This window comes from Styela clava, chromosome 8, assembly GCF_964204865.1.
Source record: "Styela clava chromosome 8, kaStyClav1.hap1.2, whole genome shotgun sequence".
In the NCBI taxonomy this organism is placed as follows: Eukaryota; Metazoa; Chordata; class Ascidiacea; order Stolidobranchia; family Styelidae; genus Styela; species Styela clava.
The window spans coordinates 6908414-7052592 of record NC_135257.1 but is presented as its reverse complement, the minus strand read 5'-3'; the positions used below and the strand labels follow the sequence as shown (position 1 = coordinate 7052592).

Sequence of the window (144179 nt, the reverse complement as noted above, 5' to 3'; positions counted from 1 at the left end):
AAGTCAGAAGTTATAACGGTATTCGACAATCTCCGATTGATGAGTCGTTGAATGGATGGTCCGAACGTTTCGATGTGTTACCACCAAATTAGTTTTTTGACCGCGATTTCTGCCATAACTTACCTATTGGTTATTTGGTTACAATCTACTGTATAAATTCTTATCAGAATAAGAGAGTTTTTGAAGTATTCTCGCGCTACTAATCCTAAAAGTCGGGTTACTTTATGAAATAAACAAGATATCTAGTGTTTTTGTGAAACAAGAGCGGAAACAGGAGTACTTCTTTTCAAATAACTTCACAATAATGTAGACGCCATATAATATCATTTTCAAAATAACTGGTTGAGATTTTTGTTGTTAGGGCTCATTGCCATATTCAGATTCCGTGGTGGAAGCAATTATACCGCACTGTTACTTCGTTATTGCAAACGACATATTTATTGCAATATGCTAAAACTATATCTTGAATTATTCGTTAGAGTAACATCTGAAAATATAAATGTGTCATTGCACGTCGGCGTGGTATGATAATTCAAGTTGCCAATTTGCGTACGTTAATTATGTTATATTCAAATCGTCATATGCTTAAACGTGCATTTAGTTACTCTCCGGCTGTTCATACAATTATGTCCTTGTTTGTGAAATCAAGAAATATGTTTGTATCAGAAAACAGGTGTTAAGACCTAGATTATGAAGGATTGGTTCAGATTTTCATAAAGTGATAATTTAAAATGATTAATATGACGTTTTCATTGAACGTCACGAAACTTAGCTTTTTGGATATGCTTACTTTACATTACTATAACTCATCACAAATATATTGCGTCAGCTCACGATAAAACTTCAACATATGCGGAATATTTTTAATTTATTCAAGTTCGTTTCGGCTTATGAAGGGACTTAATCTACATATAAGGTAAAGAATATACCCATGTTAAAATTATCACATATAACAGAACCCGATTCTTTCTGAGTGGAAGTGCTGAAGTGGGATATAGTTATATTTTCATTGTCATTGTCAAATCATGGATGGACTTTGAAATATTTTATTGCGTGAGACGAAAGTGATTATTCAATTATTGAAAACTATTTTTGGCACAATATTCCACATCCGTGGGCCATAAGAAAATATGTTTATTCAGCTAGTTCCGTGGGATTCCTGAGGACGGCCAGTATCATGGAAACACTTGAAATCACGCTATGATTAAAATGCATTTTTTTGAAAGTATTAGTTCAACATTGGGATTACCTATGTTGGTATTGCAGGTAATAATATCGGTTTCAAATCTCATCTAAAACCCCTCACCTATGGGGTGTAATAAATTGGGTATGCTGTACAGCGTCGGAAATATTGCGTCTTCCCCAAAATATAGTAATTCATTTCTAATCGGTGAATGGCATATATAAAAGGCAAATGGAAACGTTAGCGTGTTTTTCAAATAGCAAAATGGTCTGCTGAACGTTATCAAAAACTAAAAATAAAAAATTTGATTCAATTTTGAAATCAGATATGCATCCGATTTCAGTCGATATCAGCAGATATGACAGCTCATTATATTTTTTTTTACAAAGTTGGTGAATATAGTAGCAAGATAGGCATAATTGCCTGTACTGTATTTGAATGCGAATTATTGTATAATATCTCAAACGACTATTGAAAACTTTAATTTTCCGGTCAATTATCCCCGGGTGTTACGTAATAAGTAGAAGTACAATGCGTCATCTCTAATTTAAAAGGGTTTATAATTCAATGCATGGTTCTACTAGTTCTGTGACTTTTTAAAATTTGCTAAAATTGCTTGCATTTTTGGGGTGAAGTAGTATTTCTTTAATTGTGTCAGATTCATTATCAGTGCAGTAAATTACAGTTCTTACTAAGCCAAAGATTGGATCATAACATATCCCATCAAATCCTAAACTTTGCCTTGAAATCCGTAAAATGTTTGCAGGTGATGAGGATTAAGGCCTTTATTGGTGGGTAATATAGTCAAGCAATATATGCTAGAAAAACCACTTCTACTATAACGAGAAATTTAATAAGCTTGGCATTTCAATTATTATACTTCGAAGAATACTGCAACGTGATGCAGTATAGTCAAATTGTAATATTGTTATATTCTCTGACGTAGGATTAGTAAAATTGTTTGTTTGTGAACAGTAATTGAATTTGTAATTTAAAGGTCATGTTTAGATATGAATTGAATGTTTGCTAAACAATAATCTTAATCATTGCTCGCGCAATGATAATTTTTGAACAATATCAAAGATTTGGAGTATGTTTGCTACTGGACTTCTTTACATATAGTAAACAAGAGAGCAATGCTCAAATATATGGACACCAAGATCAAAACAAAGTGCATCAAATCATTTACAGTACCGGTATTCTGACCACGGAATCGCTGAAATACGATCACGGAACTACACGGTACGGTGCGAATTTTGATGAAGTCATCACACAAAAATGTGAAGTGAAACACGAATTCCATAGAGCCCACAGGAATTAAATAAAAGTAATAAACTTCTATAGCAACAATCTTTAAACACTAAACACTGAAAAGCAATTCAAAGCAATAGGTTCCGTAGTTATTGAGAAAAACTATTTTTTTACGACAACAAGAAGACAAATGACAAATCGACCCATAGGTCCATTTCGTGTCCAATAATAAATAACTGGTAATACGCAAACGATTTAAGTTCTGCTGGAATCTCAAACGATTACAAAGTGATTTTTTCTCAATGGAGCGAACAGAAGCAACGATAATATTAATAATGATACTAAATGTATAATAAATAATGCCATATTCATTGTGAGCTTCCACCCCTTTTCATTGTCACGATGAAGCATGCCTGTATAAGGTAAACACTCAAAATTTTGACAAATCTTATCGTTTGCTTACTCTTGTCGAAAATAATTTGCATTGCGTTTTTTTTTTAGTCGTCGATGATATATTAGAGCTTTTGATTGTGTCCTATAGGACAAGCCTGCTAGTAACCTCGAGTTTGTGGACTCCGGAGATGATTATAAGAAATTTCCATCAACATGAAGGATTTCTTATAATGGATCTTTATATTTGCATATAGTAAACATTTTGCACAAACGAGGTCATCAAAGAATGAAGAGGTCTCAATCGCAAACGGAGCGGAAATTTCAGGAAAAGACTTCTTATGTTCAGCTTACCCTATTATGCGCTCTATTTATTTGTTAATCGCTATTTATGAGGAATTGAATAATAGTACAGTTGAGAAGAAAACTAAAATTACACCATTTCATAGTAGTTGTGTAAATCTTTTCTCAATGTTGAGCAAATTTCATTTTGAATTCATTTAAGAACTAAATCCGCTCGTGGTGGAAACTCATCTTCGTCCATCGTTTACAGATTTATGAGAAAAATCAAATGATATAGGCAGTATTTGTAAGAGCACAGGCGCCATTATGCCACACAGCAAAGCTAAGTGTCACGCAATACAGGGCAACAATATAAAGAAACGATTAAGCTCAATCGCGATCTCGCAAAATAGCGCGAAAATCAACGGGGTGTCCTATTTCAAAGCTCTGAAATTGTATTCATTATATAGGCTTTAATCACCTCTAAGTAATAGATTGGCCACATGAATCACGGGAGTGCAAAACAATACGCCGTAACAATTCTTTTCCGCGAAACATTTGAGGCCGGAGGGGTAAGACGATAGCAAAAATTCAAAACCTGGCAATAATGGTGTTTCCGCTCATTTTTGAGCGAGCCGATATTTCATGAAATCTGATGTCGGCCATATGTTGTTTATTCACTAAATAACCCATGGACGAGCATGAACAATTAGCAGTTTTATTTGTGAATGTCACTTGGTCGTGAATAAATTTAAAAAACGGAAACCCTTTGTACAAAGGCTTGAAATTTGATCTGTAATCCATGCGGCCTTGACCTAGACCGGTGATCAGAAGGAAAAGCCGGAGACGTCGTGGCGAATAGAACAATCATTTCTATGGCACCACAAAAATTGTGGCGGCGTTGTCACAAACCAAAACTCTTGACCTTATTGTAATTAGAAGTGTGATATTTTCCGATACTTTTGGACACAATTACTCCTGTTAATGATGGCGTTTAACAGATATAACGTGAAAGGATGCCATTACAGTAAATTCAAAGCAACAAATCAAGCGAAAAAATAAATATAAACCGTAAAATAAAAATAACACTGCCTCGTAATTCATATTTTTCAATATACAAAAATTAGCAATTGTACAAAGGTATAGTTCATAACAAAAACTACAATCAAAAAATGTATTCTCTTATATCAAAAATTCTAAATAAAAAAGATTTCGATGATTTATACCCTTATTTAATAGTGAACCTCCTCAAGCTTTAACGATAAGTCTATTTTTTGTAATTCCGATTTCGCAATTCACGAAATCGTCAATATTTCAAATTGGAATCCAATTCAACCGCTTTGTTTTCTGTAATCAAATTTGGGACAGGTGCTGATAACCCTCCAACACATAACCTTTGACCGCAAATCCAAATTCGTTTCACACAATCGTATTACAAATATAAGTTATAGTTGGACAAGTGTATTTCTCTATTTTACGGGATATCATAGATTTGGCACTAACTTATCCGCCTGAAAGTTTTGCACAGCAACAAAATCAAAAGGCATAAATTGCTTCTTATCACGCACGAATCAAAAGTATTGTCCAATGGTTCATGCCCAACCTGATATTATTTCTTACTGTGGTTTTAAATTTTGATAAACGAAAACCAAAACCGTAACAAAAGAGAAGACATGCTTGAATCAGGTCACTTGCACCTGGATAATAATACACGAACAAGTGAGACGTACCCATCGTCATGGTAATTGGCCGTGACACCCATCTCTCAACATTGTGGTCAAGTTTAAGATATGAATCCATAGTGTTTATTTCAGCTTTCAAGCTTTGCAGCAACATAGGTTTGTATAAACTTTGTGGAAAACATGTATGGAACTAATGGCTTTATAAAAATATTAATTTTCTCACACCAAAGTGTTGGTGATGTATATTTTCTGGTAATTGAATTGCATAATGATTTAGCAATCAGGTGATCCTAAGAAATCAACAATAATCTTTAAGAAATAAATGTAATCAGCTACTTGACTGCCTGACACGCTTCAGTTAGGTATTCAAAGGAATAAACACGAAGCCAGAGGAAACACAATTGAGAACATGTGTTTTATTATCCATAATTATACCCTCACGTTTTGCTATTTTGTAGGGGGCTAAGTTCATACCTATTTTCACAAAGTACAATTTCAACGTCAAGGTTAAATGTATTGTGGTTTGTGGATCACGTTACTTGCTAATGGCAAAACATACTATTTTAATTTCTACATTTAGAAGCAAATTTTGTATAGAGGATTGAACATATTGTAAAAAAAATTCAAGTTAGATTAACCAATGTACAACAAATGTGGATGGTAAGTTCAGGTTTTCACCATCAACTCAACAATATTGTTATCACGTATTTGCAGCATTTGTTGTTGGTTCTTTTTGACAATGGAATGACGGACCTGTCCAAAAATACATTCATTGACCTTTGATCTTTTTTAGAGGTCCCAACCGTACATCCGATTTATATTTGTTAAGTATATACGTAAAACTCATGTCCGGTCTGCGTAATGTTGGAAATCTATTCACGAATGCGGGTTCACCCCCAGTGCACCAGTTTGCTGTGTGACGTCATAGGAAATGAGACGCTTTTTCCTGAAGTTGTCAGCTTGAAATATATACGCGAGAAGTCTAGCAAACTAGATCATGTCACGCGTAATGGATTTCGACAAAATTGGTCATCGAATGTTCGACTTTGACCGTGTATGTTATTAGTGATAGGGGAACAGAACTACTGTAACGACAATCAACTCCGTTTCGTCAGGATACATCATGTAACTTGTAATAGGACAGTCAGAAACATTACAACTGCGCCATTGGATATCCAGTAGCACAAATATCTATGACTAATGTCCGGTCAAAATGAATGGATGCCAGAACTAAATCGGGCAACATTATATGAAAGCATATCCAATAATAAAGCTCATAATTTTTTAAACGTCAGCCGTTTTTAAAAGTAGGCTATGTTGTTTGTTGATTTTACAGGATGATGTTCAGAATTCCTTAGAAGTCAATTGTATTCTTGCGATGTTTCGTCAAACCGTAAATATCAAACCAACTAAAAATGTATACAGAAAAGCATGATCATCAGTTTTGGATGGTGCTTCACATACATTTTGAAATATATTTAGTCCTCCGTATCTGATATTCAATGACCACCACGTCACGGGTGTTAACGAGATGTGCAGTAAAGTAAATGAACAGATTCAAATCGATTTGCATTACATCGTTGGTGGCAATATCGAACTGGGTTCCGGATAGTGTTCAAAGATGGACTCCAGTCAAGCTTGCAAACGCCGTGGTATTCATTTTGTCTAATCGTATTCTCTAATGTATCTTTTATGATTAATTAAAAGAGCTGTTTGTAATTTGTAGGCCAAATGAACAGTCATGGATTTAATAGGCGTAATTGACTACAGTATAGTTTGGCTATGCGTCTGTTTGGGGCCCAACGACGTGATAACTCTTATGCACCTGGCTATAGGGCTGCAATGGTCATTTTTTTGTAAAAAATGATCAAATTGTTGAACGATTTCTACCCTACTCTCATCAAGATATCTTGCTCACCTTCATTTATTGACAATATTATTAATATTTTTATCGTGCGTTATTTTGAAAAATTTCATTTCTTTTATTTTTTTAGCTTAGTTGAAAATAATTTCAATTGATTTCTTTATTGTAATGTGATATGAAAAAAATTACTCGTTTTACTTTTTTTTAAATCATGTAAAATAGGACGAAAAAGAGAGAGTAATCCAATAACAAGAATATATGATCAGTTTGTATTGAATGGGTAATTTTTTCCTATTTTCTTTTTTCCTGTGAGTATGATTTTATTACTTAAATCTCCATACGAAAAAGTCAGTGAATGTCAAATAAAATTTAACACGACCCTTGTACGTACGATCGCTCCACATCAATGGCTACCGACCAAACCTTAATTTAATAGCATGACATATTTTTCCCACAAGTAAACCAGTGTTTGGTTGAATGAATAATCCATGTAGCATGTCCCGTGGGATAAGTACTAGGAGCATTCTCATTATGTACGCCACTGAGATATTTCCGACGATGTTCGACACCACTTAATAGGAGAAAATATTGGTGATTGAAATGGTCAAGCGGGCAATTCCCCGACCAGTGATACTAAATAATTGTGGTCCATAGAAAATTGTCCGTGCTTTCCTGTATTCTTAGCTTAACATCAGTAATGTGAATCCTTTCATTTTATTGCTATCATATTCATTATAAAGATAATATCTGTTCTTTTGTTCGCCGCAATACTTACGAAGCGAGTCGTAAACAAACCCAAATGACCACCACCCGCGCGGACGCGTCCAAATATTTTAACGATGACCACACTTTACATGATAGCCATTTTCATTTTGTTACTACTTTAATATAAGCGAAATCGGCACGTAGCTTTATAAAGTTATAACAAATGAAACAGACTTAAAAAGAAATAGGAAGAGGAACGAATTATGCTAAACGGCCATTAAGTGAGACCCGGATACCATATTCTGAATACATTTGAAATCCGACATGCAAAAACTCGCTGAACCGATTGTCAGACAGACAAAACATAAGCTTAAATGGAATGGATGAGCAAGTGCAAATCTGTTTGGCGTTTGTTATTGGGTTCCCGCAATTATCCATCCAACCATATGCGATGTCGTGGGTGGTACCAGCAACTGACGTCTAGCAAATTTGCTTACAAAATGTTATGCCATTAACATAATACAAACCAAAATTTGCCTAAAATTATTCTAAAATATCTTTTCGAGATAATAATCGATTATACATAAACATGTTTATATTTTACTGAATTTATCTTAGGCATAAGCGAACTTTTTATAGCCTTTATATCTTTAGTCAATACAACCAGATATGACCTTTTGACTCGAGAGAAAAGGAAAGATAGTTTTACTTAAATGCCGTGTGATAAATTACTCCAGTTAAGATTATTATAACAGAATTTAGAAAATATTTAAAAGCACTCCGTACATCCATGGGCTCATATTCTCAGGTCCTTAATATCAATACCGGACGAATGTTCCGGCACAAAGTGCTTTGTAACATTGTCGAAATGAGATGTGAGAGCAATTTAAATCGTTTGTGATTCCACCGTACGCGACATCTTGAAAGATGACAAACACTACTGACCCACTTGTGAGCGGTAAAACAAAACTCGTTCTGTTCTGTGCGATGTCATTATTCTATTTTGTTTTGTTTTGCTATGTATCGCACGGATGCTTAACGAAAATGATTGATTACATCAAGAAGCCGTAATAAGCTTTCGAAATAAATATACAGCAAGGAAAATATAATTATTAATAGTAGTTATATAACACTCGACAGGAAATAAAAATGTATATTATCTTCAAGCTTTTCGTGAAACTCGTTTTAGTGTATGCACTGTTTTTTTTGTACACTGTACACAATATATATACCTCTATAACGAATGGTTTCTATTCAAATGGTATAAATGGTCGACGAGTTACCCTTATTACAAGACACATTTAGCAACATAATTCCGTTTTATGCTTTATAGATAAGTTGAAATATCAAAATAGAATTTTAGCCTCGCTTAACTTTTACTGACGTAAAGTAAAATGTGAGAGAAATCTTTGTGGGTGGCGTGTCCAACGCCAACGAATGCCAGATGCCATCCTTTCCGGCACAGGCGTCTTGTGCTTCACGGCATAATGTTGCGGTTTAGGACTCAAAATGGAATTAATTGACCATGGAGACTCCAGGATTAAAATTACTTAATTTGAAAACGCTATAGAAATTTCACCCGAGCATTTATTTTGATGTATTCAGACCTCGACGCAATAAATATTCAATTTAGAGTCTCGTTACCCATCTGCTTGTAGATCGTAATCTATGGGAAGTCTACAAACATTACGCGTGTATCAACTATCAATACTGGAACTATGAACGTGGACTTGATTCAGCTGTAAACATATTTTGAGAGCCAATCAGCTCGCGGCACCAAAGTCGTCGAAAATGTGAAGCCTTGTTGTATCATAGAAGAGTGTGAAGCAATTAAATACACGACTCCTAGCTTATCTGTTTGCTCACGCCGCAACAAAAGTTATTCCCGCCTTGTCTCATTTTTGGCGGGAACGCAGTCGAAGTCTACGTGACCACGAGTTGTCCCAGATACGAACTTGGTGCGATACGACTAAGGTACTCAATACATCTCGAGTGCGTTTTCGACTCTTTGTTCTTCCGGGATTTAATTAATTTTACTTGGTAACCAGATAGGATTTTTCATTGTGTGTTTATTTGATGACCTCTTGATTTTATTTTTATTAATCTTTCTTGCTCTCTTTAACATTACTATAAGAAGTTGAGTGTTTGATGAGTGCTTTACATGGCAATAGGGAAATTAAAAGAAATATACGATTCCGCCCGCCAAATAAGCTTTCATCCCATTGGAGTATTTTGTTGGTTACTAAACAGCTTTCACAGTCAGCCCCAGCATGCATCCAGAAATACAACGAGAGGATGGGTGGCTCGTGAATCTCGTAAGTACTACAGATATGAGCCTCGGAAACGTAAGCTTGGTGCACCATAAACATATCTACGGAAATATATATAATTTGAGGAGTGCATTGAGGAATGACTGATAGACCAATGCTAAGGTATATGCACATAAATGTCGCGCATCGACAATGTCATTAAAGTCTGAGCTGAGAATCAAGTTTGCAATCAAAATATAAGTGATTGTATTACCGACTCCTTCAATTATTAAGTACTGGAAATTACAAACGTATTGGTACATTAGTCGCGGAGAAAGGTATTTTATTTCCTCAACAACGAGATCAACAATTTATGTGTACAGCGAATATAAATAGGAAAACATATATATATAGCCTATATATACGTAAGAAACGGGTGAAAAACATTGACATTGAATGATAAGTTATCCGTCTTTGTTTGAACATAGAATCGATCACGCGCACGAGAAAGTGTTTTAATTTACATTCCTACTTAGTTGAAGGACTAACATGTGTTTAGATGCCAATATATAAGTAGACTGAAGTGAAGGTTAGTTAAAGTGAGCAAACTAGCGAGAATTAAACAAACAACTCTCTCTATTGCGTGTTACATTTTGAACCTGGCAAGTGCAACCTTTGTTCCAACGAAAAAAACGTGCAATGCATATTTCTCGATGAATATCATACACGGGAATTTTTGAGTATTATGCATTGGAAAACATTTTGCAAATCTATTGTCACAGCCAGCGCGACTGCATTTTTGGAAAAACGACTTCGGCTAATACCTTTTATGCACACAAAAGAAAATTTTTGCAAAGTGATTTACTCGGGTTTAATCTGTCTCCCGCTGAGATGAATGGTTTATGAGTAATCAACCACGTGAAAAACTTTGTTGTTATTTACAGTTTTACTCATTCTAAAAAAGACAAAGGTTCGAATCCGGAAATGGGCTATGAAAAGATGATTCAACTATAACCCAAGCAGAACTTAATCAGACATGAGGAAAATTATATATTGAATGAGCGCCATCCATGAACCACTCCCTCGTTCAGAGTTCTCCCGTGCTTGATATAGGAACAATATTGAAATTGGAATGCGCGTGTGTTAAACGGTTTCGTGAGCTTGTTCGTGATGCGTCATATGCAGATGAGAGCAAACTCTAGGTTAATTGATCTTCCGGTTTATCTTCAGTTGTTTTCATGACGCGAAAACGTAAATGGCAAGTGCAAGCAATGGAAGCGCGTGCAATGTGCAATTTCATTACTAATTTTAGACCCAATGCTCATAATAAATATCCACACATAGATTCCGTTAAAACGATTGGCTTCACTATTGTAATGATGGCCATTTCAGCACTTTTTGTCGATTTTTAGTTTGTATAATAACCATTTTAGGCCCGTTAACAAATTTAGATTGCAGTTCCAGTTCAACAACCTATACCGAAAATATTTGGCAAGGTCTGACTTTACCCGTAGATTCTCCTATAGAAACATAACCCATTACGTTATGTGCTACGCTTAAAACACATATAAAACTCGACAAAGAATCGAAGGTTGCCCGCTGCGGCGCACCACAAAGCTCGTCGGCCAGCAAACAGAGAAGAAAGTTATTCACTGAGCGGCAGATGGCTGGCGAGAATGATGCGTAATTTAATCTTCACTCCGCGATGCACATTTTCTTTTAAGAAATAGAAAAGTCTAAGCACAGAAATCGTTACTTTTTTCTCGTTGCGATATCCCACTGAGCCATTGTATTTCGGTATGGTTGGGTTTGAAAACGAGAGCCCGGGATATCTACACTTCATTTTTAAACTAAAATGGGTTGAATTCTATATCTAAGTTTCAATTTCGTGCTACATATATGTCTCTTTTCACATATTATCTTAAAGGCAATATTGCTGTATTGCCTGTTAACTACTCTCGTATTGGTTTCCTGGCAATTTCCGAAACGACGATAATTATACGGGAAAATATATTAGTCAATTTAATTATACAAGATGAAATTAGCAAATATTACTCAAGCAGAGCCAAACTTAATTACTTTAATATCGTAAAGCATTAGTCACCATTATAAAGCAAGAATGCGGGAATGAATACGCGCGTTTAAACTACTGATTCGGTTCGATTGAAAAAGTCACGAAGCATTACAAATATTATTTTCTGTAAACACTGACAAGCGTCTGTATCCTAGTCTAACATGAGATTTTTCACCAAAACTAGACATAATCTATCTCTCCTTCCGTAAACATCAAAATAAAGATTACGATCAAACTATTCATCATCAATCGTGATAAAAGCATTGAAGAGTTAGTGATTCAAACATGACAAGTTTGGACACTTAGCAAATGTAGCAATGGCGACAAATGAACTGAAACAAGTGGGAAAACAACGAAGGAGAACAACTTTTCTATTGTAAAGTCGCTGCCCTCATATGCGTTTCGACCGGGGTGTGAATTTTTCTACGTTTGCTCTTAAATAAATCGGGAATCTTTCGGGCCTCATTGAACCAAACTTTATTCTCGACATCTATGGCAAGAGTTCCATTATTTGTCAAGATATAGAAGCTTAACGAGAAAATGTCCTACAATGAAATGTTGTGAATAATATACTGCAATAAACTAGAGGATTTTCTCCTTGCCTCTAAATAGGCAAATAGCACTCGTCTATTGAAAACCATTTATTCCGTTCACGGATGGCTGCGATTGTGTATATAATAAATCAATGAAACTGGGACTTTCCGCGTTGTGTCGGAAGGACGACGACCGTAATTCTGAAAAAATAAAAAATGGTCAAAAACAAAAAAGTGTCTTCTTACACACCAATGTTGACTAAAGAGTTGGCCAGATCCACTGTTTAAACACACATTCACGGTACGCAGTTTCTATTCTGTTCTATCAGCGACTATCAGGCTATCATTTTGGCGCCAGTGTTCAGTGTCAACAACGGGTACTGGTTGGATCTATGTATTTGTCCCTTTGTAGGTGTTTGAAGTGTGGTTAGACTGCAGACGACGCCATTATCTCGTTAATTTGGGAATTTGAAGCGACATTTCAGAAGTATACTATCCTGTGTTGCAATATTTAACTTCATGTTACACCCTAGCTGCATCTATTGTTGTTAAACTCCATTTTTATGAATAGTCAAAATTTAATAATAGTAAAATATAACCAGTTTTACCAATGGACAACATGGGTATTTTAATAGTAGAGTTACACAAACCTTCATGAAATATTGAAGTCGATGAATATGATTTATAACTATGTTTAAATAATACTGCCGTTTACTTATTGCAATAAATCGCAAATACGATCTATGAATAATAATTAACACATCCTATCCATCAGTCTTACAGTTCCCATCAAACAATGACAGTATATTAATTGAGCATTGTTTGCGTAATACGTGATTTGATGGATACATAGAATGAAAATAATGCTATTGATGGAGTTAATATTTTCTGGATTTCATGACCGATATGGACCTGATCGAAGGGCATTTTCTATCTACTAGCTGGATGGATTATAAAGAATTTGTTATCAAAGGTTATTATTTTATCCAATAGGTAAGAATGGTAAAGGAGAATGTGACACTTCATTTTGATAGCAGAAATGTCCGAATGATAGATATTTGGAAAATAAAACAAAATTATACAAAACCATGATGAATGTTGCTCATTGTGTACTTTACTATTGTGTTCAGCATTCAGTGCAATTTATCTACTGACCACGCATTTACCGCTAGAATCTCGTTCGCAAATCGAGAGTTTTGTGCCGGTTTCACATGACCGATAATGAAAACAAGGCGATTCAGCGATATACCGCAAAGTGGAAGCAGTTTGATAAGGCAGCCGTGCAAACAACATTCTCCGAGATGAATAATAACAGTGAGAGACCAAATTTGTAGACGTCGTGTTGACAGAAAGACATTTCCTGATACGGCAAAGTGCTTCTAATGAAACAAGTTACGGATAAGAGGAGTCATAAAATAGCACAGGCTCGTTATTGAGACGCGTATAAAGTTGATTTACCAATCTCCTTTGAACCCTTTTTCGCGGACGATTTGAGTTTTTTGTAACGCGCTTTTTTGTATCTCAATAAATACTTATCTCGCCTGGCAGATGGCTCCGATCCTACACCACTAGATTGTATTGAAATATCGAGAAGCACTGTAAGTTTGAAATTATTAACTCTTGACATGTCAACGTAGTTTACATGGCGGCAGGTGGTGGATAGCGGACCTATCGTACCAACACTACCACAGCGAAGCAGCAGGTGCTAAGCGCAAAGAGAGAATAGTATGGCAAAAACTTGCTATGTTTTGAGGGAAATATTTTGACGATTTTATCAGTGGCTGCTAGAATAATTTTACAGCTGTTCATTCTTTGTTTGCTGGGCTGTTAGATATTACTTATTTCCAGAGATGTATAGTAATAGCTGATGAAATTTTTAAATTCATCACCACTACTACGAAAACATAACGCCAAATTTCCACGTTTGCCTTCTTTCGCAATTAAGAAGATTCCCATCCATTCACACACTATATATTGTGACATACAGGGCAAAGGCTGAACTTTCCGGATGGAGAGGGTTAAACGGGGTATACAACCAGGGAAATTGCGACATAAACAGAAGATAAAGGCAAGCATTTCGACAATACTTGTTCAAGTGATTCCCGCCACTCTCTTAATATATTTTACGTTTGTTTGTATTCCTATCTCGCCGTTCTTTGTTTGCTAAGCACGAGGTTCCTCGTTGTATACACGTGTGAATAATGTTTTACACGAGGAGGGCAAAAATTTCGACTCTTTAGCACCACCCGTGTTAAAAAAGGTAGAACAAAGAGGTGCAACTGGTGTGTCGCAGTTTCTCCTTCATTTGAGTTCAGTAGAACTTAAATGAAAAAACGAATTTATTAACTTGGGTTTCAGATCACCCTGACGCATTATTATTTCGAAACTGGTTTACTAGGCTCGGCGTCGAATGAAGGTGCGGACATTTGAACGTGTAATTTTTCGGTGAATATGCTTTAAAATTGAAAACTATTTCCGAGGATTGTGTGCGTACGTCTATTCAATCAAGTATAATGGGTAGGGCACATTAATAAAGTATAAATAGTCACGATATTATATAAACATTTATGCCAGCTTACAAAATTCCCCCGTTTGTCTAGGCCAGGAAATTCTATCAAAGGGAAGAAAAATGGATGCCGATGTTTTGTATCAAATTTCATAGGATCTGAATCACTATCTGTATCCTATAACCAACAATGGGTGATATTTAAATTCAATTCATGATCAATACGAACTTTTTTCAGTGACGTTAATGTTGCACTCCATTCCCTTCGTTTAACCAGTCTCTCGAGAATATAAATATGCTCAACTGTCGTATTAACTACGATTTGATTTTCATTTAGTCATCATAGATAGCTTTTGATATTCTTTATATTTTTACCATCTTACCATTTTAAATAAGGGTATAAAGATCCCAGTAGAATTTGCGATAGTCAAGCCAACTTGATAAAGTATAATCCAATTATATTACCTCGACTGCATTCTCATATGTAGATAGCGAAACCCCATTCTCTTTATTTACGTTCGTTTCATTATGCGGACAATTCCCTTCGGGCCAAACAAGTGCCTTAAATTTGATCGGAAAACGAAAACAAAGAAAAACAGCCCGATAGAACATTTGATGATAAGCCACGATTAGATATAATGTAAATCGCACATCCACATTTTCTTTGTTGTAGAGAAATCAAAGCCATCACAAAAATTAACACATCTTAGAAAATTAATTTGTATATAAGCGGCTACTACTTACATAAAATGAATTTGATGATCTATTCTTATAAATAAAACTCAATGTATGGTACTTTATTCTTTAAATTTTCTACAAATAAAATTACTTTATGCTGTAATGACCGCTGATTAGAACAAAAACCATAATGTCTTCGGAGACGTACAATGCCAGCCCCGTTTTCAAAATAAAAATATTATTGGAAAAGTGCCCAGAAAAATAAATATATTTAATACTCTCATCTTACTTTCAAATCACACTTGGTTACATGAAAGTAATTCGCGTGCGTACTGGGAGCGCCTTACCAACGGTGGACTGTTGGCGGTCATGCACAATTCTAAAGAAAGGCCTTTTCTGAGGGTAAACGGTCGCCGTGTCAACGGCGCGGTGCTTCACATAGCCCTAACAATACGTTAAGTATTGGCAACTAGGAAAATAGTTCTTTGCTTCGTTAGAAAACAATGGGTTGTTAAATTTATCCAAATTTCCGTTACTTTGGGTTTTTCAGTATAAAAAATACAACAATATTTTGGACGTGAGGCCATACCTTATTTATTGACTTTTCAGTTTTGGGGTTGGTATTTTCTTTGGTTTAGTTTATTGTTAATCATTACTGATATCGAGTCACGTTCGAGTGGTTTCTAGAAATATAGCAACTCAGCGATAGACTAGTATATTTAGTTAGAGGCACGCGGTTTAGATACACATCAATGTAAGTATTAGTCATTGTGACAAGTCGATAGGCAATTCTGCGACGTTATTTGCCACAATTAGCGCCAAAATTTGATTGAAGTGACTGAACAACACCTTGGAAAGCTTGGTGCTAACCTGAGATAATTAATATGCAATATGCTAAACAAGGAAATATCCGTGTTGCGCTTTTTTGAGTGTTAGGTAATTCTTGAATCAATACACAACGCGTGTGGTTATAATTGATTTACAACTGGTCTAATTTATGCCATCTAGACGGAAAAAGCATTAAAGAATAATCAGGAATACTCACACCGGAAATTCGGCATTTACCACAAGGGACTTGGTTTATATATTATACAGGTGTGCAAGACCTTCGTCAGGATCTCTTACATGTTTCAGGAGCGGCGATCCGATTTGATACAAAGCCAATTATTTGCTTTCTACGAAAATAAAACACCCTTCCATTGACCGCTTCCTGGAAACGCATCTCAGCAACGGCTTCCAAATTAGCCATCTGATGTTTTCGGCTTGCCACTTATTACTATTTACAGCAATTCATGGGCCGAAAGGGATCTCAATCTTGCCCACGCCACACAATTATATGTTGGCTTTGTTAGCAAAGCATTCTGCATTATCAAGTTTTGAACACCGTAATAGTGAATGGTTGAGAATGAAAATTTGAGATTTTATTTCGTAGGACAGGTTTCAAAATATTCAAGTATAACCCTCGAAATATAAGGAACTAGTAATTTTACAGAATCTATTTTAGGCCAAATCTACTTTACAACAAAAATGTAAAGTAAAAGTGAACTCTTTTTATCCTGAATTGCGATTGAATTGAAACTCCACCATTGTGAGATTTGTTGCTTCCACGGACATTGATTATAAATATAACTAGCCTACTTATAAACCGAAGGATGATAGAATTAGTTTTATATTAACATCAAGGATAATTTTTTAAATACGCATGCTATTATTTATCTGCGAATGACAAAAATATCCATAACAACTCAAGCGCTGTCGTGATATTATGTCAGACTGTGAAAATACAAATATGTGAATCGAATAGTAAATGATATAAATAGACAAAGTTTATTTGCCTATTTTAAATACGGGGCAGTGCCAAAGATCAAATTGAAAACTCCAGAAACACCATTTTCAGCTGCTCTTCTCCACGAGCCATTATAGTAGTCTACAAATTGTCTGCAATGCATACTTGTGGCCACTCGTGTTATTTATTCCGTTTTTGAAGTGTATACTCGACCGACTTCGAAGAGATCGAGGTGTGACGTAACGATTGCGGACCTTCGAGTGGGCGCGATAAGCACCTATGACAATTTATACGGGTCATATAGTGTGTAGTTAAATGTTAAATCAAGCGAACTGTGTACATGATGCTATACGATACGCTATGCGTACAAGAGTACAGCTGAAAATTTACATTATATTATCCTTGGATTTCTGAACAAAATAAATCACAATGATAATTCTAGCGTTTGAAGTAAATCTTCAACTGAACAGTAGTCACGTCGAATAGTTGAATATATTATTTTGGAATTATATTTTTATATATCTCGTGCATCATCTAGCGGAGAGTGTGGAAAGCCTGTACATGTCAATTCTCCTTAGAATCTAATCAGGGTTATTGCCATCGGCAAATTACGTTATGCTGTTCAGGTTACGTTATTTCAGATATTAATATCATTAACACCTTGAGGCTAGTAATTGAGTGCGTCATAAAATTTACGTGTGACGTTCAATTACATTAATTTGAAACTTTGTTTTGGTCTAAAAATAAAATCCTATTTTTAAAATATTGTATAAATTTAGAATATATCAAATAATTAAAATCTCAACGTCAGAATGATATTCGCATAATGGACGCCATTTGATGAGTTCACGTCCCACGTTCCGAAAATATCCAATTTTAACTTTTCGTGCTACAATATTGCTTTCGGTAAACCGGACGTGTCTTCTTGTAACTTACCGATGTGGCCAATATTATTTGGAATTTCCCGTAATTTGTGCAAATACGGCATTGTTTATAATATAGTGAATGGTAAGATAGCGAATGTTTGATTTCCTGCGTTATTATAGTGAGAGAATTTTGGCTACATTTCTCCATATTTTCTCTGCGTTATACGAAATTCTAATGCTTCAGTCTATACTCAAAGTTTCGTTCATGTTCTGTTAAGAGCCTTTAAAATGTAATACAAAGTGTCATCACAGATATAAAATAAAGTAGTTTATTATTTGTTACCAGTCATTATTACATGTAATAAAATCTTCTATTCAATAGTACGATGTTACATATGAACCAACAAATCCTTTTGGAGAACGATTAAAATTTTTGACAGGAGGTTTGGGAGGTAATGGGTCGGTCTTCAACTTCCATGGTTGGGGACTGACCAAAAGAGCATCGTTACTTGGGTGAATATTCAAAAATGAAACATGGTCCGGTAAGGGGGGATGTAATGGGAGAACACCGTCGGCAACATCATCAGAGACATTTTCAACAGATTCCTCCTTAGTTTTTGTACTTTTTTCTTTTTCCACTTCTTCTGCTGATTCGTGTTCATGTGTTACATTTAAAGTTGTCATATCTTCTTCAGCAAATGCTTTCGTCTCAATAAGAAAAGGAAGATTCGGTCTTTTGTCACCAGGTTCGCTAACCAAAGCAAATTTTTCTGATCTCTCGAAGCGTTGCTAAAGTAAAAGCGAGATTAAATTATTGATTCGGACTTTTTCAAGCTGCATATAGTCTGATGATGTGTAGGTGAGTGAGTACAGGACAACCCCTGTTTTTTAATTATCTAAACTATGTTTAGTTAAAGCTTTTAAGAGTCAGAATATATTTAAGCTTACACATTAAAACATTCTGCGTGTTTCAAATTGCAATTATATATCTATTTTCCACTATGGTAAATGATTTATGTAAAACTATGTATTGAAAAGTTCATTTGATATTTTCTTTTCTTTTTCTTTGCTTGTTCAACTAAATTACAAATAATTATAGACCAGATAAAAATAACAATTGCTATAATGGAGTAAAAGCCCCTCACCTGGAACATTTTTGCCGTTTTGGCCTGTTTTGAGCTTACTATAGCATTTGCTAGATCATTGGCTCGCTGTCTTTGAACTTCTCTTGCTTGTTGGACGTGAGTATTCCAAGCGACATCTTGACTTTTAGGTAAAACTTGGGGCACAACTGAACATTTTTCTTCCTCATTTTTTTCCTTCAAATAATCTTTCATCCAATCCTTCCATTCACCTATTCAGAGCAAATCAAGATTTCAATAACATTTTGGGAATAGCTATGTAGATCTGAGTCACAGTGGGCTGAAGCACCAAATAACGGTAGAAAAAATTAGTAGTAAGTATTGGATGATTAGCATTTAGTTGAAGTAGAACATCTCTCAATTAAACGAAACTGGAATTCTAAAGCTTTGTTGTCGCCAAAGCATAGTTTACATCCTATTCCTCATATATATTAGAATACAATTTAACACTTGCTTCCTACAAGATTCCTAATAAGTGGAAATAACTTCTGAATTACGTTGCTTTACTCACACCCACAAATTGGCTCAACTTACTGAATTCGTCTTTTCCTTCTGGCGGGGATGGAATATGATGTTTAGGACCTTGGGGCTTTCCTGACCACCCATGGAAACAATATCCTCCACCTATCGAGTGAGAAATCAAAATACGTTAATTTTTATTTGAAATGGTGATCGTGAGTCATATTAATCTAAGATTTCAACGGAATTAAGACTAACATAAAAATAAACATCTGAAACTCAAATTGCCCCGCAATGAAAGTGTATCAATGAGAAGGATTTCTTTGGCGATTTTGAATAAACAACAAAGAAATCAAAACGATACGAACGCCGTAATCGAATATTTTTTATTAAATCTTATATTGTGAATAAAGTAAGAGAATAAGATGAAATACTGTCACAGTCGTCACGAACACAGATATTTGAATCAACATAATAAGAGTGAATATATATATGAAGAAACTCCAATCGCAACATTGGCGAAAATTTGTCCGGTAACAGACAATAGTAAAAGTATTGCACTAGTAAGATCTATCTATGGAGTCTCCATACGGTTGCAAATTTATTTGTTTAACAAAGATTAATGGCGTCATGTCAACGGGCTGAATTATCCAAAATGTTTTGATACGTTTTAATCACACTTCACACAATCTGTTTCTATGCATAACATAACGTGTGATACTTAACTTTGTAGCAATTCAAGTTCGTCGAAATTTGATTTTTAGTATTGATTGAAGTATAAATCATTGCTTACCGGGTTGAAGACGATAATCAGAATCTTGAGCTTTGGTACCTGATTTACAGTTCATCTCAATACCGTTCAATTCAGAACCCCTTGCAGAACAATTTCTGATTTATAAAACCTTGTATGCGTTCTCTCTGTTACAGCTTTAATGCGAATGAAAGCACTCACCGCATGTGCGTCACGGCAGGTACTGACTATTGCACTTTCATAACATGAAAAACTCTTATTATCGCATTTTGATCGCATGTCTTGACAGTTCTGAGGAATAAAAGCAGCTGTAATAAATATAGATTACATCGACACAAGGTCATTTACACCAGGAACGTTACCGAGGCGACAATGTGTTGATTTGGGAATGGTGACGTGATTGTGATTTCGTAGTTTGTAACTAACACAAAATAGCCAATGTCTGGACTGATACCAAAATTGCAATTTTCGTCCTACGTAGTGTAAACATCGAAGAATATGAGTCATTCAAACAAACATTTTGGCTGTGAATGTATATGCATATCAGTAATTCGGTCAGCGACGGTCATCTTACTTTTTTCTTTTTTCCGTTCAGTATCTGGACAGTTGAAATGGCGTTGCGACTTTGAATTTTTTTTAAAATCACATTCAATGAAAACTTTATGCAGTTATCCATATATCATCTACATGTACCAACTATACAAATATCATCTTTATCTACATTTGTTTTTCAAGCATTTTGATTTTGTTTGTATGTGGTTTGATATCTAGGTTTTAGTAACTTATTTGATTTCACAGTGACGCCACAATAATATTTCAGCCAATCGCAAAGACGATCTTTTTACGCCGATGTATTTTCAAGCAGAGTTGTAAACATTTACTCCTTTTTGTCTTCATTTGTGCCATTTCAGTTAGTTTTATAAATGTTATGATTATTTGAAAATCCATCTGAAAGTTTATTTGCAGTATTAGTGTTATATATTAGATCAGGGGTGACGAACCCATTTGCTTTCGCGGACCATTTTATCAGTCACCGCTGAGTAAGCGGGTCGCACAACTTTTTAGTCATAAATAGACTATTGATCAACATAAAAAAAAACGAACAACTGCATCAATACAGCTGCAGTTATTTGATAATATATCGCAGTATAAAATAGAATAAATATAGAACATTCAATTCATGTTTTGCATAGTGAGATTTTTTGGCACTAAACGGCCGATATATATATCGGCTATATATAACAGTTAAAAAACCTAAAAATGTTCGTAAAAGTTGTTTTATTTATTGTTGGTCGTGATTATTTTTAATGGATAATACACTTATGTGGTTTATTGTTTTTATAATTAAATTACACATGAGGGGGCACCAAAGTCTTCAGTGCTTAGGGCAGGGATGACGGACCTTTTTCAATGAATGGGTCAAAAATCATATTTTTATCGCGCAACAGAAGAAAGTGGGTCACAGATATTTAATCAATGTTTGTATCTATAAGAAACTTCTGAAACAAATCATAATACAACGGTTCTGTTAATGTTGGTGTAGTTTAGTGCAGTGATTCCCAAAGTGGGCGATATCGCCCCCCAGTGGGCGAAAACGATACAGAGGTGGGCGAAAAATTCGAAGGGGGCGATAGGGGGGCGATTTCGCGAAACCTGTTTTACGTTCGGCGCACTTAATTCTGTACTCTGTGTGCATTCGCAGGCTTGAATCATGTGGGCGATTATCACACGCCAAAGGATTTCTGAACTCGTCTTCGCAGTACGGTACGGTAGTTTGCGTAACCCAGTGGTCAGCAAAATACGGCCGGAGGAAAATAATCTGGCCCGGGACGATTCACTGAATGGACCTTTCCCCGATCTTTGACCGCGGAAAATTCTTCCCATACTTTATCATTTTAAAATTGTCGGTGCTTATTTTAAAAGAGTGGTTTCACGAGTTGTTGCCTGTAAAATGGGGTATTTGTTTCAAACTATCTTTCTAATACACACCATTCAACAATCTGTTTTTTAAAAGTACCGATAAAGAATTTTAGCCTAGTCTATCACAGCTATTTCTACACTAATTTTTGATTGCTGTATTTAAACTGAAATTCATAGAGAAACAAAGTAATCATTGACTTATTTGATCTATATTTAAATTTCCGAATAACAACTAAAAATTAACGAATATAATTCAAAAACGCGAAAATGAGGTAATGTTCACGACCACGCCTGAAAATCTGTCTGAGTGAGCGTGTCTGAGCGCCTGCGAAAGGGGGCATTGTTACGTTTTTTGCATCTTGCTGATTGGCCAATGTCACGAAGTAAACAAGGAAGTCTATGCCCGGGAAAACATCCAAACGGCGGTTTTGACGATAATTTTTTTTTATTTATAATCTACGCTCGAGGAGTAAATAACATTTTTTTACGTAACAGAATTTATCGTGAGAAACGTTTGGACTAAATTTTATTATATCCTAAAAATTCTATTGAACAGCTACTCGTTTAACGAGCCTACAATTTAATTATGATTAGACAAATGGAAACACTAAGAAAAGTTGATGCTGAGGGCAGGGGTTCAATAGCGCAGTCAATATTCGAATATATTGCAAAGCAATAAAGAAATAAAATTCATATTCTATGCGAGAGATTCATCACTGCTTAATTTTTGTAAGAATGTATCTTCTTAAAGAAAATCTTTATCAAAATTTCACAAATCATGCGAAAATATTCACTTCGATGTTTGGAAGTACATATTTGTGCGAACAGTTATTTTCAAAAATGAACATTACAAAGAACAAGCAAAGAACTGGGATTAGTGATGCCCATTTAGAAAATGTTTCAATCTTGGCGTCGTAAAGCTATCCAGCGTGATGCAGCAAAAAGACAGTGTCACAATAAATGTCACTGTAATATTTTTTTAATAAGACGACTGAGTTGAGTTCACGAATTGTCGCAGTTTTCGCGCGCTGTTCCGGTTTTAACTTTCAAAAAATATATGCGACCCGCAAAAGCCTAGCAACCCTGAATTTTGTCCTGCGAGCGACATAAAATTTGCCGACAACCTGGGCCGTAGCCGATAGTCGGTCACGGCTTCCTCCACATCCGAGTCCATGAATCCAAAAACAAATGGCTGGTTAATTATGGAATGGTGATCGGACTGGAGGCCGTGGTAGGATGAGGAATCGGGGATGAATTTCACCGAAGTACATTGGTGCAGGTCATCAGGCTGTACGAATGAATGAGATGTACGAAAATCAATATTATAAGTTTGGGAAAATCAACTTTGTTTTCATTATTTTAATGTGAAATGAGGTGAATTTAGGAAGTGAAATGCTATAAGGCAAGAGTACACGGCGGTTTTTGAGGAGGTGGAACTCTGGATCGAAACAACGAAATCGACTTTCCACCAGTAAACGGGGTAATTTTAGATATATATAATAAAAAAAAAACTCGCTGAAGAACACCAAGCCCATCTATCCTCATTAAAAAACACTATAAACTATTATTTGTCTTCTTATTTGGTCTGCAATATGTTTCTGACTTTACATGTTTTTGTATTGCCGGGGGGCGATGATGTTGTATAAACTACTTTAGGGGGGCGATGGCCAAAAAAGTTTGGGAACCACTGGTTTAGTGCTTTACTTTACAGCACTTTATCAGGAACTTTTTATGGCACTCGATTAAGAGTACGAAAACACACATATGAATTACGTTTAGGATGATGCGGCAAATTATTTTACGGTTCGAAAGAGTTTGAAGGGAATTAATTCCACTCTGATATTGCTATATTTTTATATCAGCTTTAACCATATAAAAACACTTTTACACTGCCCCATTGTTATTCCAGATTTCTAGGTTTTTATTTCAAGTCTGAAAGATTTTGTATTCTCAACGGCATTGTAGGCGAGAAACTAATAAAGTGCAAAGTGGCATCTAGTTTTCGTACAACCCCTAAAACAGTCTGCAGATGCACTTCTGAAGAGACAAGACGTTGCGAGAAATGAACATCAATTGGATTGTTATGTCATAAACTATGTCAGAGCCAATAGCTGAATAACAATGATGCAGACATTCGTCCAAGATTAGGGGTTTTGAATATTATCATACCGGAAATTAACAGTTTGAATATGAGCGATCGCAGCCCTGACTGTACCCTGACTGGTACATTATAATAGTTTAGGTATTGTTAGATTAATTTAAGGCCGATTTTTAATATTTTTTATCACTGATATGTTAGATTTTTTTCTTATTTTATTCGTGCCTTGGCGGGTCACGAATAAAACGCGGTGGGTCACTTTGTGACCCGCGGGTCAGTGGTTCGCCATCCCTGGCTTAGGGCACCAAAGGGGCCTAATCCACCCCTCATATGAAGAATGTAAATGGTACCAGGGCACGTGTTTTCAAAACTGATAAACATATGGATTATTCTCTTCCACCCAACAATGATTCACCGAAGAAGCATTTTCTGAGGGCAAGTTACCAGACAGGAATTCATCACTGTTGCTTAGAACCAAAGCAATTATTCCCGACCCTCCTGTTGACCAAGGGTGGGTTCTTGATGGTGGTGTTTTGCGGGTTAAATTAATGAATCTACTTCCAGCTCCCAAATCGGTTCTTGAGTTAGCAAACTGCTGGTGTAAGAAAAATAGGTGTCAAAATAATTTATGCACGTGTGCCAAAAACAACCTAAATTGCACAGAATTTTGTTTTTGTATCGACTGCAAAAACCACAGTATACTTATAGAGGAAAAGTCGATTTTCGAGAATGAGGATTTTGAAAGCAATTCAGAGGAAAGTGAATTAGATATTGAAGTTGGTTTAATAAATATTATTTATTAGTTTTTTCTCAGACATCTGTTAGTGTTGAAAGTCCTGTTTCTATAAATAATATTGCATTTGTTTCGAATACACAACCACATAAACTGAAAAAAGACTGATTGTAATATTTCTGTTCACTATGTTATGTATATAGCCTACTGTATATTCACTTAATTTTTTTGACTTTTTCGTGTATATTTCTCAGTGAGAAATAATCGATGTTAATCTGTGACATCATTGCTTAAAAATGAATGCGTTTGCTAGCTTTTATATAATAAATGCAACTTTTTATGCTGTTCTTTGTTGTAAACTGCTTGTCTGAGAAAGTCTGATTTTGGTCAGACGAAACGTTACAGAAACACTTTTGTGTTAGTGTGCAGCATGACTCTTGATCTGCATAGTTTATGCTGTGTTGTTGTAAACCAGGGGTCGGCAAACTGCGGTCCGCGAACTATTTTTTTGCGGCTCTCGAACGATCCGACTTTTGATGCCTAAAACAAAGTTGATGTTAAATTATTATTATTGCCCCAAGTGCTGTTGTACGGTACTTGGTTTGTAGTACGTAACGTCAGTTCTATGTCATTTTCTAGCCGAACGTCCCATTGTGAGTATAAGTTAAGTTTATGATGAGTTGTAAAATGTCTGGAAAACGGAGGGGAGTTTGCGATAAAGATTGAACATTCCGAAGTGCTTGTACGGAAAAATATTTTTCAATCTTACGCTTTTCACTCTTTTCAATGCCTGTTTGCTTGATACGCCAAGTCAGATTTAATTGTAAATGTCATTACGAAACGTGTCATCACAAATACGAAATTCGTCCCCGAGACCCCGGCTGCGCCACAGGCCACAGGTCATCTGTGCGCCAATGCAAAACGTGTAATAGGCACGTTCGGAAGCACATATTGCTGTAAGTAGCTTTATATAAATATAGTCCGGCAGATAAAGGGACCTTTTTGGCCCAAGTTTGATTTCAGACATAGCCTAAAGTTTTTTTTATTTGTGATTATTCATCTTGGGATCATTGCCAATCATTTCTACATGGGTGTGGAGTTTGCAGCCTTGAGCAATTTTCTTTACGGCTCGATATTTGTATTAGTGTTTTTCGTCAAACCTGTGCATCATAATGACGCACAACCTGAACCATAACCTGTTACAATACTACGTTCAGGTTGTGCGCAATCTTGGTGCACAAACTACGCAAGCACCAAATTTACTAGGAAAAAAAAATCTATAACTTTTAGGTATTTGTTGAGATATTTGTATTAGTGTTTTTCGTCAAACCTGTGCATCATAATGACGCACAACCTGAACCATAACCTACGACAAACTCCGTAAGCACCAAACAGAAATACTGTTGAAACGTACGCGTAAAATAAAGAGTACTATTTCAAAATACCCTCTATTGTTGCAATTAACGATACAAGCCTGCTAATGCCGTCGCCAGTGGTTCAAGTGGATATACACCCGGTGGAGAACAGTCAATTATTTGTTAGCGAGAATTGTTATGCAGCGGGATGATCACGACGGGCAGTGAAAGATAATGATATCACGAGAACAAGAAAAACAAGAAACATGAGAAAATTGCTACATTTTATAGTATTTCCCTGGGAAAGAATGTAGTTCATTCTTATGTTCCATGCCAATGCTTTTCAAACTACCAAAGACTCTCAACACTTTTGCTTCTTCTCTTCTATAAAAATACATTGTTATTATATATTCGCATTTCCATCTGTTTGTTCTTGCTCCCAGATAACCGATCAGCGGCCTCCAAAGAGGACGGGGCCCCCTTTTAAGAAACCCTGTCATAAACTAAAAGAGGCGACCGTGCTTCTCTTGCCTGTTGTCATGCTGTCCCTGGAATTCAGCTACAACAAAAAATTCACGAAAACGGATTTTTAAATTTTATGATTTTATTAATATTCTCAACAATGAATGATATACGGGTGGTAAAATGCCAAGTAATTCCAACAACATGATCATGTTTTGCAATTTACAGCCAATATTATGTGTATATGTAACTTTGTTTGACAGAGCCCCAAGAGCTCTAACTACAAATATCAAAAATGTGAGGCCAAAAGAGTCACACTACAACATTGTCAAATGTGCTGTATTTACGATAGATAACAGGTTTACCAAAAAGAATTACATGAAAAATGGTAAAATAAAGATCAATTCAGCAATATCTACTTAGTGATATGCATCTGTTGATGATTTTATGTGTTTGTTTTGGAAGTTTAATAACAGAATTAATTGTGGTTGTTGGGGATGTTTAAAAATAGGTTGCATGAAAAAAAAGTTTTCACAAAATGTCAAGGTTTGATAGTAGTAGAGAAGTAGAAAAAATACTTCCATGTTTTTTTTTTTCATTTGATAACCACGTCACAGAACTTCTCCGATAAGTATACGCAGCAATTGCGAGAGGCAGAAATGGCAAGATGGGATTTCATCGCATTGCAAACCAATATTAGCAATTCTTATATATATTCGCGCATCCCCATATGAACAGCGTGGAAAAGATTATACCTATCTACACACTTTAAGAACTATGTCAGATGAGCGTCATATTATCGAATATCAGTAAAGGAATAGTGCAATGGGAAAAGACATATAAGGCGGAACTTTCAGTAGTATGCAATTAAATAATCTTATTGTAGAAGATATATTTAAAAACATTTCGTCACGCCAACTGCAGTCCGAAACTTTTTGTCTATGGCTGAGCTTAGATGCCAATTGGCACTCATGTAAACTGGACTGTAAGAGGCACGCGATGGAGCAGATACTAGGAGTATCCATCCCCCAGCTGTCATTTGAGTGGGCACTGCTGTTTTTATTGCAGATGTTACTGATCTTTTTGTATTAAAGATTAACTGGCATCACCGATTTAGGGATGTTGAAAACCAACACGCAATATTCCAAAACTTGCTTTCAACACGCGGTTTGAATGAATGAAAAAGCTGAAACTAGTATTCTTTAGAACAGCATGCAATTCTATAGAATGAAATCATACACAAAAGCTCGTCAGAAACCTATAGCTCAATAATCAAGTGGAATTTGATGCATGTGCGCAAAAATGTGCGCGTTACTACGTACAACCGAAGCACGCAGGAAAATGTGTGTGATGTACTAGCATTCAAAATGTTTGACTAAACTATGTTGGCATAACAGGTGCACATCTCGGTTTCGCATACGCATACCTTCTATCTCCACAAGGATATATTAATTTTGCCAAAGTCAATGCAGCACTGAAAGGTTCCGGTTCTTCCAAAAGAAAACACGTTACACATCGTTAGATACCAGAGGATGGTTGGCCTTGTTCGGAGTGAAAGACGAGGTCAAATATTCCAATCCAATTCAACTAATAAAATATTTCCAAGTTCCTAAGCTTAAACTAGGAAAACGAAATGCGCGCGGCAACGCAAATGCAGTTTGAAGAGCGCAATAGAAAGTGGCTAGTTGTTGTCGATGGATCTTGGCTTGTATTAGTGAAATAAACTACCATTTATTTTACTAAAATTGAATTTCTGACATTGTAAGGAGATTCAATGTTACTATGTATGCAAAACTAAACCATGTAGTTATGAAATAATTGTTTTTAACAAAGAGGCGCTCCTGAAGTATTCGTACCAAGATGACGCACAACCTAAACATTGTATGTTTACCATGTTAGGGTTCAGGATGTGCGTCATCTTGGTACGAATACTTTAAATCCAATTAAATCCATTAAAAATTGCTCAACATTATATACTCCACACCCACCTGGGTATCATTATATATGTCATCTACATAATATCTAAACAATAAAATAAACTTTATGTCCCAAAAGAATGTTAAGGCCAGACTCTGCCGGACTAATAGCACTGCGCGAGCCACGAAGAATAAATTTCGTACTCGCTTGCCGACGTACTGCGGGGCAACAAAGTTGGCATTTGATTTTGACGGCTTGGCCATAACACAGAAGTAACATCGTCATTCACATTGATCGCATTGCTTGATAGTATATTAAAAAATGCCACATGCACGTCCAATTTAACACAGTAACAGAAGGTGCAAGTGCCCCATGATTAGGCTTACCATACGTCCCGCTTTAGGCGGGACAGTCCCGCTTTTTTAGCGACTTGTCCCGCCGTCCCGACAAGTCAGACAAAAGTCCCGCTTTTGCGTTCAGCCATCTAGCGCAATACACGAACATATTGTTGCTGGTGTGGCGCAACGCTAGCGTACTCACTGTGGGTGCATGCGTTATTTTGTTTGTTTCGTTGTTTCCCGCTAACATTTTTAGCGAACGTATCACATGTAAAATCAATTCTAATTGGTCCTGTTCGGATGTTCACGCGAATGTAACATTGAACAACGTTTTTTTTTAAGATGTTATCTACAGAGAAGCATGCTTGGGCGAATAAGTTAATTCTCAATGCTTGAAAACGACAGACTATTTCATTATTCTTTATTCCTTTTGCTGTACATAAGAAAATCTAAATTCGGATCATTTGTATCGCTAGCGTCTATTCTTTTCTATTTTTCGAACTAAACCCGATATTTAGACAGATAATATGCGCATGAACTCTCGATGACAATATATATGGTCAATGGAGACAGCCGGGATGGCTTAAATGTAGGCCTATGTAGTAAAATCGGAAACTGTAACAGGAGGCGTCCCGCTTTGAAGTCAAAAAAATATGGTAACCCTACCCATGATCCAACTTTTAATATGGCGATTGTTTGCAAGCGGAAAATAATGCGGCCCGCGCGCTACCGGAGATGCTTATACTTGGCTCGCGAGTAGGCCTACATGAAGTTTGCCGACCCCTGTTGTAAATTATTGTTACTGATTTTCCGGGGAATAATGTCTCATAAAAATTAATGAATTCTATGTAGTAGTATATATTTACGATTCTAGTCGTGTCTTTGTAAACCTATGGGCATTAATTTTCGGTGAATCCCCCTATAACCATTTTTACATCAGGATTTTTTAAGCATGTCTTATAGAAAATGTGCAACTTTTGTTAGTGGGAATAAGCTGTAATGCGTTCGCAGTTCAGCATGTTGATTTTCATACAAAACTAAAGAATGGTTCCCAGATGTGCGCTACGAAACTCATTTTCGAGGCGTTCACCAGGGCCTCACGGCCTAAATAGTACTAAAAATGATCCATATATTCATTTCGTGTCCAAAACGATCTGTTACGGTAATTCCACTCTTGGGAAATGGTTGACCTTTGACCGTACTGAATGGTAATTTTCAAGAGTTTAGAAGTTTTCATGTTCACGTTCAGATATTAAAACAAAGCGGGAGCATCAAAATTTTTGTAATTCGCGAGGTAAAAGTAAGGAAAGGGGTTGACGGTTCTGTTATTTTATTATTAATATTTCATTCAAATATTTCCGTCCTATAATTGATAAAAGTACGGGCGAACCTAAAAGTTCCAACGCAATCACTTTTATTGAAGATAATTTAGTCTACAATACAATTTTATTTCGATCTTTCGTCTACAACACAAATAAAAAGAACACACATAGATCATATAATTTGGAATTATTTACATACAATATTATAGTCAATCTACTCCTACTGCAATAGGGGTAGCCTAATAGGCCTACTGCAACAATGGCTGGCAGTCATAAATGAAGACATTCACTAATTTCATCTTGATATTGTAATTTTCAGAATTTTACCAAATGCAATACATTACGATATTATGTCTGCAAATGGTTCTAATGATGTTTTGAATTTTGAAGCTTATTTGTGTGAAAATTCACAATCTGATGATAAGGAGACAAAGAGAAATTTAAAAGATGAATTTATGGAAGTAGAAGCCACTTGGAAAAAAGAAAAAATGAATTGGTTGGGACTTAATGTTTTATATACCGCACTTCACAATGCACTCGAGAATGTACAATTGCAAGAATCTGGTAGTAACAAATTTGATGAAATTGTCGAGAAAGTAACTCAGGCAGAAGTCAATTATTGTAGCCAAAAATGTTCCACATCTCAAGAGAAACCATTAAATCCGGATCTAAAAAAGGAATTGATTTCTCTAGTAGAGACAGATGTCAAATCAACATGTGAAAGACTGCTAGGTTACCATGATTCTATAAATTCAATTGAAAATTCATCATCTAAAATACAAAATGCCAGAACAATTAAACTTGGGGAAATAATTCGTCAAGACAAGAAAAAATTACAAATGCGTAGGCAAGAGATTGCAGATTCCCAACGAACTGAAAAGCAACTATATAACTCATGTGCTAAAGAAATATTGGAATCTGCGGAATATCTTATGAAAGTTATTGAAAAATATAGATTAATATTACAACCTAAAAGAGATGATGAACACTTTTCTAATTTACTTTCACGCTGTGAAGCTCTGTCTTTAAAAATTTCTTCAATGACTGTAAAATTACAAAAATCTGTTTATACTCGAGATAGCATTATTGCATTGCAATCAGTTAGGTCAGAATTATTGAAACGTAAAAGAAATAATCATCAAGAGATTGTTGCCATTGAGCAGCAACTCACTGAGTTTAGAAACCTTGGGGACTCATTTAATGTTATTGTGAATGAATACAATCAATTACAAGAAGATATTGAACGACGTACATGGGCCTTGAATAAATTACATTAGATTAATTGGTTTTGGTTTTATAACAAATGAAAGTTTCATATTTTTGATTTTTTAATTGATAAGCAACAAATTAAATGGTAAATCGTTTTTTTTTTTTGGTGCATAATTTGATGGAAAAGTTTTTTTAATTTTTTTCTGTTTTTAGATTTATGGTAATTTGATCCTAAGTACTTTCAGGTGGCAACTATGGATACTGATGAAAAAAGTCCAGGATTCACGATTTCATGCGAAAATCCTGTTTTTGCATCCAAAATGCATGAAATTTTTTCTGGAATTGATTCTTCAGCCTCTAACATGATATCTTCAGATAGTGCGATTGAATCTGATGATAGTGAACAAGATGACAATGATTGCAGGATTAAAAAAGTCAGCAACAATAAATCTAAAGCTCTGATAAAGCCTCCCAAGCCTGACTTCTTAGTCAATCCATCTCGTTATACAAAATACAGCTTGAGGGATACAGAGCTGAGTGACAATAAAAGCAATACACAAATTGCTTTCCAATTTTTACGTGAACTAAGTAATAAAGAAGATTCTACATCACTGGAAAATGAATGCTCTGTTACATCGAAACAGCACGTTTTTAAAATGCCAGAGCATGCAGCTGGTGTGCCGAATGAAAATAAGAGGAAAACAGACTCGAAACCGAATATAAATAGTGATGAAATTCTGTGCGATAAAGTTGAACTTGATCATTTAGAAGAAAATATCTCAGCTGCCGAATTTGCTAGTGAAATAGCAGCAAAATTAGATGATTCAATTTCAAGACTCAACCCTGTTGACAATGATGATGCCTCTTCATCTTCAAGTGGAAAACATCAATTTAAATCTATTAATAAAAAAAACAGAAGACATTTGCGTAATAAGAGTCATGATGACAGTTGAATTCTATTTATATTCAAAATTATCATAAATAACAACACTGAGAGTCTGAAAGGTTGAATTGGTATTTTGTAATGTATGGTTCTTATTCCATATCTATAACATGGAATTTGTTCCTTTGATAAATTTAGATAGCAAATATTTCAAAATGTAAGATTTGAATTAATGTTCAAAATAATGAATTATTTCTTGCTTTATTATATGAATTATCTCTTACATTTATGTTCTGATGTTCGAAGTACATCGTGTAGGCTATCTCTGATAAATTAATATCTGATTATTCAATTCGTGAGAAATAATTAGTAACAACAAAGCGTAAAAATTATCAAATCTGGTATAAATAATTTTTTTTTGTTAACATTTTTTTTCTTGCAAATCACTGTTTTTCAGCACCAAAATACCTAAAAATTGGTAAGTATGCTAACAATATGACAGACAAAACCCTTAGATATGAGAAAGTGGAATTTCTTGGAGAAGGTCAATTTGCAACAGTATACAAGGCTAAAGATACTGAAAATGACAATAGAATTGTTGCTGTGAAGAAAATCAAGCTGGGAAATAGAATTGAAGCAAAAGATGGGATTAATAGAACTGCCCTGAGAGAGATAAAGTTATTGCAAGAACTACATCATGAAAATATCATTGGGGTAAATTATTTGTATTACTATGATAATGTATACATTTTAATGCAAAAATTTTACATGTCTTTGTGATAATTTCACAGTGAGCAGTGACCGCATATGTCTTACTTCAAGAAAATACCAGTATCTGTATGTGATACTACGTGGTATTTTTTTATTGTGATTTGCCTATCAAAATATTGAGGATATGTTTTTATAAGTTCTTACTGCATAATTTTTGCATCCAATATATACCAAAATATCTTGGAGTGTATGACTTATTTACCAATGGTTCCCAACCTTTTCCGACAAATTCCTCCCTCACTATGTATAAAAACTGTTGTTTCCGTTATTTGTTCAATCATTAATGAATCCTTAGTTAATACTATTCACAACTTTCACTCTGACTTTGCACAATATGAATAGTTTATAATATATCCATAAATACAAATTGAAATAATTACTTATTTGTGAATCCACTTCAAATGCAAAGTGATATTCCCCATCCCCAACCCATAAGAACATAAGAAAATTACTACCGGTTGGGGACTTACATCATATATGTATAAGTATTTACAACCTTTATTCATATTTGCCTATTTTTCTGAGTGTTTTATTTGTGTAATATTGATTTCTAGCTTTTGGATGTATTTGGACAAAAGTCGAACATCAGTCTAGTGTTCGATTTCATGGAGACTGATTTGGAAGTAATAATTAAGGACACAAGTATTGTACTGACCCAGAGTCACATTAAAGCTTACACAATAATGACATTAAAAGGCCTGGAATATCTGCATTCACAATGGATTTTGCACAGGGTAGGTGTGTTTACTGTTGTATCTTGATTTGCATTATTCAAGAATCTATTCATTATCCCATTCTCTTCACACCTCAATAGGATTTGAAGCCCAACAATTTATTGATTGATGCAGAAGGAATTTTGAAAATTGGTGATTTTGGTTTGGCTAAATCATTTGGAAGTCCAAGCAGAGAATATACACATCAAGTTGTTACGAGGTAGGAATTAAAACCGCCTTAATTCTAGTGTTATACATCATGTTAATGCTCTGTCATTGTTGAGAAAAAGGGATGGATTGTAGTATGAATTTGAGCATCTATGAGATTTAAATATGACTCTTCAGTAAGCAACATGGTAATCAGTCCCTGTGCACAACTTGATGTAAAGTAGGCGAACATTAGTTCGTTAGTTACGTCCATATTGGACGTAAAATTAGGTACACATACTCCTGGAGCACCGGTTAACTGGATGCACTTTTTAATATTATTTTGTGGGAGTTTTCATTTTAAATTAAATTTGTATATTACAAAAAATTTTAGCACAAGAATTCCATTTGTTTACGAAAATTAACTTGTCAAGCTTCAAGTCATTTATCTTGACTGAATTCAGAGATCAGTCTTGACAAAAATGATTGTTGACCTACATTATTGCAAGTTAAATGCGTTTCTGTGAACTGAATACAGATTCATTTGGCAGTGAGGAGTGAAACTTCAATGGACACTTCCATTTTATTTAAAACCCACAAAAACTTTATAGACCAGCGTTTCCCAAACTATGGGTCGCGACCCACTGGTGGGTCGCAAAAGAAATCTCAGTGGGCCGTGAAAAGATGTAGAAAGCTTTGGTTAATTTTACTGGGTATTAGGATCGGTGGCGACTCGAATACATAAATCTTCAAAAAAACAAAAGAAATTGAATTGAATTTAAATTCTAATCTGTGAAAGTTTCCTTTTTACGATCTTCTCAAAGGAACAAAAATTTGCTACACAAAGAATGATCATGTGGCTTTTTACGCATAGCAGTTTTGTACACTGTACAGCACTTCTTACCGTGTTTCCACAAAATTTAGACAGGATTTAGATTTATTTCTTTTGAAGAATAACACTATGGTCTTTTGTGTTCATTTATCAAAAATAAAACTATAGATTTTTTACTAAACATTATATAAAAACCGACATCCATTGTTTTTATTTGGATTTTCTTTACAAATATCAAGTTACAAATATCATAATTGTGATATCACACAATCTTGAATAGTGGTGCGATCTTCACCTTACCTCAGGTCAATGAACCTTTCCTCTCCCACACATTTTAAATTTATTTTAAGAGTAGGGTTTAATTAAAATCATTTTGAAAATTCAAATTATTATCTTATTTTCAGGCCTGGTCTTCATTTCGAGGAAACACGGTAGTTTTGCGATGATTAGCCATTGCTGTGTTCTGTGTTATGTCATAAAAAAACAAAAGAAAATTAAAATAAAGTTAAGTGGGTCGCCATAAGCTTTGGTAATAAATAGTGGGTCCCAACTCTAAAAAGTTTGGGAACCACTGTTATAGACTATTATAAACAAATACTTGAAAAGTGTATGTATACCAATTATTAATAAACCATTTTTTTGCTACCTGAAGATGGTACAGATGTCCAGAGCTACTTTTTGGGGCTCGTTTGTATGGTGTTGGTGTTGATATGTGGGCTGTTGGATGCATCCTAGCAGAACTTTTACTTAGAGTTCCGTTTCTACCTGGAGATTCTGATCTAGACCAACTAAGTAAAATATTTGAGACACTTGGAACACCAAAAGAAGTTGAGTGGCCAGTGAGTTTGGCTTTAACATTTCGAATTATTTTGTATTTCTGCTACTGGAATGTACAGCTATTTTGCTCAATAAAAAACCACAAGGTTGCAGAATGTAGAGGGTCACTCATAAACAAATAATTACCAGTCAATATGGTTAAGAATGGGTAATGGGCACTTCTGAAGTATGTGTATCAATATGGAGGTAACTAATTTTGTTCGGCTACTTTACATCAAGTTATGTAAGAGGACTGAAACCTATGAGCAGGGGGTATATTCACTTGGTTATCACAGACAGTCCCCGAACTCGTAATAGAACTAAAATAAGGGAAATCGGAATAAAATTATGCCCAAACCCTAACTTGGTACACACACTACAGGAGTACTGGGAAATGCGGTTGGAAATTTGTCTACACTATGAGGGTATCACAGGTTATAATTTTGAAGCATATGGTATTACATTGTTTACATTGTTTTTGGGCAATAAATCTTATAAAAATTGTGATCAAAAAGATATTAATGTTGGAAGTTTAGTCACTTTATTTTTCCTTTTCTTTAAAACTTCACTATAATATGTTCAGGGAATGACAGCATTGCCAGACTATGTCAGTTTCAAAGAGTTTCCTGGTTTTCCATTGAAAGAATGTTTCACTGCGGCTTCTGATGAATTACTTCAAGTAATATCTGGTTTGCTGAGATATAATCCTGGAACAAGATCAACTGCTAAACAGGTACGGTACATTTACTCTTGAACATTTTTTTGCACCTGCTTAACTCTGAGACTTTATAGTTACAGGCCTTGGGGTAGAATAGGATAGAATTTACATAGTTATCCAATGGGAGAGGAAAGTTGATAAAATAACTATTGCTTCATTATAAGTTATAACTCTGTGGGTACCTCAGCTAAGAGATCTCTGGTCATAGGCCATGTAAGCTAAGGTCACCTACAGCATGTGCTCTTAACTGATTAGCCTATTCAGACCTAATATAATTTCAGTCATTCCAATTAGTAATCTTAGTAAATAACTGTCACTGAATATATGCTTGTTCAGAGCCTCTTCATGGTAACATATACAAAAATTAAAATATCCATCTTGTTTATTTTTAGACATTGCAGATGTCATACTTTAGTTCTCCACCACATCCCACTCCTGGTCATAGACTTCCATTACCATCCTCTTGTCAAGTTCAAGCACAGTTGAATAGTAAGGCTGGAACAAAGCGGAAAAGAGATGAGAAAATGGATGCTGGCATTGGTACGAATAAATTACATTTTGATCTTCAGTATAAACTATTGGAATCATTTTTCTTCATTGCTTGGATTTTTCGTAAGGCATATTATAGAGTATTGCTGCCTATTGTTTGGTGTTTAAGTTAATGAATTGCACCATAGTGAAATTCATATCTAAGCAGTTTAAAGGTAATAAATACTTGAGTGTTTTTGAAGATTCGGATATTATATGTACATTTTAATGTACACTACATATACTAGTTTAATACCACAGAGTCACAGACAATTGAAATTTTTTGTAAGAAGCCTTGCGGCAGTTAGCACTTAATTGACCGTATGGTGGTCCTATGAATTACAATCAATTTTAGCCATTTAACATGTTGCAGTAATAGATATAGAAAAACATTTTGAGCAATCCTTGGTAGGTAGATGACATATTTCTTTCCTAGTTAAATTTATCATTTTTAGACATTTATAAAGTACAATCTAATAAATTGGAGGAAACAAAGAGGGTTAAAGCAGGTGAGCATTAGTATTTGTCAGGAGATGTTTATAGTCAGCATTGTAGCAGTGAGTTTGCCTAAGATGGGATTTCTCTATTTGTGAAAGCAAATGTATCAGTTGCTCATGTAACACTTGTCAGTGAAGACTGTATATATACTGTATAGCAAGGTTTCCCAAAGTGGGGTCTGTGATGACTGCACAGGGGGTAGGCATTCGGTAATGATATGAAAAGAGTCTTACCGGTCTTCAATGAATGACTTTAATCAAAATCCATTGCGTCCTTCGGTTGAGCGTTTGGACGAATATCTATTTTTGTCAGAAAAGGTAATTAAAATTTATTGCCTTTTGCAATGACCTGCATGTGTGAGGCAGCATTTTCAGCTCTTACCAATATGATGACAAAATACAAGTCCACCCTTGGTTTTGCACGGAAATTTATACGAAGTAGAATGGGGGGCTGGAAACTAAGATTCACAAATAGGAGTCAGCGACCCAAAAAGTTTGGGAAACTCTGCAGTATAGTATATCCCTTTTTGTTACCTATCTGTTCAACTTGGTACAAGTGCTAAAACATTTTACTTTTCAAAATAAAAGACATTTCTGATTTTGAACTTTATTTTTTTCTACAGGTGTACTAGCAAAAAGATTGGTTTTTTGAATCTTCAATTTAACATCAGCATTGTGGCTGATATGATATGATGTTTGAAGACCAACAAAAATGTTTCTAAATCGAGGAGTCTTGAGAGAGCAATAGATTGCATTAAAAGTGTTTTAATATATCACTGTGGATAAGCTACTTCAAAATGGAAGCAGAAAAGTTCATGATCTATTTTTTTCTGTTGCTACTGCTGATGAGTGAAATTTGCATTTTGAAAGAATACACATCTAGGCCTGATATATTGTTGATCAACTATTTTCTGTCTTATTATTTTATATGCGTCTCATTTGTGATTTTGAATTCATTTCTGTGACGTTTTGACTCGACCGTTCTAAGATCTCTATATAATATCGTTTATATGCAAATCAAGAGTCCTGCTGCACACTAACACAAATATATTTCTGTAACGTTTCGTCTGACCAAAATCAGACTTCCTCAGACAAGCAGTTTACAACAGTTGAGCAGTTTTGATTGTTGTAAACTGCTTGTCTGAGGAAGTCTGATTTTGGTCAGACGAAACGTTACAGAAATATATTTGTGTTAGTGTGCAGCAGGACTCTTGGATTGCATATTATTTTTTTTTTATTCCTGCTACAGCATCCTTGCATTACATGCATACGGATCCACTAGCGCAAAGGCATAGAGAAAGGATTGGGAGTTAGTCTCGCGCAACCTCTACTGATCGTTATAATATCGTTTAGATGCTTTTTTTTCCAGTATTGGAATAATAATACAAGGTATACAATTTTTCTGGAAGCAAGGCCTAGCAGATGAACGTCGCCCGCCTGATTCTATTCATTGATATAGTTTCATAAGGTTATGTGCTTTCCTCTGTTTCTTTTGACTTGAATGGTGACATTTGACCTTAGGATGGGATTTACATATTTATCCGGGGGCTGAGTTGGAAGAGCTAAGACAACCGCCCAATCGTTGGCGAACCACGGCTTCTCGTTTGATTACCAGTGCTTGTCTGCATTAGTTCGCCAGTTTGATCCAGATGCATGAACTTGATGGTGGTGAAAGTCGAACCGACCAGTGGTGACGTGAACCTCTCACCTATTTATACCTCGGGAAGTTCGAACCCACGCAGGGTAATTAGAAGTACGAATTCAGTGCTCGGCACATTTCCAAGGGTTAGATATTGGACTTTCGTGTCCGCATAGTATTTGAACATTGCCCTCGTTTTCATCTGTATTCGCGCGTAAGCACAGTGCTCCCAAGCGTAACGATTTGAGGATATCTCCTCTTTCCCGTGTAGTACCATTTGGAGTACAAATGTCCATAGGTGAAATATCCGCGAAGGCTAAAGTCTGTGAGTACCAATGTGTTTTCTTTCAGTAATATGACCGAAGCTGTTTCGATCTTTTTTCTTAGATTTAGATCTAGTTTGGAGTTCTTGCTTTATGGAAGCTTGTTTAGGCGAAGAATAACGTCTGAGGCGGGCTGAATGTTGGTTGTGAATTGCTTCAAGTGACATCGTTCGCGCACGGTGGGCTCCAGTTTTCTCTCTAGGACACAAAATGGTACTATGGATAGGCTTACCATATGTCCCGCTTTAGGCGGGACAGTCCCGCTTTTCAGCGTTTTGTCCCGCCGTCCCGATAAGTCAGCCGAAAGTCTCGCTTTTCCAACATGATACACAAACATGTTCTCGTTACTGTTGTTTCTGTTTAGCGCAGCGCTAGCCTACATACTGAAGGTGAATGCGTTCGTTTCCCGCTGATTCCCATTGATGGATGACGTATCGCATGTAAAATCAATACTAATTAGTCTAAATTCGAATTATTTATACCGGTATCGTTAACGTCAATTCCTTTCTATTTTTCGAACGGAACCCGATATTTGGACGGAGAATATGCGCATGAAATTTCGATAACAATATGGTCAATAAAGACAGCCGAGACAGCTTTAAATGTAGGCTTATGTAGTAAAATCGGAAAATGTGAAGTGATAAAATCACGGCTAAGGGGTCGTTGTCTTTCTAGGCGTCCCGATTTGAAGTCACAAAAATATGGTAACCCTAACTATGGATTGTGTTATTTTGCTCATGGTTGTTGATCATCATGTTAGTATTTCGTTTCCTCCTTTTTGTGGAAAATCACTTTTCTTATAAACTACTTGATTAAAGATTGTATTTTTCTCTAGTATGTTTGCTTATTTATTTCAAAAATTTATGTGGCCTTTCACAGTGGCGGCGCGTCAATAGGGCCAACCGGGGCAATGCCCCGGTTGTTTTTTCGGTATAATAAAAAATATTCGAAAAATACCTCAATATCGGTTGCACAGACTGTCTACGCTAGCCATATTCTCCCGACATGGTTCATTTTTCGCTCGCAAAGCCTTCGCCGAACGTCGACGGGGCGACGCCGATTTTGCCCCGGTTGCTCATTGTATATCGTATTCTCTCTTTTATCTTCCACTCGCCGCGTTTGTCTCGTTTGTTTTCTGTTTCTTTTACTAAATCATCGGGGCTAGCCCCGAAATTATGACGACACAATGCCGACGTTTCTTACAACAACGTGTTGACATATTCACGCATTCCTTCTCGTTCGTTGGTTGCTCGAAGAGTTGATAGTTTCCTCGCCTTCGTTTTTGTCGCTTGTTTCGCTATTTGAATCAGTTAGAGACCTTTAGTCCATTTGCTTTCGATTTTCCACATTCCTTTTGAGCTCCTCACTTCTTTCCGGCTTCGCATTTCTTAGCCTTAGACCTCATAATGAATAAGGTTGATGCACTACTTCGCACTCCGTTTTCGCAGCTGCCGCTGGAACAAAAATTAGAGGTACAACGTCTTAGGCCTTATCAACCAAAAAATTGTTCACTGGAACAATCCCATGACGGAGGAAAGCGTCGGCGTACATTCTGCGCAGAAACTTGGTATAAAAAACACGAATGGTTGTGTTACAGCGAGGACAAAAATGCACTTTTTTGCATTTATTGCCTATTTTTGCTAGCGCCCGTGACTCACGTTGGTGTAAATTTGGTTTTAGAGATCTTAAACATCTTTCCGAGCGTGCCAGGGATCATCAATCTTCTATGGAGCATCTGGACAATGCAGTAAAATACCGAACATTCGGAAATGTTAATATTGCAGCACAGTTGGATGAAGGACGCGCGGTTTCTATTCGTCGGCACAACCAAAACGTCGAGAAAAACCGCCATGTTCTCGGTCGATTGATAAATGTTTTGAAGTTCATTGGTTGTCACGAGCTGTCCCTCCGTGGGCACGATGAACGGGCTGGCTCTTCTAATAGAGGGGTATTTTTGGATATGGTGGAATACACCTCATCCCTAGATACAGTATTGAGAGATCATCTTGATGCCGCAACTGTTTCGAAAGGGACATCTAAGGATATCCAAAATGATTTGCTAGACTCAATGTATAAAATTTATTTACAACATTTGGCTCTGGAAATTGAGAATTGCCAGTTCCTTTCGATTCAGTCTGACGAGACAACTGACATCACGTGCGTTTCCCAACTGGCTGTGATTTTTCGGTTTGTGAAAGATGGTAAACCTACCGAGAGATTTCACAGCTTTGTACCAATCGTTGATCGCACGGCTTGCGGGATATCGGCTGTACTGAAAGAAGTGTTACAGCCTTACAACGCGAAGTCAAAATTGATAGCTCAAACTTATGACGGCGCGGCAGTCATGAGTGGGTCGAAACATGATGTTCAAGTTTATATAAAAGAAGATTTTCCTCATGCGCATTTTTTACATTGTTATGCACACCAATTTAACCTCGTTGTTAAAAATATGTGTCTTGATACCCCTCTCGCCCGTATATTTTTTGCAAATGTTTCGGGGTTTTCTTCATTTTTTTCCGTTTCGCCGAAGCGCTCTGACCTCCTTCGCCAGATATGTAGCCGCCGTCTCCCAGCTTGTGCACCAACACGTTGGAACTTCCAATCACGCGTGGTGCAGGGCGTGTCCGAAATTAGGTCTGAGCTCATTGAGTGTTTCAATGGCATTCAGAGCTCTCCGGTTTGGGACGAACGCTCTGTGAGGGAGGCGGCAGGTCTAAAGCGTCTGCTAGAAGATGGTGAGTTTTCATTTTTTCTCGCTTTTTTCTCCACAATATTCTATCACGTGGATGTATTATACGGCGCATTGCAGTCAAGGCTAATGGATGGAGCGTCTGTGCAGTCGTGTATTTCAGACTTCTGCGATGCTGTATCTCGTATCCGGAAAACAATAAAATACGACGACACATGGAGTGCTTCTTTACGCCGCGGGCAAACAACGCAGCGTTTGATTTTGTCTGCAAAGGAATGCTGTGACACTCTGGTGAATCAAATAGGCGATCGTCTGCGCACTGAACACCTTGCCGCGTTCTCTTTGATGAACCCCAAAAATTTTTCAAAATTTGCACGTCAATTTCCCATCCATTTGTTGGCTACTGTCTCCAAATTTTACCCCATGATAAACGTGGGTAAATTGGAAAATGAATTGCGATGTATATACACCAATCAAACTTTTTTGAACATCACATCAACTTGCGCGCTCTATGGGTTCCTCATAGATAACACTCTAGTAACTACCTTTGCGGCGTCTGCAAAATTTCTGGACATCATTTTGACGACGCCTATTTCTTCCGCCGACGCAGGGCGAACATTCAGCACGCTGAAGCGTATTAAAACGTATCTCAGAAACACAATGAAGCAAGATAGATTAAATTCCTTGGCTGTTTTATCCATTCACAGAGACGTTATTTCTGGGATGCATGACTTTAATCAGCGCGTTATTGAGCATTTTGCTTCCAAGAAACCGCGGCGTGTTGCATATATGTTCAAGCAGTAGAAGTCTAGCAGCATATATATCTATGAGTGAGCGCCGCATGTCCTTATCTTTGCATTAGCTTTCCTTTCTTCATAGTAACGTTTTAAACCTTATTTTAGGTTTTGTCTGCTTTCCCGAAGTTTCTTTTAATATGTCATTGTATTTATCTGGGTTAATATTGCCTTTCCTTTTGAAAGAGGTTTCAAAATAAACTATGTCTATATTTATTAATCCCCTGACTTGGACCGGTTTTGAAGACACTTTCTTATCGTTAAAAATTGTCGCTTTTGCCGATTGGTTGTTACCGATGGAATGGTTTTTATACTCATAAAATGATGGGAGAACTTACAGCGCTCATCCTGTCCCCGTAGATGGGGGTGACTTGGTCCCGCAGTAGCTTGCCCCGGTTGTCAAAATGACCACGCGCCGCCACTGGGCCTTTATATTTTTTGTGTGCGACGACGTCATCAAAATATAAACACACAAATTTGATCTGCATGGTGCGCAAATAAAATGATTGTGTTATTACCTATCGATCTTGATCGGTAAGTATGTTGATAGATATCTGTTTGTCTGTCTGTTTGTTTGTTCGTCAGTCTGTTAGGCACTTTCGTATCTTACGCGATATCTCATGAAAGCGAGGTTGAATCTGCTCCAAATTTTGCATGTGCATTCATCATATCTCGGACCAGAAGCCTATTAATTTGATTGGATGAATTATGTCGTATAATTAGCGAGTTATCAATTAATTAGTGATGGGACACGCGGTGTCACTATAGAGCCAGAGTGAATGAATCGAAACCGCAGTTTCTGTTTTGGGGGATTCCCTAACTTTCGATCGATAAGTCTTCGGTCTCCGACCGATATAATAGTTACTTATCGATCTTGATCGGTAAGTATGTTGATGGGTTTTTGTCTGTCTATCTGTTAGACACTTTCGTATGTTAAGCGTTATCTCTCGAAAGCGAGGTTGAATCTGCTTCAAATTTTGCATGTGCATTCACCATATTTCGGACCAGAAGCCTATGGATGGATAGATTTTGGATGAATCATGTCGTATAATTAACTAGTTATTAATTAAATTTTTTTGCGGAAGATCGATGAGTCGGCGATTTCCGATCGCTGTCTCGGTCGTGTATTTGGTAATTAATCTCATATGAACTGTAACATTATCCCTACCTGCTTGAAGTAGCGCACCACGCTTATGTCAAGTTTGATCTCGACTATCTAAAGATGTCAAATCAGGAAAAATGTTTCATCTGACACATCATTATAAAGTATCCTACCCCATTACGAATTCTGCGCTAGCCACTTCGATGTGTAGATTTAGAAGAAAATACTGGCATAATGAAATATCTGATAGGTGCCGCCGATAGTGAGGGTATCAGAAGACCGCGTGGTATTGAGTTTCTTATCCTTCGGTTCGATATTTTACGTCGGATTCGACCAAAGATGAATCGTACTACAACATTTTCCAACTGTTTTTTCGCAATATTTAACACACATTCCTAGACTCTTTAGAGTCTAAAACAAATTACAGATACAGAAAAGCGTACATAATATTGAGTAATAATTTATTATCATATTTGGTAATCGACAATAGAAACAAGCAAGCGCAAATATAAAAGTATGGCACAATGAAATATAATTGAAAGTTGGCACAAAAATAACGAGTTAATCAAATTCAGATGATGGACGCCCAGCGTCTTCATCAATAGGTCATTTGTGTTATATTTTCAGTTTAAATAGCTGCTGAATACAACTATAGCCGTCACAATTTTAGTTTGAGCTAGAAAATAAAAAGTAACAACTGTTTTTGTCAATCGTCAGTTTGGTCAAAAAGCAAGCATGCATATGCCAAGATTGTGGAGCAAATGCCGCAACGTAAGTACAGTATATAGTCAATTTACTGAAATTTCCTATGTGTATATAATATATATTTGTATATGACAGTATGGCATTAAGATAATGTCTCGAGGGGCTTTTCCATGTTCTTGCGGTGATTTCCAAGTGTTTTTACACGGTCAGACTCGTTGAGTCTCATTTTGTTTTATTCATTTCTATGATTTATCAATTCTAGTATTTGGATGTGTAAAGTGAGTTTATTCTCTACATCCGCTACCCTAGGATCCTTGAAACATGTTGTAACGCGTATAATTTCAGCCCACAGGTGTCGCTGACTCGATGACTGTCACAGTCTTTCGCGACTCCTTATCTATTGCTATGAATCTCTCACTTGTATGAATTCTGATGTGTATATTTAATTTTTTACGATTGTCATTATACACGTTTGTCAATTTTTCGTGCTTTAAATTTTGTGTTAATTCTTGCATGATAGAAATAAATTATCTGAATCTTTATTCACAAAAGAGTTAGCAGATTCGTTTTTGCATAGCACCAAGTCCACGGTCTTTCTTATCTCCATCCTAATTCAGCAGCCATTTCAGAATGTTCTTTATATTCATACCAGACACTTCGGAACCCAGCATAAGAATTTCCCTTCTTGGGCTTTCTGTAAATAGTACGAAAACAAGTTGAATAGCTGGAATTGGGAGGGAGCTTTCATTGAATAAATGGATACACCTTTGTTTGACTTGAATAAAATTCACAAAAACTCAGTCAATGGGAATGAAGATAAATAGGGATTGGAGCTTAAAAGGTTGGAATAGCCAATGAAAAAGATTTGCTGAATATAGTAATTTCGATTTTTCACTGTATGAAATAAATATTAACGTTATATTGACACTTGATAATAAAAAACAAGAGAGCTACGCTCAAATATATGGACATGTAGCGCTATCTAGTGGTGAATTCGATTGACGTCATAGCACAGTCAAAAAACGAATCTCATGCAGCTCACCGGAATATTTGAAATAAATGAAAATAATAGCCTTCTAGCGAAAAATTTAATCTTCAAGCACTGAAAAATTTTGGTTGGTCCAGTAATCAAAGAGAAAAGCGACTTTTTAGAAACGTGTCGAAGGACAAGAAGAAGAAGAGTGCCAGCATAAAATGCAAAACGATCGTTATGTCCACTGACGTGTCCAATATAATGTATACACAGTTCTCGTTACTCTGCATGTTACCAATTTACACCCTTTGGTACTCCCGTAGTATATATATGTAGCCTACCGGGGATTAGGGTTAGACCATAATTTTATTCCGATTTTTCGTTAAGCTTTCCGGTTGAACTAAGAATATTTCATTTCTATTACGAGTTCGGGCCTGTCTGTGTTAGCCAAGTGAATATCTCAATGTCCATAGGTTTCAGACCCGTTACAAAACTTGATGTAAAGTAGGCGAACAAATTAGTTACCGCCATATTGGTACATACACTTCTGGAGCGCCAAACCTTTCGGTAGGCGTACTTCTATCATTATTTATTAGTTGAAAAATGCTCGTTGAATCACAACATATCACTTTGTGCGCTGAAACTTGGCAAACTCAAAGAACTTAATGTTATGATTATGTCATGTGTTAGACTTTGATGAGGTTATTACAATGATCATATTACAAATAATACAAAGTTCAGAAACGATCAAGTTTATGTTTTGCCCGTGCTGGTGCGTCTAGAACTCCCCGGAGAATAATAATAACACGCGGTACTTGAGGAATGGGTCTGTCCGGGTGACTGATCCTCAAACACCTGTGGTTCAACCTTGATGACTTGTTTTCGTAAATGCGAAAGTCTCAGCTAACATTTTTGACGATTATCCAACCGCGGGTTTTAAAAAGTTAAGTATTGGTAATTAATAACCCATGAAAAGTCAATCTTTTTAAGGAAGTTGCCAGTTACTGTATGTGATCAATCAAACATACTAATTAAAAATCAATATCAGATGAATTTTTTTACCTTTTGTTTTTTGCACGGAAATTTATTTCTTTTACAGGTTGTTTTTTTCTTTGTACACTTGGCAAATTTTTTTATACACGAAAAGTCATTTGTTCCACACTTTGGGCAAGGTGGTTCTTCTTGAAAAAAGCATGCACTGCAGGCTGTGTGTTGACAATCTCCTTGACAATCCTGACTTTCAATCAGGGCGTTCCTGTGAGAAAACAGGGAAGCAGGTTTAGAGTTTGTTCGTCGTTCACGCCATTTTGTTTAAGATGGTTTGAACAAAGATAAAAACCAAACATCAAGAGTGCATTGAACCCGAGGGTGGGGATTGAACGGCAGTAGCATTACATAACTAACCGTCCCAAAGTTACTCTGTAGTTGATAGGAGTTGTCACATTACGACTGACTGAGATTTATTTTACGACAACCGTAAATGACAGCATTATCATGCTGAATACACTCGTCAACATAATTGTCCACATCGGCATCTTTGGTAAAAAGGTGCGAGCTGTGTATTATTTCCGGTGAATTATCATTGTTGGCAAACAATTCTCATTTGTCTACTCATAAATTATATGCCGGGAATATTCCTGACAAGATTACACGTTGAAATAGAGATTGGGGTTTGTTTTCCAATTAAAGTAAGGTTGGTCACAAATATAATTTTCCTATCTCAGTTGAATTGTTTCTAAAGAGTTGTTGATTGGAATGCCTTGTTCCATTTATTTTCCAGAAAATGACCGAGTCACCTCTATAATAATAATATATATAACAAAGATGTTACATTATAAAAAATCGAGCGCCAAAAATTTCTTTGTATGGGAATCCTTGATAGTTTGATTTATCATCCAAAATTTTTTTTCTTTCGAGAAACAGGTTATGAATACTAATGCTGACAAGGAGAATAATACTTTTGCTTTGGAGTTTTCGCACCTATTTAAAATTCGGCTTGTTCTAGCAAATATACGTCATTAACAATGGCCCTCTTTGACAAATTTGACACTGCCAGAATTGCAAACATATTGTTTAATCGGTATCGTTTGTTTAAAAGTTTAGTCTTTTGAAATTGAGGAATGTTACATAGCATGGAGAAAATGAGACATTTAAAATGAAAATATCGCAATGTTCTGATGCCTAGAACCAATTCATAAGTGTATATTAGTCTTCTACTTCTACAAATCTAAATTAACTTGTTATCCCCATTCGTTTGTCACCAGATTTGATTGTTTCCGTTTTCACGGGCTATAGATCAAAACCTCCAGACACTTTATATTAAAACATCTAGATGGGACAAAAGCTTCATAAGCACGCGATTGTCAGATTGATAAGTGTTTTAAGGACATTACTTCAGATGGATTCCCATATTGACGCAGTCACGGATTTTTTTATTCTACGATTGTTTCCAAGTACTCCGGTATAAAGAGGGTTAACAAACAATCTAAAAAATCGCAATATTATTGGAATTTATGGTAATTAACAACATGCCGAATCAGAATATATATCCAATGCGCCAATGATTACTCAGTACAACGAAACTATAAAGTTACTTTTCCATACTTACTGTAAAATAAGAGTCAAATTTCTGGTTGTGTGACAGTGTATTTAGTGGTGTGGGAATGGCTTGGATTTGCTTTAGAGGACCAACGCGTGTTTACTCGTCCTTTGAATCATTCGCGAGTGACAACTGCTTTGATGGCAATTGCGGAAGCGATAAAAGGCTTACACTCAACACTCTACGCCTCCGGTATACCAGGCATGAATACATGTACGCGTAGAACTATCCCGAACGAGCATCAATATTAAACGATCGAGATTAATTTGACTTTGATTTCACAAGACGTCAAACGCTGAGTACACTTTGGATGAAAAACACACCTGGCACGGATCAATCTGTTTAGCGATGGCGACACGCGATGGTCAAATCAGTCAATTTTTCAAATATAATATAGTTCGCCGCATAATAAATAACCTAGTTTGTTTTTATATAATTATGCAACAAGAGTAGCGTAGCACAGGAAAATGAAAAGCAAAAAAGTGTTCGAAGTACGATTTCACGCTGCTGTTCCACGGCGCACGTAATGTTACTCACCGTGGGCCAAATGCAGCAACGACAAAACAATTTTGAACCAATGACCTTCCAATAAGTTATTGCAAGTTATCAGTGTTTGCTTATGGACATGGTGCCTAACATAAATTACTCATTGCTCTGAGCATATAAGAGGTCACTTGTGACTCTATTTAGAAGGTAATATCTTCAATTCTGAATTCGGCGCAAATTCTCACAAAAATAACTAGGCGATATTACAACGTATCAACTGCAAAAAAGAAATCACTTCATTTACCTGGCAGAACAGATTGCCTTTGGATTCTCCAAACAAAAATCTGCCGAGCATTCCGGTTGACACGATTCTGATTTTGGTAACCCTTCTCTTGGATCAGTGTCTACCGTTACTTTATCCACTGAAATAATAATAGGAAGAAACTTAATTTAAACTACAGTAATTTGATTTAACTCGTAACCACTAACGGCAACGATTTCAAAACTTATTCAGATATGGGCACAAATTTTGGAAATTATTCAGGCAAAATTAGAGGAACATTGATTTTTTAATAAGTAAAATATTTTGATATTCAATTTAATGTTATTTGTGGGTACGCCCGAGAATTAGCCATTTGGTGAATCTATCAGTTTTGTCTGCGTCCGTTGTCGTAATCTTATCAATGGCCGATGAATGCAATGTGCTTTTTCGGAATTTACTTCCTCGTTATGATTGATGAGTGTACTAAATACTTTTCTTTTCTCTACTGTTATGAGTTACGAGATCCGTATAAAATAGTGACGTTATTGGTGAATGGATGATGCAACAGTTTCAAAATTCTGGCATCACACTTTCAAAAGTTCGATGTTTTCGGTGATTTTTTAACAGTGTTTATGTAATGCAAGACCAAAAATGTCTTTTGTGCGCTTACTGCAAAATTTTGATGAAGCTAAACAGTTTTTATCATTATATAAATTATTTTACAACCTCCCAGGAAGCCAAATCATTTGAATTGAGTGTTAAGTAAACGTAAGGTTCCAATTTGCGTTTGATGGAGAGAGAAAAGTAACATTAATCATGACGATTATCTTACGTCCCCTCTTATGTTGTTGACCATTTCAAGATTCATACATTCATGCCATGAAATTTGGCGTATTTTTTTCTTTTTATCCAAATGAAGGAAGTTAAACGACATACAATTTGAATTAATCCGATAGATTTGACCCGCCCACCAATCCAAGGTAAATAACCTACCGGTCGCCACAAGAGTCGTGTGAAGCATTGATCGTAAAAGTAAGCATACTATATTTCGGAATATAATGTATGGGTAATTCTGGCTTGAGTTTTCGTTTGTTTATCTCTCGGGGTCTATATGGGGTCAGTTATTATAACCGCTCCCATATTGAAAACCAGAACCAAAATTAAAATCTCGCCTATCTTGCTTTGAAGTTAAATGAACCCTCCCGTCTTCCAGTAAAAATATACACAACAAATGCGCGATAATCATGCACGAACATTTTTGATACTTGTAAAAGTGTAGCATAAAAAGGGTTAACACCATGCGGGCCGATACTGATACAGAATTCTTTTATAAATTTCCGAATGCAGCCAACTAGCGGGTATTTTTCTTAACTTGATCTTGCACACGCCCAAACTGTTTACTGTAAACATGATTTTGTGTTTGTGTAAACGAGGATAATTAGACCAAGTCCATACCACTTCATACGCGGTTTTTGGAAATCCGAGTGTACATTACACATCAGGTTTATTTCAAATTGCTAAAATATTGAACTTGATGAAATATTTGAATGTTTTTATTCCGAAAATCCATATTTTGATCTTAGTGATTATATAAAAAAGCGTTTATGATTTTATAAAAATGTTATAAATTTGTTGTGGTCAATTTTGAGTGAAGGATCGAAATGCAGATGGAAAGCAGTTTGAAATTTTTAATAACCTTTCAAGCGAAAGTCCGTTTATACAACAGTTTTATGTGCAATCGGGTGCTGGCTTGAGTGTTTCGACATGATCAGACGAAAAATTAGTTCGGAACCATAATCTAAGTCTAAGTCATCAAGTTTTGTAGAACAGATTAGGCACACTAGCAAATGTGCCAAACGTACCATTGATCTATTTCGGATCGGGTCTAATTTGGCATCAGAGTAACTAACTTTTCGCGTCCGAAGCGGAGTCTGTATCTAAAAACAAACTACCTTGGGGTAATTTAAAATGGTATTACTGTACTGTCGGGTTACACGCTCAATTTTAAATAATGCACGAATTCCTCTCCTTACACCCAGATGGCGTGCTGCGTAAAGTTTCGTGTGGTTAGTTTTATCCTTGATCTGGTGATGAATTACTTATTTATCTAACAAATTGATCGTTGTTGTTTTGGGTTAGACACTTGATGCACCCCTCATAATCCGCTTGCATACTGATGCATGGACGCCACACCCTCCATAAACGGTAACCATCGGGCGGTAATTTGAGGTAAATCAGATTTTAATCGGATATTGGATAAACTGCAAGTTAGAGTCAGATATTTGTTTGTTGCGTACACGGAGTTTCGAATTTTATTACAATTTCGGTCATTTATAAAAATGTATGAAATATAACAGTAAATACTTTCCCTAAATTATTTTTCTTAAACATATTAAAATGTCGAATATACTGAATTAAAGGGTAGCAGTTTTTTGCGTTTTTATGGGCGCATACCAAATATTTAGGTCGAAAATAACAACTTCAAAATTAATTAATTAACGAGGGGAAATTAACTTCTTGCGTGCCAGTATCTCCCACCCACTTTGCTTATTATTTTTCCACCGCCTTGTGAATTTCTTTCAACTCTGCCCCATTCGTGATTTATCAAGATATTATCATACGTGTATTTGAGGTAGGCGGCTGTTTATACATATACTTTAAAATGCCATATAACTTGACAATTTTTAATCTGCCAGGGTATGTGATTTTTGTGGGGTAATCTATCAAATTTAGGGTGTGGATAGTGTCGGGAAACCGTACTTGAATTATGGCAGGTAGATTAGCTGTTTTTAGTGTTCGTTTTAGAATATTGTTGGCCCATCAACCGATTCGGCTTCATACCTAAATTTGGACAAGATTTTGTGTAAAACAACTAATCGGGTCAAAGTTAAATATAAAAGGGTAATCCAACACACGTAGCACCCCAATGGGTACCTGTGCTAAATCTGGTTATGTCGTTAATATATATTGCCTAAACATCGATAAAATTTGTACAAACACAAATTCCGGACGCGTTTTGGGACCATTTTTGTCGAGCGAGTCATTAAAATTGCCTTCATGTAGGTAGGGCAGAAACGCACTCAATTTACAGTGTAAACTAATAGTGGTTGAACTTTTTCCACGCAAGATATTTTGTGGTCATTTACTTGTGGTCTATTTGCCAGGTGCTACTGGATTCTCTGAAGCCAAATGTCAACAAAATTCTCTCAAAACAACATGTGATCTTTCGCGAAAATAACACAGACGACTAAAATTGTCTTCAATATAATTGATTTATCTTTGAGCATTTTCTTTTACAAACGGTATAGTCTGTCTCCCGTATTCATTATTTTGTAATGCGTAGCAATATTTTAACAAACATGGTCGTGGATCTAGTTTGGGACATAAATCAAGCCACATGCTTCCCGTGAAACTAATAAAATAAGTGGCAAAATAAAGTGGTTCAAAATCACGAAATTACGTAAAATATCGTTTTTAGACGAGAGCTACAAACTAAAAAAAATATTCGAAACGCGAAAAAATTAACGCGGGTTAAAAATTAAAATGAGCCGAACAAATAATAACTAAAATTTAACTTTACGCTGTGATATCTCGGATATATTTTAAAATCAATTTTTTTGTTTAATTTAATATACAGCCATAAATGAATAATTATTAAATTAATGAATATTATTAATATTTACTTGCTCTGCATCTTCCTTTCCATCCATCTTTCATTGTAGTTGTTGTTGATGACATTTCTATACTCGGCGCAGACGTCCTCATAGTAATATGTGGGGTGAGGGGTTCGGGTTCACAAAGCAAACCGCGGTCACATTTTCCAAGATATTCGTGTTGTCCCCCACATGATTCTCCATCTAGTTTTGCGCAACGTGGGCAACATCCACATACGTCTGTTGTAATTCCGCCTTTGCAGTTAAGTTTTTTGGGATTTCGTTTGGGGCAATGAAGTTTTTCACACGACGGACAACGAAGCGTGTTTTCATTCATTACGGGCTCAACAAGCACTTGTCGACCTTTCCTGCCTCCCTTCCCATCTCCTCTTTTTCCTCGCTTGGATTCTACTAATTCTTTAAAATTGGTGGAAAGCATAATAAAAATCATGAATAATGCTCGAAAATTCATCCTTTTTCTTGTTTTTGTTAAATATAAATCTGAAAGCAAAAAAGCATTCGTTATTACTGGCATCAAATAATTATGCATCTCAGTCTAATAACACGTCTGCCAATATTTCCCTTTTCTTAAAAAATATCAAAATTCTCGCTTTTTTAATTTCTACTAAACTTGATCTGTCTCGTGTTCACTGAATAGCACCAGCATTGCGTGAAACAGTAAAAAATGAATCTAAAATATTTAACGCACAGGCCAACCTACTTGATTTGTGTACTTTTTACAGATAATGATAATTTATTATCACCGGAACCGAGTCAACAACAAATGTTGTACTTTTATCGGGCGAGCACTTTGAAATTTAGTGTTTTTTCTATGGTGTGGTGACGAACGTGAGAGTTCGAGCGTTTGACTACAACTCGTCCCATTCAGGATCGAATTATTTGTTATGTCGGTATACACATTTTTACACTCCACTTTACATCAGAGTGATGAAAACTAAGCAGTTGTGGTAATTGCACTAAGCATCTCTGACTCTGTATTAGATCACTTTAAACGTGGTTTGTATAAAGCAAATTTGTCACTAGTTCATTAGTAAATACTGGATACAATAAATTTTGAAAAGGCTTGTTTTAGTCTGATTGTCGAATAATTTTCTCTAGCAAAAGTACTCAAGGACATGCGTTGATGGGTATTGGTTCCATCTTTCATGTCATCCAAAGACTCACAATATGTGCAAGTGATTTTTGCCTGACATCAATGGCTCTTTTAAACCCATCGCCTTGTTTGACGTCATTATTATTTTTTTTGAGAAATATTTGAGATTTTTTTCCGTCGTGGATAATATTTTTACAGAAAAAATGGCTGATTTACGTGTATTTTTTTTAGCTCGGCGATAAGAATAATGTCAGCCGTATTTCGACCGCTATTAGACGATGAAATTGTACTCGTTGCATCGACGTCCGTGACTCACGATTTTTCATTAAACCCTCGAATGACATAGTTTCACGGCTCGTGGATTGATTAATCCAAATAACGGGGTGGATGAATGAAACAAATCTACTTTTTGACATTCTTTTGTTAAGGGTGACGTGGGTCAAAGGATTTTTTGCTAAATTGGGAACATGTGGCGTTCAACATTAATTCGGAAATAGGCTATTTTTATAGCTCACAACCGTGAGAGAAAACCCTATTTTGAGCAATATTATGGACAACAGAATGGATTTAATTCGTCGAACCACTAATCCGAGTCTGAAATGGCTAACCTGACGCAAATATGACGGATGTTGACGACCTTTTATATTCCTAATTAGGTGTAAATCGAATGTAGGATGGTCTAATACAAAACATTTTCTGGGATAATATACCTTATCACAAACATATTTATAAGTGTGTTAAGACCACCTGCATGACATATATATGAGTTGGAGGTATTTTTATCAGCGATTTGCGTAAACTTACATAATATTTTCGTGGTATTGTCAGTTCGAAAATATGTCAAAACGACAGCGCAATTTCCGACATGTTTTAAATTTGTCGAAAATCCGTGTCGCTGATTTTCACAAAGGCGATATTATTTTAACCCCTGCTTTCCGCCGCATTGATTTTCAAATGAAAATAATGAAAATATTTAGTTTCAAACAAAAAAGTTTTGAAATAAACCATGAACCTTGACCGTTCGTACTTGTTCGGCTATTGATATTTTGATCTTCGGCCCTCATGAATAAAAATTAGCTTGAGGAATGTTAGGGTATTTTCAATGAGTTGTAACTTAGAACTAATCCCAATTTGTTGGACTGTCTCTGACAATCAGACTGTAAATTACTTTCATATTGTTAGGACTAAGGTTTTACAACAAAGCACGCCAGCTGTTATGTCTAAAATGAATTGAGATACACTCACGTACGCCCTCGTTTTTGTAAAGCATTTTGAATCGCTTCACTTCCAAACATCCGAGGTCGTACTTCGTCCATCAGTAATGATTCAATGTTTATGTTTATGCGAGTGTACGTGTGGCCGCCAAGTGGAATTGAAAACAAAATTCTTTTTCGTCATTATGTAAAGCCTTTGACTGTTTTATTTTTCTATTTTATTCTAAACAAATGGTTATTTGATACCAAAATGCATAACTTGTTCTAAGGTGAACATTGTATGATAGCAAATGCGTATATACTTCATAAAATTCAAGGTCAAGTGCCACTTCCTGATAGTTTAATTTAGTTTCAAAAATATTATAAATTCACTTAATAGGTTTCTTGAAAATTGTTAAGAAACAAGTTTGTAATACTTTAAATTCATCGAAGATGATCTTAAAAACACATAAAGAATTCAAGCAGTGAATTATTTAAATCTTTTCCGTATTAAATTCTATTCAATATATTGGACGTATCATAAAAAATCCATAAGTGTTATCATTCCCATAGAAAACAAGATACTGTGTTTGGAAATCGCGACTGTTCACATCAGTTTCCGCGATCATTTACAGGGTGGGTCAAAAAATGTTACCATTTTTCACATTCATGAATTAAAAAAAATATGGTAACATTTTTTTGGTCCACCCTGTATATGCATCCACTCTAAGAATACTCATATGTTTATAGTTTTACCGATGGAATACCTGTATAAGTTAAAATGTTAATAATAGCAAAGATTCATAAAAATTTCAATTCCGTTCTGAATTTTGATGTCAAGGATATTAAATTTGGACCAGTTATTATTACTGGTCCAGATGAGACTATACGCGAACCGCAGACCGGTTTGTCTTCTGTAAGTATTTTTTCCAAGATTTTCTTAGTCCCTAATAAATGATTGAATTGCTTAGTTAATAGTGACAAATGATAACAAATAATAACACTTGTTATAGGACGGACAGTCAAGTGCCCATAATTGCATAATAAGATTTTTTTTTGTATTCGAATATGATGGGAATTGTTCAGCTGTTTCCATAGGGCGGCATATTTCTTTTTTCTTTCTCCAAACTATACTAAACGGGATCAGTCCAGAGATCTCTAGTTCAAGCTATGGTCATTCCGCTGATCAACCTAATCGTACACCGAACTGCTGTGCGTATTCTTTTTCGAGGCGACTTTCAAACACCATACAGATTATAAACAGATGTTTTACGAATTTCTCTTGTCTTATGTAAGAATATATAGAAATAGTATCCATAATTGAAAATCGTTATCTATTATACCATGATAAACACGAGATATTGTTCAATTTGTCACACAACAAATTATATTTGCCTAGGAAACGTTATCGTGATTTATTTGAATTAATGTAAACAGTTGGTAATTTGTATTTGTTACGAAGACGACAATAGGCGATATGTTCCTCTAATACACAATTACACCTGCTATATGTTGTTTATAAGTTCGAAATGCATTTTCGCGTAACTAAACAAATTACATGTTGTGTGGAGTATGACATTTTTATGTGTTACACATTTGCTCAAAAGCTTTAGGCGCAAACCAAGTATACGTACTTAGCTATTTGGGATTCGTAGATCCGAAAACTGGCCGATTTGGTATTGTCTACCAAATGGGTATATTACTCTTGGAGAAGGGGTGTATACTGGAGATATTAATAACTCAAAATTACAAGGCATGAAGCTGATGTCTCTAAACGTGACGCCGATATAGTTAATCAGTGCGTTATTTATTGCAAATCGTAACACATGCTAATTGTTTTTTAAACAAAAAATAGGTATTACATACATGTTACAAGAATTAAACGAATGATTAGGAGGCATAATATTCACGCCTAATTATATGTGATTAATAGCGTTAGTAATGCCATCCTTCATTTGGTAACTGACCCCTTGATATTACAAATAAAAAATTACGGAATGTGTGATTTATCTACGGGGTGATATATGAATAAATGTGGTATGCTTAGTTGACCGACACGAAATTGCCGACAATTCCTCCAGTTACACTTGGCCCAGGCATGGGTGAACATGCGATGTCGGATTTTTGTGTTCCCCTCGACCTATGACTATCAGATTAAAGGCAATTGTGATTATAATTTAGATGTGAATGACTGATACTATTACATTTTGGTTATGGTGGCATATTGTAGAAAATACCATATTTAATTTTGAGAGTATGACGTAATGATTACGTCAAAATTATACCATTGGGGAGCACTTTGTGATTATCTTGAAAAACGCACAGCTGAGTGTAGTTTACTTCGTGTTGTGCAATGTTGAAGAAATATGTTTACGACGTGTTGTGCAATGCGGTAGATAAACGCTGCTCTCTCTGTGATAATAAAGAAATAGAACACTTTTTGATTATCTTGAAAAACGCACAGCTGGGTGTAGTTCACTTCGTGTTGTGCAATGTTGAAGAAATACGCTTACGACGTGTTGTGCAATGCGGTAAATAAACGCTGCTCTCTTTGTGATAATAAAGAAATAGAAAAAAAATCAGGAAAGAAAGAAGAACGTAGAATCGGCTTATAAAAACTAGTGTTCCCATTGTTATCACAAAAATTGAAATAACGCATATCTCGAGGACAAAATAATTTTATAATCTTCAATTTTGGTCAATATAATATAATTAACGATTGGTGTATCTGATTCACGCAAGTTCGATTCATTTATTTTGCGAATTCTTTAGACAGGGTTTTATTGGGAACACTGCGGGCATCAAGCGCTTTACGACCTGCTGATGAGGGCATTTTCTCTAATCAATACTTTGTTACTTCTTTCTGCTTTGAGCAAGGTTAGTCGCATAAAAATATATCTGTTGTACCAAATCTGTTGTATTAAAATGGAGGAAGAGTTTCAGAAATATGAAGCAGAAATTAACAGTGGGAGTGAGGGCGTGGAAGATACTTCAAGTGAAGACGAGGAATCTCATTATATTTATGATGACCTTCTGGGTGAGTGAAAACATAATACTTCTTTTATCAATCAATTCCAACCTAAAATTTGTACCCTGACCCAACACAGCCGGATGGCATATATATAGTAATTTTATCTATTTTTCAAAATTGAGACTATAATAAGAGTTAGAACTTGATGTTTAAACCAGACACGGGCAAAGTACGGCCCGCGGGCCAAATTCGGCCCGTTGGGTAATTCAATCTTGCCGCCTAATGCTGCTGCCACAACCAATCTGAAATCAAATTTTGATGTTTTAGCTAATATAACTCAAGGAATTTGCTGACGATTGCCCCTAATTCGAGTTTGGCCAGAACTTATTGCTTTCCTCCTTTGCTTTGTAATACTATAAATATCGTTAATAAAATGTAACTTTTTACGTCACATTTTTATGGCCCTAAGTCAGAGGTTCTCAACCCATTTTTCTGTTAAGTACCCCCTGAGTCACAAAACATTCAATGCGAACCCCCAAAATCACAAAACAATCAAAGCGAACCCCTTATCCTCCACCCAACTAATCAATTCTAATAAAGCCGCGCATTTCACATTGTCGCGTCACAATCACAACAACGCTACATCAAGGAAAAAATACGCTGAGTTTCAATTGGCATGCATTTTCATCTTGTGGTTACCTAGTTTTCCTTTGTTAGTTAAAAGAAAAAAAAACACGCAAAAACTCGACTGCCATCCAAGTACCCCTGGAAATCGTCTCGTGAACCCCAGGTTGAGAACCCCTGCCCTAAGTAGACGAAATTTTTGGCTCTTTGTTTAAAAACCGTGCCCACCTCTGCTTTAAACCTTACTTGAGGTTTTGCTCGCTTTCTCAATTCTATAATAAGTTTTATTTATTTTGTTTTTATCAATCATTTCATCATCTATTGCTGATTACGTAGTTGAAATAAACTTATACTTATATTCTAGGGCCAAGAGGTTCACCTTCAGTTCAGCCGTCTTTTTCATCTGTATACACCACCCCAATCTCGATGGGACCAGCAATAAATTTGGGATTGGATTTATTTGCTCAGCCATTTTCATCGGACTCAGATGAAGAGTTGAGTCAGTTTACAACACTCCAACCCATTCGGCCCGCATCCTATGCATATGTGGAACAGCAACAGAGCCCACAGCTGCAATCCAATTATCCCACAATCCAGACTTCTTCAGACATTCCTTCAACATCCACGACTACACCACGTGTAGGAAGGCCCCCTTCGAGAAGATGGCGCCGTGGTCGTCCTAGGATGTCTAGAAGTCCTCAATATCAACAAACCTCACCGATCCAAATATGCCGTGGTCGTCCTAGGATGTCTAGAAGTCCTCAATATCAACAAACCTCACCGATCCAAATATGCCGTGGTCGTCCTAGGATGTCTAGAAGTCCTCAATATCAACAAACCTCACCGATCCAAATATCACCAGCCACAACGCCAACCCATCCAGTTTCAAGTCCATTGCCATCTACCCCAAGATCTTCAGTTTGGGATGAAAATGAATCCGAACATCCTCCACAACCTATTCCATTCACAGGTCAGTCTCGGCATCACCTGGAAGGACCAATCTCTCCATTATCGGTTCTATTTCAATTTTTGGATAATGATTTTTGGGATAACATCACATCCCAAACCAACTTGTATGCGGAACAAGAGAAGCAAAGAATTGGAGATAGTGCGACCCCACGAAGTTATGTCAGTGAATGGAAACCAGTAACAGTGGCTGAAATAAAAGTCTTCCTTGGCATCATATTGGTCATGGGACTTGTGAAAAAACCACTGCTGAGGACCTACTGGTCAAAAAAGCCAATGTATGCCTCCAGTTTTTGTTCAAGTCTGATGCCAAGAGATAGATTTCTGTCCATATTGACATTTCTCCACCTCAATGACAACACACAATGGGTGTACCATACAACCAAAATGGTTATAATCCACTCCATAAAATTCTTCCGTTTCTAATCTTTAGAAGAAAAATTTAAAAGTTTATACAGTCCTGGAAAAGCCCTAAGTTTGGACGAAGGAACATGTCCTTTCAAAGGAAGAGTAAGATTCCGATCTTACATGCAGAAGAAGCCAAAAAAATGGGGAATAAAAATTTATGAACTATGTGAATCTGAATCGGGATATTGTTTGGGGTTCAAGATCGCAACAGGAAAAGTTAGTGAGGAGTCCAACACCACATATGCGGTTGTGATGCATCTCATGAGGAATTATCTAGGTGTCGGACATGAAGTGTATACTGATAGATACTATACATCACCCCAACTGTTTGCTGAGTTGTACAGGCAAAAAACTGTCGCGGTCGGTACATGCCGAATTGATAGGCGTGGCCTACCAAGAAGTACGATTCAAAAAAAACTCGAAAAAGGGGGGATAGTTTCTTCCAGAAAAGGCTCACTGCTTGTTTTGAAGTGGAAAGACAAGCGTGATGTACTTATGCTTTCCACAAAACATATAAGCGACACCAAAACAGTTCAAGTTCGTGGGCCTGGGGGATACAAAGATAAAGTGAAGCCTGTCGTTGTTCAGGATTATAATGACAACATGGCTGGTGTTGATAAGTCTGACCAGATGTTGTCTTACTACAGTTTTGAGAGAAAAACCAAAAAATGGTGGAAGAAACTTTTTTTCCATCTTTTTAATCTCACTGTTGTGAACTCTCACAAACTTTATACTATGGCGGCTCAAACAAACGACGATTTGAAGAGACTGAATCTTCTAGAATATGTTGAGGAAATAGTCAATAAGCTCACTTGTGAAGCTCATTCTGTAACAACAAGCCAAAGCCATCAAGTTGCGTCACACATCAGGCTATCCGGGCGCCACTTTCCAAAATTGAATGCTGCTAGTGCTGGAAGACATCATGTTCAAAGAAGTTGCCATGTTTGTAGTAAGAAAGATAGATCGAAGAGAAAAGAAGAGGGAGCTGGTCCCAGCACTAAAAACAGGAATTGGACTCAATATCATTGCCCCATCTGCATCGTGTTCTTACATGTCGATCCGTGCTTCGAATTGTACCACACAATGGTGGAATACGACAAATAGGAAAGCGTTTGCATATAGATTTCTTCATTTTACGTTTTTTCATATGTTATCTGTTTGTATATATTGGATTTCTCATATTTTAGCAGTGTTGTTTTTTGTATGCCCCCTTTTTTTAATTCCGCTTATTCAAAACACTGTTCAATACATCATTTACACTGCTCATATTTGAAAGCTGTTAGTTTATTTCCGGTGTACGTTTTCTGCATTATGTTTTTGTTTCATACAAGTGTATATAATTTTTCATTCTATGTTTTTCATATTCAAAAAATTTTTCATTCCATGTTTCTTCATATTCAAAACATCCACTACACTGTTAGTATTCCAAAGCTGTGTCACTTTATATGTTCATATTAAAAAATTTGCTTGAAACACAATTGTCTTTGATAATTCAGAAGGGGGGAGGGGATAATTCTGAGCTGGGTTCGTCGAAGAAATCTTGAATTTTTTTTCAAACCTGGAGTAGGCAGCACAACACGATTGGTTCTTAGGCTCTACATCTGGGTAGACTAAATTATCTTATAATCTAACAAGCATAAAATTAATGGGCCTATAATTTAATTATAATTAGAAAAATGGCAACAAAACGCAGAAAAGTTGATGATAAGGGTTCAATGGCACCGAAAATACTCTAATGGAACTTTTTGAGATGCAATGTAATGAGGAAATAAATCTATATTTATTTGAGAGCTGTATCACTGCTTGGTTTTTATTATAAAAAGTAACATCCATCCGTTCAGTTTTCAACTTTGTACTAAAAATATATGCGGCCCGCCAATGACTTGCAACCCTTAATTTTGGCCCGCGACCGACAAAAGTTTGCCGACCCCTACTCTACATCTTCAGGGGTCAACATTGTTGTTTATTACATCTTCAGGGGTCAACATTGTTGTTTATCGGCCGCAACAGTATCATAAATACTGAAATACCATAGCCTCTCACTGGCGGCAAAAAGCATCGACACCCCCATGTTGAACAATCAATATCTCATGAATGGTCGAAACTAGAATTTTTATGAAACTTTCTATGAAAAGTATTAGTTTATATCTTCAATTGGACGAATTTTCACAGCTGTAAGTTGAATATTGGCGTCTTGAGAATTTCAGATAAATACTGCGGTTTTTGCTTCTCAAAGCCAAAAAATCGTTTTCTGCCCCTGTTCAAGCAGTAATTTCTCCAATACGGTTCAAAATAATTTGTTTCTGCGAGTTTGCCTCTGCAGAATCAATCATGAACTACAAACTAACCAAATATTAACCGTATGCGCCCATCCAATATTGCACAAGTAATTTTGTAAGAGCGACACTTTTTGAAGCCGCGAAAACGTAACTTTTTATTTTACAAAATCACGTTGAGTTTGGGCTCTACCCAAAGACGTCTCACGCGCTCGGTCGCCATCTCGAGGGTGGATTATTGTAGATAATGATTTTCTGCGCTCAGGGATATTTTCACTAAGTTTATGGGGTAGATGTTACGGATTTTGTGGGTGTTTAAATATTTTGAAATTTTGGAATTTATCCGGCAGCTTGCAGCTATTTAGGCTCATTATCTCCGGTCTGAAAGAGTTAAGGACCCATCCTTTAATCTGTTTGACCCCTGATCGGCCTAATGTACAACATACACATTTCTCGTTAATTGCTTTTGTAGCGGGTTTGAAAACTTAAGCTAAAAAGCCGAACAATTGGACAAGTTAGTGCCCACAAAATTACCATATATACTCTATATAAACTTATCCTTGGCAAAATATTGTATCAATTTTTACTTGGGAATGCTAATGAGAAAACTTCTTGAAAACAAGGAGTAAAATAATCTCAGATGCATCATGGGATTTATTATATCAACAACGAAATGATATAAGTGAGTGAATCATTCCTCTTGTTGTATTTGTGAGTTGATTATTTTGGAGTAATCGAATATTGTAATGACTGGATCGTCAAGTTTTGATTTACGCCAAATTATGTCATTTCCGTTCCGTCAGCTATACGTTATTTCCATATATGATATTTTCTTCTCTCGCTACATTGCCTGGGTCCTGTGGATGCGAGCGTGTATAAGTGTTTATCACGAGTAGGCCTATCACGTTGTGAAATAATTGCATTAGGCTACTTACGCGATATTTTATTTTTATTACAGACAAATTGCACGGATTTGTACAGTTGTCCCGTTATCGTCGATGGTTTTTAATTTTAGCCATGACTCTTATTTCTATTGTTATTTTTACTCTTAGCTCTCGGGTCGAATAAAGAGAATATTGCGGCACAGGAAATGGATACAACAAGATTCAGAACTAATATCAAATTTATAAAATGTTTTTGAACACACAAAACTTTTTGACAAATAAATTAACTTTTGTAGCAATCATAATTAAAAGGTTTTTAGTTATTTTAGTACTGCTTCTAGCAGAATTGAAATTCAAGAGAAGTACAGCACAATGAAACTAAAGCAATCTTCATGGAAGCGTTCAGATTAAAGAGCAATGATCTTGATATAAATGTGTGTCCTTCTGTCTTCATTGTCCGATCTTTCGCGGAAGTCTAGCATGTAAATGTACCTGCTTGATTTACTTATTTTGTATACATCCGTTATGACAATTATCGTTGTCACTGTATCCAATTTCATATCATGTTTATTGGATGTGTTCATCTCAAATTGAAAATAAATAGAGTCTTTGTTTTGTGGGTAGCAAAACAAACAGTTTATTTGGTGCCATCAGAACCTCAACTCTTGATGTGAATTGCTCGAGTTATGTGTTGTGTATTTGTGTGTATATTTACCGGAAGTTGTTTGTACGGTTCACTATCTTTGAAGATAAACACCACAATCACTGTTTTAATCAAGAATAAAATGTAAATAAAAATTTAATACGTTACTCAGATGTAGATTGAGGTTTACAAGCAACAATCCATTCCACAGAAATTAATCAAGTATCGTCGACATAATTTCTTATCTCATTGAAAGTTATCATATTTTTAAATTGCCATTCGCCTATGACGCATCCATCAAATGGTGAGTCGTGATTGGCGATTCTAAGCGCTTCTGGAGAATGGACGAGCTTTCGCTCTTTAATAGAATGACATGGGTTACACGGAAAGAATTTTCGCAATGAACAGAATCGATTTGTTTCACTAAGAATTAAAAAATATATACGGGTTTGAGGGAATGAGAGAAGGCAGCGTAGGACACCTGAGAAAAAGTCATCACGGCGTTATTTTAAATACTATAAAATATTTCAAAGAAAAATTCGTAATTTGAATTTGATTAAATGTGTTCAATGTAAGTTTCTAGGTGTTTTTATATTGGTTATTGTGCCCTTCAGTTCTTTGTGCGTTATTCCTCTTTCCGGTCCAAATACTTGATATCTGAAATAAAAATTTATAATAAATATATTGTGAATTCAAACAGTATTATAAAACTTTCAATAAAATTGTGAGCCAAGAGAAAAGAGGATTGAGCAAACTCATCCTATGCCGTATAAGGCGTATATCATTTATAATCTCTCTTATCAAAATACTGTTAACTCGCATTAAACCTAGTTACAATCGGTCATATTCAGTAAAGAACAGTAGTCACTTTATACTTTACTCATTGTGAGAACAGTATGATCATTGTATGATGCCACTCAATTTGTTTGCCAACCTATCATAAATGCTTCCGCTGCATCGTCCATGCGTTTGATCTCTGATAAGAAAACGTACCATCGTAATTCGAACCACTCCAAACAGTGCTTCGTTAAATTACGTATTTGAATCGTATTTGTTCTTAATTGCTTTTGTTTGAATTTCGATAACCAATTTCAGAATTAGAAATTCACGTTTGTCGTAGTAACAAAATAAAGACATCCGAGGACGTCACAATTTTGCAAATGGTACGTTTGCAACGATGATTGCAAAATACGATGCCCCCGAGTCTATACACACTATACTAGCGATTCCCAGAGGGTGCGCGGCGTCTAGTTGCTAAGCAGCCGCGAAAATTAATAGATTGTGTTAAACATAAATAAAATATAATTGGAAATTTTGCATATTGTATCTACTATAAATGTTTTATTGTTTCTTATTTTAAATGTTGTGTATATGAATACATACTGCAATTTCGTGAACTTCAGTTTATTTTATCTGCTGAACCGAGTTTAGGCGAATATATATGTGTGATTTTTTTCATCATTTCAAATGAAAAGCAGGCACAGATGAGAAAAACAGTTGACATTTTGCCTTTATTCTTTACGCCTACATGTTTACAAACCTTAAAAGGCATAAAGTACACAATAACGATCACAAAATTGATTTTTTCTAAAGCAGCATTTTGTTTTCGTGTTGGTGCACCGTGAGTTTTTTCCTGTTAATTTTGGCGCCATATTAACAAAAAGTTTGGGGACCGCTGCACTTCACAGTTCTGGTTTGAATTCTTTCCATCATGGTTAAATAATTTTTGTTAATATTTCCAACATTTTAGGTATCTTATTCCTCAAATTTACTTTCTGTGAAAGTTCAGACTGCTGTAAAGGATTGGTAATTAAAATGTTACGGCTACACAGTCATCTCAAAAAAGAAAAGCTGATGGGATGGTTGTTTCATATGATAAATTATATAATATCATTGGCTTTCTGGTCTAGATCAAATATCGTCACGCTAATAACCGAATTACGTAGGTCATTTTTGGCAGTTTTGAATTTTTCATAAAATATGTTTTCATGTAATGCTGCGCACCTGTCTGTTAACTCAGATTTTAATTTAAGAATTCCGAAACCCATAAAAATAGAGATTTTGTATGATATGCAAATTTGTTTGCAATTGTTTCGTCATAATGAATTATCAAGATTACCGCAGGACTATTGTGACGTCACAAGAGCACTATAACCTCGGCGAAGGATTTTCGAGTTTTGGCATCTCAGATTCTAGCTTAGCGCTTATAAATTTCAATTTATTCTACAGTATAGGAAGGCGTGCACTTGTGATATTCACTGTCTGAGTCCAATTCACTATGGTTGGCTTTTATATAAGGGTACATTGCTGTTTTATTCTTTATATTTAACTTTAGTCTTATTTCGGTGGATGTGCAGAGCTTGTTGTATTGATGAAATATATATTTTTAAACATAAAAAAATGTAATTAAAACAGATTAGCTATTTTGGGAATTAGACTTCGTATATACTAAGAATAACATTCGCTTTTGAATTGTTTGGTTTTCAGGACTGGTACATATAGTCAAGTTGCAAAATTGCGTATGTCCCCTAGTCATAGACACATTTCTGCCAAGTCACAGTGCGCCATATTTTTGCCAAAAATAACAAGATAAACCCCCAAAACAACAAGAATTTAGCAAAACGATCCATTTGTACAAGTCGAGTCCAATAAAAACAAGACAGCAATGCTTAAATATAAGTATAGTAGTATACTATATATATATGGACATGAAGGCCGAATACCTCAAGTAGCCTTAACTAGAATAAAATAGCCTAGCTCCATTCAACATCGCCCTCGCAGACAGCTTCGTTTCACTCACAAATATTGTTTGTCTGATTTATATGCCTGAATATCGGTAAAATTTTGGGATTGGAGAAGTGACTTGCCTTGTGCCCATCGGCACCTAGCAACGAGTCTGCCAATCTGTACGACGTATGAAGTGTTCCTGTGAATTAAAGTAAAGCAGCAAAAGGGATTTTTTGCACTAAAATTTTAACTTTGATGACGTCATAGCATATAAAACAAATCCCATAGTGCCCACAGAAGTTTTCGAAATAAATAAAAGCGTAGTTAATGGAAAAAGCGATTTTTTTTTCATAACAAGAAAAATATTAACAAGAAAAAAACATGAACACGAACAACAACAATAGAATAGCAATACGATCGATATGGAGATTTTGTGTACAAAAAGTCGAAATACCACCTGCTGATAATGATATTCATATTTTGTGTTAGAACAATCACATGTTTCATGCCCATGTCATTGGTCAAAGTATCGATTCAGGTATTAAAATATATCTGTATATATATACCACTTTTCCATACATTTTCTGATTTAATTGAATTAAAAATTTCTCACTTTGTATAGAGGACTTGCACGGGTCACGTGACTTTGTTCACTGGACGGCAAAAAAACGTCCAGCTGGCTTTTGTCAGTTGCAAGTCGGATTATACGTTTCCGTTTTGTTCGGCTGTTGAAAATGGTTATTTCGTATTGTTCCGTTGGTATGTTAGTCGTTGACCGTGACAGATTAAATACCCGGACTGCTCTTTTGGCTTTCGTGTCCATATATTTGAGCATAGCTCTCTTGTTGCTGTTAGACTTCTTGGTGCGGAAAAATCGCTTTTTGCTGGTTTAATCGTAATAGTATATATTTACGGTTTAATCGATGGTCAGAGTTTGGTTGCGAATATTCTCTAGTCCATGTGCGACACTTAGTGTTGATCCCACAACAGATGGGTTGAACCTTGAACGGGTAAATCGTCATCACTCTGAAAATTCCTTTCTCACTCTCAGCTGTAGCGCGATTCATTCGCAGAAATAGACAATGCTCGCAGACCAGCAGAATGGATGAAAGATCTAGATCAGGTCCTTCAACATTCCTTTGCATAGTTGCCTTGTCGTCTTCACTTCTTTAATCTGTTAATAGCACTAATTGAGAATTTTCATAAATGATTGTGTGCGGTGCAGCGGTCTGGCTTAGTTTTCTAATTTGAAGAAATGATGAATGCTTGGCACACCACACAATACAGCAATATGTTTAGAATTCTATTCATGCGGATAAAGACCTGTATTATGTCAGTGCTCGTTGCTCACCATCTCAATGCTTAATTAGGCAATTATATTGCACACAGTTCAGTAGTTCCCTATTACCTGTATTACATGATGAGATTTCCAATCTAGTACTTTTATGTCATTGCATGCTGAAACAATATCATTTGCCATCGTCCTAAATTTTTGTAATGTGTTGCCATACCATACAGTCTGAAATGAATTAGTTAATCAATCAATCAATTATGTACTGATATGACTGTATGATTAGAATATATCTGTATATACTGATATAGGCTATACCACTTTTCCATACATTTTCTAATTTAATTGAAATTTGCTATCTTTATAGTTATATTTGATACTTGGGGATTTATAAGTCTAAACAAATTCCCATATATTTTGCATTTTACTGAATTAGCCTAACTGTTAGTTAATATAATTCTTATTAAGCGATTAAAGGAATATCATGTCATCATCCAGCCATGTTTATTGAAATGTCAGACTTCAAAAGTCCATAACATATTGTTTTATTTGTAGTACAGTAGTCTAAGATTGCTGTCAACCTAATATTTTTTGTTTCGCTTGATTGGAAATCACAATCGAAGAAAAAGTACAGACCATTTTTTAGTTATTCAATAATCTTTGCTGGGAACCATGGCTGAGAATAGTGGAGGTGGAGAGACTCAAGAGATTGCTGAATCTTCAGCTTTAATCGACTATATTTGCAAGTATGTAGATTACTTAGCTCAGTAGTTGAAAATTATGTTCAATAATGACTATGTTATAGAAGTCTATCTGAAATTTATTTATTTTCATTTATTTAGCTATTTTTATTTATTGTTCAGGTTGGTTCCTTTGCTGCTGGAAGATGGAAGCACGGTGCCATCTACATTGAAGGCAGTTCTTGAGGATCGCATCATTTTAGAGTCGATCAGAAAATTTCTATCGGACCCTCAAGTTCGCTCACTTATGGTGGAACGAATATCTCATAAAGGTGTTCAATTGAACATTATGCATTTACTTTCATATGTAGCTTTTGTGATTTTTGTGAAAAAATTTCAATATTGATAAACATTGAATTGTTCCTAATGTCTAAATTTTAAATGTGTGAATGAGGTCACTGCCATTTGCTTTGTATACCTCGACTCTTTTCGTTTTGGCCTCTCTCGACGCCGATGCCGGCGACGCAGCACTCTCTCGCCCGCCCGCCACCGTATGTGGATATAAACGATCATGAAAATAGTTCCATAATATTATGTTTAGCAAGAATGCTGAAGAGGATTAAGTCCGCAAAACCCAGAGCCAGGTCAAGTCGTTGAAAGTCTCGAGTCGAGTAAGAAGTCGAGACAAGTTTAAGCATGACTAATTTCTGAACTCTAGTTTTTGATAAATGGTGCCTCAACTCTCCCTTATACTAATCATTATGAATACAACTATGGTAATTTGCATTGGCTAATTGGTCATTTTCATTTTATTCTTCATTTTGTTATCAGATGAAAGTGAAGAAGCAGAAGAACAAGAACCAAGCTATAATATATCTGTTGATGTTCATTACAGCAATGGGAAGGCTTCTGGGTATTAATTTTTTGCACAATTTTATACAGCATGATGCAGGGATGTCCAAAACGAATCGAATATAGATTCTTGAATTTAGTGATAGTAATATTCAAGGTGTAGTTATTTGTAAATTTTTCATTTTGGGTATTGCCATCCGATTGTCATAACAAATAATGACTTGGTATTCCCATAGTATGTGTACCAGGTTAGGGTTAGGCCATAATTTTATTCCGATTTTCCCTATTTTAGTTCTATTACAAGTTTGGGGACTGTCTGTGTTAGCCAAGCGAATATCCCCTTGCCCATAGGTTTCAGTCCCTTCACACAACTTGATGTAAAATAGGCAAACAAAATTAGTTATCTCCATATTGGTACACATACTTCTGGAGCGCCATAGACTTTGTTCAACTTCTGATTAAAGCACTATTTATCCAACTAGTTTGCATTTACCAAATTCATTTCTACGAGTTCCCATTAGTTTCCCCGTTAAGTACAACCCAATTTAGAAGATAGCTATACTATTTTCGGAAATATTATTTTCGAAAAGTATTCAGAATAGTGAATAAGTTGCGTTAGACCATTTCTGGCATGATACTATGTCTATGTGGTAACCAACACTTTTTTGAGATCAGAATATTATAGCAGTTGTTGTTCAATAGTTTTTTTTAAATCTAGAACTTCCACTTTAAAATACTTTTTGTTTCAATTAGTTTGGCACTTATCAAGAGAGGTGTGGTTGTTGAAGCTGATAAACCAATATCGCAACAGATTCGTGCTATCACTCTGACTGAGGATTCTCCATATGAAACATTACACTCTCTTGTCAGTTGTGCTGTTGCTCCATTCTTCAAGTCATACATTCGTGAAAGTGGAAAAATTGACAGGTTGGTTGGTGCATTTTGGCTCTGGGTTCTCAACTTTTATTTTCTGGTTTGCCATTTCGCAATATTGGAAATTGGAATATAAAATTTTGTTTTGTGGTTGTAGATACATTGAGGGCAATAAATTAAGCATTATAGCACACAACAATGTTAATTGTTTCATTTATAACTAATTAACAGACAACCTCTTTGTAGTGAGCATAATAATATCTATTACGCAACATAGGATGATGTAATCCCAATAATGTCACAATCTGCGATGTGGTCAACTGGTCTTATACTGAAATGGACCTGTACGCTATTCTTGAAGTAGGGAAAATGTTAATATCTTGCTTGCGAAATTTACCCCCAAGGTTATTTGAATATACCCTGATTGAGAACCCTTGATTCAGACAATACAATCAAAATCATTCTTTGTAGTTTAATTTTTATTCATATCAAGGGCTATTATGTATAGGACCATTCAATATCCTTTTTATTGTATTTTTTTTGTGTGCTTCTGATAAACTGTTGTATATCTGTATTGTCATTTTTTACTAATCGAATTAAAATCAAATAATCACAGGGAGGGTGACAAAATGGCTCCATCTGTTGAGAAAAAGATCGCAGAGCTCGAAATGGGATTGTTGCATCTTCAACAAAATATTGATATACCTGAAATATCACTTCCAATTCATCCAACTGTAACTGGGGTAATACGAAAATGTCAGGCTGAAAGCAGACGAGCAAGAGTACAAGATTTTGGTGACAAAGTAGAAGATTCAACATATCTGAATGCACTACAAAATGGTGTAAACCGCTGGATTAGAGAAATTCAAAAAGTTGGCAACTTTTTATTGTAATAAAATTGAATTTTTATTTACTTGTTGAAATTTGACAGTTTTTGACCTGGAATATGGACTCACGCCATGAATGCGCGTAGCAATCAATGAGGTTCTAATATCATTTCTAGCAAATCCATCATTCGAATTGACCAATCTAAGTGCTTTGTATCAGAACCTCTACATCTAAAATGGAACAAAAATAAGGACAGATCTTAGAAATAAGAACGTAATGGCAGCCCTGTATACAAAACATAGTTACCGTATTTATTCGATTATAACGCGCAAAATTTTGAACTGAATTTTAGGCAAAAATCAATGCTGCGCGTTATACACAAGGTCTGAGAAATGCGGTATTGAAAATGTGGTTTTAAACATCTGAAACGTGCGTGCGCTCGCGCATGCACATTCCAACGCAGGACGATTTCGTGCAAGCACACGCACATGCGACAGCTCAGCGTGCGTTTTACATTCGTGCAAGCGTTCGATTTCATGCAAGCACACGCACATGCGACAGCTCAGCATGCGTTTGACATTCCCGCTGCGTTGAGAATATTTATTTGCCATTATCGTACTGTACTGTAGATACCCATTATATATTACCCATTATCTATTATGGCAAGACATCCCATCCCATCATGGGAGGACATCCCAAAAGAAATGGTCATCAAAAGTTTTTTAAAGACGGGCATTAGCAATAGTATGGATGGTACAGAAGACGACTTGTTGTGGGATTCAAAATCAGGGTCAGAAGAAGAGGTTGAAAGTGATGTTCCCGCCGATTGGGACACTGATTTAAACATAACCCAAACAGAAATCGAACAGTTGTTTGGTGAATCAGAGACTGAATCCGATTTTGAAGAGTTTTGAATTACTGTGTGCTTTTAATAAATTTTTGTTCATGCTGTGAGTTGTTACCTTACGTGCTTACCAGTAGTTAGTAGAGAAAAAATAAAAAAAAAGAATTTTATACCAATTTTCATTCAAAATTTAAAGGTGCGCGTTATACACGAGTGCGCGTTATAATTGAATAAATACGGTACATACTTTGTGATGTGGTGCGTGATGTGGTGCCCTAGTCGGTTTGCATTCACGCCTTGACTGAAACACCAATGATTCAGGATGGCCAAAGCTGAATAACCTGCTCATTCCAATAAGATTTAAGTAATGAAATTAAGATTGAATATTATAAACTGGATGCTGGAACATGTTCTTTTGAAACAATACACAAATTTTTTGCATGTTCATTGAGTTTGTCTTTCGAAATACAGAAAAGACTAACCATGATTTAAGTGGTTTCCAAATCTTCATTTTACAATAACAATTGTGAGACAGTGTGCTAAATATAAAGTATTTTTGAATTCAATTTTGAATGAAGCAGGTTAAAATATTCCAAAAATGGAAAATTTGAGATATCTAGTTTAACTATTTCTAATTTGATTGGTGTTGGATTTCCCAGTCAGTGATACTATACCAGTGTATGAAAGCGGATAATAAGCCTCGCTTCATATATAATAAACCTAATTCAGTATAAAAGAAATTTTTGTGATATAATTTACTTTTGATCTGATGGTCTGTGTTTTTTTTTCCTGATCAATATTGGTCTGGATTCAGCTCAGTAATGTGTGATGTAAGATGGCTCTATCAATTATTTATTAATCTGACTCAGTTTTTGGGCCTTCTTGGATGGATTCACATATATTATATCGTGTAAAAATATGTTATTACAGTATTCTGCTTTTGGGTACTTTTAACTTTTATTGATTAATCTTCAGTTTATATTATTTGTACACTTTATATTGAAAATTTGTTAGGGTAATGCGGTCACTGTATTTCCACGAATCTTCTGTTTCAAATTGTTTGAAGTGCACTTCAATATTGAATATTTCAATTATTTTTAAAGTCAGAATATGAATGTTGTGTATTATGCTATTGAATTTCAAGACTTCTATTTATGATTACAAATAGCTGTAGCAACAAAAACCTATGTAATATCTCATAACATAGTTTATTAAACATCTATCCAGATCATTTAGTTTCTTCTCTTTATTCATTACAGGTGACCAAACTTGATCGAGATCCATCATCTGGAACTGCAATGCAAGAAATCAACTTTTGGTTGAATCTTGATCGTGCCTTGATGAGAATTCAAGATATGAGAGAATCACCTGAAATTACTCTCACTTTGGATATTTTAAAACATGGCAAACGTTTTCACGCTACTGTCAGTTTTGACACTGACACAGGTTGGTTGGTTTTTGTATTTGCAAGCAGTAATGGGCAGAGGTCACTGATTCCCAAGTAGGCATCAATTCAAGTCACGAGTCATGCAAGTTCGAAGTTGAGTCGATTACCGAGTCAAGTACGAGTCAATAATCTTTTTATTGACTTAAGTCACTTAAGAGTCTTTGATGAATGGCGACTCGATTCCAAGTCTTTTTCTTTCTGTTAAACCATAATTTAATAAATTCAGGTCTAAAACAAGCGCTTGCAAAGGTTGCCGATTATAATCCGTTGATGAAAGATTTTCCACTCAATGATTTATTGTCAGCAACTGAGTTGGAGAGAATTCGTAGCGTAAGTCAATCTTCAGTTTTATTCGCCTTGATTTCCTTAAGTTATCCACACAACGTATTCATATTTGGACAAGAATCTGACCTATAGATTGATTTAATACATTGATGTTGTTCTTGTTATGGTTGTTGTTGTAACTTTAGAGACCATTAGATTAAAAATTTTCAGAATTGAAGATGAAAAAAGAAGTTGCTTGAAAGCTATTACTTTAAATATTTTATCAAATTTTTTTCTATGGGGCCTGATATTTCATGAAAATGTTGGTATTTTATATAATACTCGGTTACACCATCATGCATTTCATACAATTCTTCATACATCTGCTGGTATTACTTTGGCCATATAAGTCATTTAACCTTTGTATTCATGTATTTGAGCATCGCTTTCTTGTTTGTATCTAGGCTCTTACTGCGATATTTTCTCACATGAGAAAGATCAGGACATGTCAACAATATCCTATCCAACGTGCTCTGAGATTGATCGAGGCTATTTCAAGGGATCTTATGGCACAAATGCTCAAGGTGGGACATTCATTTTATTTCTATTTTAAGTCGAGAGCTTCCCAAACTCTTAAGCTCGCGCCCTTCCAATATATAACAATTTTCCGCGATCCCTGTTAAGTCAGCATTGTTATGCAAGCGTGCATCTTCTCGAGTCTTATAATCAAAGTCGGCATTGTTATACGGGCGCGCTCTCGCGTATTCTCTCGAAATTGTGAGATTTATGTTTAGCATTGGTTTTAATAATTGTGTTTTGAATCAAAAGTCTAAAAAGTACACTAGTTACAATAGATAGTACTTTGTGTGAAATTGGTGTACTCCTTCCGATCCCTAAAATTCGTTGCGCGGCTCTCTTCGGGTTCACGAACCCCAGTATGGGAAGCCCTGTTTTAAGTGATATTTGTTGTTTTTTAGGTTCTTGGAACAAGACGTTTGATGCATATTTCATACGAAGAATTTGAGAAAGTCATGATTTCTGCATTTGAAGTTTTTGGTGCGTGGGATGATGAGTACGAAAAACTTCAGGTATAATTTGTTATATTGTTGCCAGGACATTTGCACCCATGTTAGCAACATTTGCCCATTTGCACCCACTGCAAATCTATCGGTACAATTGTCTGTGGGCGCAAGAGTATACAGGTGTAAATAGGCGTGGGTGCAAAGATAATGGAAAGACCCTCCACTCTTTTTATGTTCGCTGAATTCCTAAAGTTACATAACGATTTCTGCATGGGGATGAGTCTGTGCTTGATATTTTATGTATTCAATATTTATGACATGCCGTTTTGATTTTGTATCTATTAGTAACTAATAAATGTGAGCTTTATAATAATAAGTTCATTTCTTTTGGGGTGTTCTCAGTTTTAAACTTATTAATAATATACTTCGGTCAAAGCCATTCTGCTGCTGGACTGTAATACCACAGCTGAGGGATACTGCTATAATCCCAATTTTGCATTAAAATATATCAATCACACAATACATTTTCTCAAAATATATATATAAACAGGGTCTGATGAGAGATATTGTGAAAAAAAAAAGAGATGAAAATTTGAAGATGGTTTGGAGAATTACTCCTGCTCATAAAAAATTGCAAACCAGGTAAGTAATCTGAGCACGGTTTGTTGTGGGAAAAACTATAGTCAAGTAATTAAATTTCCTTTTTCAATATAAATGAATAGCATTGCAGTGATATCGAATAAATTTGCTTCATAATCACAAGATGAAATACAGAAATAATTTCATAATACTACATATTTCAGTAACTATTAAAACAGAATCATGGCAGTACAATATGTTGTATTTCACTCTAAAACACAAGCATGTTACCTCCTATATAACATAGCATAATCGTCCATGACTCCACATTCTCTATTAGATATCAATTGTCATGAAGATACACTTTTTCATTCCTCAATTATTTGAGGCCTACGCTTACTAATGCTTCCACTCCCTAGTCCCTACGCTACATTAGCTTTCTTTATCATTTCTTCATTTTTGAAAAACATTGAAATGGTAGACTTCGGTAGATTTTTGACAAGAATTTTCTATTCACAAAAGATATCTTATCACCGTGTTCGCGATATATTGGAAGTAATTATTTTAGAATATATTATAATCACACATTTTATAACTAATATACCACCTACAAAAATAAAAAATCGGGCGGATCTCATTTCTTTCAATAACATATTTCAGGTTGGATGGAATGAGAAAGTTTAGACGACAACATGAACAATTGCGCAATGTTATATTGAGAGTATTAAGACCTCAAGTTCAGCAACAACAAGTTGCAACTCCTGATGAAGAAGACAACAGAGATAATAAGGGAGTAAGTAATCAAGATCCTAGAAATTAATCTGAAAGGAAAATCACCTGAATCTTGTTTTGTATCAGAGCTGTAGAGTCCAATTGTCCATGTTTTTATCGACATTGGAGTCAAAGCCGGACTTGTATTGTTCAACTCCTTGGAAAAGAAATATTGAATTTGATTGGAGTCTGAACTTCAAGATTTTTATTCGGACCAATTGAAGTCTAAAGAATTTTTTGGCCGAAACACTCAATAAGCTTTAAGTTTGCTAAGGCATTCTAAATAACTAAAGAAAAAATATATCACCCAAAGTTTTCGTTTTCCGAATGTATTTCTTCATAGTTAAAGAAGGGGGAAAATTTCCTGGCCTCGAGTTAGAGTTTTTTGTCAAACTAAATTCACTACCAGACCGTTATTGTAAATTTTTCAAGAGTTCGAAATGGGTGTATCTGACTAAATAGCCCCGTTTTGTGCATTGCTTTTTCAAGATGAAGTCTTCAATAAATCTCTCATTACTGTATCAACACTGATATGGTTATATTTAAAATATAATTTTTACATACTGCAGGTCAATGCTGTTATTCTTGAGACCGCTGATGCAAACGCAATTGAAGAAGTGAATCTTGCTTACGAAAATGTTAAAGAAGTTGATGGACTGGATGTAGGAAAAGAAGGTATTGTAAATTAAAAATCCACGAATTAACCCTATATTCCCTAGCTTATTGAAATTTAATAGAATGTTGAGTCCTCATACTGGTATAATCATGCACAATAGGTACCGATGCATGGGAAGCTGCTTTGAAGAGATACGATGAAAGAATTGATCGTGTTGAAACTCGGATAACTGCTAGATTGAGAGATCAACTTGGAACAGCAAAGAATGCAAATGAGATGTTCAGAATCTTTTCGAGGTGTGCCGCTTATTCTATTCATTCCAATACTGTATAGTGCTAAACATCCATGACTCATGCTTCTGATGAATGTTTTAAGATAGGAAACAACATGACTGTATCTTCAATTTTTTTCTCTCATTACAGATTCAATGCATTGTTTGTTCGTCCCCATATTCGTGGTGCTATTCGAGAATATCAGACTCAACTTATTCAAAGAGTGAGTACATATTCTAATGTATGGAAAAAAAGGGTTTGTGTTCGATTTTCATAATCTGGTACAATCATTAATAGCAGACTAGACCACAAACCATGTTATATTACAATATTATTTGGCTGTTGGACAAAAAGTTATCCTATGGATAGTTTTTCAAAATCATTGTTCCTGTTGGCGGTGTGTAAAAATACTCTATTCTTCACAAATAGCAGTCCATTATATTTCATATTTACAGTACCTTAATGATAGAAGAAGTCACTAGGAATCTATTAAATATATTTTTCTTCATGATTACTTCTATGGGACCCGGTATTTGACCCAAAACGTGGCTGATTTTTATAATGGTCATAATGATACAGTCCTCTAACTTTTGGCTGCTTTCTGGTCATATTAGTCAATTGACCCTAATGTCTGTATATTTAATTATGGCTCCCTTGTGTTCTTAAGTTATTGTTGATACTCTCACCACAGGTAAAAGATGACATTGAGTCCTTGCATGAAAAGTTTAAGATTCAATACGTTGCAAGTAAATCTGCTAGAATGTCTCGTGGCTTGGATTTACCACCTGTGTCAGGTTCTATCATATGGGCTCGACAAATTGAACGTCAATTGTCTGCATACATGAGAAGAGTTGAAGATGTCTTAGGGAAAGGTCAGTAGCAATTTAGGAGGATGAAATAAATTCACTATTCTGTATATATTCTGATTTACAAATGCGAAAATATGAAAATACATTTTAAATTGGTCATGTTCAATGGAGAAATTTACATAATTCATTGTAAATTTATAGAGATTCAAATCGATTATGCAGAAAAAATTAAGTTGGAACATTTTATCATTCGATTTACTCTTCCTTACAGTTGACGAATAGAAATTATTTTTGTCTGACTGTGAGATTTACAACGCCCAAAATGACAATTTTTCTAATAAATATATATTTTGAATTATTCTTAGTATCGAAAATTTTCTAGATGGAATATTTTGAATCAAGTCAATATCTGAACTGGTCCTCAGGCTATGGCTGCTAGTAACAAATTTATGTCTATATTTTTCTCTTATGATATTTCTTTTCAAGGATGGGAAAATCATATGGAAGGCCAGAAATTGAAAGCTGATGGAGATAGTTTTCGTAGTAAACTTGATACAAAAGCATTGTTTGAAGATTGGTCACGAAAGGTTGGTGTGTTTTTTTTATGTTTGTTTGTTAAATCGAAGCTTCGTAAGGTTTTAAATTTTCATGATATGATTCATTGTGACTTGTAAGCTTCAAGCTGCCATTTTTTTTTGAAACCACAAATAGTTAATGAGATTATATGCAGTGCTGCATTCCTGTATATTTTATTGGTGTTGGGTTTAAAGCAGGGGTGTGCAACATTGTTATTCGGGGGGCCATATAAGCAACTTCAGGCACCCAGCTTGGCCACACAAAACAATTAGTTTTCCCATTTACACAACGAATTACAATAATAAAGGCAGCAGGCAAAACAGAAAAAGATTTAACGCTACGACAAGAGAAAAAAACATGTATTTTTACCCAAGCGAGCGCCTTTTCAAACATGAATTGTTGGATTATGAATGTATGCTTCAAAAGGAAAATTCTGATTGTTGACTTAATGGCTCGGCACTAAATGGTTTGGCGGGCCAGGTCGTGGCCCATTCCAGCATTTACAAACTGAATAAAATGGATTTTGGCTAGCCTAATCGCTGTGGTATACGTAGAAAATGCTAAAAATAGTAGGATAATATTTTGCATATAAAATTCCACAACAAAAATTTCACCCATGAAACAGGTGTAAAAAGTATAACATTATTCAAAAAAATCAATTGAAAAAACCTATTTTATAGGTGGAATGTCAGATCGAGGATTTATCGAGTAGGAATTTCCCAGTACTGATCATGCTTATTTTACTACTTTTTTACTATAAGGTCACCCAAAGGAATCTGGGTGTCACAGGACACATCTTTGCTATTGATCAAACTCGAGCTCTGCGTCGTGTTCCCGGAGGAGATCCACTCAAACTTTTAAGATTGAAAGTCAATTTCCAGGTGAGATCGAAATATTATGCACTATATATTATCAAAATTCTTGAATGGAGATGTTAAATCATAATTATGTTGTTTTTTGTTACAGAAAGAAATCATTATGCTTGCTAAAGAAGTCAGGAATTTGAAATGGCTTGGATTTAGAGTACCGTTGGCTATTGTCAACAAAGCACATCAGGTTGGTGCATTTTACTATATGATCTTATGATATGTTGATTAACCATAATAGTATACTACGTAAATAAATAATGTCGTGAACGATGGACACCAAGTCTCAGATGGTTTTTATTTTGCGTAGTGATGCAAAGTGGGAACAATACAGAAAGTTCTATATGTCGACTATTTATAACAACCACCATCACATTACTTGGTACTCCCGTAGTGTGTGTACCAGGTCCATGTTAGGTCAGGATTTTATTCCGATTTTCATTATGTTAGTTCTATTACGAGTTCGGTGACTGTCTGTGTTAGCCAAGAGAATATACCCCCTGCCCATAGGCTTCAGTCCCTTTACACAACTTGATGTAAAGTAGGCGAACAAAATCAGTTAGCTCCATATTGGTACACACTCTTCTGGGGCGCCCATCATTTTATATCACCCTGTGTAATCTACCTATGTTGATTATTAAAATAAAAAACTTATCTGAACTGTGGTTCAATGTGTTTTTCACTCGTTTCTTTTGAATTCCTGCCTCGTTCATTTTGTAAAGCTATCGATCCTTAATCTCATTGAACTGGGTCTTAAAAATCAAGCGACATTGTTAGGACTAGGACCAAGCACTTTAATTCGATTTTAATTACATGTATTGTCCTATTCATTTGCTTCCTATTTAATATACTCTCATCGTTCATGCCCCAGTCCCTGTAAGATAGTCTATAAGCTTACTTATATTCTGTATTTTACCAACAGGCTAACCAACTCTACCCATTCGCTATTTCTCTCATGGAATCAGTTCGAACCTATGAAGGTGTTTTGCAAAAGATAGAAGAACGTCCGAACATCATTACTCTGGTTGCAATGCTTCGACGGGATCTACATAATACTATCATTGAAGGTATGGTAAATTCCCAATTCACACTCAAGGGTCTTCATGTTGTATTATTCAAAATAGTATCATCAAAATACTTCATGGTTTTATTCCTATTGTGAATTGTGAATTGAAACAGCAAAATTATCATATGCTTAATTTACAGGATAATTATACACATACAGAATTTTGACAAAATAACACTTTTTTGGCTAAAGTATATTAGCCAACTTGAAACATTGACAAATGATCTGACTATAAAATAACTCCTATAATGATTTTTTAAACAACATGTATTAACGCTTTTTGCTCCAAGAAGGCCTTGCACATACATCCACTGATATCTAAGAATATAATATATCATATTATGATGGGCTACTATTATATGTAAGTATAATACCGCCATAAATGAAAACCAAACCGACACAAGTGCATTTAAATTTTGGGAATATTGACGTATTGTTCGGAGAATTGCCAGCTGTATAATTCCCAATATGCAGATTTTGAACAAAATTTCATGCTTTAAATTCTATGTCATTTTTCAGTGCCTCCAGTTCGAATTCACTTGAAACTGTTTTTGTAATTACTCCCAGATACGACTTGAAAAGCAATAATCTTAGATAAACAGTATACAACTCTGGATATCAAACTATTTATGATTTCTATTCAGGTGTTCAATTGGTCTGGGAATCATATAAGCTTGATCCATATGTGCAAAAGTTTGCCGAACAAGTTTTTGGTTTTCAAGAAAAGATTGACGATCTTATTTCAATTGATGATAGGGTTGCTAACGAAGTACGAAGCTTGGAAACTTGCTCGTATAACCACCAAGTGTTTTCAGAAATTATCGGTGAGTTTCTAAAGATGTCTGGATAAATAAAAATAAAATTATAGGATGGTGTTTTTTTATTTTGTTGTTAGGAGAATAAATTCGGGTGTAATATTTATTGTCATATGGTGAAGTCGAAATATACAATATCTGGTTTACTCACTACATATATCAATGTGTAGCATATACACAAAAACACCTTTAGATTTTGAAAAATTTGTTTGTTACAAGTTTGCAGTTTGGTTTTAACTGCCTAACCTAAATACGAACATAAGGTACTACCCTAAAAGAAATGAGGTATTTATTTGAAAACCCAGACCAAAAAACAGTTACAGGTCCATAATAAAAAAAAAATAAAAATAGTCAATTTCTGAAAAAATTGACATAAGCTACGTTGGTCTTCTGGGGGTGGTACTTTGTATAAAATTAGTTAGCAAGCAGATAAGGATTATATATTACATCGCTTTGTTTCAGGCCGTATCCAAAAGTCTGTGGATGATCTCAATCTTCACTCATACTCAAATCTACCATTTTGGGTGAGAAGACTGGATGAGAAAGTCGAGGAGAAATTGGCTGCCAGATTGGAAGCTGGTCTGCAAGCTTGGTGCCAGGTAGCTTCCCTTCCTGATAACATGAAGTATAACTAAGTTTTGTAATTCCTAAAAAGAACGAGCAAGGCATCAATAGAAATACATTTCAATAAGAAAAGGTTGCTGCATCTCTGAAAGAGGGTACTTTCTCAGTTAGTCTCACTCACAGCCCTATCTAACTATTATTAGCCATATCCTGAAAAAAGAGTCAAATGCCTACAGTATAGTTAGACTTGATTTTGGTTTGAATTCCAGTGCTCAGGATTAGAAACATATTAAACTAGGTACTTGAAGATATCTTCTTCTTGCTATCTGAAGCTAAATAAGACTTCAAGTGTTTTCTTGTAAATTTGTTTTTGGTATAATTTCCAATTTAAAGATTGATTTATAAAAATATACTGCTATGTTATTGTACAATTAGCAATACTTTTTCTTCTGAAATTTCAGGTATTGCTCGGTAAGAAAGACAGCAGGAAAGAAGATTTTGATGAAGCAAAAAATGCGGATGGATCAGGAGACGCAACTGCAAAAACTCAACAGAAACTTGGTGGTGATCCTAAGATTGCTAAACTTGTTTATGAAATGAGAGTCATGAATCAAGTCATCTACATGCATCCTGAACTTAACAGCATGAGAAGGGTAATTTCAACTAAGTGAATTCTAATCAAATAATCAATATTCCTATTTTATGCAGACCAGTGGTTTCCAACCTTTTATGGCTTGTGGCATCCTTCTTTTAGCACTCATGGCTCCCAGTACGTCATTACAGTAGTATTTATACTGTTATTTTTATTGGTATATTTCGAATTCCATTATGTTCAAACAATTCATACTCAACAAAGTGAAAACACCCTGTCAACTAGGGAGAACGAATTTTTTTTGTGAATGAAAGTAAAATCAGTTTTGCGCATAGCATTGGACCCTCCTCTAACTGCTTGGTGGGCCATGGGCCTCCGGTTGGAAACTGCTGATATAGACATTGTTTGCTCTGTCTTATTTGTATACCTTGTTTGTAGCGAAATATGCGAATGAGAGTTGTATAAAAATATATATACATAAATTGTACTGTAATAATGCAATGATCATACCTTTTATAAACTGTTGTCTCCTTTGGAATGAGTGGTGGTTACTTATAGGTAAAATTATAGTGAAAGAAACCAATTTTTGCTCTTGGCTTTCAGGAACTGATCAATGAACTGCAACAATGGCAAGATATCATTCAGCGATTACCAAGGATTCTTAGCAGTCGTTATCAGGTATTTTCAATCTTATGCTTAACAATAATAGAAAATTGTAGTAGTGGGAAAGGATATGCTACAGCATTTTGTAATACTCTGGGTGGGAGGTATATCTTTTATTCACCTTTATTTAAACAGTCTACCTCAAGCATCCCTTTTTGGCTGTTGGCAATACTGAAAAGAGTATAGACTGATAAGAAAGGTGTAGTGGAAAATCAGTATTGGACTACCTGGGCTGGACAGACCGTTTCTTACACCAAACACAAATAAGCCGTAACACTACTTTTTTTTCCACATTACTAAAGAATATTTACAGTATGTACCGGTATATGGTAAAAATCTGTTCTATTTCAAGGCATGTAGTCTAAGCACCCTGTTGCTCAGCTCTTAGGTATTAATAGCATCTTCATTTAATAATAGGTTGGATTGGATATTGGTTTGACTGATGTGGATTTATATTACCGAAAATGCTTGACAAGAATACCAACTGGATCGCTCACTTTACAGAGATGTTATGAAGCCATCGAGAGTCTTTTCACTGATGTAAGTTGAATTATGAACATTTGCGCTAAAGCTCTTCAGGAACCCACCTGCGAACCCATCCTTGATTACATTGCACAGGTTCGAGTCCCATGGGGGACAATTGTGTGCGTGATGATTGCTGGACTCCTTGCCATTTGGGTTAAGCAAAATACCCCCAAAATGACAAAATTCTCCACGGTTAGGAACGCTGACCCCGGTTAAATATGCAATCATGAATCCTTTTCTTTCCATCCTTCTATCATATCCTAAATATCTTTTTAAAAGTTGGTTTAAGAGCTGTTTTTGTTGTACTTTAGGTGACTTCATATGTAAAAGAATGGCTCCAATATCAGAGCCTATGGGATATGCAAGCTGAGTTAATGTACAATAAACTTGGAAATGATATTCAATTATGGCAGGTTGGTGTTACAGTAAATAGATGGTAGAGCAAAATAGGTATTCTCAAATTTTGAGTATATTCTGAAATGCTGCCGGCATAAAATTTTAGCACATATTCTTGTTATGTATGTGACTCTGTTGGTTCTATTTGGTTTGCCTGAGGCTGACCACTGATCAGTAACAGCTATCTTCACCATAAAATGTATGTATCTCTAATATTGATATGATTTTCAAATGACCAACTTTACCAATTTAGTATTCTAGTGATGAGAGGATACATTTCTTCATATCATTAAACTATGATTAAACTGCTGTTCTCTATCCGATATAGATATCGAATGTGTAAATTGTAATTTCATAATATATGTATAAGTGACACGCATTTGGAATCTAACTGCATTGTATTATTTTTAAGAGGCTTTACAATATCTCCATAAACCATATAGATTTATTTTGAAAATTTCAGTATTCATAAGCTTTTCAATAATCATTGCTATTTACCCAGGCTGTAGCTTTCAATGTAAAACACTGATTTCACTTCAAATTTACAATTTGATCAACCGGTCTATAACAGACGTTTTATCGCCATGTACTCAAATTTATAGGCACTTCTGGTTGAAATACGTCGTCGACGTGCTACTTTCGATACTTCGGAGACCAAACGTACATTTGGTCCGATTGTTATTGAGTACGCTAAGGTCCAGTCAAAGGTCAACTTGAAATATGACACATGGCACAAAGAAGTTTTGACTAAGTTTGGACAATTGATTGGACAGGTAACATGTTTTCATTCACAACTCTACCTTCAGAATAGCCAAAAAAATTCAGATAGGCTTATTTTTGAAAGCAAGCATCTCGTTTGTATAATTTGTGTTAAAGTGTTGTTTAATATGTATACGAGGTGACATGTCAAATTCATAATTTAATTTAATTATGAATATACCTAGCAAATAAAATTATTATTCATTCATACTTTGCAGTTTGTTAGTCATTATCTTAAATTAACGGTGGATCTTGGTAAAGTCAAAATCCAAATATATCCCTAAGTGACTCAAGCTAATCAATACCGTAAAATGTTTTGGTCCTATCCGATTTTTGCAATGCACAATATAAAAGAGACATGCATATAAGAATTACTTCAAAGCTAAGTGTGTTCTGCATACAAGCGTAAAAGACAAATTCAATTTGAGATCAAATTGTTGAAATCATTATGTAGAAAATAAAAACGTTAGCAAGAGGATTGCGCAAAATATTTGAATAACAAATAGCAAATAGAATATTGAAATATGGTATTTAACTATTCGAGTATCTGGTAAAATGTGACAGGGAACTTGCACATATCTGAATCAAATGCTGCAAAATTTGTCCACAATTCTTGGCCTTCTCGCTAACAGACAAAAATTTCAAAATTGATTTCTCCCGCCCTTATTAGCAAGTGTTGACACTTTCGTTCTATTTCTTGTTTTAACCTTCTGGAAGTTCTGGCAATACCTACACCAGTAATGGTGTAATAGTATGTTGTACATCTAAAGAAGTCAAGTTGTAATTCCATTATATAAAGAAACCTGCTAATTCAGTGTTATGGTATGATCTGACGATAAAATTGATGGAATGTTATCTTCAGAGCTATAAATAAAAAATATTCATGTTGGTCCTCTTTCCACACTACTTTGAAATCGTATGACATTTGGTAATTGTTGATTTGTCTTGGTCAAATACTCAAATTCTGTATAGAATATGTTATTGTTTACATAGTCATTGTGGTTTGTGGCTTTATATTGTAACATGTGGTATAATCTTATTTTGATTTTCTATTGTTCTTTTGTTGTTTAGGAAATGGGTAAATTCCATGGTCAAATAACTCGATCTCGTACGGAATTGGAACAATCTTCTGTAGATACTTCTAACACATCGGATGCTGTTGCTGTTATCACTAATGTGCAAGCGCTGAAGAGGAATGTGAAAGGCTGGGAAAAACAGGTAGGAAATAGGAATGTGGAAAATGTAATTTTGTACTGATAGATTGAAATTTGGAAATCTATCGATTTTATAGATTCTATGAATTCAATTTTTAGGGAAATTTGCTTAAAACAGAATTGGGCTCACCTGTTTAAAAATAAAGGATGTGCAGAAATAAAGTTACTAGCGACAACTAAACTAAGACTATAACGAATATATATAATAGTTTGAATTAATATATGTAGCATGTGCATGACAGTAATACGTAACAGTAATATCAGTTAGCTTTGGAAAATTTCAATATGCAAATTGTTTTCAATGTTATGCTGAATTTTGTGCGCAAATTTGAACATGGACAAGGTATGCATCTTTGACAATTTGTATTTGTTTGTTTATTGTAGTATCATTCCACTTTTATAACAACCCACCAATCATTTTTGATATTTTATATTCCAAATTTATTTTTGAGGTTTCAATTGTTAATCTTGAAATTTGAAGAGCCCGCTTTAGAGAGGAAAAGTAACCTACATGTTATTCAACTATCTTTTGTATTTCAATGCCATATTCATTGCTCACCAAATTGCCTTCCCAACTTCTGTTGTCATTTATTGACAAATTAACTTGTCGTTGTCACAGGTTGAAATGTATCGTGAAGGTCAACGTCTGCTCGAGAAACATAGATTCCAATTTCCTTCATCCTGGCTTTACATTGATAACATAGAAGGTGAATGGATGGCGTTTACAGATATCATGAAACGCAAGGAAGGAGCTATCCAGACACAAGTAGCAAGCTTGCAAATGAAGATTGTTACTGAAGATAGAGCTGTGGAACAAAGGTAACAAATCTAATTTGTTTTACTCTGTAGTTCAGTACCAAACCTCCCTTTGATCCAACTTTATTGATATACAATTTGATTGCTTCAACAACAGGGTAACCTGGTTGAAAGTTGTTATCATGGTATAGCATCTTCAGCTTGAACCCAGATTAGTCAGATTTTCATGTTTCTCTTGAGGGAACCATTGCGGTTAATCTGTCACAGTTTAACTGTGTAACACTCTGTAATATTATTTGCCACCATGCATCTCTGCCTAGGAAATCCCTCACCTAATTTAATGTTTTTTTCTAAACAGGACCAGTGACCTACTTTCTGACTGGGAACGTGGTAAGCCAGTTGCAGGACATTTACGTCCAGAAGAAGCACTGCGCTCAATCACTATTTTCGAAGGGAAATTCCAACGTCTGCAAGATGACAGAACTAACTTAGTGAAAGCAAAAGAAGCTTTAGAATTGTCTGATGCTGGAATGGTCAGTCCATCTGAAGAAAGAGTACAGGTGAATAATTAAGATTATACTTCTAATCCTTCATGAATTTTTGAAGAACTTGGAAATTTTTTTTTTTAGTTTTTTCAAAGTATTGATGTTGTTGTATACAAATGATTACTTGATCAAAAGCTATTCAAATATCCAAATTTCTTCTGTTTTTTTTTCAGATTGTTGTTTATAGATTATATATTACACCTTGATAGTTCTCTATACTAGTGTCTTTATCATATCATACCCTGAGATTTTTCTGTAGAAATTTGAAACGTCTGCAAATTACATAGTTTTGCTAACACCAGTTGTGCTCCATATATCAACATGAATATACTTGATAGCAATCATGCAGTAATGGAGTCATTCAAATTATTTGTTGGTATCTCACTCAAATTTGATGGCTAAGTTGTATACTTTAAAAACTTTTTAAAACAATTGATAACTGGCCTTGGAGTTATGTTTTGAATGAGGCATGAGCCACCATTTTGTTTCTTTTCTACAATATTTATTATTTGTTTCCCAGGTGGCTGTTGAAGAGATGAAAGATCTTAAAGAAGTTTGGTCTGAATTATCTAAAGTTTGGGATCAAGTCGAACAAATGAAAGATCAACAATGGTTATCAGTTCAACCAAGAAAACTAAGACAAGGATTGGAAGTTTTTGCCGAACAGTTGAAGAAATTTCCTGCTCGTTTGAGACAATATTCTGCATATGAACACATCAGTAACTCCGTAAAAGCCTTCATCAAGGTATATTGCTATTGACCAATTAACTGATCTTTTGCAAATATAATTAATATGAATGACACTGGGAGAAATTTATGAGTACCGGTATATATCGGTATTTCATGTCTAATGCGGGATTCTAAAAATATCCTTATCACCTATCATTCTATAACTAACAGAAAATATGTCAGTTTCCAAGTTATCAACTTTTAAAAAAACTTCAAATACGGTAGTTTCAGACTTTCTACAGTCTGGAAACAGGAACAAAATTAATTTACCAGGTGTTAATAAAATTTAAAATTGTTTGCTTGGAAAAATAGAACTATTCAAAGGTTGTTGCCAGTGCTTGGATTCGAGCCACAGTACATTGTTCTATCTTCTTGTGGGAAAAACATTTCAAAACTAAGCTACGCTAAAATAATGATTTCCTAAATTCTTTCTCTTCTTAGGTTAACTGGATGGTTGTTGAACTGAAAGGATCTGCTGTTAAAGAACGTCATTGGAAACAACTGATGAGACAGTTAAGGGTATCATGGGTTCTCAGTGATTTAACATTGGGCCAAGTCTGGGATGTTGATCTACTGAGAAATGAGAACATCATACGTGACATACTTTCTGTTGCCCAAGGTGAAATGGCTTTGGAACAATACCTAACACAGGTAAGTGTATTTATGACTCCGGTCAGTAAAAAAGGGGGAAAATTTTAGATGACTTCACTAAAGGTTGTTGACAAAAGCATGTGTTAACCCCTATTCTCTATGTAATTTTCTTTTCTTTTCAAGCTTTGTAAAGAGTTAATATTTATCATAATTTTACTAAATTGCTGATATCTGAAGTTTTTTTTTTTCAAAACATTATACAATTTTCAGGTCCGTGAAGAATGGCAAGCTTATGAGCTGGATTTAATCAACTATCAGAATAAATGCAGAATTATTCGAGGATGGGATGATTTATTCAACAAAGTCAAAGATCATATCAATTCCGTATCCGCTATGAAACTCAGTCCTTACTACAAGGTAAACAGATCATTTAGTTACAGTTTAGTTAAGTTATTCTGTAATCGACAGCCGTTTGAAGGGTTCTAACAGGGTGAGGTTGTTTTTCCGACCAGGATAAAAATGCATGTAATCATCAAAGAGTCAGCTTCCGCTAAATTCGCACTTATACGTATAATGTTTACAGTTTTAAAAATACTATATTTTCAATATTCACAATTTAAATATTTCTAATATATCTAGTTTTGAAAATATTTTCATGGCGGAGTTTGAAACTGCCACCACACCTTTGATTATTCTGTGCACGTTAGCATGTTCAATTTCTGTGGGCGATAATTATGTGCGACTGCTGTGTAACCAATGGTCCGTTACAGTTTCAAGTCCATGCATCTGAAACAAATATCTCAAATATCCTATACCCAACACGAACTGGTATCTGGTTGAGAGACTGTGGCTTGCCATTTGATTCGGCACTTTTGTCATCTTTTCTCCCCCATTGGATAAATATAAAGTTCCTTTTCTATTTTTTTTGTAGTCAATTATTTTAATGCAAAAATGTTTATGTGTTTTCCTTACCAGGTTTTTGAAGAAGAAGCCACTTCATGGGAAGAAAAACTTAATCGAATTTCTGCGTTGTTTGATGTTTGGATTGACGTACAGAGGAGATGGGTTTATTTAGAAGGTATATTTACTGGAAGTGCTGACATTCCTCATCTTCTGCCTGTCGAATCACAAAGATTTGCATCAATATCATCTGAGTTTTTACAACTCATGAAAAAGGTATTAGTATATTTGTAACATTAAATGGTGTAATTATGAAACCTCATCGGATTGGGTGTGTTACAGATAATGTTTTTCGCAGATTTAATACCTATTTAATGCCACTAAACTAAAAACATCATGATAGATGATGATGAATCTGAAGTAGTTTGTAATACTATCGATGGTTGTTTTATATCTTTCGTTATTGGCAGGTTGCTCGATCTCCTCTCGTACTGGATGTAATGAACATACCTGGTGTTCAAAGATCATTAGAACGTCTGGCTGATCTTCTTGGGAAAATACAGAAAGCACTTGGTGAATATTTGGAAAGAGAAAGAGCATCGTTTCCAAGGTCTATACAATATTAATATTCTAGACATAGGTTTGCAAAATTTCGTACATATCAAAACTCATTGCAATCCTCCTGATCGAATCAGTCGTTTTATTCTTTACAATATTTTTTATTCTTAATCAAATATTTTTTATAAGAGCAAGATAGGTAATATTTTTCATAATTATTCTTGGGGATAGGAAAGTCTACAAGACGACTTACTGATATGTGGAACCATGGCCTCTTGTCTGGTTATCGATCCTTATCGGTTTAAAAATTTCTAACCAGTTATTAGTCTCAGATGCAATACATGGGCTTCATGGGGGAGGAAGCTAATCGGTGGTTACATGAACCATCCTACGATAAAGAGTTCGGCAATGCTCTTGCATTTTTTATTATATTAATATATAGTTATCCCCCACCGGATTTGAACCCATGCAGGGTAGCCAGAGTTGTTTTAGAAAACGTGACTTTGAACATTCAAATTAAGCCATTAATTCACCAAAAAATTGAAGGTCAAGGTTGAGGTTGTGAGACTAACTAATCTAGTAATTTGTAATGATGGTCATTATTGGTCAATGAGCTTAACCTTTTCTTGCGAAATTATTCATGTCAGATTCTACTTTGTTGGTGATGAAGATCTTCTTGAAATCATTGGAAATTCTAAAAGTATTCCCAAACTACAAAAACACTTCAAGAAAATGTTTGCTGGTATTGCATCTCTTGCATTGACTGATGAGAACATGATTATCACTGGAATTCTATCAAAAGAAGCAGAACAGGTAGGCTTGGTTCGGAGGTAATTTCTCTCATTAAAATTCGTTTATTCAGTCATTTCTAAGACTATTATGGAATCTTATTAGATTTTTCTTATAGGAAACGTATTTGTTGTTGGAAGTTGGAAGTTTTTGCCGAACCATTCATTCTTCTTCTTTTTTATACATTCGTCACTTTCACACTAGTCTACATTTAGCGGTTTGATTTACTTGCGTGATGTAACAAATTTCACTAAATCTAAGAATCTTTTTTCGCTGTTTATAATAATTTAACAAACCTTTTTACTAAACCAGAGTAAGAAATGAATTTTGATAAGGTGTTGCTCAATGAATTAGCATTGTAAAGAAAAATTGTGTTTCATTCGCCTTAATTTTACATCTTATTGTTTTATTGATCTTCCCATTTTTAAGCATCCATCTTTTTCTAGGTTGAATATAAATCACCTGTGTCTCTTGCAAAACATCCCAAGATCAATGAATGGTTAACAAGATTAGAACAAGAAATGAAACAAACACTTGCTAAGTTACTTGCTCAATCTGTTACTGATGTTGCTTCATTCAAGTAAGTTCCTATAAAGAATCGATAAAAACCTAGAACAATCATTGTTTTAGGCATTGCTCCATCTATTATTTCTTTCCTGATTAGATAGCCGATGGTTTATTTAGCCATTGTATATTTTCATCAGCTTTTTCTATTTTTATATCATATGTGGAAATTTGCTATTGGAATAAACTAATATTGATATTTGTATGTCCGAAATGATCATGAAGTTTTTATATGTTGTATTATGATAGAAAAGGATAAACTGAAAATTGCTTTCCATTTACTGGGTAATAGTTTGAATTGCGTAATTGAAGTTTTTGGATTCCTGGTATTTATTATAAACATCCTGAGTTGGAATCTAAAGGTTTAAAATCGCTTATAGGCAAGAACGGGAGTCATAAGTTTTATATTCAAAAATGGAATTTGCTTACTGAGTTTTCAATCTGTTTGTTATCACAGGAATTTGTCAAAATTTTGCCATTCTCAATCTCGCGCCCTGGGATTAAAGCAATTTTTCATTAACTTGAAATTGCATTTTTAAATAACTTCTAGTTGCATGACATTTTTCTCTGGCTTCATAACCTTTGCAATATAATTTATTTATTTACTCAGGGACAAAGAAGTTGATCGTCAACAATATATGGAATGGATGGATAAATATCAGGCACAACTTGTTATCTTATCTGCTCAAATATCATGGTCTGAAAATGTTGAACGTGCATTACAAACTACTGCTGATATGAAAAAACCAGACAACAGTGCTTTGCAAGGTATGTAGGGTAATGAATAGGCCTGTTAACCGGAATATATACAGAGTTAAATATACCCAATTAAACCAGATTTATATTGAAAACTATACTCAAGACAGCAGGGTAATTATGGTCATTGTCATCATTTGCTAGACGATTTTGATAAAGAATGCAATATTAACCTGATTCACTGAATTTTGGTGCAAAGTCATGCAATTAAAGTGATGGTTTTTACCACTCAAAATGCAAATTTCTTTGAATAGCACCTAAATTGTATTTATTTTGTAAAACTCCAAAAAATACTTCTTACCGTATTTTATGGACTTTACGGTGCACTCCGAATCCCTATAAGCCGGCGTGCCAAATGTATGGATCAGGTAGTGCTTAATGCCTACTCTCAAAATCATTACCGGTATTGTTTTTAAAATCGTCACATCTTATAGCTTGATGTGCCTTATGCATGAATAAAAATCCAATCTACACAATTTATTTCCAGTTTGCCTTATAATATGGTGTGGTTGCCTTATGGTCCGCAAAGTACAGTAATCAAAAAATGTATGATCCTGTCAAGATATGTGGAAAAACTATGCTTAATAAGGAAGATTCTAGTTATTTCAAATTCAATAGTTTCCTATTGTCTATTTTTAATATCAGAAATGGTGACAAATTGCATTAAAAAATTTTGACTGAAATTTTGTGAAATATATTCAGAATAATGTACCAAATATAGGCAAAATATAATGGATAGCGTGATACTATCACCCGTTCAACAAAGCAATGTTTTGAATTCTAGGTGTTTTAGTACAAGTTGAGCAAACATTGAATGTACTTGCGGATTCTGTACTTCACGAACAACCTGCTGTTCGACGTCGGAAACTTGAACATTTGATCACTGAACTTGTTCATCAGAGAGATACCACAAGACTTTTAATCAAGGTTGGTAGTGTTTGCTTCCTGTGAGTGTAAGACTTGCAGTTTTTAAATATTGTAGAGTCTAGAATGATCTAGAGCTGACATAGGCAAACTACCGTCCGTGGGCCACATCCGGCCCGTTGGTTAATTCAATCTGGCTCGCCGGTTAATTCAATCTGGCTCGCCGGGTGCTGCCACAACCAAACTAAAACCAAAGTTCGATGTTTTAGCTAAAAATAGCTTTAGGGGTTTGTTGAGATTGTGATTGAATTTAGTTTTGATAAGAGTCACCTTGTTTTCTACTTTTGCTCTTGTAACAATGTAAATATTGTTCATAAAATGTTACTTTAACTTTGTAAGTCACACTTACATGACTTGCCAGTCCGTGCCCGCCTCTGTTCTAGAGTTTTTGTATTGTATTACCGACTTCCGAACTGTGTTTCTTGCATTCAAGTCACTGTCATGGGATTCAATTTTAAAGTCATGTGGAGTTGATCTTTCTAGCAATTTTTAAATCTTTTCTATATAGTGTACAGTATATGATATATTGGCTTTGTATATAATATGATTGGCTTCATTAAATGTGGCTTTTTTGGAGTAACTGGTTTATGCATTCTGGCATTTAATCTGATGTGCGGCATAGCCATAATTCATCGCATTTTCGTGTCAGTATTACACCTGGCTGACAGTATCAATCTTCAAGCAATGGCGATGGATTTTTCAGTGGTTTGGTAGCTGATATGGTGACCAAAGTTTTTAATAAATTTTATTAAATAGAAATAAAATAAAGAAAAGTTTGGATTTCTATACACCTCTTTGACTTGTTTAAAAATTTCATGTACTGTATTTTACTGATCATAATACGCACTTTAAATTTTTTTTCTTAAATCGACCATGCGTCTAATATTTTGATCAGGCAGTGCTTTGTGCTTTATTCTCTACACTCAAAACCAGTACCAGTAGTATTGCTTTATGAACAAACCACCTTTTTATTATCTTCTTGAAAAAATAAATAACCATAAAAAATATCGAGTTTTTTGTTTAATGAGCTTTGTATTGTAATCCGATACTCCTTAAAAACCGTTGCATCTCATAGCCTGCTGCACCTTATGTATGGACAAACCCCCAATCTAAGAAATTTATTAATGGTGCGCCTTATAACCCAGTCTTATGGAGAGTAAAATACGGTATTTATGAGCAACAAATTATAAATTCTTATTAAAGTATCAAATTTAAATATCTTTTTTGATTACAATTTCACAGGAATGCGCAAAAAGTCCTCAAGATTTCTCATGGCTGATGCAGATGAGATTTTACTATGACCCAAAACAATCTGACGTCCTGCAACAACTATCCATACATATGGCAAATGCGAGATTCCAATATGGTTTCGAATATCTCGGAGTCCAAGATAAACTTGTACAAACTCCACTTACTGACAGGTAATTGTAGAATCTCAAGTAGTTTAAAGGAGAGGTGTGCAACCTGCGACCCGTGGGCCAAATGCGGCCTACAAGAAAAAACGTCCGGCCCGCAGAGAAGTGTGCTAATTTTAAATGGTGTGCCAACTAAATGAGTTTTAAATTAGTTTAATCTAATACGTGCGAATAATTCTAATCTCTTTGCGCTGCAAGTGGCTGTGCAAAGTGAACAACGCATGCCATAAGATTTTTGTGACTACAACTACTAGAAAGCTTATGTTAAATAGAGATGCGGCCCGTGGTTTCAACCAGTTATTTGTATTTGGCCGTCCTATATTAAAGGTTGCACACCCCTCAAGTAGAAAATAGAATTATGTTTTGCTTAATTCAAATTTTAAATACTTCGTGAAATGTTGTGTTGAAATTAAAACTAAATTTTGGAAAAAATGGATTTTTGAGTTAATAATTTTTAAAAGGTTTTAGATAAGCAAAAATGTTATTGCTTCATCAATGGTTCTCAAATAATTGTTGTGTTCGATAGGTGTGATTTAGATCTGGGGTGTGCGATCTGTGGCCTAAGGGCCAAATGTAGCCCACAAGGAAAAACCATGGGACCTGCGGAGAAGTGTCAATTTTGAATGGTGTGCGGCCCGATTTCAATTTATTATGCCCTTGTTGTTACAATGCCTAAACAGCTAGATTGTGCGCATGTCATAAGATCAATAACCAAAATTTTTGTGCCTGAAACTACTAGAAAGCCTATGTTAAACAAAGGTGCGGCCCACGGTTTCACCCAGTTATTTCTATCTGGCCCTCCTGTATAAAAGGTTGCACACTCCTGATTTTGATAGATGATATGCTTGAAATGAATTCAAGTATTCATCTTGTTTGTTGTTAGATGCTATTTGACTATGACCCAGGCTCTTGAAGCAAGATTGGGTGGATCTCCCTTCGGACCAGCTGGTACTGGTAAAACAGAAACAGTGAAAGCACTTGGTCATCAAATGGGACGATTTGTGCTGGTATTCAACTGCGATGAAACATTCGATTTCCAAGTACGGTATTCCTTGCCTTGTTTTATCTATGATTTTTGTGGCATGTAAAAATTGGTTTATTTTGTTATTCATTAGAAAAGTGCTAATCATTGCAGTAATGCCCATGAATATTTTCAAGTATGGTAAATCGAATAGAATGTTCAATGTCATAATGTTTAGTAGAGAAATCCACAAATTGTAAATTTATAGAAATTTTTAAATGAAAGTGTTGAACATTGTTCCAAAATCTAGAATTTACTACATTGAATATGCATGGGTTCAATGTCAGGTGGTTATATGAAAGAGAATTTACAGGTTCGTCGAAGTGACTTCACAACCCCCCAGCTGGTTTCATTTTCTCCCAACCACTTCATGCATGTGGAACTTTTGTAAACTGTTAACTCTATGCTCGGCCATAACCAGACAAGAAGATATGATTTTCCATTCTATCAGGTTTCCTTACCCTCACGCAAATAAGAAAATCCTAAGTCCGGTTATATTTTCTATTCAGGCCATGGGAAGAATCTTTGTTGGTTTATGTCAAGTAGGAGCTTGGGGATGTTTCGATGAATTCAATAGATTGGAAGAGAGAATGTTGTCTGCTGTGTCTCAGCAAATTCAACAAATTCAAGAAGCTTTGAAACTTCATTCTGATCCTGCTCGTGATACATCAAAGAGTGTTTGTGTTGAACTGCTTGGAAAACAGGTTAGTTCTGCATTATAGTTTGTCTTCAAAGGCTTATTTTATCATATTATCATATTTATTGATTACCCACATTCGAGCTTTTGCATAGCTCTATTGGATATCCAACATTCTTGACAGTAGTAAAATACATGATGGTATTACTAAGATTTTAGTACAGACTATTATCTGCATATGAGTATCTGGGATTCCGTTTTTGCTAATATAGAATTAAACCCTTAAAATTTATTTGAATTCGGAATAATTGGAGTATTTTCACCAAAATAACAATATATTTTACCTCTGACGAGCTAACACTTTTTTGCTGCTATTCTAATATAAGCGTACATGTATAGTTATTCATTTTTATTTCTTATAATTCTTACCACTTTTTTTCGTAGGTAAAAGTGAGTCCTGAGATGGCAATTTTCATCACAATGAATCCTGGATATGCTGGACGTTCTAACCTACCTGATAACTTGAAGAAATTATTCAGAAGCTTGGCCATGACTAAACCAGACAGACAATTGATTGCCCAAGTTCTATTGTACTCACAGGTAATTTCATGTTAGTAGCTGTCAACTATTAACTTATTACTGAAAGTCTTGATCCTTGATAAACAATTACAGTAGTTCGAAAATGTTTGTAGATTCCCCATCAATGCGAGGAAGTATGAAATTAGCAATATATTGAATAAAAAAAATTTATAAATCACTTGCTAACTTTTTGCTCCCAATTATCGTTCGTGAAAATAATACAAGTTTTCTTATGCGATTTTAATAATATTGATTATTATATTGACATAGTGAGGAAATCAATCCTGGTGTCGCCGCTTTCTTCATTTATTTGTATTGATTTTTATTTAATTTCTGAAACTCTTTGAACTCGCTACACACTCGCTTTTTATCATACAAATCCTGACTGACTTCTTGAAAAAAAAATTTTGCCTCATTGACACTACAAAATCTTTTATGCATGCCTTGTCTTAGTCCTTATAAACAACAGTGACATGAGATATGTCAGACATATTCAACCATACTTCTCTCTCAACATTAATTTTAACATATTTGATCATTATATATCAATTTGATGGCCAGATGAGAAGTAATTTTTGAGAAAATGAACTGATACTTTGCGACACATCCGAAATTATCAGTCTGAGCTAACCCATATATATATTGAGTTTGTTTTAAAATTTGTTACAAACTCATTTTTTTTGTACTATTATATTTAGTTATTTCAATAATACTACTTGCTAAACTACACTGTTTCATATTTTTTACCTTTTATCCGGCAGGGATTCCGTACAGCTGAAAAACTTGCAAGCAAAGTCGTTCCATTCTTCAAACTTTGCGACGAACAACTCAGCAGACAATCTCATTATGATTTTGGACTTCGTGCTCTCAAATATGTCCTGGTTTCTGCTGGTAATGTCAAAAGAGTTCGTATTCAGACGATCAAACAAGAAAAACAAGACAGAGGGGAAACGGTAGATGAAGCTCAAATTGCTGAAAACCTTCCTGAACAAGAAATTTTGATTCAGGTAAAGATGACATTTGACATTTAGTATTGACAGTGTGGCGCATCTTGCTATGATTACAGTCACCTGGCTATTGACGTCATGACCTGTGCTATTGCCAAACTTGTCTTCTAACACAAGCATTACCATGGTTTGCAGGTTTGAATCCTGTGGAGATAAATATGTGCATGAGGATTGTTGGACTCCTCAACGCCATATGCCCTAGGGTGGTTCACATAACCACTTGTCAGTTATGACTTCCTTCACCATTAAGTCTATGCAACTGAAAACAAAAATACCTGGCTAACTAATCCCATACCCGACATGGACTGGTAACCTAACAAGAGGCTGTGATTCGCCATATGATTAAGCCGTCTTAACGGCTTTCCTCTCCCCCGGTATAAATATAAGAAAAATATATGCAAATAATTTTCTCTATGTGCACTGCTGACACTACTTCAAATTTTCCTAAAAGTATTTGACGTTAATTCTAATTTTTTTCAAATTTATTTTGAATATTGTTGCCCATAATTTGATATATGAACACTCTGTATTTATGCCTTTTCTTGCTTGCCTTTACATATATGTCATCTCAATCTATACCAAATCTATGCTATAATACTTATAGGTGATTATAAATGTCCACATCCAAGTCTTATTCTGCCCGTCAATGCTTTGTTTTCAGTTTCACTGGTCTGTTACAAGTGCTGATTGTTTTAGTTCAGTTCATGCTTTGAAAATAATAAAAAACAATTGAAATTTTTCACAGAGTATCATGGAGACTATGCTTCCAAAACTTGTAGCAGAAGATATACCTTTGCTCAACAGTCTGTTGCAAGACGTTTTCCCCAACATTGTGTATAGACATGACAAAATGCAGGCATTGAGAGAGGAAATTAAAAAAGTTTGTGAAGAAGATTATCTTGTCTATGGAGAGAATGAGGAAACAGGTATATAAGTAGTGAGAGGCTGAGAGAGTTTCTTCCGAACAAATTACTGATTCATGTTACAAAAAATATGTTTTGTATACTCTCAAGTTACTGAATTACTATGTTATTTGTCTATTCTACTTCTCTAGAAAAAAAAAAGTAACAATTAAAATTTATGAAATAATATCATATATTGTTATTCTGTGACACTCACTTTTCTAGGCAATTTTTTTGAATGCAGGATCACAGCAGTCAAAAACTCATTTACAGCCATAGCTTTTCAGACCACTCAAATATCTATAACAAAATAGTCTGTGAGAATGGCACTTTGTAGACATTAGTATATTTGAAATCCTTGTGAATGCAAGACCATTGAGATATGAACATTATACTAAAGTCTCTTATCTGTTTTATTGCTATATGGATGACTGGACCTTTCAAGGAGATCGAATTTTACCATTTTATTCCAGGAACTGCCTGGGTCGAAAAAGTCATTCAACTTTATCAAGTATCTCAAATTAATCATGGATTAATGATGGTCGGGCCAAGTGGTTCTGGTAAATCATCTGCATGGCGTGTATTGCTCAAAGCTTTACAGAGATTGGAAGGAACAGAAGGCATCAGTTATGTCATCGATCCAAAAGCCATTAGCAAGGTACATGGTTTCAGAAAACAAAACAAATACTCAAACATTTTGCGCGATTGATGTTCATTAGTATGACAGAATGCTTTCTTTGATTTAGAATCTTTAAAAAATAGAAAAGTTCCAATTTTTTTGTTATATTGAACATAACACATTTATAACGTCATGCAATATTCCGTATTCGAAAATGGAGCTAAGCATTGGTATATGTTTGGCCATTACACCTCTGATTACCCGGTACGAGTTCGGATTTTCGAATTCTGTGGCAAAGAATTGCTTGACTCTTCGCTGGTGATTCATGTAGTACTGGTCTGTTACGGCTTCCTCTACTATCAAATGAGTTTCTGTGCCCAACATGTACTGGTGTCTGGACTAGAGGTCGTTGTTCGCCATAGGATTAAGCTGTCTTATCTGCTTCCTTCTCCCCTACTATAAATGAGGGGATCCTATTCCATCCTGAAAATATATATTTTATTCAACTTTTATTCTCAGGAACAACTGTATGGAAATCTAGATCCCAACACTAGAGAATGGACAGATGGTTTGTTCACTTCCATCCTACGACGTGTCATTGACAATGTTCGTGGAGAACTCGGCAAACGACACTGGGTCATTTTCGATGGTGACGTCGATCCTGAATGGGTTGAAAATCTTAACTCTGTTCTTGATGACAATAAATTACTAACCCTGCCTAATGGTGAAAGATTGGCTTTGCCTACATGCTTCAGAGTCATGTTTGAAGTGCAGGTATGTAGCCTATTATTGATGTGGCTACCCATCATAGAGCCTAACTCTTACCTTCAAGGCACACTATTTTAAGAAGGTCTTTGGGGCAATTAGTTTTGCATATGAATACTTAGTGTGTTCTATTTTTCACATTAATTAAATATGAATACCTCCAATTTTTCTCCCATCTTTAGAAAAAAGATCATCTACTGTGCTTCAACTTCATTTTGTTTAAAATCAATTTTCAAATGCCTTTTTTTTACTATATTTACTTTCTCATTGTTTCAGAATCTCAAATATGCTACCATGGCAACTGTCTCTCGATGTGGTATGATTTGGTTTAGTGAAGATGTTTTGTCAACCGATATGATCTTCAATAATTTCTTACAAAGACTCCGACATATTCCACTTGAAGAAGGAGAAGAAGAATTTGTTGTTGGTGGAAAAGGAAAAACGTCTTCTGCAGGTTGAAAGCCTTTTAATGCCATTTATTTACCCAGAGAGTTTGCCCATTATAAACATCAGGGACACACTTTCCTTAGCCTCACTGATTTCCTTCTCTTGGTCTGCTTAAATCAGGGTCGTCCAACCCGTGGTCAACGGGCCACATGTGGCCCGCGCTGTATTTTCGAAAATAAATTAAAAAAAATTGCGTAAAACTTTTATATTTCAAGTGATGTAGTTAATATAAAGATTTGATACAAAAAATTTGTTCATTTTCCTAAAATGCGCTCTGCTAGCCCTTTCAAACGAGCGATGAGTGCCATTTTGAATCGAAACCAACTGGAAGATATCGATACTTAAATAGTCGCTTACACACTTGGGTCTTCTACTACTCTCTTTAACGTTATCTCATCTGTGAGACAATCTTCTTTTATTTTATCACGTGGTCTCCCGTTCAAATGTAGCACCAACCAAATATTACTTGGTCAAATCTGCTGGGGGCATAAATGATGATTGCCAATGCTGTGTGTTTAGGCGTGGTATGTACATGCATAAAATCCTTGATGTTTTGGCAATGAAGCAAAATACTGATGAGTTGACAACTTTGGATTGCTTTGGTGCTTTGAATCCCCTGTGAGATCACTAACTTCTGACAGTCATATGAAAAATTGGCTTCGCATTGCTACATCGTCCATTTCAGCAAATGTTGAAATTTTGTCAAACTTCACACCAAAATATCTACGCGTAGAAATACCTTTGTTGACTCTACAGTATCTTCATTTTTTTATTGTTCTTATTATTGAGAAAGTTTGATGCGAGGGTTTTGTTTGTTTTTTCATTAACTTTTAGTCAGTGTAGCAAAACTAGAAAATAATTACCATGTTAAGTGGCTCGCGCAATTATTAGTAAACTAAATGTGGCCCGTCGGCCAAAAAGGTTGGCCGACCCTGGCTTAAATCCTATGTAAAACGAATGTGCGAGAGAATTGCTTCCGAGTCATTACGGAGGTGTTTGATCAATAAATCAAGAGATCTGTAGTTAGGAAAGGGTATTTTGAAGGAAATAATAAAAAAAAAATTTTCCCTGTTAATAAAGTAACCTGATTTGTTGAAGTTAGTTACCTGAAGTTAGGAAATTTGTTTTCTCTATCGCAATAATTTTCATCGAATCTACAGAGGAGAAGACATTATCACCATCAATGCGAGTACAGAATGATGCAGCTTCAATTTTACAATCCTTCTTCTCATCTGATGGTTTGATAGTGAGAGTACTGGAATATGCTGAGAAACAGGTAATCCGTTTGTTGTTATTCTGCTGGGAAAAATTTACGATTGCAAACAGCATTCACACCAGTATAAACTTAATATAAAAAAGCACAAAAGTGAGCAGTTAATTGTAGGGAGAGACTCGAGTAGTTATGGTTTTATTATAACTTCTATGCTATATGTGTGGCTAAAGTGGTCGGCTTGATTACGATCTGCAACTGTACCAGGACTCAATCCTGAGTTATAAGTACAAGTCAAGTATAAGTACTCCATAATCAGCATAATAAACGATGAAATAATTTATGAAAAAAACAAATAAAACTGATTATAGAATCAGGAGGGCAAAAAATACTTGAATAAGGTTCAAAGTGCACAGATTTTAGCTCGAAAGGTGTTGTTAAAAGAAGTAGTACGTGTTCGCTCACCCATGTTAGGAGAAATGCACAAACCTCTGGGTTACTACCATCTATCAAAGATTTCTTTTATTTGCATTCTTTCCTCTAATCTGATATTAACGGTGTCATTTAATAGTGTGTGACAGGGAATATTCTGTTATATATACAATCTGAGGTTAAGGGTTTATGATAATTCCTTCTTTCAAATTAATAGATTCAGGTAACTTTATTTTTTATTTTCACTCAGGATCATGTGATGGATTTCACTCGACTACGTGCTCTCAACTCTCTATTTTCCATGGTTGATCAGGGTGTCAGAAATATTCAACAATACAATCAAACTCATTACGATTTCCCAATGGAAGTAAGTCATGTATAGCTTTCACCAATTTTATAACCTTATGTGATAAGGTTTCTTCTTGTTGCATTGTATTTTTAAATTTAACATGCTTAATGAGATTTTTTTAAATTTTATAACAGTATTTTAAATGCTCTGGTGCAACTAGTTGAAGTAGACTGATGAATTCATTATGGATTCATAACACATTTTCATATATACATCGTAGCTGGAATTAGCAAATTTCAATTTTCTCAATTTTATTACATATGAAGTGCAATATGAAAATTTAAAAAGTCCTCTGAAAGATTTGGTCATCTGGTCAAATTTTCTCGCAAGTTTTGGATTAACCCTTTAAAGCGTGTAGGAGAGATTTCTTGCTATCAGCTAGGTCAAAAATATTTCACGCTGTCGACTAGGTCTTATTTTGAGGGGAGGGGTTATATTAAAATTATTATTAAAATTTAGTCTTGGTCTTATTTTCAGGCTAGGTCTTATTTTCATGGAATCATGGTATCTGTATTAGCTCTTTTACAAGGATCTGAACTCTGAATTATTACAGGGGTTTTTAAAATTCTCCACAATTTCCAATTAACTTCAAATTTTATTTTTAGTTTACAGTAATGGAGCAATATCTGCAAAAGTATCTTCTGTATTGCATCCTGTGGTCTTTATCTGGTGATGGAAAGTTAAAACTTCGTGAAGAAATGGGTCAATTTATCAGAAGATCAACCAGTGTTACCCTACCCGCTCAACAGAATATGGGAATCATTGATTTCGAGGTAAACTATCTGAAAACCATTTTTTGTGTATTTGTGTGAAGACGAATAGGTTCTAGTCTCAATACCACCTAGTTTGTGGGTTGTGCGAGACATTGCTTTGACCAAAGTCTTATTAAAATGCACACAATATCAGCTAAAGTCTAGCCAAATGCTGCAAGAATTGAAGGTGATATGTATGAAGGGTGTGCTTGTGAATTTAAAAAAGCAAAATTTTTGGTGAAGTGTTGTCTTTTAGCATTTCTTGTTACATCTTTGAGTACTGAATATTGGACATTGATTGGTCTCTTACAGGGTGACCCTGAAAAAACGGAATCCATACAATATGTTCCAAATGGCCTGCGTTCTGTTTTTTTGGGTCACCCCGCACCCCCATTCACAGGTTCATTCCATATCCAAAAACATCTGTAATCTAGAATGACTTTTAATTCCACTTTTGATAAAGGTTACAATGCAAGGACAATGGGTACCATGGGTAAACAAAGTCCCACAAATTGAAGTTGAAACTCATAAAGTTGCTGCTCCAGATGTTGTCGTACCAACGCTTGATACAGTACGACACGAGGCATTGCTTTACACTTGGCTTGCTGAACATAAACCTATTGTGCTCTGTGGCCCTCCAGGTAAGACGTTAAAGAAAGCGGAAGAGTTAAATTAGAACTTCTATACATTAGAAAACATTAAGGAAATACATACCGTGTTTCCCTGAAAATAAGACAAGGTCTTAATTCAATATTCTTTCGAAAAATAACAGTAGAGCATTTTTTGGGGGATGTCTTATTTTCATTTATAAAAAACAAAATTACAAACCAGAGAATTATGAGATAGGGGAGACTTCTTGCTATCGACTAGGTCAAAAAAACTATCACGCTATCACTTAGGTCTTATTTTAAGGGGAGGGCTTATATTAAAATCATTTTTAAAATTCAGGCTAGGTCTTATTTTCGGGGAAACACGGTACATGCTGTAATTTGGGGTATGTATTGCTTTTTTAACCTGTTCCCTCCAGTCATGCTTATTAGTAATAATAGAATTGCAGTAAATTTGGTTAATTTATGATGTTGCGAATAGTTTAAATAAAGTCGGATTGAAGTCAGTCATACTATTTTTAAAATGAATTGAGCATATGCGTATTCTATTCTAGGATCTGGCAAAACCATGACATTATTCTCTGCTTTACGTGCATTACCTGACATGGAAGTCGTTGGTTTGAATTTCTCAAGTGCGACAACTCCTGAACTTTTGCTGAAAACTTTTGATCATTATTGCGAGTACAGGTAGGAATATATATATATATATATCTTTCTTTTTCTATAGACGAAGTTGAAATTACAACAAAACTTTCTATTCATTTGTTGTTGTTGCTATATAATGTTTAGCAACAAGTGGGGAAAAAATGCTACACTCGGGTGTGATGATAGAACAGCGAAGTTTTATTTCCATTTTGTAAATAATACAATATCATTTTCTCGGTGAAAAATCAAATTTTTTTTCAGTTCATTTAGTTTTAAACAATGCTTACAATCGAACAGAATTTGATGTTTTAAAAGAGTCGAATATCCATTTTGATTGCTTTGCCGATTAATCATGTAAAATTCCCCATATTCCTCCATTCATGTGAAATTCCCCATATTCCATTATATTCTTATTCAAAATGTATTTGTCTAATAAAACAATATTTTTGGGGGGTATTTTTTACATCTACCCTTTTCATTTTCATATTCTGTCTACCTTGTAAACAGGGCATTATCAGGGTTTTTTGTTTAATATCTTTTTAAAAATTTCATCAAACATATTTTATCATTAGGCGAACACCCCATGGTGTTGTATTGGCTCCTGCCCAGTTGAACAAATGGCTTGTCTTATTTTGTGATGAAATCAATTTACCTGACATGGATCGATACGGCACACAACGTGTCATCTCATTCTTAAGACAAATGGTCGAACACGGCGGATTCTATCGTTCTTCGGATCAGGCTTGGGTCAAACTAGAACGAGTGCAATTTGTTGGAGCTTGTAACCCACCTACTGATCCTGGAAGAAAACCAATGTCACACAGGTAATTTTAGCAATGTAGAAGATCACAAGTAAAATTCCTACCATAATTATCTGTTTATCCCAATGTAGCCTGGGGTTATTGGTCTAATTTGTATTACTGGAATAGGCTGCCAATTTGATGTTTCATTGCTTCAAATGGTAGAAAATTTCTCCACGTTGAAATCTTCATTTTTAGAAGCATATTACTGATTGCACATGTATAAAGTGATTTTGTTCAGTTGAACAGCAAGAAATACCTTCAAGCCAAGCCCTACTCTATCACCTATTACTTTTCAACGAAAATATAGGCAATGTTCAAAGTATTCAACAGCTGGCTACTTTGTCAAATGATGGGCATTAATCAATGAGTATAATCCAGTGCTTGAACATTATTTCAGCTATGGCATTTGAAGATGGTTGTTATTTTTATTTCACATATAGCAGGTCATATAAATATTTTTTCAGGCAGGCATCATTTATGATTATTAGTTAGATTTCAGTTCTTTTAGGTTAATCCTCATTACTTTGAATCCTAAATTATTATCATAGATTTCTGCGACACGTACCTGTCATCTACGTTGACCACCCTGGTGCTGCATCACTGGGTCAAATCTATGGTACATTCAACCGTGCTATGCTGAGACTCATTCCATCACTTCGAGCTTACGCTGACCCACTGACCAATGCAATGGTGGATTTCTATACTATGTCACAGGAACGATTCACCCAGGTATTTAGCCTGTTTTCATTATGGCAATTATCGAAAAATAGATTATTAAAGATCAAACATACCAGTATTAGATAAATAAGTAGGAGTAAGTAGAATTGAAGGCTGTTATTCATTTGTTTTTCAACTTTCTTCTAGACTCCCCATGGCTCTTCGTTTAACCCAAAATTTTGCTGGTTTTCAAAATAAATACTTCAATTTAGCTTTGTACTTCATTAACCTGTATTTGTTTTATCTAATATTCACGATTTTGAATTTTGTTTATTTTAGGACATGCAACCCCACTACATTTATTCACCTCGTGAAATGTCTCGTTGGGTCAGAGGTATTTGTGAAGCATTGAGACCTCTTGAAAGTCTGGCTGTGGAAGGTCTTGTCAGAATATGGGCTCATGAAGCTCTCAGATTATTCCAGGTAAAATGAAAAAAAAATAGTGTACTTTACATTTTAAAGTAATTGCTTCCAATTGACTTGAGATTTGCAATTTGCCGTGATATTATTATTCAAATCAAAATTTGTCTATGGCTAGAGCATTGAAATTATCTCAACCGGGAAGATTCCCTACCAAGCTTCTCACTCGTCAATGAAAGCTGGTATGGAGCACTGTTAGTAGTGAATGTGTGAATTGGCTCGGCATTGTGGCACATTGTGCTGAGCGTTAGGAATATGCTCCTGTGATTACCCTGCAAGTGTTCGCAGGTTTGAATATGGTGGGAGATAATTATGTGAGGAAGGGTTGCTGGACTCGTCACTGCCTTAGGGTGGTTCACGTAACTGCTGTTCGGGTATGGCCTCCTCCTCCATCAAGTTCATGCATCTGAAACAATTGGCAAACTAATCTCATCCATCCCGACATGGACTGGTAACCGGACGAGTGGTCGTGTTACCTCATATGATTAGGCCGTTTTATGGTCTTTTCTCTCTTCCGGGATAAATATGTAAATTCTATCTCTATCCAATGTGTGAAATGTATGCACGATTTTCAGTCATTCAGAATAGATTGACTCGGTGTTATTCGATAATGGAGATGTGGGCCTTGCTCTTAACGCTCGTGTATAGTTGTCATCTTGTCATAACTACCGTTATCAGTGATACCTTTGTAAATATATCGCACAAAATTGCTTGAAACTGTAATACACTTTTGAATAATTTCATCGACTTTCTTCCTTGCAGGATCGTCTTGTTCATGATGAAGAAAGACACTGGACTGAGACAAATATTGATATGGTTGCCGTGAAACATTTCCCTAATATTAACAGAGTAGCAGCTTTGAAGCGGTAACTAGATTCTAGAGAATTAGATTTTAGTAATATGAATTATGTTCCTGGACAAATCTTATAATTTCTCACTTTTCATTTATCAGACCCATCTTATACAGCAACTGGTTAAGCAAAGACTATGTACCTGTAGATCAGGAGAAATTGAGAGAATACACTAAAGCAAGATTGAAGGTAAAATACTATCATAGGAATACTGTAATAGACTATTTATGTGACTCGTTTTGTTGTGGATACACATTGTCGATATACTGTGGCTAATGATAAACCTTTCCATCACGTTATATGTGATTCTGCATTTATTACTTTAGTGAAGTTATGATGACTGTTTGATGTGGAAATTTTTCATTTTATCATATTTGTGAACATAGGATTTCAATAACGATAGGTCTGTTTAAATAGAGAATGAGAATTAGATTTACTAGTATATTCATCCAATATACTGCATTTCATCCTTGGCAATAAGGGATCTGATTTGTCAGCTGTTTACAGCACGTTTCAACCCACTTTGTCTCTCTGTCATTCAAAATACATACAAATCTCATCTAGGTTTTTTATGAAGAGGAATTGGACGTTCCTCTTGTGCTTTTCAACGAAGTTCTTGACAATGTATTGAGAATTGATAGAATATTCAGACAACCACAAGGTCATCTATTGTTAATTGGAGTGTCAGGATCTGGAAAAACAACTTTATCCAGATTTGTTGCTTGGATGAATGGATTGAGTGTATTTCAAGTCAAGGTAGGTTCTCTTATAACAATTAAGTTTTGCCAGACTCAACAAGGTACAGAAGAATCCTTCACACATATTAACCTATGATTTATATTAATTACATCTCTTGCGCAATAGCATTGGTGGTGTGGCGCATCATGCTAAGCATTAGGAATATGCCACCTCACCTTTGATTACCCTGCGTGGCTTTGCAGGTTCCAATCCAGTGGGGGATAATTATGTGTTAGAGGATTGCTGGACTCATTGCTGCAGTGGGGTGGTTCACATAACCGCTGGTCTGCTATGGCTTCCCCCACCATCAAGTCCATGCATCTCAAACAAAATAACTGGCTAAGTAATTCATACCCAACATGGACTGGTAACCGGATGAGAGGCCATAGAACATCACATGATTGAGTCATCTTATCGGCTTTCCTTTCCCCAAGATGAATATTTAAACTCCTAATTATTTTTTTTCATTCCAAGGTTCATCGTAAATACACTGGCGCTGATTTTGATGAAGATTTGCGAAATGTTTTACGTCGTTCTGGTTGTAAAGGAGAACGCATTGCTTTCATCATGGACGAATCAAATGTGCTTGATTCATCTTTCTTGGAACGAATGAATACTTTACTTGCTAACGGGGAAGTGCCTGGTCTATTTGAAGGTGACGAGTTCACTACATTGATGACACAATGCAAGGAAGGGGCTCAAAGGTAATAGTAAATGTTTTGGATGGTTGTTAGTAGTGTGTATTGTGAGGGGATGTACAAAACAATTGTTTATTTGTATCAATTCAGGAATTTTAGAATAGTTTTATATGAATAGTACACACACTACAGGAGTACCATAACTTGTATAATATGTATATAATCATTCTTTCTAAATATCTGAATTATTTTTCATTGTTTTGTGAAGCAAATGTCTTTTATTTTCTGTATACATTCATAGAAAAATATATCATTTATTTGAAACATATTATTAAAACTGTTTTTAGAGAGGGATTGATGTTGGACAGTCAAGAAGAATTATACAGATGGTTTACTGCTGAAGTCATGCAGAATTTACATGTTGTTTTCACAATGAATCCTTCTGAAGAAGGTTTGAAAGACAGAGCTGCAACATCACCTGCTCTTTTCAACAGGTAAGTTCATATTTTTAATATTAATAACTTTATATGCATTTTGTTCATATTTGTTTACTTAAAACACATTTTATAGACATATGGACCCCAAACTTTAGGTTACCTTTGTCGGCCCTTTTCCCCGTAAAACCTATGCTTACTGCCTATATAAATTATGAATACGCTGTTTTTGATGCTTTCTCACCCCAGAAGAGTTCCTGTATATGATAACATTAATGTAAGAGGCTACTATTTATGGAAGGACCGAGTTTTTTCCCATTTGTTTTGTAACCTTTGATTCCACCATGTTTAAGCATGGTATCGTCCAATCCTAATATAAAACGAACGGATCCTGTTTATGATAACGTAATTTACCTCCTATATATTGACAGTTTCACAGTTTTTAATTTTGACCATTCTATTTCAGATGTGTCTTGAATTGGTTTGGTGATTGGTCAATCGAAGCACTTTACCAAGTTGGTAAGGAATTTACTTCTAAACTTGACTTGGAAGATCCACATTATACCGTACCAGATTATATTCCTGCTGTTTATGAAGAATTGCCAAAGAATCCATTGCATAGGTAAGTGCTGGATTTCATGATTGTATATTTAGGGATAGACTGTAGTATGCAAAATAATATTTTGCTAGACTTGTTAGTGACTTATTTTGCTAGATTTGAATTGCTAGACTCCTCTCCAAGAGACATGGACTTAGCTTTCCTCTTCCCGGGATAAATATGACAAAAATTTGTTCTTCACAGGGACATGATTGTCAATGCCTGTGTATTCGTTCATCAAACATTGCATCAAGCTAACAGACGACTCGCTAAACGTGGAGATCGTGTTGTGACCATCTCGCCAAGAGCTTTCCTTGATTTTATAAACCATTATGCAAAGCTCATGCATGAAAAGAGAGAAGATTTGGAAGAACAACAGGTATTGTTTTAATTTTATGTTTTAGAAATTTGTCACCTGCAAAAACTGTATTGTCCCCACCCATGTAAGAACATCAACAGTATGTGATCAATCTTACCATTGCAGGAACCTCGACACTGTAAATAAATAAAAATGGTACATAGAATGTGCATGATGTACCAGGAAAATAACAGACATTCCAATTCATATATAGTACTTTAATTAGCCATGCTAGTATAAGTACTCAATGAAAAATTCAATAACAAAATAATCTTGAATTAATAAAAAAAACATAATTTGCTTCCTTTGGGGCCTCATTTTTTGGCTCGATGTATGTTTACCCTGACAGCAACCTATACCTTTGTGCACTATATATAAAATACCTCAAATTCATTTATTTTATTTTCTAATTTGCTTTCGAAACCTGAGATTCAGCATTTAGCAGTTGTCAGCTAGCAAGCATATGCATTTTTCATTGTTATAGTAACCAGCCTATCTAGAAAAAGACTGGGTTTCAACTGACATTCTTATTTATCAACTTAATCATGAATTGGTTTCTAGGTATGAGTTCTAACACTCTCCCAATTCCAGGTTCACTTGAATGTTGGTTTGAGAAAAATCAAGGAAACCGTGGAACAAGTTGAAGAACTTCGTCGTGATTTGTCTCGGAAGAATTCTGAACTTCAACAAAAGAATAATCTTGCAAATGAAAAACTAAAGAAAATGGTGAAAGAACAACAGGAAGCTGAAAACAAGAAGAAAACATCTCAACAAATCAGGTAATGGAAATTTTATTGGTTTTAAACGATATTTGAATGTTCATTCCCAAGTAGTGTTGTATTCCAAAGACTTGTTTTTAACAGTTTTTATCGTTTTTAATTGCCAATTTTGCTGAAAACCGTGACACTTCAAATCGTCATTATATATATTTCATTCTTCTACCATTTAGGAAATTTAGTTATTAAAAAGTCCTATTTTAAACTGCATTCTGATTCTAGAAAACAACTGGAAGAATTGAATCAACACATTCAAGAAGAAACTGAGAAAGTACGAGAAGAATTATCTGGAGTCGAACCCGCAGTTCAAGACGCAAAACAAGCGGTTAGATCTATCAAAAAACAACATCTTGTTGAGATCCGATCTATGGGAAATCCACCTGCTGGTAGGTTGCGACGTTTACAAACGATAGTATTAGAACCATTTCTACTAGTTTTTGTCGAACATGAACCATTGATGGACCATGCCTCATCGGCATGATCCATCAATGCTTCATGTTCGATTGAGTAATATGCGTTCAAAGCTGAAGCATATATGGTTAGGTTGTTTCAGATTTAGATACTAGAACATTTCAACGAATCTTAAAAAATTATATTTTGACTTCGTTTTATATTTGAATTGCGGCAAATCTAAAAAAGAAGCTTGACTGTACAGTACAGTTGTTATTTAAATAGTAGAACCAAAATATACAGGAAGACCTCTAAAAACAGAACCCATAAATTTCTCCCCACTATTTCTATAAAAATCGAGATAATTTATACAACAATTGAACTTCTATTTGTGTATGAGTGTACCCAGAATTCCAGTATCTTGGACGCTTTGCACAAAGGTTTTGTTCTTTCTAGTATGTGTTCTAAATGCCCTATAAATTAGATACAGTTCTAGTACTATTATGTAGAGCTGACATGAGTTAAATGAATTTGGATTGCTAGTATAAAAATTTATGATCATTCCCAGCCTGAAACCTATCTAATGCAAATTGCAACTCTGCCAAGTTTTCCTTTTGTTGAGCCTTAGAAAATAAGTTACTTTGCAATGACATTTATTCGTTAAATTTTTCCAGGTGTGAAACTCTGTCTTGAATCTATTTGTCTTTTACTTGGCGAACAAACAACCGATTGGAAATCAATTCGACAATCTATCATCAAGGATAATTTCATTCCTACTATCATCAACTTCTCCACCGACGATATATCAGATACTACGAGAAAACATATGAGAGAAAAGTAAGATTTATTTAAGGAGTACTGTATACTTAGAAATCCATTCCCGTATTTAAAATCGGGACTGATCGATTCCCATTATGCATGATTTATAATCACAAATGCGAGTTACATTACATTTTTCTAACCATTTCTATTGCAATATTCATATGGTACTTGATATTATGATAGTAACCAGCTTTTTTGTCATTTTCATACATAAGTTCTTTATGTCTATTTTATTAAGTATTTGAATTTACCCTAAATGATTGAAAGATAGGCATTGCTTAGCTAAACATGATAATAACCTGTGAATGTGTCAGAAGATACAGCAGGTTAAGTCTAGTACTGACCAATTCACCATAAGTAATATTATATTGAATCGATCGTTTTCTGAATCACCAAATTTCATTTGAGCAGTTTACCATTATCAGGATGGGTTAGTTAATTTGGGATGCGGCTGCTAGCTGGTTGGTTACCCCAATTTTGGGGATCATGAATTATTGGTATATCACCACAGTAAACCCAAAGTTGATTATTTAACATTTTCAAAAATGGATTTTTTATCTCTTTTTTTATTTCAATGCATGTGATTATGAAATTCATCATCAATTATGATTTACACATATATCTCCGCCCAACTTAATCTATCATTGATTGTTATTACAATTGTTTCAGATATCTGAACAACCCAGCATACAAGTATGAAACAATAAATCGTGCTAGTTTGGCTTGTGGACCTCTTGTTAAATGGGCGATTGCGCAATTAAGTTATGCTGACATGTTGAAGAAAGTTGATCCACTACGCTCTGAATTAAAAACTTTGGAAAGTCGAGCTGATAGAAATCAGAGAGAAGCTGAAGAAGTTGAACAACTTATTGCTCATTTGGAGAAATCTATTGCTAAGTATGTTGTTGTTACATATGTTGAAATTGTTTTCTGGTTGCAAGACATGTTTTAACCTTTGTTTTCTGTCACAATTTTGACTAATGGTTTACTGTAGGACTCATTTTGGAGATATCATTCGATGGGTCCTTCCGAAACAAATTGGGAAAATTTTTCTTATTAATGCTTATTTCATAAACTACCTGAAGTTCACATTGCTAAAAATGCATCACAATTCAATTTTGGTGAAAAAAATTAGGTCAAAAATGAATAAGTTTTCTGATTTTTTTTTGCGCTATAGCTACTTAAATTATTTTAATTAAGGAAAACGGAAAGTTTCATAGCAAACATCCCATATATATTTTTCTTTTTCAGTTCCCAATACCCGCTTGACCAGTACCAGAAAATCTGAGATATTTCAATTACATATACTATGATTGTTTGCATGGAATATTGTACATGTTTTGCCATTTCTGATTAACAATTGTCAACACTGGGCCAACCTCCATGCCAACCATCCGAATATCATCACTATATTACCAGGATCGAAGCGATCTGTTTAGTATGCCCTATTGAATTGACTTTGATCATCATACCATATTTTAGATACAAGGAAGAATATGCTCTATTGATCAGTGAAGCACAGGCAATCAAACAAGAAATGACAACTGTTGAGGCTAAAGTAACTCGCAGTACAAGTCTTCTTCATTCATTGAGTTTTGAAAGGGAACGATGGGAACAGTCTAGTGATTCCTTCAAAAGCCAGGTATGTATTTGTAGCCAGGTATTGCAGGCTCCACTGTGTTGTCATGACAGTTTTGAAATCTTGATTTTAAATCAAATGCCTCCAACCTTGACCCAGGGGGTAATAAATTGGGTTAACAATGATGAACTTGAAAGATGATTTCGAAATCGAACTCAAAATGATGATCCTGCCAAAAATTGTAGCTTCCATGGTATTCGCTGTTTCTTCAGAGTGAAAGTCTTTCAAATCATATAAAGAAAATTCCTGCATTTCGTTTTTATAATTTTTTTTTGTTCTGTTGTTTATCACTGACTGAGATTATGGAATTTAATACACTGCATTAGCAATGAAAAAAATGGCTATTTAGCCCTTTTCGTCATAAAAAAAGAAAACAATTAGCCTATTATTAAATAATTTTGGTTTTGTTCACATTCCACTATACTTGGTTTAGTGTTCACAAGTTTTATGAATATTACTGTTCAAAAAAATAATAAAACTCACAGGAATTCAACAATTTGTATATTTTAAATTCCAGATGTCCACCATGCCAGGGGATTCATTGATATCAGCAGCCTTCGTCTCCTATGCTGGATACTTTGATCAGAGTATGCGTGAACAGCTCTTCCATGCATGGACCACTCATCTACAGCAAGCTAACATTAGATACAGACCAGATCTTGCTAGAGTTGAATATTTATCGACAGTCGATGAAAGAATGCAGTGGCAAGCTAATTCACTTCCAGTTGATGACTTGTGCACTGAGAATGCAATTATGCTGAAGGTGATTTTTTATTTTGGGGGAGATTTGCTTAGAGTACCTTTCTCACTCAAACATAGGAGACTGATCTCTGAACGAAGCTTCAGGAAACCACTAACATGCCAAGAGCTACTGACAATATAAAGAATCATAGTGTAGCAAGTCATGTCAATAATATTAACCAAACAGCTATAAATAGTAAAGTCTTGTTTTAATTGTCTCTCCTATGAGCTTTCGTTTTATTTACACAAAGCAATTAGCATTATCTCCATGAAAAAAGTTTTTTTTTTAATTTATCTTCATCCTTGGCAATGCTGTCTTAAACTTCTTGAAATCTTGTATCAATGGTTGCCTGGTGACCGCCTTTTCTGTTTACTCCTCTCCTTTGTTTTTAGCTGTATTATCTTGAACTGCTTTGGGTATTTATCATTCATTATATGATAATGATTCGTTCAAACTGTTAATGTGTTATCACTTATAAATAACTTTCCAGGGCCATACTTAATTGCACATCACTTTGCAAGTCCAAGCTTGCTTATAACATGTTAAAGAAATAAGTTCTCTCCTATTTAGTAAAAGGAGAGACACTAAGAAAAAGGTTGGCGCCTTGCCAATGATGATGCAATACCAGTCTTGCTCAATTTCTTTGTTTCTTTTATTCTCTTGAGTTAAAACGTTCTTCTTGCAATGTAGCACTGTATGTGAAAAGGTGTTTTTGGCGAGAAGGGGAAGAATAGAATTTTCTTGTTGCAACTCGAGGTTGTCAATTATTTGTGTGCCTTAGTTTGGGGCTATTTACACAAACTCCCGATCCTTTAGCCACTTTTGAATAACGTAACAAACTTGCAAAAAAATATTGCAACAAAGCTAAGGATTGAAGTAAACAAAAAAATATTGAGATTTTGTTCATACTATGCATTTCTACTCAAAGATTGAATACACTAGTAATCTAGTATATATTTAAGACATTGCATTTTTTGTATCAGACGATAAGTTTCTGTTGTTGCGTTTTCAGCGTTTCAACCGATATCCTCTTATCATTGATCCTTCTGGACAAGCAACAGAATATATTCTTAAACAATATGCTGATAAGAAGATCTCTCAGACGTCATTCCTAGACGACGCATTCAGGAAAAATCTAGAAAGTTCTCTCAGATTTGGGAATCCTCTACTTGTACAAGACGTGGAAAGCTACGATCCTATACTCAACCCTGTACTGAATAGGTAAGGTTAGAAATAGAAGTTATTAATAAGTGAAGCTGTAGATATCAGGTATGTGGAGACAACTCAAAACTCAACCATTAAAAAAATCTAAGATGATAAGAATGATAATCTGACAATAAATCTTCTCTTCTTTCAATTTCGATTTTTATTTTCCACTGCAGAACCATTATGCAGGAATGTTTCTTGCATTCAGGATAGAATTTTCAAACAATTATGTCATCTGAAAATTTTGAAAATATTCATTGTGTGGTTTAGCACAGAATATGCAAAATTAAAATAAAGAACAGCGTGACATAGGTCTTTCTTAATTCAGAGAACTTCGTCGCACTGGAGGTCGGGTACTCATCACCATTGGTGACCAAGACATTGATTTGTCTCCTGCTTTCACTATATTCCTGACAACTCGAGATCCGACTGCAGAGTTCAGTCCAGATCTTTGTTCTCGAGTTACTTTTATCAACTTCACAGTAACTCGTGGATCTCTGCAATCACAATGTCTGAATGAAGTGTTGAGATCAGAAAGACCAGACGTCGATGCAAAACGATCAGACTTGCTCAAACTTCAGGTATATATTGTATATATCAGGTTTTCCAATTCGGAAGTTGGGACATTTATGTTGCAAAAATGTTGAAGCTACTAGTTAAATTGATTTGAGAATCAACGGCTGTATTTATAGGCTGCTAAAATCTATTTTTTTTGTATAATTTATTAACTATTAACATAGGGAGAGTATCAACTACGATTACGTCAACTAGAAAAGTCACTTCTACAAACATTGAACGATGTCAAAGGTAGAATATTGGATGATGACAGGATTATTACTGCTCTGGAAACATTGAAGAAAGAGGCAGCTGAGGTAGATTGTTTTACTTTTTATTTAATAATATTTTTATGTTTACAGCGATTGAGTAGGTAGTATCAAGAATGTCATGTAATGGACACTAGGAATTTCCATATCTTACAGTTTGATGTTTTATGTTTTTGAACACATAGTGTGCTTTTTGTTTGATTTTCTAAGTTGTTAGGGTTATTGTTGTTGTTGGGTTGTTGTTGTTGGGAATAAATCGCTTTTCATAACAAATAGACGAATTGATTTAAAATTTTACTGCTCCAAGATACTAGAAGCCTGTTACTTTAATTTTCCACTAAACTCCTGTTGGGACCCAATATTGTATCCAAATTCTTGAATATTTTATTTTGTGTTTATGGGAACACTTTTATATGACGAATGGGAACATTTTTTGACATTTGGATCTAGTGTCATATATTTGAGCATTGCTCTCTACTTTTTTAACAATATATTTGGATTTGAATTTATAGGCTTAATAAATGTGCGGTATAGTTGTGATCTTGTTGTGAGAAGTCGAGGTTTTCAGTGAAAAATGTTTAATTTCCTGCTTGTTGAGTCCTATTTATTTCCATATTACAGTATTTAATGTACCAAGCTCTTATTACTAAATGTCTGCTGTCATGAATAATATCCAAATGAAACTGTGTTTCAGGTTTCAAGAAAAGTTGAAGAGACAGATGTTGTAATGGCAGAAGTAGAAACAGTATCACAACAATACGTTCCTCTCGCATCTGCCTGCTCATCCATATATTTTACATTGGAGTCTCTACAACATGTTCATTTCTTATATCAGGTATGTTTTCAAAAATATACATGTCATTTATTTGTATTATTAATAACAGGAATGTGGTGTCGGTGAAAATTCACAATCAACTCTGAGTTGAAATAATCTCTAACTCCCGCTTTAGCTAAAAAAAATATATTTGTCTATGCCAGTGGATTGTTTGGTAAATTTAATGCTTTTTGAGTTTCTGTATTTCCTTCCCAAAATAACGAACTTCCTCTTCTGTTGGTTATACCGGGTAAACCTGTTAATTTTTATCTTTCAGTACTCGTTGAAATTCTTCTTGAGCGTCTACCACACAGTGTTGTATGAAAACGATAGACTGCAGCAAGTCAAAGAATATGGTCAGAGGCTTAGTATCATCATCAAAGATCTTTTCCAAGTAAATTTTTAATTGTATAGTGTTGCGTCGAGTTAGACTGCCAACTCGAGTTAGACTGAGTTGAAGTCAAAACTTGCTCAAAAGACAAAGACTTCCAGTCCAACTATAGTTCGATTGGGTTCACCTCCAACTAAAGGGATGATTTAGTGCTAATTAATACTTAGATTGGTCAGAATCTCCAGATCAAACTTTATAAAAAAAAACTGCTCCATAAAGACTCTTTGTCAAGCATAGTTTACTATTTGTGAGCCAAACCATACAATTGACATAACATAATGTAATCATTTGCAAAGACTCACTCAAGCCTGAGTCATCGTGAAAATTACGAAGTCAAGAAGATAGTATTGAAAATTCTAGCTGATCCACTCATCCTAAAACATATTTACAGTTTGCCTTGAACAAAAATACAAATTGCACAATGATACATTTTAAAATGCCTTATTAATTCGAATCATTTTTTATTTTTGGGGGAAAATTGCACGAATTGTATATTCTACTCAAGTTCTACCCATAATCTCTTTAAAATATCTCTTGATTTAGGTTTCATACAATCGAGTAGCCCGATCCCTACTTCATGATGATCGTGTGATGTTTGCTATACTTCTTGCAAGAATATATCTACGAGGTTTTGACACTGACAATGCAATGCAGAATGAATATGATCACTTCCTAAGAGGACAACAACTTGTCTTAACAAAGTAAAATTATGTATATGTTGTGATACTGTATTGCCTAGAAGTCTGAGAATAATTGAATTGCCGAATCGATTTGAACTTAATTATATTCAGTGTTTTCAAATTCTCGATTTCATGAATACCTTAGAATGTTTTCAGTTGGAAAATTACCATTCTCCTAATATGTCAAACAAAACTTCATTTGTTTTCATTGTTTATCTCAACTTTCCGCCATTATGAAATTCAAATTCATTGAAAATACATTGATTGACCTTGATGTTGTAGAACATGATCCAATTGAGGATATATATCTGATTTTTCATACCCAAAGATAGTATTTTAGAATAGAATTCAGAATCGTAAATTGTTCTTTTTTTTTTCACATTCCTGCGTTGTCGAATATCTTCGTTAGTATCTTTTTCATACATGTAATACAATAATAGTGCTCAACTATCTAAAACTTTCCTAAACTGAGTTTCCTATTCATAGATTCGTTCCTACAACTTAATTTTTGAACTATTGGCTTATGGCTAACTAACTATTGGCTTCCATTTCCTCTCGACATCCCTGACATCTGCATAGTATACTATTTTAATGCTCCAAGTGATACTTTACAAACATATGATTGGTATTGAACTAACTAAATGAATTTTTTATTGCCTAGATCTGGATCCACATTTGCAAATATATCTGGACTGACTCCCGAATATCGTGACAATTTACAACGTCTTGCACATTTGGAAACTTTCAAAAATATTTCTTCCAAGTTTCAGGTATTGCTTTGAATTAGCAAATGATTTGATAACCTAGTATGCACCAAAATTTTATTAAAACAATTTGTCTTATAATTGGATATGTAACAAAATTAATCTTTCACATTTAAGACTTTATAGTAGAACAGATTGTGTATGCCAGTGGTAGCCATATTGTTGACCGCGTATGGTTTTGAGCGAGCTTAATGACATGCTAGAATTCTCTTCAACTGACATTCACAGAAGGATTGTTTTGCGATCTGAAAGAGGGGAAATGCGGTTCATGCCGATATAAAAGACGATATACTGAAATATATTTTATTCACAACTGCAACACTGACATCAGAATGTCCATTTTGTTGATATTTATTAATTCTGAGAGATGAGAATTTTTAGTTGTCATTCATTTCTGTGTGTGGCTAAATTAACGTACATTCGATCGCAAGGTGTTATAAAGATTTTAGTCGATCTTATTCGACAATACCCCTGGTGTATACGATTGGCAGTATTCTGTCCCAATCTGCTACTTTCCTAAATCAAATTTCTCATTCTCAATACCAAGGAAACTCGGAATAGTACACAAGAAAATGTTAATCAAATATGTTTCTATTCAGGCTTCACCCGAAGACTTGGATATTTGGATGAAATGTTCAACACCCGAAGGTGAAGTTCCTGATAATTGGGCTGCTGATCAAATTGTTGATGGAAAACCACAGGTAAGATGTTAAAACAAATGATGTTTCTTTCACTTCTTTGACCACAGAAAAATTTCAATACTTTACCATTATGAAATTTTTGATGATTGTTTTTAGTATTTTCTCACTTTGCACTTACAAAAACGTTTATATGGTTATCATCATCTTTTTAATCAATATGTATTACCTTCTGCCATTCACAAACACTGATGTCTGATTTCAGCATAATCTAACTCAGCATTATCGATATTTATTTCTTGTTACTGCAACTAGACTAAAAGTCCTCGAGAGACCATTGAATTTTTTTGGAAACACGACTGACAATTTACTAGCAAAACCACGAATACAAGCAAAAAGTGTCTTAGTAGTTGCTAAAATTGCAATTGTTGCATCACAGTCCACCACTCGCTGATTGGCCATTGTCATGGAAGTAAACAAGGAATTCGCTGTTTGAGTTCACATCAATAATTATATCTTCCTGTTTATATTTTGTTATTGATATTGTTCTATTATTAAAGTAAAATATGAGTTTCACTTTAACTGATTCTTTCGTCTTCGCAAAACTTGTAACCACAAAATATTTACATTTTTACAGTAAATTCAGTTTTGAGCATAATTTTTCTCTTTTCATCCCCAGCCTCCAAGTAAGATCGTCTCAGCTCTTCGAGCAATGTTATTGACTCAAGCGTTACGTGGTGACAGAGTTTCAGCAGCATCAGATACTTACGTCAATTCAGTGTTTGGTGATCATTTCACTGCTGTTTGTGAACAGGAAATCAACATGGTGACAATTGTGGAAGAAGAAGTTAAAGTAGGTTAATTTATAGATTTGGTATGTGCTGAAATAAAAATCTGGTCAAATTTTTAATTTTGTGTGTTCATAATCTGATGTAATCTAAAATAGAGCACTTTAAACTGAAAGGGTCGTAACATAAATCCACTGTTTTGATAAAATGAGGGAAACATACTCCTGTCTGTAATTTTTTATTGAAATATGCTGGGCAATATTGCCTCACATTATGAATCAAGAGCACAAATTTCTTTGTAATATTTGAAAAAATATTTCAAAATTCGACATTCACGTTTTGTCTTGAAACTTTCAAAATCATCTTTATCTTTTATTTTGTTTTTTACATCTGGTTTACTTCATGCCAAACATGATAATAATGAGTGCAAAGTATCCCGGTAGATATGTTTTTAAAATCATTCAGAGTTCATTGCATTTATCGAAAGCAAATTGCAATATTGATCTCAAGAGAGTTTGTAAGGAAAATGTATTTCACTACTTCTCCAGTTCTTAGCTCACTTACGAAGTTGTAAATCAGTAACTTCTGTGAAAAAAAGAAATTTTCTTATGAGGATAGAGCAGAAGTATAATGACACGTTTCCTTTTCAGGCAAACGAACCTTTACTACTCTGTTCTGTTCCTGGATATGATGCAAGTAATAGAGTTGATGATCTTGCAATGCAACTTAACAGACAAATTACATCTATAGCTATTGGATCTGCTGAGGGTTTCAGCCAGGTGAAACATTTTCTTTTCAATATGTAATCTCAACAAAGACTGGTTCCTAGTCATATTTATAGATAGGTTTAAAACCTTTATTGTACTGCTATACAGTGTTCACTATAAGTTTTTACTGAATTGTGAGGTACCTTTGCACTAAAAATTTCTTTAGAGTTAACACTGCTGGACAGTTAGCTGATAAATGATCCAACTCTTAATCCATATATTAAACTTTTTCAGGCTGAGAAAGCGATCAATTCTGCTTCGAGATCGGGCAGATGGGTCTTGTTGAAAAATGTACATCTTGCTCCTGGTTGGCTCGTACAACTCGAGAAGAAACTCCACTCTCTGCAACCTCATGCTCAGTTCAGACTTTTCTTGACAATGGAAATTACACCAAAGGTTGGATTACTTTCAAATTATGATTTTGATATAATGAACAGTTTTGTAACAGTAAATATTTAGTAGGAGTTTAAAGAGTATACTGAGTATGATTGATGAACAGGAAATGTGGGACTTCTATAAATTTTCACTATCGATTTCGATTTAAAATAAATCACTATTTCATCCATGTACAGTGCAAGAAATGCACACTTGGAAGTGACTCATCTACATACTTAATAAATTGTATGTATGAATAATTTTACGCAACAAAAGAAAAAAAAACAGAAAATTTTTCTCAAAATGAATTTGTATAGTTTGGTAAACGCATGATTATGATTCCATTGTTGACACCAAACACATTTTTTACTCTATTAAACATATCAAAATGCATCAACTAGAGATTGGATAGTGGAAAAAATCCACTAACTGGCATAACTCGGGATATCTTACAATCAGATCTGTGAAGTCAGAAATTGAAAAAAAAATTGGTTACGACTCTCAATTCAGAGTAAAGAAAAATATTGAATGCGACCCCTCACACTGGGTTGTTTGAAAATTTGGGCTCGAGCTTCGAACTCTGAAAATATTTTAATAACAAAAACTTTAGAGTGTACGGACTTTCTTTAATAGATGAAGTTTAGTAAAATTAATGCTATTTGAATTTTAGTGGGAGGTCTTGCATGTTTTTTTTACCATTAGCAGTAACTCTGATTATATGAAATTCTGAAATACTACTTGCGTAGTTTGGAAATATTACTTCAGTGAAAACATGCTAAACTTCTCCATAACCCTGCTAACAACAATTCATTTTGTTTTCAGATTCCAGTCAATCTTCTTCGTGCTGGACGTGTAATTGTATTCGAGTCTCCTCCTGGTGTCAAAGCAAATTTACTTTCAACATTCAATCGTGTCGCTTCAGCTCAACGGGTTCAGAAAGCACCTGCAGAACGTGCCAGAATGTATTTCCTGCTCGCCTGGTTTCATGCTGTAGTACAAGAGAGATTGAGATATGCTCCACTCGGATGGAGTAAAAAGTGAGTGATTATCTTGAAATACTGCTTGCAATAACACATTGACAAACTTTTGATTCGTTCTAGGTTAAAACTAACCAGATTGTTTTGTGTACTCTTTATTGGAAATGCACACCCATAGTTGGGCCGGGAACTTGATATAACAATGATGTGATTGGATCTCCATTACTACAGTTTTAAGAAATTGAATGAAGGCCCATTATTAGTTCAGTACTGCATTGCCAATATTTTTTCACCTTCAAAATTTTTGTTTTGCAATTTTCACATTCGCTTTGTGATTTACAAGGCTTTAACTAATCAGCCCAGTATGTATTATCACACATTGACTCTGAGATAATGATTTTATAGAGTTGTGTTTATACTGAACGTGAATTTCTCCTTGATTTTTTCAAAATAGCAAATACAAATTATTGAAATAGTTTTTACTGTTGTTATGCAATATTCATGACTTCTACATACCAGGTTTCTCCGAAAATAAGACCTAGCCTGAAAATATAACCTCTCCCCTCAAAATAGGACTTAGTCACTAGCGTGGATTTTTTTTCACTTATTCGAGAGCGAGAAATCTCTCCTACACAGTTTAAATGATTAATATTCTATGTTTAGAGGAATGTTCAGCACAATTTAAATAAAAATTTAGAAGTGGGTTAAATGCTATTCAAAAGTGGGTGGATATCGGTTTTCATATTTTGTAACTCTCGTAACTCTCTACTTTTTAATTTTGTTTTTGATATATAAAAATTAAAAGACACTTCCCCAAAATAAGCCCTGGTGTTATCATTTGAATAGAAATTGAAAATAAGACCCAGTCTTATTTTCGGGGAAACATGAAAGTATTTCAATTCATTCTCCTACGTTTTTATTCAACAGATACGAGTTTAATGATTCTGATCTTCGATGTGCTTGCGATACGATCGATACATGGATTGACGATGCTGCTAAAGGTCGAGCTAATCTTCCTCCCGATAAAGTGCCTTGGTCTGCTCTGCGAACTCTTTTCTCTCAAGCGGTTTATGGTGGAAGAATTGACAATGAATTTGACCAACGTCTTCTCAATACTTTCCTTGAGAGACTTTTCACACCTGCCAGGTATTGCATCGTTAAATGTGTAGCTTGACTAATCTTTTGTGCTGTGAATTCCTGGGTTTCCCAAACTGGGATCCGCGGTCCCCTGGGGGTCCGTGATGACTGCTCAGGGGGTCCGCAACGATATTCGTCTGTTTTCAATTAAAAAATCAATTCATCTTACCAACATGATGACAAAATGCAGGTCGAGACTTGCGACAGATTCAGACCTATGAGTTTGCTTATCACAAATTGCTCCGAGAATTAATAAATTATTGAACTGCACTATTTCCCCTTTTCTTCACAAAAGGTCTTATATCAATTTGGTAAATATTTTCCAACATGGTAGGAAACATGGTTCGTGCTAAATGGATATCATGGATTAAAGATATAGAGTTGGAAATTTATACCCACAAGTCTATACCTCATGCAGTGTATGATAAATCTGGTTTATTTAAATAAAGCTGCTTTAGTGCTTTGTTAGAGACTCCTCGTAAAAACATTTATGGTAAACGTCTTATTTTCAATTCTTCGTAACAAATGTAGGCTTGTGGGATGTGTCACTTTTATTCATTCTCAATTTTTCATTATTCCAGTTTTGAGCATGATTTCGCTCTCGTTAAACCAACGGAAGGTTCCGGATTGTCTGGCCGTGGTATTGTTATGATGGAACAAGCCACAAGACAACAACAATTTGTTGAATGGACTGAACGTTTACCAGAAAAACAAACCCCTTCATGGCTTGGATTGCCTAACAATGCTGAGAAATTGTTACTTACTGCAAGAGGTATTGGCCACATTTTTGATTTACCTTCCTAAACATGTATTTGTCTTTGTATGGAAATTAAGGACTCCATATCTACCCCCAAATAATCATTTCAATGATATGACAGGAATCTCAAATTGAATCGAATGCTTGAATCAATATCTAAATAACTTATATTCAATATTATGAATTTTTAATTTAAAAATAGTTTACGATAGTTTATTGTTTGGTGGTCATGCGACAAATAGAGTTCTAAAACTATATAGATAGAAAAAAACTTTACTCAAAAATATTTTTTTAAATTTTCAAATGTATTCCAAAATCTGAATAGTAAATTAATATGGCGTGGCTCTAATACAAGGTGATGCAAGGAAACAGAACCCATGAATTTTCCTAATAACATCGATTACAATTACAATGAAAATGAAGAAAATTTATTTAAGTTTGTTTACTCTTAAACTTCTGTTTGTGCAGTAGGCTTCAATAGTCAAAGCGGCTCTGCACAAAAGTTATATTCTCTCTGGAATATGATCCAAATAACCTCTTTCTTCAGTGTCGATGACATACTTGTATAACATAGTCAAGTTTATTTTTTTCATACAGTAAAAATAGCCTGCAAAATTTAAAAGAATAAAATTAAACACATTTCTCTGGGGGAAGGGAAACTGGTTATCAAGCAGTAACACCAAAGGTTCAAATATATTAAACCAACCAACACTGTGCAGTACAAATTACATTAGAGACATACTGCTAATTTCAAACTATCGTGAATATAGGTTAAGCTAATTAGGCTTAACCATTTCCTCTCATAGTTACTAGTTTAAAATATAAAAATTCCATCGCCAAAAGCTCGGCAAAATTTCAATACTTCTAAGGAGATTAGTTATAAAAATGTTATGATGTAGGTATTCAGTATTTTATGACAACAGTACTATTTATAGATATTTTCTATTGCAGGAACCGACATTGTTCGAAAGTTACTCAGAACTCAACTACTTGATGAAGAAGATGATCTAACTTATGAAAAGGTTGGTTTCTTGTGTATTTTGTTAACCCAGCAGCTTCTTAACATTTGTCATAATTGGACATTGAACTTTTCTCCTCAATAACTGGACCAATGCTTAGAAATTTTCAGATGTTGGAGATTGTATTTTTTGCTAGAAGGTTATTACTTTCATTTTTTTCCAAAAAATCCTGTGGCCTCTATGGGATCAGTCTATTGTGTGCCATGACGTCATCAAAAATTACGCAACTAGTGGTGTTCCATTACGCATTAGTATTGAGGATTCCGGTACCGGTAGTGTACTGTGACAGATTTCATACCTGTGCTTCCTGTCCATATATTTGACCGTTGGTTAGATAGATAGTTAGATAGTTTATTTCGAAAACGACATAACAAACATAAATTAAAAATGGAAAATTCTTGAGGGCAGGCAAAACCTATAAAAAAGTTTAAAACATGAGGAGTATCTCATGTGCCTGCCCATCAGATGGTTCCCTGGTTCATATATATATAGATTATATATCAGAACAGTGTAAAATGTGAATGTTTGTGAAGGGAAAAATCTGGGTACTAGATCTTTGCGTAATTAGGCTTGACGAGAGATCGTTTCAGTTATCTGATCAGGTAGATTTGAAATTAATTAAATTTTTTATTCGTGAATTGTTAGCATAATATGAAGCTGTAATTGATCTCTGAAAGTAGGCAAATTTCTTTATAATTATAATTTTCTGTAACATAACCTTATTGCAGCTACCGGTAATAGTAATTGCTTTGGTGACTAATAATGAGATTGCAAACCTAATTATAACTATTATTTACTATTAATTTAACAATGCAGAAAGCAATGGAGGAGGAATTGAAAGAAATTTTGGTAAAAAGTTGTTGCTTCTGTCACAAAATATTATCACGAATATTTGTGTATAATATATCGCACTTCACAAATGCTTTTTGTTGCTTTTTATTTTATTTATTGGTGGCTTTCAATGGTGTTGCTGGTCCTTATTAATAAACAGAATGCATATTATCACTTGTTAGAAATATTGAAACTGTTTCCACAAATTCTTGAAGGGATAATTCAATATATATTATTGTAATGGTTCTTGGGATTTTTCTAAGCCTTGATTCATTGCTATTGGTATTGAATTCGAAGCGTCTCTTCTATTCACTTTTTTTTTGTCAAATTTTGGCTTGAAAAAATCTATAGATTGAGAAAAAATTCAAAATTATAAACTTTTGGTGTATTTTTTTGCTTCACTGTTCAACACTGCCTTTGGTTATGTTATTGCTAAAATGACAAGTTAAAATTATTACAGTAATGTTGTTACGTTTTATCCAGGTGTTATGTGCATTAAAAATAAGTTTGTTATTTAGATTGATTCTATCCTCCTTTATTTTCTATGTTTTACTAATGTTAAAAACAGAATACAATTGGACCAAAATTTTTTGTTGATTTTTGTTAACAATAACCATGGATATTTATACTTTTGAAAATATGTCTAATAACAAATTTTTTAATTTCATTTTACTAGAATACTGTTTATGGCATTAAAATATAGGATTGTTTTGCACTATCTCGATTGATATATATACTCTTTAGTGACATAGCCTGTTACTGTTTGTCAACAAATTATTTTATAATCTGTGATTGAAGCAGGTTGTAAGACTTTGTACTGGTCTGATTATAAGTTATATTTTATTCCCAAGACTTGTGATCCTATTTCATTTGCTGCACTATTAGGTGACTTTCACTGAATCATCTGATGGCAAATCAAGACGTAGAAGAACTTCGTCAACATTATCTGAAGGTGACGGAAGACCACAATGGATGAGATCATTGTTAAAAACTGCACGTAATTGGAAATCTGTTATTCCAACACAACTTAGAGGATTATTGAGAACTGCTGAAAATATCAAGGATCCACTTTTCAGGTTTTGATTTTTCCCTTTCATTGTTAATTATGAATATGGCTGTGGGCTGATGGCTAAGCGATGAAAGCAGGGGTGTGCAACCTGCAGATCATGGGCCACATGTGGCCCGCAAGGAAAAATTGTGCAGCCCGTGGAGAAGTGCCAATTTTGAATGGTGTGCGGCCAGCGAAACGGTATTTTAGTTTACCGGTAGTTTAATCTGGAATGTGTGAGTAATCCCAATCCCTTCACGTTGCAAATCCAATACCAAAATATTTGTGCCTGCAAACTCTAGAAAGCCTACCTATGTTAAAAACGATACGTTACGCGGTTTCACCCAGTTACTTGTATCTGGGCCTCCTGTATTAAAGGTTGTACAGCCACCCCTTAGAACCAAATGTGTGAATGGGAAAAAGGAAAAATTCATGATAAAAGTTGTTTTTGCTTTCATATTGTCAAAAAATAACAGGTCCCTACTTTTTATCAAAAATATTTTTTTCAATTTGAACTTATAGATATAGCATGCACTCAGCAACCTTCAGTAATAGTATTAGAAACAGTTGGCAACTCTTAACCTTGGTATAGTATATTTTGCTATGGCAAGATTATTATTTTGCCCTATTTTTTAAGTAGATTTTTTAATAGCGTAGATCATTAGCCCAATGTTGTAATGACTTACCATGAACTTTTTTTTCTATTTTGGTCTACTCTTTGGTGTACATTGTATTTATTATTTTTATTGTTTATCTCATAGATTCTTTGAAAGAGAAGTGAACCTTGGTGTGAAGTTATTGAAGGATGTACAATCTGACTTGGCCGAAGTTATATCAGTGTGTGATGCAAGAAAGAAACAAACTAATTATCATCGAACACTAATTGCTCAGCTTACTAAAGGAATTCTGCCAGAATCTTGGAATAAGTATGTGAAAACTAATCAAAGCCATTTTTTGCTTGGGCAGTTCTGCCAGAATGAAAAAAGATAAAATATGAACATATTTATACACATCTTTGACGTTGGTCGTAGACATGTACCAATGGTAAATGGTTGGATTAATTTTGAATAAGTAATGGCTGAAATTTGGTTTTAAACTTGACTATCGCCCAACGTAATACAGTACTCCCTTTTCTAATGTACATGCTACTAATATATATGTATTAATTATAAGAATTAGTTTGCATATCTTTTGTAAAAAGAGTAAGAACTAGACTGTCTCAATCCGTAGTTATTGTGAGCAACACTGCTCGATGGAACCACTTTGTAACGAGCCCATTTCCTTTTATCTAAGTATATTTAGGCAAAGTTGTAGTAGCATGAAATTATCAAATAATATTTTCAGAATCTGATCACTATTTTCAGACATAATGAGCAATATTTGATATGAAAATTCTTATTTGAAAGTTAAATTATTGTGACTGACATATTATTCCCTTCTTTGTTACTACCGTATTCATTTATTCCAGGTATAAAATACCAGCGGGATGGACAGTCATGCAATGGATAACTGATTTCAGTGAGAGAATTCAACAACTACAGAGAGTTTCTGCAGCATCTGGCACTCAAGGCTTGAAAGTAAATCCACAATTTACTTTCTCTTTTATTATTCTTTTATGTAGCCAGTCGAGTATTACCTCAATTCTCATATAAGACTCATTAACTGAATTCTGTGCTCTTCAGTGCTGAAATAACATTTGTTTATATTCTGTGTGTGTGTGAGTGTGAGAGAAGCGGTGATGCATATTCTAAAATCTATTTTATGTAATATATCAAGGCATTTTGTATTCCAAAGCCTTTGCTAAGCGTTAGAAACATTCTTGCCATTGCACCACTGGTTACACGGCCTGGATTTGCAGGTTTGAATCCTGTGTATGCTAATTGTTATGGTTCACATAACCACTGGTTGGGTGAGTCCTCCTTTGCTACCAAGTCCATTCATCTGGAACAAATAGGCTGCTCCCTCTCCAATAATTCAACACGCAGGAGTTTTCAGATGAGATGCTGTGGTTTACCGTATAATTAAGTCATTTCTTCACTTTCCCCTTACAAGATTTAAATATAAAAAACCGAATTATGTGGATTGTCCACCATTTATTCATCTTGTCTCCCTATTTGGTGAATTTTTAAATAAAAAAAAAACAGTCTCCACAAACAAAGTATTGTTTGTTACATTGCTGATACCTAATTTCAAACAGCGTTATAACTTCAATTGTCTTTATCCCTATATTGCAATGTATTTGGATGTAATGAATGGTGATTGAATCTGATCATTTTCTAGAATTTGAAAGTTTGGCTTGGTGGACTTTTCGTCCCTGAAGCTTATATAACAGCTACCCGACAATTTGTTGCACAAGCTAACAGTATCTCACTTGAAGAATTATCTCTTGTTGTCAAAGTACTGGACAAAGGCACTACCGATGTACAAATTGATGGAAACAGTTTTGCAACGACAGGTATATAGTTTTTTTTCAACAAGATGTAGAAAACGGGTAGAAGAAACTAAGAAAAAGTTTTATTCATGATTTGTTTGAAAAGTTGTTGATATTTTTATGGCTTGACAGCTTTGCCATTTATATCTTATGTAATGATCGTCTGTTAGTTTTTTTACTCAAGGCTTCCCAAACTTCCAAGCTCGTCCCTTACAATATATCAAATTTTGCCGCAACCCCTGTTAAGTCAGCATTGTTATGCAAGTACCGCTTCTCTGATCTTATGTATTTTCTCGAAATTGTGAAATTCATGTATTGCACTAGTTTTAATAATCAAAAATCGAATCGAGTCGAATCAAAAGTCTAAAATAGTACTGTAGATATAGTAGTACATTGTGTGAAATAGGTGTACTTTTTGGGAGTGGGACCCCCGAAAATTTGATGCGCGACCCTCAGTTTGGGGGTTCTAACTGATATTGAATGCGTATCAATAAGAGAGGTTATGCAATCGCATTATAATTGCAACTAACATTGGATGTTGGAATGGTTAGGATCTATGTGTTGGATTTATGGAAAGCCTAGGTTGCCCTTCCGATCAAATTTTATGTCACAATTATTGTGCTTCAGGTTTGATTCTTCAAGGAGCAAATTGTGTGAAAAATAAGCTGAGTTTGTCGAATGAATTGTCAACAAAACTTCCATTGACTCTGCTTTCCTGGGTCAAAACTGATTCAGTCAAAAAATCTGGAAACATGGTTTGTGACTTTTTCTTGTGTAGTTTGATTTTCATTGAATATGTTATATTTGCTTTCAGATATATCCATGAAAAGTTTCTTTGTCATCAGTGAAAAGTTTAAACAGAATAAATGCAATTCATTATTACACGTCTTCCTAAAAACCTCTGTAAAAGCAGTTCCTATAAAGTCGAGTTATCTTCAGCGCTGGAATGCCTTAATATTTTCCATTCTGCATACTCTGCATTATTATTATGTTATTGCATGTACTGTGACCATTTACAGAAGATATATATTACAAGGCAAAAATATACCCGACTGACTTTAATTGGTTTGCCAACCCTGGTCTAGTAATATGAAATATTGTTTTTAAGCCCCACTGATATCCATACTTTTTATTTCCGCGCTTGTATGACTGAACAACTTATTTTCACAGGTTACTTTGCCAGTATATCGCAATGGAATGAGATCAGATCTACTTTTCACATTGAAGTTTGAAATAGAAGGAGATGAACTTAGTTTCCATGAACGCGGTGTTGCTTTGCTTTGTGCCGATTAGATATCATTCATAGTATGCTACAGCTTGTATAGTCAGATTGCGGAAGTTCAAGGTCCTGTGTAAAGCTCTATTCAATATGTTTTCTAGATTGAGTTGTATTCAAAGTTTCTGAAATAATTATAGTTCAATTGTGTTCCATTGTCGTTTCAGGTGACAAATTAATAGAGGATAAATGTTCCATAATTGCTGTTTAAACATTTATTTATTGGCCAATAATTAACTATATTAACCAAGATCGTAGTTATGTGTGTGTTTACATATAAATCATGGAACAAGTTTTGCCGCGAACATGCGTCATATATTTTACCATCATGTTTAAGAAATGAAACTGAAAACATCTAGTTCTGTTTACTGATTATTTACAATGCATTTTGGATATTTTTCAAATGTGTATATCTTTAATATGATGGTGCAATTTATGACCAAGTAATAATAATGTTTGCTGTTCGATATCAATTCGTTCATAAAATATATGGTGTTGTAAAGAAGGTTTCTGTGATGTTTTCAAGTTTTATAGAATCGTGCTGCTGCTGTATTACAGCTTTTTTTCAGCGGATTCAAGGAGAATATCAGTCTATTTTTGAACTAGCTTTAGAAACCAGTAAGGTGCCTGTTATGATTTCAAGAGTGTTCGAATTCTGACTTGGATTGTTGCGCAGATATACAGGATTAAGCGAATGGTTTGCTAGATTGCTTTTAAGTAGGAAGTTTTGGTCGGAAGCTTCAGAATTGTCATGTGACCATGTTCAATATGTTTTGATATTTGGTGTTTAGGGCTTTAAAAATACGTCAAAGTCTCATACATTTGAGATTTAACCTAAACTTAACTTAAACTGATTGAAATCGCTTTAAACATACACAAAAATACATACGTTAGAGATTTTATTTCAATTTTAACGCTGTGATTGAAAAATGCGTGCTATGTATTCATGTTTGTCCGAACGCACTCTTCTTGCAGTGTGCTCGAAACTTCTTTATTGCATCAAATTCAAGAGTTTGGTGCATAATTTTGGACGTTAGATGAAACCCGTTGAATACAGTCCATCGCCAGAGAGGTATTATATACAAAATATCAAGAATAAATTCCAGATTGTAGAGATACTAATGTATGCCGCAAGAGACTGGGCCGAGAACACAACGCCCCAAAATGGCGAAACTTCAACAACGGTTGCCAGATTATTGACATACACAATGCTAACAGTGGGGGTCACTGTCTATCTTCGTCAGTTGCAATGTGCAATATCGGTGTTTCAGCGGTTATTTGGTTCCTTCTCTTGGAACATCGACTATTTTTAAACCCGTTTGATTTCTGGTAAAATCACTCCGGCTTCGATGTATTGAATATCGGAATAATTTGCGACCAATTCTGCATCTCTTTTGCATCCCAGTACTCGTGTTTGTAAACAAATACCATGTCTCCTGTAAGTGAACATTTTTCCTTTTTGAACCAGCGCGGTTCGTAGGGTTTCACATGAAGGCCTCGTGAAATTTGTTTTGCATCCTCAGCTTCCTTGTGTCTCCTTCGTTCGCGCTGTCTTTCTTCAAGTTCTAATTTGATATTGTTTGCTATATCCCATTCACCTTCTTCCATTTTTCGCTGGTCGGGTCTTCTTCTCGAGTCTGTGGGCGCTGAGCCATCTACCCACTGATTCAGCATTAAAGAGAACAAAGTAAAGTCATACATTCTCTCTGAATTAGGAGGTAGTGGACTGATTTTCCACAGTAATCGATCACTTCCGTCGTGTTTCGTATCGGAAGATTTCAACTTTTTGCAAGTCACTAAACTGTCCCATCTGCCAAATATTGAATATACTTCCGTTCCAGTTTTATCAATCACTCTTCCCGAAACTTTTCTGAAATCATCTTTTGAGAAGAGATTGTATTGAAAGAATATCAATTGGCATTTATCGCCGGTGCAGTGATTTTCGAATACAGATTCTCCTACTTGGTCTATCCACATTGTACCAAGAATTATATTATTCACGTTTATGGTAGCTTTGTTCCATGTATAATGATGACCGGTATCGTGAAATTTTAGATGGCAAAGACCCACAGGCTTTAAAATTAAATAATTGCCACAAAACTTGCTTTCAGGGGTTGCGTCCATCCAAAACGTCCAACCATTTGTTGTTGAATTGACATGAACAGCCGCGATAGGTGGATGGTGACTCACTTGCTCACAAATTATTTTAAAACCACGCTCCTTCGAGCAATCTAGTTCGTAGGTTTCCCCAAGCAACGGATTGAAAGGTTTTCCGGTTCGTTTTGATGAAGTTGAATATGAGGATATAGAAAATGCGACTACTAAGGCCATTTGTTCGGCAGAGTCCTTGCATTCCGCGGCTTTGTCTAGCAACGTGCTGTATTCGAGCTCTTCTGCTAATCGCTGTAATATTGATAGAGGCTCGTTAAAATAAACGGGCAACGGCAGTGTTGTGATATCTCGTCCTATGCAGTTTTTTAAAATACTCCACAGGTTTATCCAATGATTTGGTTTAAATGGAATTTTTGTTCTGTGATTCTGTGATTTTGGCGCTCCAGTATTTTCTGAAAATAACGCGTCTGGTGATTTTCGTTCGGCTACCAGAATTCTTTCACCAACAAGAAGGCTCCCAGATGCATCTACAAATTCATCTTCGTCATCCAAAATTTCGTCCAAAAAACTCGTCGCCACATGTTTGCAGGCTTTTTCCTGAGATATACATTTATGCAAATCTATGCATTTTATTTTCGCAGCATGGATGAAATCTGAACATTTTTCCAGCATTTCTGAAGAATCTCGACCAAATGATTTAAATTTTTTACATATTTTCCTTAGTCTTGACAAATCCTTATTTTCTTCTATTATTTCAAGCGCTGAATATAAATCGGTCTCGTATTTAAATAATAGTTTGAGGTATTTCTCCAAATTTTCAAACTTTTCTTCGATTTGTGAGAGGTTTGAGAAGACCCTCGTATCAGATAAACCGCACTCTCTAGCGGGGGTCGACTCCATCGCTGTTATCCACCTCTGACAGTCAGCTTCTGATCGAGTAATCAAATCGTAAATTACATTACCCCCTTTAGAAATGACGATGCGGGTACTGCTTTCTTTCTTAATGGAAACCGAAATCAGGTAAATCTTACCGCGGCACGATTCCGGGACATCCTCTGGTGTTAAATAATAAGATAACTGGTTAGCAGTTAAGACAAACCACCTTTTCTGATATCCATTTAAATAATTTGTCCATTTTAATATCCACCCTTCAAGAGAAACCGAATCTGTTCTAAACTGAAACATGATAATGATACTATACGGCATTGAGCGTTGTAAAACATGCGTTTGATGGAGCCAGCTGTGTCATTCGGATGGCAAAACAAACATTGGTTCGCGCATGTTTGCGTAGTGGTTTTTCAAATTACGTCACTTATTGAATCACCAAAATTAGATCAACAAATATATATCTGATACGCCTATGTCAACATAATTTTCCTCCAAGTTCAATTTCTCAAATCTCGAGGCCTACCATATATAATTCAATACTGTAAATGTAATCAATCTTCAGTAGAATTAGGTGAATTTTCATTAAAAACTACATTGTTCCAAATACAATCGCAAGAAAGAAGGACACTAAAAGCCATTCGACAACAAAATAAAATTCTTAAATGTGCTCCACTTCTAGTCTTAGGCTTCCAACATTGAATAACTAAATGTTGATTGGCCGTTTGTTCTGGTCGACACGGGCACGCAACCACTAGCTGGCTTTTATTTTCTATATGCTTGACATCATTTATGAAGCCATTACTGATATGTAGTTGTCGATCATACATTCAATTTGGTGACGAACGTCCGTTTTGGTAACCCTAATTAGTAACGACAACTCTTCCTGAAGGATTGATTAGAAAAGAGGTAAATAAACGCGAGACTAATTTTGTGTTATGAGTCATAATATTCAAGTCTTTGCTTTTCTATGCGGTTACTCTGTCAAAGAAGGGAGTGGCATAAACTTGCTTGCTACTGTTGTGAAAAATCTTGGTATATCGCTGAATATAAAACTAAATATCTGTGCTTTCTTCTTTGAGGTGATTGTATTGTAATTGTATTCTGCTGCACATGATTTTGTTACATTAGCTGCAACAACATAGCACATTTATTGCTAATAAAAAACGTATATTTCAGAAAAGTTATGCATTTAATTAAATACGTTCTATGTATCTACTCCGATTATAATTCAGTCTTCCGCTTTAATAAATAAGAACAAAGGGAAATGTACTTAATTTTCAAAAGTCTATTCAGTCATATTTCTCCCCGGAAGTATTTTTTTTAATAGATCCCGTGACCTTATAATGTACCATGAATACCGTGGTGTTGAAACGCCGAGATATCTGCAAACACATATCTGTAAAATACCATATAAGGTCAATAGCAACAAAATTCAAACATAGCAGCAGAAGGTAATAATCATTGAAGATAATATCACTAGGTAACTGGTAGTTCAAAAATATGGTAATCGGAGCTAGAATAGATACGTCCACTATTTGCCATTTACTGCTAGTAAGGTGTGCCATAATGAGACGATTGGTTTGTTTGGAATTCAATATTCCAAAAAACAGAACAAACAAAAATAGATGGTTTTCAACTAATCCGGATTGCTTCACAATGACCAATGTAATAAATAATAATAAACATATTGTAATCGAAGGTGATTTGATGCTTGCGAGTGCGATTGAAGATCTGTTGGAACCTTTACCGTTCTTATTTATGATAATATGAACAAAACGAAAAAACGTAATGGAACTCCCGCAAAATACCATAAAGACCGGCAAAGTATTGATAGGTAAAGCCCCAACTGGTAGCACCATTTCCCATATTTGTCCTCCGAGTGCAGCAGTAATTAAAAGCAAAATTTCACTAGAAACTAGAATTTCAGCCACATCAATTTTCATAACATGAATCGTACCGGTTGCGTATGACACCCAATGACCACAATAGAATAAAACTAATGAGCACACAATCATACTAAATGCTAAATACGGAAATTTTCCTAAGAGGAATGTACAAGACATGGTTATTCCGATAAATACTCCAGATAAGGAATCACATGCATGATCGACATAATCTCCGATCGGCGATACGCTTCCTGTTCTTCTGTCCTGCATTCCATCGAATGTGTCCAGCGTTTGAGCTGCGAACATTGCTATCGCATTGACAATATATACCCAGGATGGCGCGGCTTCTTTACCATATGATGTATAATATAGCATCATTAGCGCTCCAAATGCATTGACTAATAAACCGACTAAGGTTATTGCATTGACTGGAATCCACACAGGAAAGTATTTTATCAGCCATTCCCAAAATGGTTCAATGTACTTTTCCACGGTACTAGTTCCGTGCACACTCTCCTTGTACTTATCCAGACGTTTAAGTTGTGCTTCATTTAGAACGTACATTCTATCTATACTGAAGGTGTGTTGAAAGCTATCGAACTACTACAACAGTAGACAAATAATTGAAGGTAACTGATGAATAATGATAAAAAGTTAGATGTGAGTTAATACTACCTAAATATCGTTGGGGTTACGATTCGCTGATAATTATTGTTTTAATTTACAAAACCCCAGCATGTATGAACACGACATGTATTATCACAATGTTCACATGTTTAAAGACCGATTAAAGAGTATCTAGAGTAGATTCCTCGGGACTACCCGGTGCTCAATTGTTTTTAGTTGCGTAATTCCAGTGACTCGAAAATTTGGGGCTTTCCACGTGCCCCAACTCGTACCATGTGTCCTACTTGTCCCAGAGCTATTGAAATTGAAGTATAGGTATAGCCTGGAGGCGGTGTCTCCAAAATGTCGTGTCCCACTTGTACCACGTGTCCAACTTCTCCCACTTGTACCACGTGTCCCACTTGTACCTTGTGTCCCACTGTACCCCGTGCCCTACGTGTTCCACTTGTCCTACGTGTCCCACTTACGGGTAAGATTTATCATATTTTTCAATTTCTAATTTTGAATAAAGCGCGCCAACACCGTTTCTGTAAATTTAGAATTGTCAAACCAGATAAGTACGACTGGTAAATTCTGTATTTTATAGAAATTTTCCGAGATATTGGGGACGGGGAGAAATATTATTTTGACCACGTGGAAATGCCATTATTGCCGATTTATTTAAGTATTTAGTATCAGTGTTTTATTCCAAAACTGAGTTACGTGAATTTTCACCACTGAGTATTAGAGAGATTACCAATTACCAAGTGGTACACGTAATACAAGTGGAAGACATGGGACAAGTGCACCACGTGAGACAAGTGGGACACGTATTACAAGTGAGACACGGCATTTTTGAGACACCCCGTAATTCCATACACTACAACAGATATTATGTATGTCCAATTCGTATTCGTCCAGGGTATAATTTAGGGTTGCCATAAGCCATATTTTTTCCTGTCATGTCCGGGATTTGAGTGATTAAGTTTGCGTCAGTGAGAAATGTTGAAAAGTACCTAAATGTCAGGGATTTTCGAATACAGTGAATCCCTGCTACAAATCCATGAGTTTTCAGATATTGCGCATCCACGAAATCCTATTTTTTCAGGGATATGTCACATTCTATCATTTTTGTGCAACAGAGATTGCGTTGAATTCAGATATTAGTGATGTCACATATGACCTGAATAGCCAGCATTTTGTAATCGGTATCTTGGTTGCACCACCTTTACCTGTACTTTATTCCGTGCTAGGGTTTAGTCACTAGTGCTAAAGATTGAGCAACAATTTTGCTCCTTTCGTTTTGTTCTGTATTTATTCTATTCTCACGCGAAAGCGACGACAGCTTGTGCCCTGGAATACATCGCGAATTTATACCGTAATATAGATGTTTTGGTTGCAAAATTGATCAATGTGGCTCATTAAAATTTTGTCAGGGATTTTGTCTTTTCAGATATGGTGACCCTAGTATAACTTTCACTCCACCAAAATTTTCTCTCAGTCCTACCTATATTTTAACAAAACTTCTACTGTTTTATATAGCTTGAATAGGGACACTTTGTAAACTGCATTGAATAACCGCCTGCGTAATGGTTGCCTGCTTTTTCTTCCAGCAAACTCAGTACTCTCAGACCATACCCGTACGGATCGGTCATAAATTTGATCGTAGCTCTCTTGTATTCATGTCGTATCACAATGCTCCCAAGCTTGAAGCCGATTAGATAGTATCTCATCGAGTTTTTGGTGTATTTATATATCGCTATCGACTCACTATCTCCCAAACGTCCTTCTACACTGCTAAGAACCAAGACAGAATCAGTGAGGCTACAGCGCATAACTGACGTGTATTGCGTCCCAGACGGATAATGCACTTCCTCTCAATAATTGATTTCAGGAAACAGAAACAGCGTCTCCAGACAATTGCTAAATATACTCAGGGTTAAAGATTTCATGACATTTGGAGTAATATCATTAGCTTATGACTTTCATAATGATGCGTTACCAAACTGCTCGGGCGACATATTGTAGCAAATATATTTGTATGCTAGGCTAGACTGTGGTGTATTTTCTGGTGATAAGCTGTTTATTTCTGATCTGACGGATACAATTCGCGGTTTGCCCTATTAAAATCGTATATATTTACGAATACAGATGAACAGTTCTAAACAGGCTGACATCCAGACAAAATCCAAAGTACACTACACGCATGCCGAATCTTTGTTGTTCTTGTTATCGAACGAATGGGCATTTCATAGAATTGTTTTGGTGCCGGTTTATTGGCCGCGCCCTATTTACACAAGACAATTAGAAGTTAGAATAGCTGATCCCAGTTAGAATAGCTGAAAAAACGTGTTGCCAATAAATACAAACATCTGTCAGTGGTGCCCGTGTGCCAGGGTTTGGACCACCCTGATTTAGCAGATTGTTCTTGCTGAAGATCCGACCCCTCTATATTGAGTACTTTCCATTTATCCCGCTAAATTTTTAAAAGCAACAATGATTGTTTTTGCTAGGCTGAATGAATACAAACAAGCATGTACATTTTAACCAATTTAAAACATTTGAAACTATTGAGGGAGTTGATTAGAATATTGTGCTATATCTCCTTGTGATTTGCTTTTAAATCGTTAAAGATTTGTTGTCAAAACAAATTTATTCACTTGTTATGAAGTCCTTTCTCTATAACTTTATATATATCAAATCTTAAATGTGATAATCCATTTTGAATATTCCAACTTTTACCTGCTGGATTAAACTGTCGGTTTATTCCATAACTATAAAAGAAGTCTGTGTAGGGTTAGAGTGGTTTTCAAACTTCTTAAAACAGTCACTTTGCAATATTTCCTTTGACACGCAGCCTACTTAAGAATTTACAATAGCAACCCGTTGTATCAAGCATATATTTATTGCATGTGATTAGTACAGTTCAATGAGATGGGTGGTATCAGTTTATCTATTTCAGGTTCTGTCTGGAACAGTGTAACATATCACGATTTCCCCACACCCTCCCTATAGGGGGTGAACACCCCTTCCCCCCCCCTCCTCATTTTGAGGTGCGGTTCCACACTGTAATATCTGACTCAAGTATAATTGTATTTAAATATATATATAGTACATGGCATATTTATAATTGTAGATCAGGGGTTCCCATAAACCGGCGCAACAATTTAAAATGGCCTGCGAACTTAAGTGAATTAATTTAACGGTCAAACTTTGACCTCAAATCAATGCTAATACGTTTAACACTTTGTGTTAAACTATGTGTTTACCTTTTGCGTTTGAGATACCGCCAATTGTTAAATCATTATCACACTTCAAGCGTGTGTATTTCGTAACAATTCAATTATACCGGTATCTTATGTATACGGAGGATTACATACGGCAGTAATTTAGGTATCAGCCATATATTAAGAAAGATTAAATATGCCAAAAAACAAAAACTAGACACTGAAAACAGACGTTTTTCTGCAGTTTTAGATGAATGTTAGCGTTCCTCTTTCTTTATTGAAAAGAATCAAACTTGAGCGATTTGTCTTCCCTGTCAACAAAATATTCCAGTTATGAAGGAATACAACATTACGCTTCGTTATGAGACGAAGCATTTTTCAAATTTTGATCAGTGAACGCGCCTATTTCAAAATTTAATTCAGTGCTAAATTCATACAAAAGTCAAACAAAGATGTTCAAAAAATAAAAGTGAATCTACGTTGTTGGCCAGTTATAGTGCAGCCCATAACATCGCTAAAAAGAATCGCCCGTTTGTTAAATGGGGAATTTTTCCGCGAATATATGTATGCTGCAAGTTTAGAAGTCATTTCTCCTGATATGAAAAGATAATTTTCCAGCATCAGTCTTTCTAACAACACAATTTTGAACCCTAACAAATTAAAACTTCGGTTCAGGCTGACAGATATTCACTTGAATGCGTTATTGCAAATACAATGTAATGGATTGGAGCCACGTTTTGAACATATGATTTCGAGCCAACCCTATTTACACATATAGGCCGCGAGCCGAGGCCCTGAAAAACGCCTAGAAAGTGAGTTTCGTAGCGCACATCAGGTAACTACCTGAAAATGATTTTAAAATGTTCCTTAAAAATTTAGTAACAAATATTGCCTTGTTCCCACTTCCAAAAGTTGCACGTTTTACGGAAAAGACGCTTTTACTACAAGAAATATGTGCTACGATCTGTCCTATATTCTCTACATTTTCGGCACTGAACAATGACTTCTGCATGACGTAACAATTGAATTAAACCAGCTGTTAGCGAGCGGATGAATATTAGTTATTTCTGCTCGACCTTGCGCTGAGTTGGGCAGGCTTTCCATAGCCCTGTTTAGTTATTATTAGTTAAGTTATGCTAAGACGTTGTTGAAAAATGTATAAGTAAATTATTAAACACTTGTAGATCCTTACCACGGATATGGGCCGTGAGACGAAACCATGAAAACGCCCAGAAAATGAGTTTCGTAGCGCACATCTGGTAACTAAATAAATTCTTCAGTTTTGTGTGAAAACAAACATAATGAACGCATTACAGCTTGTTCTACAATCCTGGTGCGAAATTGAATATAAGAGGTTCCCGGAAATTCAATAACCATAAGTTTACAACGCATACATAAGAACTATACAATTCGAGAGCCCTACAGCACACTAACACAAATGTATTCCTGTAATGTTTTGCCTGACCAAAATCGGACTTCCTCAGTCAATCATAATTTATTAGGTAGATTACGAAAAATATGGCATACATGTAACCAACAACAAAAAATACTTTAATTGTGTGACAGGAGTCGGGAGTGACCTCGAAAGCAGCGACACCAACAACGCTGATTCACATTTGAGAATAAATTTTATGTAATAACCACAAGCAGTTTACAACAAGAACAGCATAAAAAGCTACATCCATTTTATAGAAGCTATCAAGTATCAAACGTATTTATTTTTAAGCAATGAAGTCACAAATTAACATCGTGAGCACGAAAACACAAATAAATCAGTTATTTCTCACTTAGAAATTTACCGCAAAAGTCAAGAAAATTAAATGAATGTACAATATGTACATAACATAGTGAACAGAAATATTACAATTTACAATTGATCTTTTTTTAGTTTATGTGGTTATGTATTTGAACAAAGGCAATATTATTTCTTGAAACATGACTACGACACTAACAAATGTCCGAAAAAACAAACAAATAAATGATACTTATTAAATCAACTGCAATATCTAATTCACTTTCTTCTGAATTGTTTTCGAAATCCACTATCTCGAAAATCGACTTTTCCTCTAAGAGTGTACTGTGATTTTTGCAGTCAATACAAAAACAAAAATCTGTGCAATATAAGTTGATTTTGGCACACTTGCATACATTATTTTGACCATTTTTTTTATATACTTGCAGTTTGCCAACTCAAGAACTGATTTGAAGGCCACATGCTTCTTCAGTGAATCATTGTTGGGTGGGAGAGTATAATCCTTATGTTTGCCAGTGTTAAATAGACGTGCCCTGGTATAATTTACATTCTTCATATCCTCTTCATACAGTGAACAAACAAATTCCTCAGCTTTATTTATTAATGCCTCATTAACCTCAAAAGATCTTCATAGTTGAGAAAAAAATGAATTGAAAACCCCAATGAAGAAGAAAATAGGACAGATGGTAACACATATTTATTGTAGTAAAGCGTCTTTTCTATAAAACGTGCAACTTTTGGAAGTGGGAACAAGGCAATATTTGTTACTAAATTTCTAAGGAACATTTTAAAATCATTTTCAGGTAGTTACCTTATGTGCGCTACGAAACTGAAAGATAAATGTCCTCGGCTCGCGGCCTATTAGTAAAAAAAAATGATTCGCGGCCCGCACACAATACTGTACACTGAATGCATCGGCATTCGGTACGTGCCGAATTTTTCAGCTATGGAAAGTAACTTATCCAGTGTCTCGCATTATATACGGAATTATCGTGAACACGTGGTACGTCGATACAATAATCTACGATAGTTAGTTATTGGACACGTTTAGTGGACATAACGATCGTTTCAATATTATTGGACACGTAGTGGACATAACGATCGTTTCAATATTATGTTGTTGTTCTTGTTCTTTGACACGTTTTTAAAAAGTCGCTTTTCTCTTCGAATACTGGACCAATTGCTTTGAAATTTTCAGTGGTTAAAGATTAATTTTTTTGCTTCTGAATTGTTTTCGAAATCCACTATCTCAAAAATCGACTTTTCCTCTATAGGTGTACTGTGATTTCTGCAGTCAATACAAAAACAAAAATCTGTGCAATTTAAGTTGATTTTGGCACACTTTCATAAATTATTTTGACTATTTTTCTTTGCAGTTTGCCAACTCAAGAACTGATTTGAGGGCCACATGCTTCTTCAGTGAATCATTGTTGGGTGGAGAGTATAATCCTTATGTTTGACAGTGTTAAATAGACGTGCCCTGGTATCATTTACATTCTTCATATCCTCTTCAAATTCCTCAGCTTTATTTATTAATACCTCGTTAACCTCACAAGATCTTCATAGTAGAGGGAAAAAAATGAATTGAAAATCTCAATGAAGTCTCCAACATGAATTTGATGGGCAGTTCCAATTGCAGAAAAGTGCTAAAGTATTTCAATATGAATAGCCCATCTAAGCTGTTTGCAACTATTATGATTCTCATATACCTTTAAGCTTCAAGACTTCTTGTTTAATCCATTTTATAGCACTGATAGCAGCAGGGATCAGAGCCTGCGTTAGGTCGGATTGGTGGAACATTGCCGTTTTCTTTTGTAGTACAGTATCTAAAATAAGGAAGAAAATAATATTTGGAGCAGCATGATTTTAAAAATAGCCCTAAATACTAACTAATACCTTGAATACATAATGCATTTTATCTGATGTACTAAATGAGCGTATATATGCTCATTGCATGTTCTACAGTCCAGCAGTGTTTGCATACCATTACTAGACTATATCTACACTAAATTTTGATATATCACAGTCTGAAATGTCCTATGACAGTATGAGTATGGACTATAGACTATATTTTGAAACATCAACTGTTTGTCTACAACTTCATTTCTCACCTCTCAATCATTTCCAATGCTACCTTTCTTTCCACTCCGGCATAACTTATCATTGCTTCCCAGGTTCTTGTCGACTCTATGAATTTAGATTTAGACCAACCGACATTAGTAAAATTGATTAATTTCTTCTCTTTCACACAACCGTGCATTACAGAAACAGCCATTCATTTCTATTTCCAAATATGCTGTGGCCTATATAGTAGTATAAGTCTGCTGAATAGTCAAGAAGAGTCATTAAATTAATCATAAACATTTCATGCAAGCCAGAAAATATCGTTGTTTGTGACATATTATTCTAGGTCTAGCCTTCCTTGGAGTACCTATTTAACAACGTCTTATGAGCTAGTGCTCAACTAAAATTGCTATTTATGGCAAGGATATACAAGTGTTTAATATCTTACCTATACTTTTCAACACCTCCTTAGAATAACTGGACTAATATTACCGGTAACTGAAAAAAACTATGGAAAGGCTACTCAACGCAAAAGCGAGCAGTTGAGTACATCTGATATTCATCCGACCACTGGGGATCCACCTACAGCTGACTAACTTGACTGTTACGTCGTGCAGAA

At 35.1% G+C, this 144179-nt stretch overlaps 7 protein-coding genes, 1 long non-coding RNA gene and 1 pseudogene across 11 annotated transcripts in view; 5 read left to right on the top strand and 4 right to left on the bottom strand.

Annotated features, from left to right (window-relative positions):
* Positions 1–18357: 18357 nt before the first annotated feature.
* LOC120346625 (uncharacterized) lies at positions 18358–20653 on the bottom strand. The gene is made up of 4 exons (XM_039416387.2): positions 20444–20653; positions 19726–19815; positions 19195–19403; positions 18358–18838 (listed from the first exon to the last, which is right to left on the bottom strand). The coding sequence occupies exons 1-4, from the start codon at positions 20496–20498 to the stop codon at positions 18425–18427; spliced, it is 768 nt and encodes a 255-aa protein (XP_039272321.2). The 5' UTR covers positions 20499–20653; the 3' UTR covers positions 18358–18424.
* A 10243-nt stretch (positions 20654–30896) lies between these two features.
* Positions 30897–31823, top strand: LOC120346506 (HAUS augmin-like complex subunit 4). The gene has a single exon (XM_039416272.2). The coding sequence runs from the start codon at positions 30897–30899 to the stop codon at positions 31821–31823; it is 927 nt and encodes a 308-aa protein (XP_039272206.2).
* Positions 31824–31912: 89 nt separating this feature from the next.
* On the top strand, positions 31913–32717 carry LOC120345846 (uncharacterized). The gene has a single exon (XM_039415416.2). The coding sequence runs from the start codon at positions 32010–32012 to the stop codon at positions 32706–32708; it is 699 nt and encodes a 232-aa protein (XP_039271350.2). The 5' UTR covers positions 31913–32009; the 3' UTR covers positions 32709–32717.
* A 266-nt stretch (positions 32718–32983) lies between these two features.
* On the top strand, positions 32984–38567 carry LOC120345845 (cyclin-dependent kinase 7-like). Of its 2 annotated transcripts, XM_039415414.2 has the most exons (8): positions 32984–33352; positions 33964–34143; positions 34224–34342; positions 35754–35940; positions 36501–36650; positions 37028–37175; positions 37619–37672; positions 38284–38567. In XM_039415414.2, the coding sequence occupies exons 1-8, from the start codon at positions 33134–33136 to the stop codon at positions 38310–38312; spliced, it is 1086 nt and encodes a 361-aa protein (XP_039271348.2). In that variant the 5' UTR covers positions 32984–33133; the 3' UTR covers positions 38313–38567. The 2 variants fall into 2 exon arrangements, with proteins under 2 accessions (XP_039271348.2, XP_077971403.1); XM_078115277.1 differs by lacking the exon at positions 37619–37672.
* Positions 38568–44662: 6095 nt separating this feature from the next.
* LOC120346507 (uncharacterized) lies at positions 44663–53381 on the bottom strand. The gene is made up of 4 exons (XM_078115495.1): positions 52916–53381; positions 49275–49392; positions 46948–47140; positions 44663–45606 (listed from the first exon to the last, which is right to left on the bottom strand). Exons 1-4 carry the CDS (start codon positions 53355–53357, stop codon positions 45556–45558), a joined length of 804 nt encoding a protein of 267 aa, XP_077971621.1. The 5' UTR covers positions 53358–53381; the 3' UTR covers positions 44663–45555.
* A 4214-nt stretch (positions 53382–57595) lies between these two features.
* On the top strand, positions 57596–60179 carry LOC144425849 (uncharacterized). The gene is made up of 2 exons (XM_078115582.1): positions 57596–58229; positions 59152–60179. The coding sequence occupies exons 1-2, from the start codon at positions 58016–58018 to the stop codon at positions 60177–60179; spliced, it is 1242 nt and encodes a 413-aa protein (XP_077971708.1). The 5' UTR covers positions 57596–58015.
* Positions 60180–68522: 8343 nt separating this feature from the next.
* LOC120345961 (cytoplasmic dynein 1 heavy chain 1-like) lies at positions 68523–131531 on the top strand. 2 transcript variants are annotated; one of them, XM_078115408.1, is made up of 90 exons: positions 68523–68728; positions 68846–68994; positions 69494–69575; positions 70268–70441; positions 71004–71259; positions 73319–73505; positions 73733–73836; positions 74235–74354; positions 74748–74858; positions 75343–75434; positions 76032–76164; positions 76712–76817; positions 76919–77054; positions 77181–77253; positions 77722–77902; positions 78326–78426; positions 79177–79296; positions 79382–79471; positions 80204–80348; positions 80992–81171; positions 81625–81761; positions 82188–82379; positions 82922–82996; positions 83399–83521; positions 83818–83919; positions 84505–84675; positions 85733–85879; positions 86495–86694; positions 86990–87191; positions 87697–87921; positions 88347–88556; positions 88767–88913; positions 89472–89672; positions 89867–90006; positions 90602–90767; positions 91190–91323; positions 91918–92075; positions 92848–92990; positions 94230–94408; positions 95286–95442; positions 95933–96127; positions 96505–96660; positions 97401–97646; positions 98392–98572; positions 99022–99206; positions 99687–99941; positions 100209–100386; positions 101540–101655; positions 102272–102388; positions 102976–103143; positions 103586–103763; positions 104285–104417; positions 104948–105199; positions 105727–105907; positions 106175–106318; positions 107078–107181; positions 107268–107355; positions 107731–107922; positions 108379–108608; positions 108890–109036; positions 109443–109598; positions 109779–109953; positions 110524–110711; positions 110931–111094; positions 111773–111935; positions 112590–112817; positions 113403–113562; positions 114077–114322; positions 115314–115522; positions 115836–116088; positions 116248–116379; positions 117026–117166; positions 117423–117539; positions 118080–118237; positions 118878–118986; positions 119580–119681; positions 120298–120471; positions 121057–121185; positions 121408–121569; positions 122371–122585; positions 123453–123671; positions 124244–124434; positions 125371–125441; positions 126255–126287; positions 127155–127345; positions 128079–128243; positions 128786–128894; positions 129598–129772; positions 130376–130503; positions 130919–131531. In XM_078115408.1, the coding sequence occupies exons 1-90, from the start codon at positions 68655–68657 to the stop codon at positions 131039–131041; spliced, it is 14055 nt and encodes a 4684-aa protein (XP_077971534.1). In that variant the 5' UTR covers positions 68523–68654; the 3' UTR covers positions 131042–131531. The 2 variants fall into 2 exon arrangements, with proteins under 2 accessions (XP_077971534.1, XP_077971535.1); XM_078115409.1 differs by lacking the exon at positions 126255–126287.
* Positions 131532–131906: 375 nt separating this feature from the next.
* On the bottom strand, positions 131907–134396 carry LOC120346702 (oxysterol-binding protein 1 pseudogene; annotated as a pseudogene).
* An 8317-nt stretch (positions 134397–142713) lies between these two features.
* The window catches only part of LOC144425744 (uncharacterized), a 1637-nt gene continuing 171 nt past the window's right edge, over positions 142714–144179 (bottom strand). The window contains exons 1-3 of one of the 2 annotated variants that reach the window (XR_013477620.1): positions 143608–144179; positions 143206–143322; positions 142714–142784 (exon numbers count right to left, since the gene is read on the bottom strand). The exon at positions 143608–144179 is cut by the window's right edge and continues 171 nt beyond it. This is a non-coding gene — a long non-coding RNA (uncharacterized LOC144425744). Of the gene's footprint in view, positions 143323–143607 lie in introns of both variants that reach the window. The other variant, XR_013477619.1, reaches the window with a different exon arrangement.

What these genes read in the sequence shown, in the direction of transcription:
- LOC120345845 (XM_039415414.2), top strand. Translation starts at nt 33,134, where the DNA reads ATGACAGACAAAACCCTTAGATATGAGAAAGTGGAATTTCTTGGAGAA. An exon ending in CACAATGGATTTTGCACAGG is followed by an intron (nt 34,144 to 34,223) that starts GTAGGTGTGTTT and finishes ACACCTCAATAG; the next exon opens with GATTTGAAGCCCAACAATTT. An exon ending in CAAGATCAACTGCTAAACAG is followed by an intron (nt 36,651 to 37,027) that starts GTACGGTACATT and finishes GTTTATTTTTAG; the next exon opens with ACATTGCAGATGTCATACTT.
- LOC144425849 (XM_078115582.1), top strand. Translation starts at nt 58,016, where the DNA reads ATGAGGGCATTTTCTCTAATCAATACTTTGTTACTTCTTTCTGCTTTG. An exon ending in TATTTATGATGACCTTCTGG is followed by an intron (nt 58,230 to 59,151) that starts GTGAGTGAAAAC and finishes CTTATATTCTAG; the next exon opens with GGCCAAGAGGTTCACCTTCA.
- LOC120345846 (XM_039415416.2), top strand. Translation starts at nt 32,010, where the DNA reads ATGGATACTGATGAAAAAAGTCCAGGATTCACGATTTCATGCGAAAAT.
- LOC120346507 (XM_078115495.1), bottom strand. Translation starts at nt 53,357, where the DNA reads ATGAATTTTCGAGCATTATTCATGATTTTTATTATGCTTTCCACCAAT. An exon ending in AAGGCAATCTGTTCTGCCAG is followed by an intron (nt 47,141 to 49,274) that starts GTAAATGAAGTG and finishes GTTTTCTCACAG; the next exon opens with GAACGCCCTGATTGAAAGTC. An exon ending in TTCCGTGCAAAAAACAAAAG is followed by an intron (nt 45,607 to 46,947) that starts GTAAAAAAATTC and finishes TACTATTTACAG; the next exon opens with AAAGCCCAAGAAGGGAAATT.
- LOC120346506 (XM_039416272.2), top strand. Translation starts at nt 30,897, where the DNA reads ATGTCTGCAAATGGTTCTAATGATGTTTTGAATTTTGAAGCTTATTTG.
- LOC120346625 (XM_039416387.2), bottom strand. Translation starts at nt 20,498, where the DNA reads ATGAACTGTAAATCAGGTACCAAAGCTCAAGATTCTGATTATCGTCTT. An exon ending in AGAAGGAAAAGACGAATTCA is followed by an intron (nt 19,404 to 19,725) that starts GTAAGTTGAGCC and finishes TGCTCTGAATAG; the next exon opens with GTGAATGGAAGGATTGGATG. An exon ending in AAACGGCAAAAATGTTCCAG is followed by an intron (nt 18,839 to 19,194) that starts GTGAGGGGCTTT and finishes CTTTTACTTTAG; the next exon opens with CAACGCTTCGAGAGATCAGA.
- LOC120345961 (XM_078115408.1), top strand. Translation starts at nt 68,655, where the DNA reads ATGGCTGAGAATAGTGGAGGTGGAGAGACTCAAGAGATTGCTGAATCT. An exon ending in GATAGAGCTGTGGAACAAAG is followed by an intron (nt 86,695 to 86,989) that starts GTAACAAATCTA and finishes TTTTCTAAACAG; the next exon opens with GACCAGTGACCTACTTTCTG. An exon ending in TGAAGAAAGAGGCAGCTGAG is followed by an intron (nt 116,380 to 117,025) that starts GTAGATTGTTTT and finishes ACTGTGTTTCAG; the next exon opens with GTTTCAAGAAAAGTTGAAGA.